Source organism: Episyrphus balteatus, chromosome 1 (genome assembly GCF_945859705.1).
Source record: "Episyrphus balteatus chromosome 1, idEpiBalt1.1, whole genome shotgun sequence".
NCBI lineage: Eukaryota > Metazoa > Arthropoda > Insecta > Diptera > Syrphidae > Episyrphus > Episyrphus balteatus.
Window position 1 is genome coordinate 57,854,885 of NC_079134.1, and position 121,896 is coordinate 57,976,780.

Here is a 121,896-nt window from a genome sequence, read left to right on the forward strand (position 1 = left end):
AAAACAGTAGTGCCAAGGTAGTTTAATTGTTGTGTTCATACAGAAATATCTGAAAATATTAACAAAAAAAAAAAAAGCGGAGAAAACGAGGAAAAAAACTCTCATAGAAAAAAATAATAAAAAATTTGTTTGACATGGTTGCATTGAAATGTTAATATCTCGAGATATACGCAATGCACTTTTCAGATAAAAGTCTTAAATGGATCCTGATAAGATTGTTGAACAGATATGTATATAAAATTACCAAAGTTTTTTCGAAAAATTAGAAATAAAAATAAAAAAGTTTTCATTTGATTTTTAAAAAATTGAAAAAAAATTCAATATGGCTACCTTCAAACGCTTATAACACAAGAACGACGCAACTAATGTTAATGGTCATGGTCTTAAAATGTAGCTAAGAATATACAGATAATTTTTGGTTTTTTGTGAAAAAAACAATTTTTTTGAATCCAACATGGATGCCATGGCCATATGAAAATTTTTGTTTGCATCCAACATGGATGTAATGGCCTTCCCACTTCGGAGTTAAAATAAAAAAAAAACAAAAGCAACATTTTTGACCGACAGCTGCCAAAGTATGTGTACAGTGGTGCCAAATGTTTGCATGGATTTCAAAAATCCCGATGTCGTTTTTTTGCACAAAATCTATATAGATATACAAAAAAACACACCTATTATTGATGCCGATTTCTGTCAAAAAAAATTGATAACCTTGATATTTTTTATAATTTTTTTTTGTAAGAAAACGATAAAAATGGATTATAAGCTGTTAAAATGGAAGAATTAATTGAATTTATAAAACAAAAGAAGATGTTTAAGTTTTTTTTATGAATTCAATTAGTTCTTCCATTTTAAGAAAATCAAAACGAACGTTATTTGAGTTTTTGAATGATAGATTGTGTCAACTGCCAATTATAGTAATGCCAAAAAGCAAGTATTTTGTATTTTTGTTGAAACTCGGCATGGAATTTAGAAATAGAGACATGATGCAGCTCTGCGCGGCATGCATATTTTTTTCCCATAAGAGCCCGTGTTATTTTATTTTGCTGCAGGGAAAAACTGCACGTCTGTTTTGACCATAAATCCGTGTAAAATTAAAAAAAACATTTCAGCTGTATGGATTATTATTTAAAATTTTGTCTGCCTTTTTTCTGCCATGATACTCCTTTTTAATAAAACAAAACAAAACCATCTGCAAACAAAATTTAATTCAAATTTAACCAGCTCCCAGAGCCTTATACATTTTTAACACCTGAACATTTGAATAAAAATTGTTCAGCTGTTAAAAATTTATTGGGCTCTGGGACCTGGTTAAATTTGAGTTAAATTTTTTTTGCAGATGGTTTTGTATTGTTTTTTTTTTTTTTATTAAAAAGGAGTATCATGGCAGACAAAATTTTAATATCCATATTTTAATAATCCATACAGCTGAAATTTTTTTATTCACCTCAAAAGTATCAAAATTTGTACACGGTGTTGACTATTTAACGCAATTCACACACGGCCTAAAAGCAGGAAATGGACTAAAGAAAAACTCTAAAAAAATACATATTGGTATAAATGAAATACATAGAGCTAATTATATTTATTTAACAGAACTAAATTGCTAATTGTTCAATTACATTTTTTATAAACATAGGTGTGAAAAGATATTTTTTAATTAATATAATCAATTGCAAATGAAAAATGTTGACTTACACTTACAAGAATTAGTTATTGATTTACCAAACAAATTGTTATACTTATTATTGTAGATATTCTACCCTAGCGAGGTATTCCTTCGGAGCGGAGATTTTCCGCAACGCATACTTCGTCGGAGGTTCAAATTGCATTCGAGGTTTCTTTCATCGGTAAAAATACTACACAAATGCGACGACGCACCGCATCGCAATAATTTGAAATGCGTCACATTCAAGCTTTTAATAGAGATGTACAAAATATACCGATATATCGATAAGTTGGTATATTTTCCGATATTTTTATATTAAAACACCTAAATACATTTAAATTGTCATATAACTATATAGAGAGTTTCATTTCATAGTTTCGCATGAGTAAGAATGTCAATGTACGGTAAAATACACCCTTGCGCTAATTTGAAAATTAATCGATATTGCGATATTTCTATTCAACATAATATCGATATTTTTTTTCAGAAGGCCATCTCTATAATTATCACAGATGACAGAAAAAAACAACAGATGAAAGAAAAAACAATTCAAAGAATAACAAACGAGTTGAAGTTATTTCATTTAAGGAAATTTAAAAATGTCCATGGCAAGGGTCGCGTTATTTTTGGAGGCCGAGTCCAAACAAATAAGGGCAAACAAAACTCAAGAATAAAAGAGGATTTTAAAAAGTGGAAAAAAATTTATTTGTGAAAGACTTTTGCCTGTAAGGCGCTCCGTCTGCCAGTGCCCGCGATTTCTTTTTTTGTTTATCAATAGTTTTATTTTATGTTGGACTTCAGTATAGTCATGAACATCCTTCTTTCCATTCACCAACATCCCTTTGTGGTGGTCCAATTCAATTTTAATGATTGGGCAGATCTTCCTAATACAGCCACAATTTTTGGTGATCTTTTTGTATACCTACTTATGTTTTTTTGGTTTTGCCTAAAAACAGTATTGCCACTTAAAAAAAAATGTGCGCAGAAGGTCCATAAAAAAAATGCAGTAGATTGAAAAAATTCGCAGTAGATTTTATTTAACAAGCCAAATACCCGTATGTTGAACAGTCAGAATACCTTTCTTATTACAACCAAACTCATGTACCTAAAGAATTTAAACTAAACATTTGTACTTCCTTTTAGATTTTTTTTCACAAATCCAGACTATCTGTTGGGCCAAAAGCACTTTAAACAGTGTTAATTTTGGTTTTTTCAGCTTTTTTTAAAACTGGTTTCGAGTTAAGAGCAGATTTTGTACATTTCAATACTATTTATTACAAAGGAATTGGTTTATTATTTCCTTAAAACGCTTGGAATTTGATTTGAAGAAGTGCAGTAGATTTGATTAAGTGGCAGTAGATTTATTTTTGGCAAGAAATGCAGTAGATCTACTGCAATTGCAGCAAAGTGGCAACGCTGCTAAAAACAAAAATCCACAATAATTAACAAAACTTTCCTAAAATATTTTTTTTCTTTATTACTTACATTTTAATTATTTAATCCGCAACAAAAACTTGTTGGAGGGCTTCGAAAAAAAAAATGATTTGTATCTGTCAAGAATACAACCATTAGGTTAGTCGCGCACATTCAACTTGATCAAAACCAAATAGTTTAATCACCAGTTGAACGAACAGCGCGCACATGATAAACTTCACAAGCAATCAACGAAATAAACCCATGTTACGGTAAAATTTACCGTTGCGGCTGCAAAATACTGGCTAAGTTGAGGGCAACCTTGGCCCCATCAGACATTTGTGTACCTAGCCAGTGTTTTGCAAAAGCGACAAAAACAGATGTCATTGAAAATCTTTTATATATATATGTAAGCATAATAGGTCATTAACGCGCTTAAACATTTAGTTTAATTCAATAAAAAGACTAATCCTTTTTTATCGAAAAGTTTGATTTTAGAGTTTTGTTCGCTCTTCGAATCACGCGAGACAACTTATCGGTTTAAAAATGAAAGACAGATTATTCAATTCTTCTTGGTTTTCCAAGAATAAACAAAAAAAGAATAACTTTATTTCTTGATAGTTACTTAAAGACTAAAAATAACACAACATTTAAACAACTTCGAATCAATGTATAAATATGCTGAATTGCCAAAGAGCAATTCAGGTTAAAAAGTATTTCTTATTCACAGTACACATAATAAGGTAATATATTCCGAACGTTGTCAAAATTTGTTTGTCAAAAATGGGCATCAATCTGTCAAGTCTGCCTTTAATTTTTATATTTCAATCGCAGTAAACAGGAAATTTGTTTTTGTTTTAATTTATAAAATGTCATTTAAAAATATTATAAATTGAAAAATAATAAATTTTCTTCGTGTTTCATCGCGGAAAATGGTAAATAATTGTTTAAAAATTAGTGGTGTGCGTGGTTTATCGGTTTTTTGTGCGTTTTTCGTCGGTATTTTAAACAATTAAGAATTCGGTAGCTGACATTGGTCGCCAAAGTGTCATGTTTTGACAATCTGGCGACCAATGTCAGTTCGGAATATATTACCTTTTTATGTGTACTGTGTTTCTTATTATTACTCAACAATGTAGGTTGAGTAATGTAAGTTACTATTTAATAAGCTAAGTTTTTGGAACACTGGATTGCATTTAATCAAACCAGGTCAATAAAGAATAAACAAAACAAAGTAAAAGGGAACGAGAACGTGAACTTCCCATGGAGGACGTTAGCGTTGCTGGGTATGTGACCCCCCCTGGCCCCTTCGTTAGGCTTGACGTTCTCCTGAACGTCACTAGATTTTTATTTGTACCTCTGACATTGATTCGATTTCGTCTACAAAATATTAAAGCTAAAATGTTTAATAGCAAGATAGTTGTAAAACTAAGTGATGAAAAATGACTATCTCTTGCTTTTTGCTGAAAAATTTAATTTCTTTGGTATCTTCTGTATTTTCTATTTGCCCGAGTAAAAATGGAATTCCGCTGCACCACCGCTGCACCACGTCCACAGCACATTTTGATCGCCACACCTACGCTGCAGCACGTCCGCACTATGATCAAAAAATTCTAAACCGCCGCACCACCGCTGCATCACGTCCGCACTACCTATGATCAAAAATTTCTAAACCGCTGCAGCAAGAATTAAATTCATTATCTAATATAATTTTATCAGGTTTACCTAATATTGCAAATCTTTGACGGAAAGCTGTTATAAAAGTCATATAATTTCTATCATTTATTTTAGTTGCCATCAAATGTTTGCTGAATTTATCTATTGTTGTGAGAAAGACTTCCTTTTGTGATATAAACAAATCTCCATGAATAGCCTCGTTTTGGTTCGGTGTTTCTGAGATTTGAAACGGTTTCAATGGATCCCTATCATACTTGGCCAAATTACATTTATCGCAATTATTTATGTATTTATGGATTATTTCTTTCAATTTGGGATAAAAATATTGAGATCGAGTACCTTGGTAATTTTCGAGAATCCTTCCATGATTGCCCTCAATATGCGTTTTATCAATAATTTCTAATGCATCATCTTCAGATTCTAATTCTATAACTCTTCTCTGAATCTGATAATTCTGAATAAATTGCTGTAACTCCTTTTTTTATTGATCTTCTAAAAATGTCATTTAAATAAGATTCATTCGAAATATCGTCTTTTGAGATGAATATTTGTTTAAAACGTTCGTTTCTTATTATAATTTCTTTAACTTAATTTTCTACTAAATGTATCTGTGATCGGTAAACATTTACTATTTTATCTGCAATTGGTATATAATCACCGACATTTTCTAATCCACTGTGTGTTGTTGCTAAATCTGTATCAGTTTCATTATTATGGACTTCCAATCTACTTAAAAAGTCAGCGACATTATTGTCTTTACCTTTAACATATTCGATGTCATATTCATATTCATTTGACCTTATACGCCAGCCCTGTAGTTTAGAATTTGGTTCCTTCAGGGCCAGTTGTACAAATATTTAATCCGTGGATCAGCAACTTTTATCTTCTGATATCGAAATCATAGCTGAGTTTTAGCACTGGTTCAAGGTCCATATATGTACAAATAGCCACATTCATGCTTGAAATCGGCGGGTTAAATTCCTCAACCAAGGTTGACCCGCGTTTGTACAACTGGCACTCAGAGAATCTAGCCATTTAAGTGGTCGGTGGTCAGTTTGAATTCGGAATTTAACTCCGTACAAGTATAGACGGAAATATTTACATGCCCATACGATAGCCAAGAGTTCTTTTTCTATAGTACTGTACTGGACTTCGTGCTCGTTTAGAATACGACTAGCGTAGCATACAACGGCGTATACAAGGGGGGGTTACGGGGTCATGACCCCCCCCCAAGAACTTAGAACTTAAAAAAGAGTTTGTTATGTGATACTGAAATCTCTTGAGTAAGATTATTTTCAAAATGTTGAAGTTTTAGAACATGAACGAAAATTAAAAGTAAAAAAAATTTTTGGTATTCAAACAAACTATTTTACCATATTATTTTGGGGATGTGGTCATATTTTTAGCGAACGCTATGCTGGATTAGGATTATTTTGATTCGTTCGATAATATTAGTTGAGCTGTGCTGTAGAGTTTTGTATGGAAACAAAATCCGGATAAGTATTATATTCAAAGCTTTTTAAAAGAAATTGAATCTGGTAGGTACACAAAAATAATATCTTAAGGGCAAGACACTGCTTACCAGCAAAAAAAAGAAGCAGCCATATCTTCTATTTTTTTATATGATGAAGTGAATAAAATATGTTTTAAATAGGGAAGCTTTCTGTGGCCTTGCTGTGTGGAGGTCAATTCTGTTGATAAAATTCGTCATCGGCAAAATGTTAAAGAAGGATGTCATTTCTCAAATCATTTTAGTTTTTTGCAATGTTCCAGTTCAATACATTCGTCTGATAAAATTTGGTTAATTTTGTTTGCTTACAGAATATAACAGTATTTTGTACATACTAAATTTGCTAGATCTGTTGCATTTTTTGAAACAACTATGGATTTGTTAATCATCAATGGCCAGCCAATTATAGAAGCAATGTAAGCAACCTTATCTAAGGCAATTTAAATATTATTATTAAGTATCACTTAGGGCTAATTTTTTGAATAGTTAGATAAACCTAAGTTAGAGCTTATTCCTAGGAATAAAAGTTTTTTTTTATAGTGACATTTATTCTTCTGATAGTCTATCTGACGATTGAAAAAGCAGGGCTTAATCTAATAAATACAACTGAATGTTTTTTATATTGTAAACCGCTGATTAATACCTGAAAACGGACGAATCCCAAAATATCGCCAAAATTATTCTTTTTGTCTTTACTATTTTAATAGAGGTATTTTAAATTCCCATACAATTTTAAAACAAAATTTAAAAAAAAAAATATATTTTCAAATGCAATTTTTTTTACAAAACTTTGCGATGCGTTTGCCTGAGGTTAGGAAGACTTTTATTTCAAAAGTTAAAAACTGTTATTAAGTAAAAACGATTTTTATTTTAACTTTCTGGGCTAGCGGAAAACAATGAACAGTTGTTTTAAGGCAAATTATTCAATCGAAGTACTCGTATAGTACATTTTATTTTTAGGAGAGGATAGCCTCAATTGGTCAAAATTAAAGCCTAGTACGCTGCTGATAAGAAACGAAAAATCCCATACAAAAATGAAACAACGAATTGGTAACCCGAAAATTTCGTTCAACTTTTCGTTCTGTAGTACGCTGTTCGGCACAACGAAATTGAAAGTCTAAACTTCTTTTTCGCACACAAACAATTGCCGGGGACATTCATTGTGTGTGGAAAAATGACATTTTGAGTTTTTTGTTTGTTTTTGTTGTTCATTTTGTCATTGCATGTCTTTCTGCGATGCGTGTTTGCTTTTTTTTCATTTATGTTTTGCAATTTTTGAGTATTTTTCGGTCCAGTTTTCGCAAGCATTTCGTTGTCCTCGTGGAGACCGACGAAAAATTTCGTTTCACATCAGAAGCGTTCTAGGCTTTAAGGCTTAACGCTAAACTTAAACGAATCTCATAACGTTTTTGTTTGATTACTTTTAGAACTACATTCGGAACTTTTCGATTCGAAATGCAAGACGCACAAATTTTAATGTTTAATAGTTCAAAAAGCCCATTTTCAGGTTTATGCCTACTATCAAAACTTTTGAAAAAAAAAAAAAATTGGCATGACCCCCCCCAAGAAGCAAACCTGTATACGCCCCTGGTAGCATAAGGGGTGTCCATCTTGTGAAAGAACAGCTCCTAATGCGAATTGGCTTGCATCGGTCGTAAGGGTGAATTTTTTGTTGAAATTTGGATATCTTAAAATTAGGTGTTCTGTTATCAAAGACTTAAGTTTGCAAAATGCTTCTTTATACATACTGTCATTTACACGAATTTTACCATCTTTCTTTAAACACTTTGTTAATATTTGCGCCACTTTAGCATAATCTCTTATAAACTTGCCGGTTAGACCTAAAAAGCTTTTGATTTCTTTCTTTGTTTTTGGAATATTTATGTTCTTTATAACATCAATTTTTTTGTCATTTGGCTTAATGCCTTCTGCAAGGTATTCGGTTTCTTTGGCAAAAAAACGACACTTATCCACTTGTATCTTTAAATTAGCGTGTCTTAATTTTTTTAGAATCTTATTTATTGATTCCACATGTTCCTGGAATGAGGTGCTTAAAAAAAGAATATCGTAGAGGTAAACAACACAGATTTTATTGATATACTCTCTTAAGACATGGTTCATCATTCGCTGGAACGTGGCGGGAGCATTTTTTAGACCGAATGGCATTCGAACATATTCATAATGGCCTTGTGGGGTAGAAAATGCTGTTTTCTCCCTGTCCTTTTCATCGACTAGAATTTGGTGGAATCCCTTTGCTAAGTCAAGAGTCGTGAAATATTGAGCCCTACCTAATTTGTCGAATAACGAATCGATATTTGGAATTGGAAATTTGTTGCCAACAGTGATTTCGTTTAATTTCCTATAATCGATAACAATTCGCCATTTATTTAAGGCAGAATTGTCGACTTTTTTTGGGACTACCCAAATAGGGGAATTGTATGCTGAACTTGATGGTTGAATAATACCTTGCTCGAGCATTACCTCTATTTGCTTTTCAACTTCTGGTTCGTGTACGTTTGGAAAACGGTAAATCTTCGAGTACACTGGCAGACTATTCTTTGTAATAATCTGATGTTTAACTTCTTTTACGGACGTTAGGCTTTGTCCTTCTTGAATGAAGAGATCTTTATTTCATTTTATAATTTTGTCTAAATGTTGCTTTTCTTCATTATTTAAATGTTTTGAATCCAGTTGTTCTAAAAGGGTAGCATGATTTACTTCCAACTTTTCAGGTTGAATACTATTTTCATAAGGGCAAGAAAAAATGAAAAAAGTGGTTTTATTATTAATTGTGATTGAATTATTTTCTAAATTAATTAAAGCCTTGAGGGTACCCAACAAATTCTTTCCTATAATTGCGTCAAAATTTCTATTTCTTAATGTATGAATTTTCCAACTCATTGTTGCTACTTCGTTGAACTCTTCTGGAAGCTCGGTAATAATTTCTTGTTTTATCAACTCATCTCCGGTTAGAGTCGACATTCGTATTGGGATTTCTAAGTTTTTACGTAGTCTATGATTTATATTGCTGAACCTGTATCGATTAAGCAATTTATTTTTTGTCCTTCTACTGTTAAGCTTACTATTGGTAATGTATTTCCCGAGGCGTTAAATGAAAATTTCCGTGTGTTTCTACATTTTGATTTGAGTTCACAGATTCTTGTCTATTTTGTTGGCTTTGAGAGCTGGAGGGTGAATTATCACGGAAAGGATTTGAATTCCTGTTTGAAAAATTTGAAGTCTGATATCTGCTTTTATTACTATAGTTAATTACTATAGTTACTGTTTTATTACTATAGTTACTGTTTTGAGATATCTCATCGCGACTTTGATTGAACCTATTTTGATTTCTATTTTGATTATTATTATATCTATTATTATTATCACTGTACCTATTATTGTTGTGGTAGGTACAAGTTTGATTATTTTGATGATCTCTATTTTTAAAATTAGACTGTCTACCTGGATTGTTGTCATTTTTAATATGGTCATTAATACCAGTTTCGACTAAGCTATAGTAAGCTTCTTCTGATGTTATAACGTCTTTTATCCGAAGATACATACTATCGGATCTGTTTATCTTATTTAAAAATTTTTCTAAAATACTTTTTTCATTATTTTGGGGCTTAAATTCCGTTGGTTTCTCTGAATCTAATTTATACTTAAGACTGGGTTCCCTTTTTCAGCAAAGTCAAATCTCATGTAAAAGTATTTGTGTGTATTAGTGAATGTGTTTCGCTCTCTCGCCATCGAATTCTCTGGTTTTTTACTCTCAGGATGTTGGTCAGAGATACCCAAAGGAGATGGGAAACTTTCGTACGTTTTACCCCCCAAAACCCATTTGTTTATTTCGTGTTGTTGTAATCTCTTTTGTATTCGTGAATAAATGTGAAAAACACACATAGTGTAGCCACGGTGTTTTTCCGCACACCTAAGCAAAAATGTCAATTTTTCACGCATACTTCGCCAAAAATGTATATTTTTTCACGCATACTTATCCAAAAATGTCTAAAGCAGCTTGTAGGCAAACCGCGTATGACGTCAGAAGTTTCTCATCTCTTTTGGGTATCTCTGATGTTGGTCATGGTTTTCATTCATTGTCTCTTTGTGAGATCGCCATCGCACTCACGCGTGCGGGGTGACATGCAAATGGATGTAGGTGTACTACATAGATCTTTATATGGATATGGTGTTTGTGTACGAAAACTGGTTTGAAATTCAATATTTTCATGAAAGAATTCTGGAGTGGATACCTATTTATTTTTGAAATGAAAAAGAAACTTGTTTACATGCTGTTGTGGATGGCATTTGAGTTTTTTGTGTATCAGAGAAAATTTTTGCATTATAATAATAATTATAATAATTATAGTTGTTCAGCGGAGAAGCAGGTAGAGGATGTGTTATATGAGTGCATTGATATAATATACTTGACAGTATCCTTTGTGGAGTGTGTATAATAATAGCCCGGGAGCCAGCGTCATTATTCAATGTTAATGATGATAACGCTTAAATTATTTTTTTATCTGTAGTTTAGGCAAATGTAATCAACAAAATCGATGCCTGCCACCTCAACAGTGGGGCAATAAGTGGCAAAAAATTTTCAAAGTTGTAAAAAAAACGAGGTCACATGTCTAACATGATAAGACTTGAAACCGGTCTAGAACGTTAGTTGGCACTGCCTTGAGAAAAAAAAAACCATGCCTGCCACCTGGACAGTGGGGCGAAGTTATCCTGCCGCTGACCTAAAGTTGTAAAAAAACCGTCAAATTGTTATATGTGATAAGGGCTGAAGTATGTTTAGATAGTTAGTTTGACATTTAAAATAGAGGAAAAACCATGCCTGCCGCTTGCGTCCCGGGGAGAAGTCGCCGGCAGATCGAAAATAGTCGCACTGTCGCATACTGTATACAATCTAAAAATATTTTGTTTTTGGGTAGAAATCTGGGAGAGAAACAATGTTTTGATTAATTTTGTAGACCGTTTAATAAAGAACACTGAAAAAATAATATCAGCTCTAAAAGTCTAATATCACTCCAAAAAAGGGGGCAAAGAGGGGAAAAACATCCTTTTTAATCTATTAATTATTTAATTTTATCTAAACAGCTATGAAACTAAATGTATACAAGAAATATGCATATTTTTTGCATAATTTTATATCTTATAACAATAATATAAGAAAAAGGGGCACAAAGAAGGGCAAATGGGATACAAACACATTTTTATATGGTTTCTTGATACCCATATATTCAAAACGAAATTCTTTTAGAATAATTAGTTTTATTTCTGGCACTAATATAAATCAAACCATAAAAATTTGAGAGTGGTGCGGTGGGGGTGGTTATGGGTCTAAAACACCCTTAATTTTTTTTTTGTTTCATAACGAAACGTAATGTGTATTTTTTTTGCAAAAGTCGTAACTGGCACAAATTGATAAGATTATTGCAATCTTAATTTCACATTTTTTATTTGTGAGATCCTTACCAGAATTGCCACTGGTAATATATTTATTTTTAAATGAAACATTTTTTGCAATCAAAAATGTAAATTTTTTCAATATAAATGTCTATTTTTTTTTTTTTTCAAAAACATTTTGTTTGTCAATGATGAAGTTGTTTTTATTTAATTCATGGATAAAAATGTTACTTTTTTTTTAATTATCAATTTATTTTCAAATGAATACTTTCCTTTTCCTATTTTTATACCTGAGTTCATACTTGTGCAAAAAAAATATAATTGAATAACCATTTTTTGGCTGATTTTCATAGTAAATTTTTTTATACCTGATTTCCTAATTGGTGCCAAGAAAAAGTAATGAAGAAAAATTATTTTGCATATTTTACCTAAAAAGGGTTAAATGCTCTTTTTTCAAGAAAAAGTAATTAGGAAAAATAATTTAATAAATCTACCCTATTGAACATTTTGGAAACAAAGGAAAACAAAGAACCACCATCGCATGTAGATGTCCAAATTTTCGATGGATTTTTCATTCTTCATCTGATGAGAGAGATCCCAGCTTCTTTTGGAAATATTTCAAAAAAGATACTGCAGATGTTTACGAGATGTACACTTGTACAGCCGGAACGGTGATAGTAACCTTTGACGAGTATTTCTCACCCTCAATCAAGGACAATGAACACACGTTGCGAGGTACAAACCGAAGTCAAATGTATATCAAATAAAGGGTCCCGATCAAGTCCGGCCTGCAGACTTTCTATCCGAGCTGAGAAATATTAATTTTAAGGAGAGCTTGGTGTCTTTTTTGATCGAAGACTAGAAAAATCAAGAGATGACATTCTTCAAAAATAAAACAGTTTATGTTAACTATAAAAATTGTTACAAATTTTTGGAAGTTAATGGAGCTGTTGTTAGAACAGAAGACGAAAATAAAGCATGTCCTGCACACGAAGAAGCCGACACTAAAGTCATTTTCCACGCCTGTCAAGTGGAGCCAGATTCGAATGTTCTTATTCGCTGTTCCGATACGGACATTCTCGTCATTGCACTTGGAAACATGCAGCACTTGAAAGAAAATGTAAGACTTTGGCTGAAAGTTGGCGTTGGTAATGCAGAAAAGTTCATCAACGTGTCGAAGCTCTACGAATCATTGGGACCAGATTTATGTCAAGCTCTTCCAGGATTCCATGCTTTCACAGGATGTGACTTCAACCCTGCATTTTTCAAAAAAGGCAAGAAGCGGCCACTTACAATTCTTCAAAACTCAACTGATTTCATCGAAGCCTTCTCAAAACTGAAAAACTATCCAGACATCGAAGCACAGATATTTGACATACTAGAAAGATTTATTTGCTACATATATCGACTTAAACAGTTTAATGACGTCAACGAAGCCCGGCTTTCAATTTTCGCCAAATCCTTTAAATGCAACGACATTGAAGAGACGTTCAAAATTAAAACAAAAAACTTTGATGGCTCAATTTTGCCACCCTGCAAGTCGGAGCTGCGCCAGCAAATTTTGAGATGTGCTTACATCTGAAGTATATGGAGTAATGCATACCGCCAAAATCCCACCGTCCTCTCTCCTTCTAACTGTGGATGGCAAGAAATAAGGGACAAACTGGAGTTTAGGTGGTTTGAAGGTGACCAATTACCAACTTCGGCCAGCGAAGTTTTGATTAAGGATCATTCAAACATTAATGATTCAGGTAAATACATCAACTTTCCATCTTCCTTTGACAATTCATACAGTTTTTAATCTATGTTCCTTTAAACAGACGCAAATATCCAAATTGACAACGAAGAAGATGATGAAGAACCTACCCACAACCAAGTCAGCACTAGCGAAGATTCTGATGAAGAAGATATTTCATGTTTAATGGAGTCATTCAGAAGTGGCGAAGATGTGCTGTCCAGCATTTTTGACTAAATTATAATCTTATAACGTTTTGAAAACAAATTAAAACCAAAACTAAAAGCACACACAAAAATGTTTTTTTTTAAACTTATTTGTTTTGTAAAGATCTTATGCCAGGTAACAGCAAAAGGTGATTCCCCCCCCCCTCCTTACCCTTTTTCTGGTATAATTGTTATGAGGTATATATTAATGCAAAGTATAGGTATATTTTAATATACTTTTACTTTTTTAGACGTTTTGATAAAATAGATTAAAATGGGTATTTTCCCCCCTTTTACCCCTTTGCTTTGGAATTATAAAAGACTTTTAGAGCTGATATTATTTTTTCGGTGTTCTTTATTAAACGGTCTACAATATTCATCAAAACATTGTTTCTCTCCCAGATTTCTACCCAAAAACAAAATATTTTTGGATTGTATACAGTATGCGACAGTGCGACTATTTTCGATCCTGCCGGCGACTTCTCCCCGGGACGCAAGCGGCAGGCATGGTTTTTCCTCTATTTTAAATGTCAAACTAACTATCTAAACATACTTCAGCCCTTATCACATATAACAATTTGACGGTTTTTTTTACAACTTTAGGTCAGCGGCAGGATAACTTCGCCCCACTGTCCAGGTGGCAGGCATGGTTTTTCTTTCTCAAGGCAGTGCCAACTAACGTTCTAGACCGGTTTCAAGTCTTATCATGTTAGACATGTGACCTCGGTTTTTTTACAACTTTGAAAATTAACTGTAAATTAATGCACCACGGGTGCGCCTGCAGGCATCGATTTTATGTTTTTCTAATGTAAAAACTGCCCGAAAAAAATAAATTCATCCATTATCAAATCTTTCAAAAATGAGTGACGCTGGCTCCCGGGCTATAATATGAGTAGATGCGCAGAAGGATTCAGGTTCTTGCTCACTTTCGAGTTGTTCTTCGTTGAGAAATTATTTGTCTCGCACTCGCGCGTGCCGGCTGACATGGAAATGTATTTACATACAATATATAGAATGTTTAGGTTCTTATGTGTATGTTCTTTGAGAATGGACTCGATATCAATCCAATTTACTTTCAACACCTTTTTAATAAAGATTTTATTAGAGTCACCAATGCAATGAACTCAGTTCGTAACTGAATCGATTTTGTTTTTTATTATTTTTAAAATTCTGTATAAAAAAGGATTAGTTGAAAATACTTGAAAATAAAAAATGCAACCACTTTGTTTGTATGAAGAAATCGTTATACTTTATTTAAGTCATAAGACCTATCGTATACATACTCGATTCGTACAATCGCTGCATCAATTTTATTATCTTTTTAATAATAGCTCAATTGTGGAATGTATTTTAATGGCATTGCCCAATGTATAATTTTAGTACTATTTTTAATACTTTTGTACTTTCGTACATTCTCCCGCCTCAAATTGATGCAAAAATATGATATCCAGTATTGGAGTGGATGAATAAAAACATCGCTCCGTGTGAACGCCATTCAAAATTGCTGTGTAAAACTCTTTATTTGGCATCACTTTTCACGCACTGTCTGTATTGCCGACCCATGTTGTTGACGGATAACAGCTGTTGAATTTATCCCATTCATTTGTGATTTGTCTCATTACATGTAAAGAGAGAGAGATTAAGGAAATATTTACAACATATAAAAACAACATCAACACGAGACAAAAAAATGTGTTTGTGTACTACGATATAGAAACAACATATACCGCTGCAATATTTGCAGTTATGTAGTTTACTCTCGTGTTTGATTTTTGCTTGGCTTGTGCATCAGTTTTGTTTTTTATTAATTTAGTTCGGTGCGATGACATATTCGGTTGTGCGGTTTTGTTCATTTAGTTAGTGTTTTGTTTTATCATTCGTGATGTGAAATTGGCTCGAAATTCTTGATTAAATTATGTGAATTTTGATTTCATCATTTTTTCTTACGTCAGAGACAAGAAGGAGTAAAAAGTACCGTTAACTTCTACTCACCCACTATTTCTTTTTGTTTTTCTATTAAGAACTAAATAACCATTCTAACGAATACAATTTTTTTGGTTATTCATTTACACACCTACAAAAAAAATGAAATTTAAGTAAAAGAAAATTGGTGCGTCTAACCATGTGAACCGCACTGTATTTCAATGTGCTTCTTCGCTTTTGTTATTTTTCCTTCATCTGCGTTTTCCAGCATGTGAATTGCTGCCTTATTGTCGATGAATAATTTTGTGGGTTCTTTAATAGTTATTCCGAGCTCTTGCATGATTCTTCGAATCCAACAAACTTCTTGTTTGCAACTAGCTGCTGAACGATATTCTGCTTCAGCTGATGAAATTGACACAACACTTTGCTTTTGGGCCATCCAGACTATAGGTCCACTGTAGTATACAAGAATTCCACTCGTTGAAATCATGTCTGGTTCGGTTCCACTATAATTTGAATCTGCATAGGCCCTTAATTTTGCTTCGTTACCAAAATGTATTCCAAAATTTGTTGTTCCTTTTAAGTATCTTAAGACACGTTCTATCATTTTCCAGTGAGAAATTTTTTGATTATTGACTTGTCTGCTCAGGTAATTTATGGTAAAGCTTATGTCAGGTCTTGATATAGTTGATAAGTATAATAAACTACCTATCACTTCACGATAGTGTTTGTTCTTCAAAGGTTCGTCATTTGTATGTTTTTCAGTTAACATTCCTGGTTCTATTGGGGTTTTAACAGGATATGCTTCATTAAATCCGTACCGATTTAAAACTTTATTCGTATGTTTTTGTTGCGTCACCATAATACCATTTTGCTTCAGATGAATTTCCATTCCTAGGTAGTACAATAGTCCTTCTTTTGGTTCAGTTTGTTTCATTTAGAAGTTATTTGCTATTTCTGACAGTACTTGCTGAATTTTTCTTTTATCGTTACTAATTATTATTCCATCGTCTACGAATATGCCAAGTATAACAGATTTGTCTTCGTTATAAAAGATGCAAGGATCATCATCTGTGTCTTTGAGTTGTAGTCGCTTCAGTTATTTAGTAAATGTTGCATTCCAGTCCTTTGGAGCTTGTTTCAGTCCATAGAGACTTCTTTTAAGACGATAGACTCGTCCAGAATTATCATCAAACCCTTCAGGCTGTAACATATAAATTTCTTCATTTAACTTACCATTAAGAAAAGCTGTGTTTATGTCGAATTTTTGAATTTCTAGCCCCTTACTAGCAGCATGACTTAAAAGTATACGAATACTTGCATATCTGGCTACTGGAGCAAATGTTTCGTTATAGTCTATTCCTTGAACTTGCTCGAAACCTCTTGCAACAACACGTGCCTTCAAAGATCCATCAGCCTTCTCTCGTAAAACCCATTTGCACGTTAATTGCTTTCGGTTTTCAGGAAGACTTACTAACTCCCATACTTCCATGTCATGCAATGCTTTAATTTAATTTTTCATCGCTTTTCTCCAACTAGGATCTTTTAGTGCACTTTTCACCGATCATTGCATAGTCATTATATTTCGGATGTGGCTTGATGTTTTGACGAAAATTCGAAAATTGTATGTTGAAGTAATTTGATTTCTAACTTGACTTGGCTCTGACTCTTGACATTCGAAATACTCCTCCTGAGCTGACTGTTGTTCTTCTTGATTGGATTCTTCATTTTGTTGCTGTTCATATGTTATGAAGTCTTCAATTGGCTCTTGACTTTGTTGTAATTGATCAATTGTATTTTCTACTTCTTGTTCAGGAAAAAATTCACTTAATACCACTTCTCCTCCTTGAATTTTTACGTTGTCTTGATTTTTGTCACTTGAATTATAACAAGGTTTCATATTATTTTCATCAAAGATCACGTTACATGACACTTCTACATGTCCTTCAAGTGGCAGATAGATTCTGTAACCGTGCTCTTCAATGTCATAACCAACAAAAATACCTTTCTTGCTTTTCTGGTCGAGTTTCTGACGATGATTATTTTGTGTTAGTATATAACATTGACATCCGAATGGTTTTAACGACTTGAGATTTACCTTACGACCATACCATAATTCTGCAGGTGTCTTACCAGATTCATTACTTTTACCTATTTGATTTATTGTAAAGACTGCATAGTTGATTGCTCTGCCCATAAAGATGTTTCAAGTTCTCTTGCATAAATTTCTGCTCTTGCTGCTTCAACCATGGTACGCATTTCTCTTTCTATTCTTCCATTTTGTTGTGGAGTATAAGTTACAGACCTTTCATGAAAAATGCCCAGCTCTTCAAATATTTTCTTACTTCTTATATTTTTGATTTCAGTTCCATTATCTGACATAACGACCTTAACTTTTCTTCCAAACTGATTTTCAACTAGATTCAAAAAATTGCTAAGCTTTTCTACTGCCTCTGACTTTTGTTTCAAAAAATAAACCGTTCGAAATCTAGTAGTCATCTTTGAATAGTAAGAAATACTTTGCATCTCCAAGAGATCGTACATTCATTTCACAAAGATCAACATGAATCTTGTCTAGTGGATTCTTTGCAATTAAGTCATTTTTGGGATGAGACACTTTGTGTTGCTTTCCAAAAATACAACCTTCGCATAGGTTACTATTCCAGTCATCAATAAATGGTATGTTGTTCTTCTTCAATATTTCTTTCACGTGACAAATATTCTGATGCGCTAATCTTTCATGCCATAGCTTAATGCTTACAGCCGATAGATTATATTCTTTTCTTCGTCTAAATACCATTTCGAAAAGACCACCATACCTTTTACCTACCATGACAACTTCATTATCTTCCATAATGAAAGATGTTTCAGCTGTTGCTTGTTGAGTGTATCCTTTGTCAAGGACGGTTGTCACAGAAAAAAGATTAAAATTTAAATTAGGAACAAATAAAACGTCTCGTAATATAACAGGGTTCCAATTTTTGTCATCATAAGCTTCTAAATAGACATCACCATAAGAAAAGCTTTCAAGTTTGGTTGAATCGCCAATTTCGACTTGAAGAGGACAATCTAAAGGTCTGACATTAGATAAAATATTCAGATTTCCCGTCAAATGATTTGTAGCACCACTGTCTTGGATCCATTGATTTTGTTTATTGCGAATATTGTCGAGAAGAGTTGATGATAAAGCAAGAGTAATAAAAGATCTTACCTTTTTCTCTTCACTGTTTGATTTCTTTCTACATTCACTTGCGAAATGACCTTTCTTATGACAGTAATTGCAATTGTAATTTCTTTTGCAATATTCCAAATATTCAAAACATGGTTTGTTTCTGCAGTCACGCTTCAAATGTCCAAACTTACCACATTTGAAACATTTCTTTTCAAATTCACCTGGGTCGGCATCTTGACTCTTGTTTTCTGGCTTCTTCACTGGGTAGTTGTTCTTTCTTGAATTTACATTCTTGAATCTGTCATGCTTTCCAATCAAAGCACTACTGGAAGCTTTAGATTCTCGACTGTTTTGTCTGACTTCTTCTTGTTGAAGGCGTTCACGTAACTTCTGCAGTGTCTTTTGTGCATCTGCAACCGATTCCCAAGCAGCATGGAAATAATCATACTTGGATGGCAGGGAGTTCAAAATTCTTGACATAATCCAAGTATCTTTCACTTCTTCTCCATTTGAACGAAGTTCTTGAGCAAGCACATCAATTTGTAGACCATTTTCTGCGATTGTCTTTGTCTCGTCAAACTTGTAGCTAAAGAACTGCTGTTGAAGCATTGCTGTCGATTTCTGACTGTAAAGCTGCTCTAGTCTTTCAATCATTTGTGATGCAGAATCACATGAAGAAATCTTGAGAGCAATCTTCTGATCAACGTTCAGACCAATTATGGTTTGGGCTTCGAGATCTATCTCTACCCAACAATTTTGAGCATCTCCTGCAGTTGTTGGCTTCGGAATTTCCCCAGTTACAATTTTCATAAAACCAGATTCTGTTAGCATTTCTAGATTGTGTTTTGCATCAATTTTCAGTCTTTTCTTATCTTGTCTTTTTTTTAAGTTTTTTTTTTTTTTTATATTCTTCTTTACCTTTCAAGATTTAATTAATTAACTTTATCTTGTCTATAACCTACTGGGCCAATAACCTATTGGAAGTCCAGCTGATTAATTAAATACAATTCGTTCTAAAACAATAAAAAAAAAATTAATAAAATTAAAATATCAATTTATAAAACAAAGCTTCTAAGCTTTCTCAAAAACAAGTAAAATATAGCTGGTTACAAATATATTCAACACAAACTGGGTCCTAGAAACTATTTTCGAGATGATTATAGTGTCGATCAAATAGCAATGATGGTAAGACTGCGTGGAGAAATTTTGCAACTCAACTTTGTTCCCCATAGAGATGACCTTCCGGTATTATGTAATTTGTGTAATCAGAGAGAACGAGAAGATGTGTTCCACACATCATGAAGGTGTTATAAATGTGTTATAAATTTTTTCCCAGACCTCCATATAACAAAATCTAACTTTCCCGTATACTAAAATGCGTGTCTGGCAAGGTGTTAGGCCCATCCGACGGGTCTGGCAGCTTACAAAAATTAATGTATTAGTTCCCTGAGTATCATATATAAAAATCAGCCTTGAGAAAATAAGAAAAGTAACTACGTATTTTTCGTACCTTTAGCACCTGTTAGTGGTAAAATGGCCGTCGGCACAAGAAAGCCAGTATCCATACACTAATAGTATGTCCTAGCACTACGTAATTCCATACATTTTTTTCTTGAGAAAATAAGTAATGTCTGGCGGCCCTGGGATCTTGGACTATTAGCAAACAATTATAAATTAAAAATTAAAATAAAAACAAGTTCGCTGCTCAGCTCTTTTAAATGAATTTCTTTGTTTTTAGGTTGCAATCATAGATATAAGTGCTAAAATACTATTTCAAGCATACGAGGGCGGTTTGAAAAGTTATCGGCCTAACATAGATGACGCCAAATCAAGTTAAAGAAGATTTCTATTAGACATTGGGGAAATCTGCACCTTCATATTCCACGGTTAAAAAGTTGGCATCATTATTTAAACATGGCAGACAGAGCGTCAAAGATGATCCCAGAAGCGGAAGCCAGCAACATCCACCTCTTCAGAAAACGTCGATAAAGTCCATAAAATGGTTTTAGACGACCGAAGGTTAAAATTGCGAAAAATAAGCAAGACCATGGGGATCTCTTCTGAGCGGGTTTACCACATTTTAGATGGCTGCCGCGTTTGCTTAAAAAAGAACAAATATTCAATCGAGTTGAAATCTCTAGATAGAATCTAAACTCCATGAACTTCGATTTGGAGTACTGAACCACCCCTTTATTCAGCGGATTTGGCACCATCAGACCATGACAACTTCATTATCTTCCATAATGAAAGATGTTTCAGCTGTTGCTTGTTGAGTGTATCCTTTGTCAAGGACGGTTGTCACAGAAAAAAGATTAAAATTTAAATTAGGAACAAATAAAACGTCTCGTAATATAACAGGGTTCCAATTTTTGTCATCATAAGCTTCTAAATGGACATCACCATAAGAAAAGCTTTCAAGTTTGGTTGAATCGCCAATTTCGACTTGAAGAGGACAATCTAAAGGTGCTAAAATACTATTTCAAGCATACGAGGGCGGTTTGAAAAGTTATCGGCCTAACATAGATGGCGTTGTTTAAACAAATTAATTTTAATTACCCAAATAGCCTAATATATATTATGATTGTATGTTAAGTTTCATTAAAATTTGTCACGAATTTTTATCAGTGCAATTTTTTGTTTGAACTTATCTTTTGCTTGTAACGAAAATTGAAAAAAAAAATAAATTAAAGTCGTTATTAAAAATTGGCCAAAAAGAATATGACGCCAAATCAAGTTAAAGAAGATTTCTATTAGACATTGGGGAAATCTGCACCTTCATATTCCACGGTTAAAAAGTTGGCATCATTATTTAAACATGGCAGACAGAGCGTCAAAGATGATCCCAGAAGCGGAAGCCAGCAACATCCACCTCTTCAGAAAACGTCGATAAAGTCCATAAAATGGTTTTAGACGACCGAAGGTTAAAATTGCGAAAAATAAGCAAGACCATGGGGATCTCTTCTGAGCGGGTTTACCACATTTTAGATGGCTGCCGCGTTTGCTTAAAAAAGAACAAATATTCAATCGAGTTGAAATCTCTAGATAGAATCTAAGCTCCATGAACTTCGATTTGGAGTACTGAACCACCCCTTTATTCAGCGGATTTGGCACCATCAGACAACTACCTCTTTCAAAACTAAAAAAAAAATTGGCTGGACGCTAATACTTCACCAACGAGGAGGTGATTGCTGAGTCGGAGGTGTTTTTTGAAGAGTTGGAGGAATCGGCCTATAAAAAGGGAATAGATACACCAGAAAACACATCAAATGAGTGTATTGGTATAAGAAGAGATTTTGTAAAAAGGTATTAAAAAAAAGTTTTAAAATTTATTGCATTTTATTGTTCAGGCCGAGAACTTTTCAAACCGCCCTCGTATTTGGCTGAATTTCTTATTTTATTCCCAAGATATTAATTTTTCCGTTTTTCCCATACACTCGTTTCACTGTGTGCTGGTGCCATTTTCGAAATTATGCCATTTTAGAAAAAAAAATCAACTTGTTCATTTTTTATTGGCAAATTGCCATTTTTTAAACGTCAAATTTAAACGAAACAACTGCAACACACTTGAGAATTGGACATTTGTTTAGCGTTTGTTGTTGTTTATTTCTGGCAGATTTTTTTTCTCATTTTGAAATTTTTGAACAATGGCGAAGCTGCATCCGGAATGTTTCGTAAAAACCTCAGTCGTAAGAGTGGTCGAACCCACGCTTCTAGTGAAGCAATTATTTTGATTTTTGGTTCTATTTGTTGGGCTGATATTATTTTGACGTGTTTTTTTTTTTTTAATTTTATATTTTTTTTTCTTCTCTCAGAGTCAAAAATCCCGTTAAAATGGTTCGTTAAGGGGGGAAATCCCTCTGGAAATTTTTATTTTTGCATTATATTTTTTGTTGCCTTAAAAATTCATTTATCAACCGAAGAAACTATTATCAGTGGTCTAAGCCTTAAATGAAGTCTCAAAAGCCCCTAGATAGCCCCATGCCTTCCGAACCTACCACAGTACGAAGACGAAAACTTTAAACGCTTTTTCCTCGGAACGCGTTTTTTTCCGCGCCGTTCAACGTAACTCAAAAACTAATGAAGCTATCGACTTGAAATGAATTGCAAATTACTCTTTAATTTATTGGTCATTGCATGAACCTAAAAGTTCAATAAAATTTTTAAAATAAATATTTTTTTTAACAACTTGTTTATAAAAAAACATTGTGTTTTTTCGTTTTTTTAGTGTCTTATTTTTATTTTACACTTTTTTTTACTAAATTTAGGTTCATGCAATGCGTTTAAATATGTTTTATTGTAAAAAAATTTCTTTTTTGATTATAAATAATTTTCTGGGTCTGGGCATTGCACGGCGCAAAGTCGAGGCGTCAACTTTAAAGAGCTGTAGAGCCGCCATTTTGTTTTTTTTTTTGTACTTCAGAAAAATTGTATCAATGCTTCATAATGTTAATAATAGGTGTGTTTTTTATTACCACCGGTCTTAAGTGGACAAAAAAAACGCCTCGGGGCTTAACCTGAAATCTTGGCAGCACTGTATATTGAATGTTCCGAAAACAGCAGACACAACAGAAATTTAGAGTTGTCATATTTTTCGCTTTCGTCATTTTCTTGTATTTTTCATGTATGTTTTACAAAGAGATACAAAAATGTATGCTAGCAAAACTATTTTAATACATTTTGTCCTTCCAAACGTGAGTTTTCACGTTTTTAAACAAATTCTAAACAATTTATGAAAAAATTAGTTTGGCAGCACAGATTTAAAACTGTTCAAAAAGTTAAGCCCAGAGAAATCTCCGGGCTAAACAACTAAGCCCAAGGGGCTAAGGTGTTGTTGTATTTAACATGTAAATTGCTTAGCCCAGACTGCGTTTTTTTTGTGCAGTTAAGACCGGTGGTAATAAAAAACACACCTAATATCATATACCTTTCCAAATTGCAATAAATGCTTTCGGTTTTCCAAACAAAATTATTGAAAAAGCTGTCGTCCAGAGGGATTTCCCCCCTTAATGGCAGTCATGTAAATACAAAATTTCTGTTCTTGCATTAAATGTTGCCATTATAATGCCAACATTAAAATCTGCCACAAATTGAACTCGTGTAAATTCATGAACATAAAAAATTTTAAATTCGATTATGTTGCCATTTTGTTTGCCAAAATATTGGCAACTTTGCCAGTCGTGTAAATCTGGCATAAGTTATTTTTTGTGAGAATAATAGGTCTATTGGTATGCCATTTTGTAGAAACCACTAATCAACATCTAATAAAAGAAATTAAAAAAAATTAAATGACCCGTTTTTGAAAATTTGATTTTTCAAACAAAATTTTCAAAAATTTGATTTTTCAAACAAAATTTTCAAAATTTTTTTAAAAATCCAAAAACTACTTTTTTTGAAATTTTGCTTTTGACTTATATTAAGATTATATAAATGCTTCTTCGTTACGTTGAAATCGAATAAGCATTTTCGGAGATAATCGGATTTGAAAAAAAGACGGTTCTATGGCAGGTACCGATAATAATGATTTTCAAAAAAAAAATTCATTAGAAGATAGACCTTGTCTTAAAACTTACATTTGAATTTTTTAAACAAAATCGTTGGAACCGTTTTTGAGCAATTTCAACTTTACTAAAATCGTTATGTGGCAAGTACCGTTATTTTTGCTCCAAAAAAAATTAATTCCAAAAATCCCTCTGGAGAGTCGCCAAATAACGCTACATACCAAGTTTTCTTCTTTGTACATGACAAGACTGTGTTTTTGACGTGAACACTTCCTCGGATTTTCTTGCTTCTGATTCGATCAAGCTTTCTTACACAATTAACGGCCCTGACTTTGTTCTATTCTGCCTGATTGTTTTGCCTCCGTGATAAATCATAAAATTAAACGAATCTATTTGTTGATTAATTCTAAAACCTAATTATTCACAAACTTTAACAATTTTGTTAATTATTTTCATTCCTCGCGAGTGGTTTTACTTTAAAAAACCCGAGTTTTATTGAAATTAAAAAAAAAAAATACATATATCTTATATATTAGATTTTATTTAATTTCTTGTTCTGTGCTTTGAAAACACTAACATTCATCGTACTCGCTCTCTCCTGGATTGTGAATATATTCCTATATATTTTGCCTTGTCTTCCCTGGTGAGTGCAATTTATCTTGTATATGTTCTGCCTCCATGAAGCAAAAACAACAATATTATACAATACAAAAAAAAAACGATCTACTTTCTTTTTGGCCTATAGTGCGCACTGCATTTACAGAGAACTATTGGATTTGTTTGGATAAATCACTCTATTAACCACCTGACGTTCAGCCTCCCATTACAATAGGCATGTATCAGAAATTTCCCGTCTGTTCTGGATACCATAAACTTTTTAAGTTTTGTCTCATCTTTTCCCGGTGAGAACACTTTTAGTAGATGTTCTGCGGTAGTTTTTTATTATTCTACATAAACAAATATATTTGCCTTTTTCTATTGGTATTATAAACAACAACAACAACTACACACCGAGTAACAAACATCGAACTGTCAAAAACTACATAATTTCCACAACCAACATCTAGCTAATACGCCAACCTTTCTCATCGCATGTTACGTTACGCTATTTAAATTACATAACGTAAATTTTATATTGCTCAAAAAAAATTAAAGGACAAAACTCAAATACAAAAAAAAATTAAAATGTCATCTTGTACTATATGCGAAAAAATTGCGGATTATTTGATTGATTCAATAATTTGTCATGGAAACTGTCGAAGATCATTTCATATAAAATATATATATTTCCATCATCATCATCTTTACTTAATATAAAACCTTCTTCATCTCATATTATTATTATTATGGCGTGGCAAAATAGCATCGTCACCTCCTCGCGGTGCCCGCTGGATATCCAACTAACGACGAGCGTTGGATCCATTCGATCCATGAGCTGAGTCACCTGAGTTATCTTTTCAGGAACTAGGAGCAAAAGAACAGAAATATCGCGCTGAATGCACCAAATCACAATTAAATCCAAGAGCATCTGACACATATTGTGCGGCACACTGGTCAGCGTCTGTACCCTGTGGGGCGGCTGAATATAAACTATGTAAAGAAGTAACTGACCTATTTATGGTACGAAGGTACAAGGTTAAAAAAATTATGGCAATGAACAAAACGACTAGATTAAATACCCCAGCTGGTAATCCAGTGAAACTGGTAAATCCACTCTCTTTAGAGGTCGGTCCTATGGATTCTGGGGAGGACTAATTATTGCTTATAAATATTGAGAGACGGAGTTCAAAGATGCAAGGAACTCCCCCAAACAAATTTACTTCAGGGGTTACGTCACCGACAACCCCAAACAATACTATTGATGTTAAACACATCAGCGAAAAAGGGACCAAGAAAAATGGAGACATCGACATTACAGATCAACAGAGTTCCATCGAAGACAAAGAGATAGACCAATCAAAATCAAAGAACTACTTTGAAGAATGGCAAATTGAAATAGCGGCAAGAAAACAACTTGAAGTTCTAGTTCAAAGTCTTCAGCTGCAAGTGAAAAACTCGAAGAGAAAGTTTCCTTACTTGACAAGAAAGATTCAGAATCCACGCTTCAGTTAAGTCCAAAATATATTGAGCGTAAATGATGAAGAAGAGCTCTTGTTTGAAACTGAGAAAAAGAAAAATAAAGAAACACAAAGAAACGTAAACGTAGTCCTGAGACTTGTTCAAGAAATGAGAAAAGCTCTAAAACGAAAATAATAAAGAATTGTTTACAGAAACTAAAGAAGCGAATAATGTGGTAGCTGTTGTTAAATCAAATTCTCACGCTAAAGGCAGCAAAAAAATTACACCACCACCAATTATGATCTCAGGATTTCCAATTTTTGGAGATCTTAAGAAAATAATAGAAAAATGTACTAAAAAATCTTGCAAATACACATCGTACAACAAAGACAACTGGAAAGTCACAGTCGAAGAAGCCGACGAGTATAGCTCTGTCACTGAAGAATTGAGCAAACACCAAATTCAATGGCACTCATATGAGAACAAAGCTACAAGACCAATAAAAGTAGTAGCCAGAGGTCTTCATTCCTCGTGCTCTCCCGAGGAAGTAGTGGAAGATCTTGTACAAAAGGCTCCCAAGCCCTTGATGCAGTCAATCTATTTAAGAATGAGACAATTAAAAACTCCTCTGGAGAATCGACGACAAGTAAGAGGTTACTACCTTTATTCATGCTAACTTTTGACACCAAACAAAGTGTTGAGGAGATTTATAAAGTAAGATTAATCTTGGGCATAGCTGTTAAAATTGAACCACTCCGAAAATCTAAAGTTGTTCCGCAGTGCAAATGTTGCCAAGCTTTTGGTCATACCCAAAAATACTGCAACCGCGAGTTTGCTTGTGTAAAGTGCGAAGGAAAACATGCAACTAAAAATTGTCAGATGAGCAAAGATCAGAAAGCAAAATGTGTGAACTGCCGAGGTAATCACCCGGCAAGCTATAGAGGCTGCCCAGTTGCCAAAAAATTCCAAGAGTTCAGAAGCAAAAATACATCTGCTAGAGACAAACCCAGAAACACAGTAAATACCGATTTAACTGAACTCTTGAAACAATACTAAAAATGAACCGCATAAAAAAGCTGTTCAAAGTAAAAGCGATAAAAATAAAGCCTATTCTCAGATTCTAAAAAATGTGCGGAAGAATGAAGAGACTTCCATAAAAGAAATGCTACAACTCATTCTTCAAAGAATTGATAAACAGGATTTGAATATCAAACAGTTAAGCGAAAAAGTCGCTCTTAAAAAACAATGATGGACAGAACACTTAAAATCGCTACATGGAATGCAAACGGTCTTTTACAACACTTATCCGAATCAAAAATCTTTTTAGATCTAGAACATATAAATATTTGCCTGGTGTCCGAAACTCATTTCTCCACTGGGCAAAGTCTAGATAATGTAATAGAAAACTATTCATGTTACCACGCTCCACATCCAGCTGACAAGGCAAGAGGTGGATCGGCGATTCTTATAAAAGAAAGCTTAAAACATTATGAATAAACCAAGCTTAATAATGAAAATATGCAAGTAACAACTATTAGTATTGGTATGAAAAAGAAAGAGTTTAAGATAGCATCTATATACTGCCCACCAAGGCGCTCCCCGACAGAAGATGACTATACAGATCTATTAAATCTTCTTGGGCATAACTTTATTGTGGAGACTTTAATGCGAAACACACCCATTGGGGTTCAAGACTTATATCAACAAAAGGCAAAAGACTTTTCCAAGCAGGCCGTAAATACAATCGCGAATTCTATTCTTTCACTAAGTGAATCGGAAGTAATAGAAAAAAGTAATCCAAAGCTTGTAAACAAGAAAACAAACTGGAGTGATTTTAGAGAAAGGCTTTTAAGTTTTATAAATTTAAGATCTCCCATGGATACAATCGAGCAAATTGACCATGAAGTGGAACAATTTATTGCTGATGTGCAACAGGCCGCTGAAGAAAGTACTCCAACATTTTTTAATAGAAGACAAAATGAAATAAAATATCCTTTAGAGATAAGAGAGTTGATAATAGAGAAAAGAAGAGCTAGAAGAAAATGGCAAAATACTAGATTTCCAGATGATAAAACAACGTTTAACCGTATAAGCAACAATCCTAAAAAACAAATATATAAATTCAAAAATGATTCACTCAGTACATTCCTAAAGAATTTAACGACTGATGCTTCAACCGATTTTTCGCTATGGAAAGCAGCCAAGCGCCTGAAAAGACCGCAGTTACAAAACTCGCCCTTGAAATCTCAAGATGGGAAATGGATCGGTAACCCAAAAGAAAAAGCTTACCTTTTCGCGGAGCATCTTGCGAATGTTTTTAATCCATACCCAACAAACACGGCTGAAAATAGCTTACAGTTTGTTGATAAGATAGATGAATATGAAATACCAATTGTAAGACTAAAAGAATTAAAAAGTATGTGTTTACATCACCTATTAAATAAAAAATCACCAGGTTACGATCTAATTACTGCTCAGGTTATGAAAGAAATGCCATTGAAAGCCTTCATAAAATTCCAATATATAGTAAATGCATGCCTTAAGCAACGGTATGTCCCACACCATTGGAAAATTGCTGAAGTTATTGTCATACGCAAGCAAGGTAATCCACCTACAGAAGTGACGTCTTACATACCAATATCGCCTATACCAATTATGGCAAAAGTTTTTGAAAAACTGCTTCTGAAGAGACTTAGCAAAGTTATAGAAGAAAGAAGGTTAATCCCAAATCATCAGTTTGGCTTTAGAAATAAACATTCCACGATAGACCAAGTTCATAGAATAACGGATGTAATAGAAAAAGCATTAGAAGAAAAACAAGTATGTTCAGCTATTTTCTTAGATGTTGCTCAAGCCTTTGACAAGGTTTGGCATGAGGGACTTGAGTAAAAACTGCAAAGGGATCTTCCCAGACAGTACTATGAAATATTAAAATCGTACAACTCAGACCGATTGTTTAGAGTAAGGTACGATCAAGAATGTTCGGAACTGACGAAAATAGAAGCCGGTGTACCACAAGGAAGTGTCCTAGGTCCTACCCTGTATTTACTATACACAAGGGATATCCCAGTTGGTAATCAAACCATAATGGCTACTTTTGCAGATGATACCGCAATATAAGTACCCGTCAAATGTGTCTCTAAGGCAGCAGTAAAACTAAAAAATGCCGTTGACACAGTCAGAGATTGGCGTATCAAACTCAATGAAACAAAATCTTTACATATAAACTTTACAAATAAAAAGATAAACAATATTCCAATATTCATTAATAACACAGCCACACAAAAAAATATAAAAGTTCTGGTCTGGGGTTGCGACCAGGTTTTTCATATAGTTTTGGGGTCGCTGAAACCGAATCCGAAGTCCGTTTTGCCCCATCACGTCAGGTTTTCGAGATAACCTCAAAAAATGTCACGAAAACAAAAATTTTTTTTCTCTGATTTCTGGATGTGCGAATATGTTATTCATATAGTTTTTTGATCGCTGAATCCAGATTCGAAGTCAATTTTGCCCTATCTCGCCAGGTTTCTGAGATATCCTCAAAAAAATGTCAAAACCAACAAAACAAAATTTCTTATCTGGAGTTGCGACTAGGTTTTTCATATAGTTTTTTGGTTGCTAAAACCGAATCCGAAGTCTATTTTGCCATATCACGTCAGGTTTTTGAGATATCCTCAAAAAATGTCAGATAAGAACTTTTTTTTTGAGTTTAGACATTTTTTGAGGATATTTCAAAAACCTGGCGTGATACGGCAAAATAGACTTCAGATTCGGTTTAAGCAACCCAAAAACTATATGAAAAATCTAGTCGCAACTCCAGATAAGAAATTTTGTTTTTTTGGTTTTGACATTTTTTTGAGGATATCTCAGAAACCTGACGTGATAGGGCAAAATTGACTTCGAATCTGGATTCAGCGATCCAAAAACTATATGAATAACATATTCGCACATCCAGAAATCAGAGAAAAAAAATTTTTGTTTTCGTGACATTTTTTGAGGTTGTCTCGAAAACCTGACGTGATGGGGCAAAACGGACTTCGGATTCGGTTTCAGCGACCCCAAAACTATATGAAAAACCTGGTCGCAACCCCAGACCAGAACTTTTATATTTTTTTGTGTGGCTGTGTAATCAAGCTGTACCTTACGCCAATACGGCCAAATACCTTGGAATGACTTTGGATGCAAAGCTAAAGTAGAAAGAGCACATCAAAAAGAAAAGAGAAGACCTTGAAATATAGAAAAATGTACTGGTTACTTGGTAACAACTCTGATTTATCAACCCAAAACAAAATAATGCTGTATAATCAAGTACTAAAGCCTGTTTGGACCTATGGTATCCAATTATGGGGCTGTACAAAGAAAACAAATACCGAAATCATCCAAAAATTCCAAAACAAAGTCCTTCGTGGAATAGTCAATGTACCTTGGTACATAAGAAATAGCGATCTACATCGTGACTTACAAATAGAAGTTGTTACCTGATACGCTGTATCGCATAATCAGAGACTGCAAAGTCATACCAATTCTGAAATGGTGTCAGTCTTGAATACAAGAAACCATGTTCGGAGATTAAGAAGAACCAAGCCTCATGAGCATATGGTCGAAAAAAACATGGGAAAGTATTAAAAGTTTAAACTTTCCCCAAAAACAAGAAGTTTAAACTTTTAATACTTTCCCATGTTTTTTTAGACCATAAGCTCATGAGGCTTGGTTCTTCTTAATCTCCGAATATGGTTTCTTGTATTCAAGACGGACACCATTTTAGAATTGGTATGACTTTGTAGTCTCTGATTATGCGATACATCGTATCAGGTAACAACTTCTATTTGTAAGTCACGATGTAGATCGCTATTTCTTATGTACCAAGGTACATTGACTATTCCACGAAGGACTTTGTTTTGGAATTTTCGGATGATTTCGGTATTTGTAAGTGATTTTACAAAGTTAAGAAAGAAAAATCTGATGTCGATCTCTCAAGATTGGTCCTGATAAAGAGGTGGTTTTAGTGGTTAAGAGTCCCACACTACTTGGTGTCGAATACTGCCAAGTGTCTTTTGAAGATTTGCTCCCGTCAAAAAAAAAAAAACTTAATACGAACAAAAAAACTATATCCATGACTAACTACTAAAACTGGATGAAATCAATGGTATCAAACTTTGCACTTTGATGCTTCACTTTTTCACCTGTTAAGCTTAATTGATGATATAAACCTTAGAAATAGATAGGGACGTATACTCATGAAATAAAACCAAAAAAAGCTTAAAAGTTATAATTTAAGAAATGGACTTTTGGGTATCCCTCTCATATAGTAGGCCGCAGTGTGCTTCGCTTAAATTTTTGTTTTTTTTTAATTTTTCTATGAGGTAAAAATAAAAACATTGTTATCTCCCTGTAAAAATATTAAAATTGTCTTTTCCGAACTCTCTGCGAATTATTTTTTGGCTAATGAAGTTTTTGGTGACAGAATGGCATTTTCAACTGCAGTCTTTTATGGGACAATCTGGGATTTACAGTGAATTTCTCAAATTGTGCCAGTTTTCTTTTAGTGCATTTTTTCTTTTATTTGCCCATTCTTAGCAAATTTTGGGTAGCATACGTTTTTTTTTTGGTGTTTTCTTATTTGGTAATCAATAATTTTGCACTATAAATTCAGTTTTCCTCAGATTTGCTTAAAAGACACACCGAAATTATATGTTGCAACTAAAATTGCATTAATTTCAGTATTTAGTTACGAATTTACGCACTTTTTACGATCGGAGCCTAAATAAGCTCAACATTTTGATACATGCTTGGAAAATATAAAATGCATTACCTTACCTTAAAAACATTGAAAAAGAACGATTGTCAAAATACTTTTTCCACTCAGAAATTCGCACTGCTAACACAAAAATGGCAACACCAAAGCATAATACCACCCATATAAATGACTGTTTACTTGGATCTTTGAAAATTAACCGTTATAGATTATTCTCATCAGATCGAGAAATGTTCATTTTGTCAAATTACTTATTCCGACTATTGTATATTTATTATCTTAATTTCCTCGTTATTTGCTCTGAGGCGGGACAACGTTCGCCGGGTCCGCTAGTTGCTTATAAAGTTTGATCTATTCTATATAGATTTTTCTGCGCGGGATATCTAGTGTTTTAAAGATTTGTCAAAAATTTTAAATGTCATAAAATAAAGTCATAAAATTTTAAATTTAAATTGAACATATTCAAAAATTATGCTGCGTGCCGTTTTGTACAATGCAAGTACAGAGATTCTCTGTAGAGACATTATTTTGTGATATTTGTGTGTATAGTTTTTGTAGTTACACTCAAATACCTGGCCTGACAGCATTAAGGTAATTTTTTTTCAACACCTTGAAAAAGATGACACAGAATATGTAAACAAAAATCCAATTGTAAAACAACCAATAAATATTTATATGGAAGAAACATTTAATTTGACAGAAATTGACTTAAAAATTGAAAATTATAATTTGACAAGAATTGAAAATATTAAAGAAATAGTAGAGAAAACCTCTGACCAATCATATATTCATTTTGGTATAAACGGTTTTGTAATTGTTATAATTTGGGTTATACTTATAATTTTATAAAAAAAATTGTTTCAAGAGAAACAAAAGTCAAAGGGGAGAGGAGTTATAGGATTACTAAAAGACATAAACACTGATAAAGACATACCAAGCATATCTACTTGAGTATAATTAAATTTACCAAAAATTTAGTTTCATCTGAATACTCACGATAGCCAACGATTTACCCCCACCAGTGGTAAGGAATCTGAGGCTTTAAGTATAAAAAATAAAACATTAAAAAATAAATATGAGTTTCATTTAGTATTTTTTTAAAAAGTGATCCCGGAGAATCAAATATAAAATTCGCGCATAGCCTTCTGTCACAATTTGCATTTTTGTTTTCCATAATTTTTGTAAAAAAAACACTGAATTACACAAAAATATTTTTAAAACTGTTTATATTACATCCACAATTCGTTTCATTCATTATATTCTAAGAAATTTACTCATGCCGGGCGGTTCAGATTTATATTAAAAAGCCATCATTTTTGTGTAATACCTGCTTTAATAATTATCTTAATAATATATTAACAACTTACTTCCTTGTAATCTTACAAAAGTATGCTGGTCCAAAATTTGCTGGTAAAAACGGCACAACCATTTGTCCATATTTTAAACCTTTTGGGTTTTCAAACTTAAATATATCGCTAAACAATTGAATTAAAAAACTTAAATCTTTAACTTTGACGGTTATTCCATGCTCATTGAATGCCTCATGCATTGCCATATGCACAACACCATCATTTTGAATTGGGCTTAGACTACACGTTGAATAGACGAGGCTGCCGCCTGGCTTTAAAAGTCGGATGCAATTCGTAAGTATATTAGCTTGAAGCTCTGGAATTCTTAAACGTTCTTTTAGTCGAGAAGATCTAAAAATATTATTGTCAATTTCGTTGAGCGAATGCCGATCTGTGGTACAGGGTACATCGACTAAAATTTTGTCGTACATTTCAAACTCGTCAATGCCACGTGCATCTCGTTGTGTTAACAAACAACGCTTGCCTTCCCATCGATCGCTAAAATCGATAAGATATTCCGTCATTGACTTTCGGATGCGGTTTACTCTGCTTTCTTGTACGTCATTACAAACCAGAATTTCGGGATGTAAAGTTTCCAGCATAAGGAGGGATTTCCCACCAGGTGCAGCACAAGCATCGAGAACTTTTTCTCCCGGTTGAACATCCAAAAAGAGAGGGGGTAAAATTGATGACCCATCCATTAGATAATGTGACAGCACACCAGTCAGACACTTAAACGGCGATTTGAATTTTGTACAATTTCCCATTTCATAAGTGTAAAGACAAAGATTATCGGGAAAGGCTAATTCCGTTTCAAGTTCAATCTGAAGAGGAAAGTCTGTTGTAGTTTGATAATATTTGTAATAATTGGATTCTGGAATCCAATCTTCCATGCCTTTGAGATTTGTTGCAGGGATGTAATCGTACAAGCCACTAGAGCCACTTTCAGTATCAATGATTCGACGGGTATCTAACTCAGTGGTTTTCTCGATGGCTCCTTCTAGTGATTTATTTGAAGTAGTTTCATTTTCGGTCTCTTCCTTATTTTCTGATTGAAATGGATTGTTATGGTTAACATTTTCTTCTTTTTCACTATTTTCAGGATAAATAGATTGTTTTTCGCGATCTTCTTGATTTTTAATAATGCCACCAAGACGATCATCTAATTTGTAAACTGTTTGATTTGGCATTGAACTACTATTTTCAATCACGCTCCGTTCCTTTGCCAAGGAAAACAAGGATCTTATATTAATGGCTCCTAAAAGTAAAAAGAGAATTAATTTTTGATTTTATACCATAAAGGCCAACTTTTCTAATTTTTAAATCGAAAATTGTCAAGTGTCACAGAAAAGAGTAATACATTGATGGGTTTGGCCCGATTTGTCGATTTTTAAAATGTTGAACTAGGTTGGGGTTAACTTAATTTGAAAAAAAATTCACGGTTGCACCTACAATAACGTGCTATAACGTGTAAAATCAGAAACAATGTCTTTTAGTTTTAAAATGAAACAGTTTTTGGAACATTAATTTTAGAACTAAAAATTTTGAAAAAAAAATAGCAAAACAAAATTAATACACTTATTTCGTCAAACAAAAACAAAAAACGGATGCAAAAAAGTTTTATCGTTTTCGAGAAAATAAAACAAAATATCAAAATTACTTTCTTCTAAGAAGCCCCTTTATTTTTTGTTATTACATGGCTGGACTTATTGGAAAGTTTATCTATGAAACATCAACGCTTCGTCTATTTAGTTTTAAACATTCAGAGTTGTATGAGGCTACAGAAGTGACACACATTTGGATTAACCCTGAATTAATCCTTATATTCTTTTATAAAGCCTGAAAACTGACCTGTGAATTCTACTTAATATGCCTGATGCGCACGCCTCCAGATTCTAGCTTCAGCCTTCAGGCAATAAAGTCTTAATTAAAATAATAAATAAAATTCAAAACAAAAAATTTTAAACCGCTAAGAGCTGACCATAATGCGTCGCTCAGCGACTAAAATGACAGCTGTTGAAAAATTCGCTTTCCCAAATCGCCAAAGAATAAGTGAACAAAAAACAGTCATCGAACTGATCTATTGTTGACAACCAATGTCAAAAGATACGACGGATGAAAAAGTAGAAAGTTGGGCTACTTCTTCCGTCGAATCCATCCGTCTCCGTCCGGTGATCGGTGGCTTATGGGTCGCTTCCCATAAGAACGTGTGTATTTTATTGAGCTGTCAGTTTAAAACTTCGACGGAACGGACGCAACGGATTCTATGGGCTGGGCCCTAAAAACATGAATAAAATATTTTTGACAGCTGCATTCCATTTTCTACGAGTAATCAGGTTAAGGCTGAGTGGACCACGTACAAATCGGGTTATCGTTTACAAATCGGTGCATAGCTTTCACATTTTTAAAGATAATTGAATGAAATAAATTTTATTATTTAGATAATGAACAAGGCTAAATATCTTTCCAAATTAATAATTAAGAGAGAGCAAAATCTGATATCGATTTGTTCTTAGTTAGACTAAAATTTTTATTTTTTTATTTCTATTTTGGATTGAGATTGAATCAAACTACGTAGTAAAGCTATTTTGAAAAACTAAAAATTTATATTTCATAGAAAAAAAATTAATCGAAACTGAAGCTATTTTTCCATATGTTACAATGTTTGAACTTCTGCAATTATTAATAAAATTCTTCGAAATAAAAAGAAATAAGCATGGTATAAAAAGACAAGGTATGATCATTAGAGCCGCCTTCTTACAAAATGGGGTAGTAAGGTTTTGACGTTTAATATTTGGCAAAGTCAAAGGCAACAACAATTTCCAAGACAAATTTGTTTACAACAACAATTTCAATGGGCAGCTGTCAAAACCTTAAGTAGCCATTTTTAAGTTTTGACAGTTCTCGATACAGAGTTTTTTTCTAATGATCATACCTTCTCTTTTTATACCATGAGAAATAAGTACCTCAACTCAAATACTAACACATTGATTAGTTTAAGAAATATATGTGTATTAAGTTTTAAGGTCTTTAACAACAATAAAATGTTAAAAGTAATTTTTTCTTAACTTTTTTTAAAAAAGTGGTTTAATTTCTTTGTTTTTCAAAGTATAATTTTGATTTTTATTTTATTTAAAAGCTTAGTTTATTGACTATGGAGTAAAGCTATATTTTGTTTGAAAATATTGTGTTGTAACCCTACAGTTGCTTTTTAATTAGTCCCAAAAACAATATGCTGTACTTAGAAATCAAAATTTTTAAATTTTTTTCTATATGTTTTTTATTTTTTTTTTTCATTATTTTTTCTATCAATATCAAATTAGAAAACAAGAATTGCTATAATAGTTTTCTTACAATTAATTTTTGAAAAATAGTCTACTTTCCATTTTTTCGTCAGAAATTCATGGAATGCGTAGGTATTGGAATTTGTAGTTCAAACAAATTCCGCTGGCGCTAGTTGTATCTCTCACATTATTATCTTCTATTTTGTTTCTACATGTATTTGGTGGTATATAGAATAAGATGGACATAGGTATCAACATACATTGTTATTGTTTGTACACAGGTTTTTTTCATAAAAAAGGATGGCGCTAGGCAAGCTAATCGCGCATGCAAAGTGTTGTTGTATTTTTTTTCGCGAAAATGAGAAAAGAGAATAATGGATATCTCGCACGGTCACATGTCTGGTATCTGGTCCCAGATTCTGGTGTTGCGTGGTCTATGGAATAGGAACACAACACAACATGTAAAGCTACAATTTTTATAATAACAAAGAAAAAATTATAAAAATTATAAAAATTGAGGTCACTTGAACTTTAAAATTGTAAAATTTTTATAGGTAAAACAATTTTATAAATAACTCATTCCTCTTAATGGCTGAAATAACTGCTCGCATCGACAGGTACCTACTTTGAAATTTGCAAACGATTTTATATGGCAGTTTTCAAGTGCACAAAAATACTTATAAATTCGGGCATTTCATCGCATTTGGAACTTACTTCGGAGTCACACTAGAAATCGTTTTCCTCCATTTTCACTTGATTAGGCATTAATTCTATGTTTATGAATCGAAGAAAATCAAGAGAACTTGTCTTTTAAGAAATATTCTGCACGCCTTTTTCGTATTCAATTTTAAAGTTTAGATTTTTTGAGCAGTATTTTTGATACGGCCGACTGATGATGCCAGTTTAACTAAGTTTGATATATTGCAAGTAGGAAAGTGAGTCAAATCCTGGTTTATCTTCTGATGTTACAAAAGAGCTAGGTTGCATTTGAATGTTGCATACGTTCACATATTCGTTATATTATGAATTTTCCTCACAGTTTTAAGTTTAACCTACATTTAGGTAGGTATCATGAATTATAAACTCTGCAACCATTTTAGATAGCACAACATGTTGGTTTAAAGAATTTTATTATTAAAAACCAAAACAAATTCCCAAGCCCCAAAATCGTTGGTAGGTTAACTCAGAATCACATAACTTACCCTGATTTAAACCATGAGATCTTATAATATTCGTTATTTTGTTTGGTTTTGTCCCATATTTATTTGTTGATTAGGAAAAAAATGATGCATGTGTGTCGAAAGCTGTTAACATAAAATCTAAATTATAATATAAAACTCAAAATTAATAAAAATGTGGACAGGGCCGCAAAGTTATTCGTTGTGGGCCGCATGCGGTCCGCGGGCTGCAAGTTTGACATGCCTGATGTGGATATTTATTTTTCTATGAACAAAAATTTGGAAAGACAGAGGCGGTTTGTAATGTAATTCGTATTATAATCCGATTATGGATGAAATTGTCTTTTTCTATTAAATCGCCCAACAACTGTTCCGCTTTTCAATTACTTCATTAGGAGTTTTTTTACTTTTTTAGTTGTATTTTTTTTTTGGTTTAGATAGGCATAAACGTTGTTCTAAAGAAAAAAAGAAGATTAAAGGACAATGGTACTTTTGGCCCTGAGACCAATAACGATGTGTCATATGTCATTGGAAAGGTATTTTTGCATAGATCAATTGCTTACATGGCGCCAAGACTCAATTCGCTGTGGGAAAAAGTTATAGCTATAAATTTAGAACAGGGTAAAAATAGTTTAAAAGACGTAAAGGCGACCGTCGAACGACTTAGCTTATACGGATAGAGGGTAAAACAGGTGTCAAATGGAAGATAAGTTGGTGGAAAAAATGAAAAAAATAGGGTTGAAACTTTTAAAATGGGAACTTCTATGTGGCAACCCTATTTTGAAAGAAAAAATGGTATTTTACATATTTTTGTAGTATGATCAAATAAGACAATTTTTGAAATGCCAAATAAAAGCTTAAATAAGGAAAAAATTAAAAAAAGGAAATAAGGAATGTTGGCCCACAAATATGGAAACCCTACTTAAATTAAAAAAAAAAAAAAACAAATAAAAGAATCTTTTTGGAACAACATAGTACAATTTTTATATGGACTAAAAAGCTGAACTCTACTCTCATCTTTTGCTGTCAAAAATACGGGCAAATACTCGGCAACCCTACGCAAATATTATTTTTACTGGCCAAAATGTGTAATATCATATGTTATGTTTTGACCTTTAACTCTATCAAATTCCATACATTTTTGTAAAAAAAAATAGTTTTTCTGTGTTACTTAGCATTCATGTAGGGTTGCCGAGTACTTGCTTATATTTTAGAGGTGGCACCCGACAGGTTTAAGATTTAAGAGAATATCCCAAAGGTTTGTACCTAATCTTTTAATCAAAAAAGCTCTTTTAATGTGTTTTTTTTTTCGCTAATTTTAATAGGGTTGCCATATTTGTAGATAGTACTTCAAAGTAATTGGTAAGTGATCCCAAATATTTGAATGCTCAAAATGCAATAAAATTTTTTGCATTTATTTATTGGTCCATAGACACGTGAATATAGCCTTTTTTCCGTTTTTTTTTTTTATAAAGGTTTTTAAGGTGTTTTTTGTTACAGCTAATTGTTGTGCAAATATATTTCTCCTATGAAAGTTAAATTAAAAATGGAGTATATTAATTGCCAAGCTATTTAAATTAAAATAGTTTTTTTCGTGTGTTTTTTTTTAATGGCGATTTTAAATGCGTTAGTGCGATATGAGAAAAAAAAATATTTTCAAATTTTAAGTGGACTTTTCTAAATATGGTTTAATTTTATAAGTCTGCTGACTAGTTATCCTCGGGTGTTCCGTTCCGGTTGTCCAATTCTGGTTCTGATTATAGTGGGTTGGGTGGTATGGCATTTAGCAGCGGTAGTAGGCCGACACGCAGTCGGTGTAAAAGTAAACTACTTCCTCGTTGTCGTTTGGGATTATGTGCTCAGAATATCCAAGGCACAAAGATATCTAGGTTCCGGATGTCGTTGTTGGGTTCTCATGTTTCTCATCAGCTGATTGGGGTGGCTGGCGATGCTTCCGACAAGTTTCTTTGCAGATTGCAGCAGTCATGATGTTTGCTTGCTCGTAGAGCCCCTCGTTGCTGTAGTATTTTTGTCGTTGTCGATCGAAGCAAAGTCCGGTACAGATCCTCAGGATTTTCCTCTCAAAAATTTGAAGTCCCTTCATGGCTGTCTTGGAGATGGTACACCATACCGGAAAGCTATAGGCGATGACAGCTTGTAGATCAGGAGTTTCGTTGGCTGACTTAATCCGTTTCTTCTCTTCATCAGGGGGTGGAGGCGATGGAAAGTGTGGTTGGCTTTATTCAATACAGACCTTGAGTGTAGGTTGAACCTCATAAGCTCGTTAAAGTTGATTCCTTAATACTTCGCGTTGCGTTTGGCTGCCAATTTAGTACCATCAGGTAGTGTTAGTGTGATGCTCCTACAGTTTGCAGACCAAATGCTTCGTCCTACTGTTCGTCTAAAGCACAGTAATTCCGATTTTGATGAGTTGATCCGGATACCCCATTTACTGTAGAACTCATGCACTTCATTGCTGATTTTCGATCCTCCACTTGTACGAAGAAGTTCCTAGAAGAAAGAAAAGAAAAAATGATTTTTATCCATACGCTGTCAAATGCTTTCTCGACATCCAGAAAGCATGCAATGATAACTTGATGGTTATTTAAAGCTGAGGTGATGTCTTGGTGGAACTTCATGAGCGGTTGCAGTGTGGAGTGCTTCTCCCGAAAGCCGAACTGCATGTATGCGATAATGTTAAAATCGCTGCAAAACTTCTTGAGCTTCCTCAGTGTCAGCTCTTCCAAGAGCTTACTTAGGTTGTTGAGAAGAGAAATTGGCCTGTAATTAGATATAATGTTCCTAGCACCCTTCTTAGGAATTGCCACGATTCTTGCAGTTTTCCATTTCTGCGGGAACTAGCTGTTGTTAATGCAGTTGTTGAGGATAATGGTAAAGAAGATTATTATTGTCTGCGGGAGTATTATTTCGGCAATCTCTTCTGGGGTACTCAGGTTTGGGCTGTCAACTGGATCACTTGCAGGATTGGTGTCGCTGAATGTTGTAGTAAGGTCCTTTGGATGAATGCTTCCATTTCCTGTAAGAAGACTGGGTCTGCGGAAGGGTTCGGTTTGAAGTTACCTTCGAAGTGGGTTGCAAATGCTGCTGCTTTTTTCTGAGATGTTGTTGCTTCTCCATTGTTGGTGTTAATGACTTCCGGGATTGGTGACTTCTGTCCAACAATTCGGTTGATATTCTTCAAGGCATCAGGTCCGGGCTTTATTGACTGCAGTCTCTTCTGGAACTGTGTGTTGTTGAAATGTTGAATGGAGTTACGGAGCATGATGTTAGTGCACTGCAGCTCACTCCACACTGTCCGGTAGCTGGCATTTGATGTATTCAAGTCCCGCTGGTGGATCCTTTGGAGGCGTTTCCTTAACCGCTGTCTGTGTGCGCATAAATTTTGCACGTGTTCTGGAAGATGCTGGTAGCGGTCATTTGATGTCTTCGGCTGTTTTTGATTGTCCAGTGCACTTTTGATTCCCGTTTCCAGGGAATCAATAGCAGCATCAATTTCAACATTCTAGAGATTTCTGTTCTGTGGTGGGAAAGTGACGGATTGTTCAACCTCTCTATGAATCCTGTCTATATCCAATCTCCTATAGTTGATGAAGTGTTCCGCTGGTTGTGTCATTAAGTTGATGAGCTGATGAAGCTTAATACTGAGTTGAACTGCTTCATGGTCCGAGTCGCTGGATACAGTTGAACAGATAAAGTTTTAGAAATCAGGATAAATATGGGCAAAATTTGATGTCGCTAAGAAGAAATCTAATCTCAAGGTGTTCTTGGGTAGGTTGGCTTCGGTTGAGAAATTACAACTAGCGAGTGTTGGGCACTGTTGAGATCCAACCAATTGGATATTGCCTTCCCTTCAGTGTTGATAGTTGTATCCTTCCAAAGGTGATGTCTAGGATTGAAATCACCGCCAATGAGTCCATAAGTGCTTCTGGACAGTATGCCGTTGAGGGTCTGTAAGTCGCTCTGGATGCTTCTGGTTGTGGAATTGCATTTGAAGTACACGCTGATTATGGTGAGTGTCTTCTAGGTTTAAGATTACCGTAGTAGCTTCACTGGTCAAGAGTCCTTTGATGATGGTTTCACTGGTGCTTATATTTCTCGTAACGAAAATTGTAGTCGGAAGGTGTTACATCCAACGATTTCAATGTTATTTTTCCGTGTCACGTTGGTCTCGCTGATGAGGGCGATGTCTGGGCTGTTGTTCTTCAAGAACAAGTTGAATGATGTCCTCTTCTCCAGGCTGTACAATGAATTGACATTGTACGTCAGTATGCGGAGCTTCTTTAATGACATAGTGTGAAAATGAAGGTGGCAAAGGCCGCGAACTTATCTTTATCACTCAGTAGCCCATAGTTAGATGGAACTGCACTCCGGGCTCACTGCATCACTGACAGGAGGTCACTTCCGAAGAGGCGCTCAATTTCGTTGTTAAGATTCATCGGTGTTAGTGCTGATGTAGATGCTGGTCTGGCCCTGCCTTAACTGGGATGGTCTTTGTTGGAGTCCTGTTGTTGTGTTTTGTTCTTCATTGATGCTATTGGCTTGGGTGTTGCTGCCTTTGGTGGTTTTGCTTTTAGGGCCATTGCTGCATAGCTCACTGCTGGCCGGGTAATGGTACATGCTGACTAAGCAGCAAACCCCTGGTGAGACTTTTTCTCCGCCAGCACCTTATTCCTTTCGGTAAGCTAACCTTTCAGTGTCGGACATCCTTTGAAGCTAGCTGGATGTCCTTCCTTCTAACAGTTAGCGCACCATACATCCGATCTGGTGTTTTCCTTCCTTGTACATTGTCCTGGTTTGCACTTAACGCAAACATATTGACGGCCGCAGTTAGTGGCAACGTGACCGAAACGTTGGGGTGAGTGGAAGTTAACGGTACTTTTTACTCCTTCTTGCCTCAGGAAAAAAGAAAATTTAGAAGAGAATCTTCGAATTCAGCCCTATCCAAGAGCAAAATTACAGAAAAAGCTGGGAAACAGAGTTTTTTAGTGGCTATTTTTAAGTTTTATTTTAATTGAGGATGTTCGGTACTCAAAATAATTTGCCGAAAAGTTGATGTTCTTTCCATTATCCCAGCTTTTTCTTTAATTTTGCTCGTGAATTCGAAGATTCTCTTCTAAATTTTCTTTTTTCCTGAGGTGTTAAGGCTTCTATTGTTCCTCCCTTGAAGTTTTTACCGTAGGAGGCACTGTCTAAAAAATAAATCCTGTCGAAATGGTCACTTCATCCTATTGTTTTGGCAACGGTGCCTATGGAAACACCTTTGGAGTCCAACGCGTCATTTTTCCCTTTTTCTTTTGCGCTCAGAACTTTTTTGTACAGATTTTGAATGAAACTCACTAAAAAAATACTCCTTGATGCTTAATCTTCCAAATTTAATCAAATCAGTGCAATAGATCTCGCCAAACTAACTAATTTAAGGTGTGCGTCTAATTATGTGAGCCAAAAAATGTGCCCTTTTTTCTTACATCAGAGACAAGAAGGAGTAAAAAGTACCGTTAACTTCTACTCACCCACTATTTCTTATTGTTTTTCTATTAAGAACTAAATAACCATTCTAACGAATACAATTTTTTTGGTTATTCATTTACACACCTACAAAAAAAATGAAATTTAAGTAAAAGAAAATTGGTGCGTCTAACCATGTGAACCGCACTGTATTTCAATGTGCTTCTTCCCTTTTGTTATTTTTCCTTCATCTGCGTTTTCCAGCATGTGAATTGCTGCCTTATTGTCGATGAATAATTTTGTGGGTTCTTTAATAGTTATTCCGAGCTCTTGCATGATTCTTCGAATCCAACAAACTTCTTGTATGCAACTAGCTGCTGAACGATATTCTGCTTCAGCTAATGAAATTGACACAACTTTTTGCTTTTGGGCCATCCAGACTATAGGTCCACTGTAGTATACAAGAATTCCACTCGTTGAAATCATGTCAGGTTCGGTTCCACTATAATTTGAATCTGCATAGGCTCTTAATTTTGCTTCGTTGGGTTAAGTAGGGTTAAGACCATGACCATTAACATTAGTTGCGCCGCGGCGCGGCGCGCCGTTCTTGTGTTATAAGCGTTTGAAGGTACCCATATTTAATTTTTTTTTCGATTTTTTAAAAATCGAACGCGGAATCTTTTTTATTTTTATTTCTAATTTTTCGAAACAAACTTTGGTAATTTTATGTATATATTTGTTCAAATATCTTATCAGAATCCATTTAAGACTTTTATATGAAAAGTGCATTGCGTATAACTCGAAATATTGCCATTTCAATGCAATCATGTCAAACAAAATTTCGCTTATTTTTTCGGTGAGAGCGTTTTTCAAACCCCATTTTCTGCGCTTTTTTTGTTGTTAATATTTTTATATATTTCTGTATAAAAAACCTATAACACTACAAATAAAGAACCTTGGCACGTCTGTTTTTATTGAGAGAAAGTAAAAACTGGATAATTATCTGGATTTTTCAAAAATCTATAAAGATAAAGTTTTTGCTGCTTTTAATATGTAAATTGTTTTGATTTCAAATATCTCGATGTCGTTTTTTTGTTCAAAATCTATATAGCTCAGGGAAATTAGCCAAAATATGGGCATGAAATCGCATTTTTCGCGGAACAAAATTTTTTTCATGGAATGTGTTCGGGTGGTTGTCCTTATCATAAAGGTAAATTTGTTGGGATAATTGGAGGTTGGGAACAGCCGCCATCTTGGAAAAGAGATTGGTATCGTTTTTATTGAATAGCTCCATTGTTATTCATTTTAACAAAAACTGACAAAGGTAAGACTTATTAACAATAAAATTATCTAAAAAATGATATACAAAACAATTCCGTGAGTTGATTAAATAAAATTTTATAGTTGCTCAAAGTGCGTGTTTGTATCGCAAGGTTGGGGCAAAATGACATTTGTTCATATATCTGACAAACTTTTGATTTGTTTGGATAATTCTTCAAAAATTAATTATAGTATTTATAATTATCTATAAAATGAGACCACAATCGTTATTGTAACCATCATATTGTAGAAGTAATCTAACTCCGAAACTCTCCATGTACTAGTCAAAAGTGAGAAAAAGTTAGTTTTTTGCTAGTAGGCCGAGCAAGTTTTGGGAGTAGAGGTACAACCAAAATAAAAGTACGCAGTTTTGCAGCCATACGCGTCTTAATATCGATTTCAAATGTCTGACAACTCTAATTTTGTGCTTTATACGGTTTTCGGGGGTTAAATAACTTAAGTTTTCCACTTAATGTGAATGGGCTAAATTTATACTTTTTGAAATTATAAATATACAAATTGGTGCTTTATTATTTTTCCTAAATCTAGACACCCCAATCTTGAGGATGTGACCAATAGAACTCAAGATATAAGCCGTTGATGCGATTATGTTTTAGAGGCTTTTTTGTTTAGATTTTGTTTGTTTATTTGAATTGAAAAGCGTGATATGGTTAGTTAAAAAAGCTTATATCGTGAGTTCTATTAACCCGATCGCAGAGATTGAGATGTCCAGATTTATGAAAAATGTAAGAGCATCAGCTTTTATATTTATAATTGGAAATAGTATAGCCCATTCACATTAAGTGGAAAACTTAAGTTATTTAACCCCCCGAAAACCGTATAAAGCACAAAATTAGAGTTGTCAGACATTTGAAATCGATATTAAGACGCGTATGGCTGCAAAACTGAGTACTTATAATTTGGTGGTACCTCTACTCCCAAAATTTGCTCGGCCTACTAGCAAAAAACTAACTTTTTCTCACTTTTGACTAGTACATGGAGAGTTTCGGAGTTAGATTACTTCTACAATATGATGGTTACAATAACGATTGTGGTCTCATTTTATAGATAATTATAAATACTATAATTAATTTTTGAAGAATTATCCAAACAAATCAAAAGTTTGTCAGATATATGAACAAATGTCATTTTGCCCCAACCTTGCGATACAAACACGCACTTTGACCAACTATAAAATTTTATTTAATCAACTCACGGAATTGTTTTGTATATCATTTTTTAGATAATTTTATTGTTAATAAGTCTTACCTTTGTCAGTTTTTGTTAAAATGAATAACAATGGAGCTATTCAATAAAAACGATACCAATCTCTTTTCCAAGATGGCGGCTGTTCCCAACCTCCAATTATCCCAACAAATTGACTTTTATGATAAGGACAACCACCCGAACACATTCCATGAAAAAAATTTTGTCCCGCGAAAAATGCGATTTAATTTACTAATTTCCCTGGGCTAATATAGATAAAGAAAAAAAACACGCCTAATATAAATTGTTAGTGAATAGTAGATAATCAAAAATGAAATTCACAGAAGAACGTGTTTCCGGAGTAAATTGTTAAGATTTATAAGTGTTTGTAACAGCATTAATTCTTTTGTTTTGGATTAAAAAAAAAAATTAGCCTCGTAAAATTAATCCCAATTCAGACATATGTATAAATTTCACCAAAGATAAATTTGTATTCACATCCATATAAATGTTAAAAATTTACCCGCGGCTAGATATTTAATCTGAAGTAGGTTTTCACTATTTTTCAAACAACTTAAGATTGATTTAAGCCTTGTACCCAGATCGAGCTAAATTTCAGCTCCCATACAAAACGTCTGTAAAAAATGTATGCTCTGCAAGAAATTTTTTTTTTTTTTTGAAAATTTTTTATCACTAACGGGTCCCTGTTCTTTAACTTTATCACTGGCGATAAATGTTTTTCAACATCTTTATCCAGTTACAGAACATGTGCACATGCCTGCTTAAAAGAAAACGATTAGGTAATAAAATCATCGATATTTTCTGGTTTGATAAAAAATATCGTTGATGCACTCTTGATATTACTCATCCTAGCAATAGCAAGTGAAACAGTAAAATAACGGAGAAATTTTCACCTCAGTCGAACACATACAAACACAGACATAATTGCAGAGTTTTGTTAAACAGATACAGAGTGGAGAGCAGCGTTGCAACTTTGCTGCTGATTCTTCAAATCAAATTCCAAGCGTTTTAAGGAAATAATAAACCAATTCCTTTGTAATAAGTTGTGTTGAAATGTACAAAATCTGCTCTTAACTCAGAACCAGCTCTAAAAAGCTGCAAAACACCAAGATTAACACTGTTTAAAGTATTTTTGGCCCAACAGATAGAGCCTATATTTGTGAAAAAAAATCTAAAAGGAAGTACAAATGCTTAATTTAAATTCTTTACATGAGTTTGGTTGTAATAAGAAAAGTATTCTGACTCAACATAGGGGTATTTTGATTGTTAAATGAAATCTACTGCGATATTTTTTAATCTACTGCATTTTTTTATGGATCTACTGCGCAAATTTTGTTTGGAAGTGGCAACACTGGTGGAGAGTGGTGAAATTACTTACATACTACATTCACGATTCACAACTTAGAAAAAATTGCTAGATTTTCATGCAGAATTAAAAATTCGAGTTGAATTCTGGAAGTGAAACAATATTATTTCAATAGAAATAGATTTTTTTTTCACACATTTTTTCTAGAGATGAGTTGGGGTCAAAAAAATCGCAAAAAGGGTCAAAATAGCCACTTTTTCAAAAGGTCGTCTCATGGTCGCATGGGGCAAAAAAAGGGGTCAAAATGCGACTAAAGTCGCATAACGGCAACACTGCTTAAAAGTATACGAATACTTGCATATCTGGCTACTGGAGCAAATGTTTCGTTATAGTCTATTCCTTGAACTTGCTCGAAACCTCTTGCAACAACACGTGCCTTCAAAGATCCATCAGCCTTCTCTCGTAAAACCCATTTGCACGTTAATGGCTTTCGGTTTTCAGGAAGACTTACTAACTCCCATACTTCCATGTCATGCAATGCTTTAATTTAATTTTTCATCGCTTTTCTCCAACTAGGATCTTTTAGTGCACTTTTCACCGAAATATCTTCAACTTCACCAATAATTGCATAGTCATTATATTTCGGATGTGGCTTGATGTTTTGACGAAAATTCGAAAATTGTATGTTGAAGTAATTTGATTTCTAACTTGACTTGGCTCTGACTCTTGACATTCGAAATACTCCTCCTGAGCTGACTGTTGTTCTTCTTGATTGGATTCTTCATTTTGTTGCTGTTCATATGTTATGAAGTCTTCAATTGGCTCTTGACTTTGTTGTAATTGATCAATTGTATTTTCTACTTCTTGTTCAGGAAAAAAATCACTTAATACCACTTCTCCTCCTTGAATTTTTACGTTGTCTTGATTTTTGTCACTTGAATTATAACAAGGTTTCATATTATTTTCATCAAAGATCACGTTACATGACACTTCTACATGTCCTTCAAGTGGCAGATAGATTCTGTAACCGTGCTCTTAAATGTCATAACCAACAAAAATACCTTTCTTGCTTTTCTGGTCGAGTTTCTGACGATGATTATTTTGTGTTAGTATATAACATTGACATCCGAATGGTTTTAACGACTTGAGATTTACCTTGCGACCATACCATAATTCTGCAGGTGTCTTACCAGATTCATTACTTTTACCTGTTTGATTTATTGTAAAGTATGCATAGTTGATTGCTTCTGCCCATAAAGATGTTTCAAGTTCTCTTGCATAAATTTCTGCTCTTGCTGCTTCAACCATGGTACGCATTTCTCTTTCTATTCTTCCATTTTGTTGTGGAGTATAAGTTACAGACCTTTCATGAAAAATGCCCAGCTCTTCAAATATTTTCTTACTTCTTATATTTTTGATTTCAGTTCCATTATCTGACATAACGACCTTAACTTTTCTTCCAAACTGATTTTCAACTAGATTCAAAAAATTGCTAAGCTTTTCTACTGCCTCTGACTTTTGTTTCAAAAAATAAACCGTTCGAAATCTAGTAGTCATCTTTGAATAGTAAGAAATACTTTGCATCTCCAAGAGATCGTACATTCATTTCACAAAGATCAACATGAATCTTGTCTAGTGGATTCTTTGCAATTAAGTCATTTTTGGGATGAGACACTTTGTGTTGCTTTCCAAAAATACAACCTTCGCATAGGTTACTATTCCAGTCATCAATAAATGGTATGTTGTTCTTCTTCAATATTTCTTTCACGTGACAAATATTCTGATGCGCTAATCTTTCATGCCATAGCTTAATGCTTACAGCCGATAGATTATATTCTTTTCTTCGTCTAAATACCATTTCGAAAAGACCACCATACCTTTTACCTACCATGACAACTTCATTATCTTCCATAATGAAAGATGTTTCAGCTGTTGCTTGTTGAGTGTATCCTTTGTCAAGGACGGTTGTCACAGAAAAAAGAATAAAATTTAAATTAGGAACAAATAAAACGTCTCGTAATATAACAGGGTTCCAATTTTTGTCATCATAAGCTTCTAAATGGACATCACCATAAGAAAAGCTTTCAAGTTTGGTTGAATCGCCAATTTCGACTTGAAGAGGACAATCTAAAGGTCTGACATTAGATAAAATATTCAGATTTCCCGTCAAATGATTTGTAGCACCACTGTCTTGGATCCATTGATTTTGTTTATTGCGAATATTGTCGAGAAGAGTTGATGATAAAGCAAGAGTAATAAAAGATCTTACCTTTTTCTCTTCACTGTTTGATTTCTTTCTACATTCACTTGCGAAATGACCTTTCTTATGACAGTAATTGCAATTGTAATTTCTTTTGCAATATTCCAAATATTCAAAACATGGTTTGTTTCTGCAGTCACGCTTCAAATGTCCAAACTTACCACATTTGAAACATTTCTTTTCAAATTCACCTGGGTCGGCATCTTGACTCTTGTTTTCTGGCTTCTTCACTGGGTAGTTGTTCTTTCTTGAATTTACATTCTTGAATCTGTCATGCTTTCCAATCAAAGCACTACTGGAAGCTTTAGATTCTCGACTGTTTTGTCTGACTTCTTCTTGTTGAAGGCGTTCACGTAACTTCTGCAGTGTCTTTTGTGCATCTGCAACCGATTCCCAAGCAGCATGGAAATAATCATACTTGGATGGCAGGGAGTTCAAAATTCTTGACATAATCCAAGTATCTTTCACTTCTTCTCCATTTGAACGAAGTTCTTGAGCAAGCACATCAATTTGTAGACCATTTTCTGCGATTGTCTTTGTCTCGTCAAACTTGTAGCTAAAGAACTGCTGTTGAAGCATTGCTGTCGATTTCTGACTGTAAAGCTGCTCTAGTCTTTCAATCATTTGTGATGCAGAATCACATGAAGAAATCTTGAGAGCAATCTTCTGATCAACGTTCAGACCAATTATGGTTTGGGCTTCGAGATCTTTCTCTACCCAACAATTTTGAGCATCTCCTGCAGTTGTTGGCTTCGGAATTTTGCCAGTTACAATTTTCATAAAACCAGATTCTGTTAGCATTTCTAGATTGTGTTTTGCATCAATTTTCAGTCTTTTCTTATCTTGTCTTTTTTTTAAGTTTTTTTTTTTTTTTTTATTCTTCTTTACCTTTCAAGATTTAATTAATTAACTTTATCTTGTCTATAACCTACTGGGCCAATAACCTATTGGAAGTCCAGCTGATTAATTAAATACAATTCGTTCTAAAACAATAAAAAAAAAATTAATAAAATTAAAATATCAATTTATAAAACAAAGCTTCTAAGCTTTCTCAAAAACAAGTAAAATATAGCTGGTTACAAATATATTCAACACAAACTGGGTCCTAGAAACTATTTTCGAGATGATTATAGTGTCGATCAAATAGCAATGATGGTAAGACTGCGTGGAGAAATTTTGCAACTCAACTTTGTTCCCCATAGAGATGACCTTCCGGTATTATGTAATTTGTGTAATCAGAGAGAACGAGAAGATGTGTTCCACACATCATGAAGGTGTTATAAATGTGTTATAAATTTTTTCCCAGACCTCCATATAACAAAATCTAACTTTCCCGTATACTAAAATGCGTGTCTGGCAAGGTGTTAGGCCCATCCGACGGGTCTGGCAGCTTACAAAAATTAATGTATTAGTTCCCTGAGTATCATATATAAAAATCAGCCTTGAGAAAATAAGAAAAGTAACTACGTATTTTTCGTACCTTTAGCACCTGTTAGTGGTAAAATGGCCGTCGGCACAAGAAAGCCAGTATCCATACACTAATAGTATGTCCTAGCACTACGTAATTCCATACATTTTTTTCTTGAGAAAATAAGTAATGTCTGGCGGCCCTGGGATCTTGGACAATTAGCAAACAATTATAAATTAAAAATTAAAATAAAAACAAGTTCGCTGCTCAGCTCTTTTAAATGAATTTCTTTGTTTTTAGGTTGCAATCATAGATATAAGTGCTAAAATACTATTTCAAGCATACGAGGGCGGTTTGAAAAGTTATCGGCCTAACATAGATGGCGTTGTTTAAACAAATTAATTTTAATTACCCAAATAGCCTAATATATACAGTGCCGCTCACTTGAATAGCACACCTTTTTTTTTTAGTTAAAGTGCATATAATTCCTGTCTCTTAATACCAAAATTATCAATATTTTACTTTTTGGTATGTCCCCTTATGCACTCTCTCTGTGAGCGAAATCATTCATTTTCATTGACCCGTTAGTTAAATTTTGCAATTTTTTGCGGAACAACTCTGAAAAAAGTGCTCCTATTCTGGCTCACTTGAATAGCACATCCGCTTTTTTTTTAGTTTTCGAGTGCAAATCAAAGAAGGTAGAAATGCAGAAATGTTCTCCGATGTCTTTTAGTAATTTAAAGCTGATTTCAGTTTAAGTGGGTCCCACGAAATAATTGTTAGAGGAAGAAAAAGCGAAAATCATGAGTGCCCCGTCTATTCGCCAAAATGGTAAAAAAATGCAACAAACCCGGAAATTTCTTTTCAATTTTTTTTACGCAATGAGTCCAATTGTGAATAAAATATGAAAGGGTGAACAGCAAGTGCTGTTACTGCAGCTAACAGAAGAGCGATTCTACGACTCGCGTCAAATTCACATGACTCTTCCGGCAAAATAAAGGAAAAAGTGGTGCAAAAGCAAGTGCTTCCATATTTAAACCACTGATTTCGACGGCTAACCAGTTGAAGCCATTAAAGCTTAGGACAAAACCATCGATAAACACCTCCCGTAAAGTGCAACTCCTAAGTTTCTGTCGATCTTATGACATGAAATAAAGCATGTTTTCTCCGATAAGAAAAAAATTAGTTTAGATGGCCCCGTTGGCTTAAACTGTTATTTTTATGATCCAATGCATGGCCCTTCTTTAGCATATCATGACAATAACAGTTTAAGCCAACGCACGGGGCCATCTAAACTAATTTTTTTCTTATCGGAGAAAACATGCTTTATTTCATGTCATAAGATCGACAGAAACTTAGGAGTTGCACTTTACGGGAGGTGTTTATCGATGGTTTTGTCCTAAGCTTTAATGGCTTCAACTGGTTAGCCGTCGAAATCAGTGGTTTAAATATGGAAGCACTTGCTTTTGCACCACTTTTTCCTTTATTTTGGCGGAAGAGTCATGTGAATTTGACGCGAGTCGTAGAATCGCTCTTCTGTTAGCTGCAGTAACAGCACTTGCTGTTCACCCTTTCATATTTTATTCACAATTGGACTCATTGCGTAAAAAAAAATTGAAAAGAAATTTCCGGGTTTGTTGCATTTTTTTACCATTTTGGCGAATAGACGGGGCACTCATGATTTTCGCTTTTTCTTCCTCTAACAATTATTTCGTGGGACCCACTTAAACTGAAATCAGCTTTAAATTACTAAAAGACATCGGAGAACATTTCTGCATTTCTACCTTCTTTGATTTGCACTCGAAAACTAAAAAAAAAGCGGATGTGCTATTCAAGTGAGCCAGAATAGGAGCACTTTTTTCAGAGTTGTTCCGCAAAAAATTGCAAAATTTAACTAACGGGTCAATGAAAATGAATGATATCGCTCACAGAGAGAGTGCATAAGGGGACATACCAAAAAGTAAAATATTGATAATTTTGGTATTAAGAGACAGGAATTATATGCACTTATAACTAAAAAAAAAAGGTGTGCTATTCAAGTGAGCGGCACTGTATTATGATTGTATGTTAAGTTTCATTAAAATTTGTCACGAATTTTTATCAGTGCAATTTTTTGTTTGAACTTATCTTTTGCTTGTAACGAAAATTGAAAAAAAAAATTAAATTAAAGTCGTTATTAAAAATTGGCCAAAAAGAATATGACGCCAAATCAAGTTAAAGAAGATTTCTATTAGACATTGGGGAAATCTGCACCTTCATATTCCACGGTTAAAAAGTTGGCATCATTATTTAAACATGGCAGACAGAGCGTCAAAGATGATCCCAGAAGCGGAAGCCAGCAACATCCACCTCTTCAGAAAACGTCGATAAAGTCCATAAAATGGTTTTAGACGACCGAAGGTTAAAATTGCGAAAAATAAGCAAGACCATGGGGATCTCTTCTGAGCGGGTTTACCACATTTTAGATGGCTGCCGCGTTTGCTTAAAAAAGAACAAATATTCAATCGAGTTGAAATCTCTAGATAGAATCTAAACTCCATGAACTTCGATTTGGAGTACTGAACCACCCCTTTATTCAGCGGATTTGGCACCATCAGACCATGACAACTTCATTATCTTCCATAACGAAAGATGTTTCAGCTGTTGCTTGTTGAGTGTATCCTTTGTCAAGGACGGTTGTCACAGAAAAAAGATTAAAATTTAAATTAGGAACAAATAAAACGTCTCGTAATATAACAGGGTTCCAATTTTTGTCATCATAAGCTTCTAAATGGACATCACCATAAGAAAAGCTTTCAAGTTTGGTTGAATCGCCAATTTCGACTTGAAGAGGACAATCTAAAGGTGCTAAAATACTATTTCAAGCATACGAGGGCGGTTTGAAAAGTTATCGGCCTAACATAGATGGCGTTGTTTAAACAAATTAATTTTAATTACCCAAATAGTCTAATATATATTATGATTGTATGTTAAGTTTCATTAAAATTTGTCACGAATTTTTATCAGTGCAATTTTTTGTTTGAACTTATCTTTTGCTTGTAACGAAAATTGAAAAAAAAAATTAAATTAAAGTCGTTATTAAAAATTGGCCAAAAAGAATATGACGCCAAATCAAGTTAAAGAAGATTTCTATTAGACATTGGGGAAATCTGCACCTTCATATTCCACGGTTAAAAAGTTGGCATCATTATTTAAACATGGCAGACAGAGCGTCAAAGATGATCCCAGAAGCGGAAGCCAGCAACATCCACCTCTTCAGAAAACGTCGATAAAGTCCATAAAATGGTTTTAGACGACCGAAGGTTAAAATTGCGAAAAATAAGCAAGACCATGGGGATCTCTTCTGAGCGGGTTTACCACATTTTAGATGGCTGCCGCGTTTGCTTATAAAAGAACAAATATTCAATCGAGTTGAAATCTCTAGATAGAATCTAAACTCCATGAACTTCGATTTGGAGTACTGAACCACCCCTTTATTCAGCGGATTTGGCACCATCAGACAACTACCTCTTTCCAAACTAAAAAAAAAAATTGGCTGGACGCTAATACTTCACCAACGAGGAGGTGATTGCTGAGTCGGAGGTGTTTTTTGAAGAGTTGGAGGAATCGGCCTATAAAAAGGGAATAGAAACACCAGAAAACACATCAAATGAGTGTATTGCTATGAGAAGAGATTTTGTAAAAAGGTATTTAAAAAAAGTTTTAAAATTTATTGCATTTTATTGTTCAGGCCGAGAACTTTTCAAACCGCCCTCGTATTTGGCTGAATTTCTTATTTTATTCCCAAGATATTAATTTTTCCGTTTTTCCCATACACTCGTTTCACTGTGTGCTGGTGCCATTTTCGAAATTATGCCATTTTAGAAAAAAAATCAACTTGTTCATTTTTTATTGGCAAATTGCCATTTTTTAAACGTCAAATTTAAACGAAACAACTGCAACACACTTGAGAATTGGACATTTGTTTAGCGTTTGTTTTTGTTTATTTCTGGCATATATTTATATTTTTTTTTCTTCTCTCAGAGTCAAAAATCCCGTTAAAATGGTTCGTTAAGGGGGGAAATCCCTCTGGAAATTTTTATTTTTGCATTATATTTTTTGTTGCCTTAAAAATTCATTTATCAACCGAAGAAACTATTATCAGTGGTCTAAGCCTTAAATGAAGTCTCAAAAGCCCCTAGATAGCCCCATGCCTTCTGAACCTACCACAGTACGAAGACGAAAACTTTAAACGCTTTTTCCTTGGAACGCGTTTTTTTCCGCGCCGTTCAACGTAACTCAAAAACTAATGAAGCTATCGACTTGAAATGAATTGCAAATTACTCTTTAATTTATTGGTCATTGCATGAACCTAAAAGTTCAATAAAATTTTTAAAATAAATATTTTTTTTAACAACTTGTTTATAAAAAAACATTGTGTTTTTTCGTTTTTTTAGTGTCTTATTTTTATTTTACACTTTTTTTTACTAAATTTAGGTTCATGCAATGCGTTTAAATATGTTTTATTGTAAAAAAATTTCTTTTTTGATTATAAATAATTTTCTGGGTCTGGGCATTGCACGGCGCAAAGTCGAGGCGTCAACTTTAAAGAGCTGTAGAGCCGCCATTTTGTTTTTTTTTTGTACTTCAGAAAAATTGTATCAATGCTTCATAATGTTAATAATATCATATACCTTTCCAAATTGCAATAAATGCTTTCGGTTTTCCAAACAAAATTATTGAAAAAGCTGTCGTCCAGAGGGATTTCCCCCCTTAATGGCAGTCATGTAAATACAAAATTTCTGTTCTTGCCATTAAATGTTGCCATTATAATGCCAACATTAAAATCTGCCACAAATTGAACTCGTGTAAATTCATGAACATAAAAAATTTTATATTCGATTATGTTGCCATTTTGTTTGCCAAAATATTGGCAACTTTGCCAGTCGTGTAAATCTGGCATAAGTTATTTTTTGTGAGAATAATAGGTCTGTTTGGGTTCTTTTTGGACAAAAATATGAAACCTGTCAAATTTAAAGGAGTGGGATGAAATCCTCTCAGAGAAAGAAAAAATTGTGTAAAAGTACCCAAACGTTTTTAGCTACTTTTTTCAACAACATACAAAATGTAAACAACAACACCAATTAAAAATAAAATGCACGACTGGGTGGCACGAACTTGATCTTAGAGTTCAAGTTGCTCAAATGTTTAAGACTTTTTATATAGAAATTTGGGAAATGTACTATGTAAGTCCAAAAAAATAAAATTAAAAAAAAAAAACATAAAATTCGTTTTAAAAAAAATAAAACAAAATCTGAAATCAAATTGCCCTCAAAAACAAGTATGCAGTTTTGATTGATATATTAAGATGCATTTTTAGAAAAAAATTTTCAAAATCGTTAGAGCCGTTTTTTAAACAAATTTTTTGGAAAAAAAGTTTTAAAATAAAATTGGTATGCCATTTTGTAGAAACCACTAATCAACATCTAATAAAAGAAATTAAAAAAAATTCAATGACCCGTTTTCGAAAATTTGATTTTTCAAACAAAATTTTCAAAATTTTTTTAAAAATCCAAAAACTACTTTTTTTGAAATTTTGCTTTTGACTTATATTAAGATTATATAAATGCTTCTTCGTTACGTTGAAATCGAATAAGCATTTTCGGAGATAATCGGATTTGAAAAAAAGACGGTTCTATGGCAGGTACCGATAATAATGATATTCAAAAAAAAAAAATTCATTAGAAGATAGACCTTGTCTTAAAACTTACATTTGAATTTTTTAAACAAAATCGTTGGAGCCGTTTTTGAGCAATTTCAACTTTACTAAAATCGTTATATGGCAAGTACCGTTATTTTTGCTCCAAAAAAATTAATTCCAAAAAAATTAATTCCAAAAATCCCTTTGGAGAGTCGCCAAATAACGCTACATACCAAGTTTTCTTCTTTGTACATGACAAGACTGTGTTTTTGACGTGAACACTTCCTCGGATTTTCTTGCTTCTGATTCGATCAAGCTTTCTTACACAATTAACGGCCCTGACTTTGTTCTATTTTGTTTTGCCTGATTGTTATGCCTGATTGTTTTGCCTCCGTGATAAATCATAAAATTAAACGAATCTATTTGTTGATTAATTCTAAAACCTAATTATTCACAAACTTTAACAATTTTGTTAATTATTTTCATTCCTCGCGAGTGGTTTTACTTTAAATTTAAAAAAAAATACATATATCTAATATATTAGATTTTATTTAATTTCTTGTTCTGTGCTTTGAAAACACTAACATTCAGGGGGGGTTTCCATAGCATTTTAATGGAAGATGGTTGACTAATTGTTGTATTACTTTTGCAGTTTATAAGATAATCTTATGAAACTTACTTTTTTGAAAAGGTAATAAACGTACGAATATTTTTGCATCATTTAAATTTTAGAAACATTTCTTGTGCGATTTTTATAAGGGTCGAAAATGATTTTTTTCCTGCAAATTTAGATTGAATCAGAATTTTGGTTGGGGCACCGTTGTTTATAAACTTTTTATTTATTTTTTTTTGTTTTATAATGATCAAATGTGTTTTCATGCAGTACGCGAAACAGATTTTTTTTTTTTTTTTTTTTATTAGGAAAAAAGCTTCGTTAATTTGTTGTAATTTCATGTTTTTTTACTCACACTTCTTAGAATAACTTTACCGTTTATTAGTGTTTTTAGATGAAACAAAAATAAAACAATAAAGGGAAATTAGGAAAATCCAATAAAATTTCTAAAATTTAATTTGAAGTTAGTTTGAACGGTTAATTTGAAGGAAAGGTGTCAAAATGCACTTTTTTAGCATTTTAGTCGTGGGGCAAAGCGTGATTATTTTTTAAAATGTTTTTGTATTTTTTTATGAGAAGTTAATAAAGTTGTTCATGCAACCCGTTTGCCAAAAAAAAATATTTTTTTTATTTACACACTAAAAATTTGATTTAAATAAACCAATATTTGCATTCTGTTTTTGAGGAAGGGGCAGTCAAAGCATCCTCATCTTCAGGGCTAAAAAATATTTATTTAATAAGCGTTTTTAATATATAATTATAAACATATACAATAAAAAATAATTTACCTATTATAAAACTATTTTAGTTATAATATTAAAATTATTTCTTCTGCTACAACATTTATGTTTTATGATTATGATTGTGATTGATTTTATTTTATTTTTAATTTTTTATTTCTGATTTTTAAATTTAAGAATCAAATCTAGCAAAAATTACTGAGTAAAAATAAAGTGATTATTTAACAAATTAATATTAATCTAAATTTAAGAGCTAACTATTAAATTATGATAAGTATTGCTGTAGTCTTTTTTGTCTGTTTTAAAATTACAAACAATTTCTTTATGTTTAATAATTTGATTGACTTCATGTACTTGTAGTTTAAATTTTTGTTTTTCAGATTTTAAAATTTTAGTTTCATCAAATTTAAATGAATGGCCATTTTGTTAGATTAAAAGAAATAAAAAGTATGTGTTTACATCAACTATCAAATAAAAAATCACCAGGTTACGATCTTATTACTGCTCAGGTTATGAAAGAAATGCCTTCATAAAACTCCAATATATAATAAATGCATGCCTTAAGCAACGGTATGTCCCACACCATTGGAAAATTGCTGAAGTTATTGTCATACGCAAGCAAGGTAATCCACCTACAGAAGTGACGTCTAACAGACCAATATCGCCTATACCAATTATGGCAAAAGTTTTTGAAAAACTGCTTCTGAAGAGACTTAGCAAAATTATAGAAGAAAGAGGAAAGAAATCATCAGTTTGGCTTTAGAAATAAACATTCCACGATAGACCAAGTTCATAGAATAACGGATGTAATAGAAAAAGCATTAGAAGAAAAACAAGTATGTTCAGCTATTTTCTTAGATGTTGCTCAAGCCTTTGACAAGGTTTGGCATGAGGGACTTGAGTAAAAACTGCAAAGGGATCTTCCCAGACAGTACTATGAAATATTAAAATCGTACAACTCAGACCGATTGTTTAGAGTAAGGTACGATCAAGAATGTTCGGAACTGACGAAAATAGAAGCCGGTGTACCACAAGGAAGTGTCCTAGGTCCTACCCTGTATTTACTATACACAAGGGATATCCCAGTTGGTAATCAAACCATAATGGCTACTTTTGCAGATGATACCGCAATATTGGTACCCGACAAATGTGTCTCTAAGGCAGCAGTAAAACTACAAAATGCCGTCGACACAATCAGAGATTGGACCGAAAAATGGCGTATCAAACTCAATGAAACAAAATCTTTACATATAAACTTTACAAATAAAAAGATAAACAATATTCCAATATTCATTAATAATCAAGCTGTACCTTACGCCAATACGGCCAAATACCTTGGAATGACTTTGGATGCAAAGCTAAAGTAGAAAGAGCACATCAAAAAGAAAAGAGAAGACCTTGAAATATAGAAAAATGTACTGGTTACTTGGTAACAACTCTGATTTATCAACCCAAAACAAAATAATGCTGTATAATCAAGTACTAAAGCCTGTTTGGACCTATGGTATCCAATTATGGGGCTGTACAAAGAAAACAAATACCGAAATCATCCAAAAATTCCAAAACAAAGTCCTTCGTGGAATAGTCAATGTACCTTGGTACATAAGAAATAGCGATCTACATCGTGACTTACAAATAGAAATTGTTACCTGATACGCTGTATCCCATAATCAGAGACTGCAAAGTCATACCAATTCTGAAATGGTGTCCGTCTTGAATACAATAAACCATGTTCGGAGATTAAGAAGAACCAAGCCTCATGAGCTTATGGTCTAAAAAAACATGGGAAAGTATTAAAAGTTTAAACTTCCCCCAAAGTGATTTTACAAAGTTAAGAAAGAAAAATCTGATGTCGATCTCTCAAGATTGGTCCTGATAAAGAGGTGGTTTTAGTGGTTAAGAGTCCCACGCTACTTGGTGCCGAATACTGCCAAGTGTCTTTTGAAGATTTCCTCCCGTAAAAAAAAAAAAAATCTCATATTACGCGAAAACCAAGTCTTGTCAATCATTCAATTTCACCCATTACTAGTGGATTGAAAGTAGTAGAAGGCCATCGCACATCATTTATATCTAAACTTGACCCAACTACAAATGCCCTCGATATAAAAAATTTTATTTCAAACAAGACAGGTACATCTTCGCTATTCAAAGTTGAGAAGATGATTCATCGAAATAACTCGAAATAGGCATCCCTTAAGATAAGAGTCCCAGATTCAATTTTCCATCTTCTCAATTCAACATCGCTTTGGCCAACAGGGATAATAATACATGAATTTGAAAACAAACAACATAATACGAAAATCTCATCCCATAACCCTTTTCCAATGAACCGGACAATGCAATATCATCGAAAAGGCAGCTCCAACAAGTTCTGATTTACTATCAAAACGTCAATGGGCTAAGGACAAAGATCTACACGGTATACAAAAATATAAACAATCTCCAAAATGACATAATTATATTAACAGAAACTTGGCTTAATAACTCTTACTTGGATACTGAACTCTTGGACTCATCCTACCATGTTTTTATGAGAGAGAGACACCACTTGAATGACTCACTGGTGGAATTCTACTTGCAGTCAAAAACTGTCTAATATGTACTTTAGTTGATGCTTTTGATCTCTCTGACGTCGAAATACTTTGTATTAAAATCAAAATGGAAATTGGTTACCTTTATATTATCTCTGTATACATACCTCCACGATCTACAAGCTGTATCTACGAGAACTGCGTAAATTTAATTGAAAACATTCATGACCAAATGGAACCAAATGACGAGCTCCTAATCGTAGGCGATTTCAATCTTCCGAACCTGAACTGGACAAGATCAACAGATTTCAATAGTTTTTGGCCTATTAACCCAACTTGTACTAACGAGTTCTTAATCATTGATATTCAATTTAATGGGGTTGCTAACCGCTTAACAAATAGACTTAATATTTTTCTCGGACACAACAATGCTGACGTAGCTGTAACTCCAGCCGATGTTATACTATTAGAAGAAGACTGTCACCACCCAGCCTTAAATATATTACTGAATATAAACATATGCAATATTCCCATCAGTTTAAATAAAAAACTTGAGTTCAATTTTAAAAAATGTAATTTTAACGAACTTATTAATTTGCTGTGTAATGTTGACTGGAATCAAATGCTCTCAAATCGAAATTTTGATCATGTGTTTTGAATTTTATAGTTTTTTATTTACTTGTTTTTACGAAACTACACCATTACGAAAGTCTTGCTATAATTCTAAAATTCCATGGTTTGACACTAATTTGAAAAACTTGAAAAATAAAAGAAATAAGGCTTGGCTAAAGTTTAGTAAAACCAGAGCGGATGTTGATTTCAGAATTTACTCCGAACTTAAATGTATGTTTGCTGACTACTTCAACACCCTTTATTCAGACTATATTTGTAAAATTGAAGAAGAGTTAAAACAGAGCCCAAAAAACTTTTGGAACTTCGTGAAAAGCAAAAGAAATGCTGACGACTATCCTAACTCTATGTCATATAACAACACATCAAGTCATGACTCAAAATTGATTTCGAACATGTTTGCTAGTTTCTTCAAAGATGCTTCACAAAAAAGGGTCAAAGAACGAAATCACGAATTACAGACCCATTGCCAAACTTTCTGTTATTCCTAAACTATTTGAATCCATTATCTGTAGCACGTTATCCTTTACCTGCAAGTCAATTACTTGCGACAATCAACATGGCTTCGTCCAAAATAAGTCAACTATTACTAATCTGCTCTATAACTATGTGTTTTACACGCAAAAAAACAATTATAACTTATAATTGTATTTTAGATTCTTCTTCTCTCTGTAAGCTTTCCGAGTTCTCTGATTTAGGAGTTATTCTTGACACTAAGTGTACGTTTACTGACCATTATAACTTTATAGTTAAAAAAGCTAATAAGATTCTTGGTTTTATCAAACGATTTTCTCGTGATTTCTGTGATCCTTATGTCCTCAAGCTTTATATTTCTTTTGTTAGACCTGTACTTGAATACGGCTGCGTAATATGGGCTCCTTACTATTCTGTTCATATAAATAGACTCGAAGGTACACAGAGGAGGTTTTTGCGTTTTTGCCTTCGTTTTCTTCCATGGTCCCAAAGATCCATATACCCACCCTATTCTCACAGACTCTTACTTATAAATCTCCCTACACTTTTACAACATAGAAAATATATTCAGCTTTGTTTTTTTTTTGTCAAATTAATCAATGGTTCAATAATATCGTCATCAACTCTGTGTCGTCTAAATGTCAGCTATAGTCAAACTAGCATAAGAAGACAATTGCCTTTATGTCCGCAGAACAAACTATGGTGTGAATAGCCCATTAAATCAACTGATTTCAGTCTTCAATAAATATTACTTTTTGATCTCATCTGTAAACGACAATGTCAAAAGCAAAACATTTAAAGAAAACTTTTTTAACATATCATAGTTATTATTTATTTTTTAGGTAAAATTGTCCTACATTGTGAACCGTATGTAAGTGCTGGGCGAACAACTGCAGTATAGAGCTTTCCTTTCAGTTTAGGGGCATTTTTCGGTCACAGATGGATGCGGTTCGAAGTTCGATGGATGCGAGTAACTTAACCGATATATCGAATCATTGGGAAACATGAAAACTCTGTGCATGATGCCTTTAAAATTAACGCCCGTATTTCTTTAAGTAGAATTCTGTACTCGCAACTCAATGTGAATAAACATATGTTTAAAAGAATCAAATTATTTCCAAGACTCCTTAAGTTACAAGGAAATTTCAATAATATTTAAGGTAAGATGCGAAATCTCAGGACTTAACGGAACATCTTGGAATGGAAGTTTTAACCAATTCTGCACCCTATGTAACCTTAGATCCAAAGAAGACTGTTTTCACTTCATGAGAATATCGTCGGCCTCATAAGGAAACCTCGTAACTCTAAAAATCAAAATTTTACAGGAGAGACAAAAGAGTAGAGAAACAACAGAAGTTGGGGAGTTAAGTGCTATACAAATTTTGAATTTGAGTCTATTTAGAGTTTTCGGAATGACTTCAAATTTTCTGGGTAGCTTCGCTGAAATATTTTCTAAAAAATGGCATTCAAAAGTCATTTTCCAAAAAAAAGGTGGAGTTACGAGGTTTCTTTATGAGACCGACGATATGTACCATCACAGCGATGTTCATATTTTGGAAAAAGAACCCCATCAATGGAGGAAACAATAAAGCTGTTGAACGGAACTAACCGAAAATCTCTTGCCTTATTCTTGAAAGATATTTACAAGTACGGAATGTTAATTGTCGCAGAATTTGAATAGTTACATTTATATATAAATTTGCTTTTAATTCTTTAAATTGTTTACATGTATCAAAGGACCAAATCAATTAAATGAATTCATTCATTACTTACTTACTTGTATGAAACTACTTTTTTATCATGCTCCTCTAACCATTTGAAACGAAACATATATATTTATTTTATGATGATATGATGATCAATAAGATGGATGCAAGTAATTAATTCATATTTTAAATATGAATACATTTTGCAACTCCATTAATTGCATCCACCTTAATAAAAGCCCAAACATCAATAAAATAACGTATAAAATATGATCAAAAATATTTAAGTTCAACATAAACTTTTTCGTCTTTGTTAACTGGTTCATTAGGCCAGTCATTATATACATTTGGAAATGCAAAATGACCGAGAAAGCTAAATTTTGGATATGTTGTAGAGGATGCTTAAAAAAGCTTAACTTGAAGTTTTCGACCAAGATTTCCTATGAGCTTTTTCCGCCATTTTGAAAAAAGGATAAAATTGGTTTTTTGACAATAACTCGGCTATCTGACGAGATGCGAAAATTTTACAAGAAACTTTTTTGTAGCTATTAACGAGTTCTACAATTCATGCATACACATTTTTTATGTATCACGAACCGTTTTCGAGATATCGATTAAAAATGTTTTCTAACATGTTTGCTAGTTTCTTCAAAGATGCTTCACAAAAAAGGGTCAAAGAACGAAATCACGAATTACAGACCCATTGCCAAACTTTCTGTTATTCCTAAACTATTTGAATCCATTATCTGTAGCACGTTATCCTTTACCTGCAAGTCAATTACTTGCGACAATCAACATGGCTTCGTCCAAAATAAGTCAACTATTACTAATCTGCTCTATAACTATGTGTTTTACACGCAAAAAAACAATTATAACTTATAATTGTATTTTAGATTCTTCTTCTCTCTGTAAGCTTTCCGAGTTCTCTGATTTAGGAGTTATTCTTGACACTAAGTGTACGTTTACTGACCATTATAACTTTATAGTTAAAAAAGCTAATAAGATTCTTGGTTTTATCAAACGATTTTCTCGTGATTTCTGTGATCCTTATGTCCTCAAGCTTTATATTTCTTTTGTTAGACCTGTACTTGAATACGGCTGCGTAATATGGGCTCCTTACTATTCTGTTCATATAAATAGACTCGAAGGTACACAGAGGAGGTTTTTGCGTTTTTGCCTTCGTTTTCTTCCATGGTCCCAAAGATCCATATACCCACCCTATTCTCACAGACTCTTACTTATAAATCTCCCTACACTTTTACAACATAGAAAATATATTCAGCTTTGTTTTTTTTTTTGTCAAATTAATCAATGGTTCAATAATATCGTCATCAACTCTGTGTCGTCTAAATGTCAGCTATAGTCAAACTAGCATAAGAAGACAATTGCCTTTATGTCCGCAGAACAAACTATGGTGTGAATAGCCCATTAAATCAACTGATTTCAGTCTTCAATAAATATTACTTTTTGATCTCATCTGTAAACGACAATGTCAAAAGCAAAACATTTAAAGAAAACTTTTTTAACATATCATAGTTATTATTTATTTTTTAGGTAAAATTGTCCTACATTGTGAACCGTATGTAAGTGCTGGGCGAACAACTGCAGTATAGAGCTTTCCTTTCAGTTTAGGGGCATTTTTCGGTCACAGATGGATGCGGTTCGAAGTTCGATGGATGCGAGTAACTTAACCGATATATCGAATCATTGGGAAACATGAAAACTCTGTGCATGATGCCTTTAAAATTAACGCCCGTATTTCTTTAAGTAGAATTCTGTACTCGCAACTCAATGTGAATAAACATATGTTTAAAAGAATCAAATTATTTCCAAGACTCCTTAAGTTACAAGGAAATTTCAATAATATTTAAGGTAAGATGCGAAATCTCAGGACTTAACGGAACATCTTGGAATGGAAGTTTTAACCAATTCTGCACCCTATGTAACCTTAGATCCAAAGAAGACTGTTTTCACTTCATGAGAATATCGTCGGCCTCATAAGGAAACCTCGTAACTCTAAAAATCAAAATTTTACAGGAGAGACAAAAGAGTAGAGAAACAACAGAAGTTGGGGAGTTAAGTGCTATACAAATTTTGAATTTGAGTCTATTTAGAGTTTTCGGAATGACTTCAAATTTTCTGGGTAGCTTCGCTGAAATATTTTCTAAAAAATGGCATTCAAAAGTCATTTTCCAAAAAAAAGGTGGAGTTACGAGGTTTCTTTATGAGACCGACGATATGTACCATCACAGCGATGTTCATATTTTGGAAAAAGAACCCCATCAATGGAGGAAACAATAAAGCTGTTGAACGGAACTAACCGAAAATCTCTTGCCTTATTCTTGAAAGATATTTACAAGTACGGAATGTTAATTGTCGCAGAATTTGAATAGTTACATTTATATATAAATTTGCTTTTAATTCTTTAAATTGTTTACATGTATCAAAGGACCAAATCAATTAAATGAATTCATTCATTACTTACTTACTTGTATGAAACTACTTTTTTTATCATGCTCCTCTAACCATTTGAAACGAAACATATATATTTATTTTATGATGATATGATGATCAATAAGATGGATGCAAGTAATTAATTCATATTTTAAATATGAATACATTTTGCAACTCCATTAATTGCATCCACCTTAATAAAAGCCCAAACATCAGTAAAATAACGTATAAAATATGATCAAAAATATTTAAGTTCAACATAAACTTTTTCGTCTTTGTTAACTGGTTCATTAGGCCAGTCATTATATACATTTGGAAATGCAAAATGACCGAGAAAGCTAAATTTTGGATATGTTGTAGAGGATGCTTAAAAAAGCTTAACTTGAAGTTTTCGACCAAGATTTCCTATGAGCTTTTTCCGCCATTTTGAAAAAAGGATAAAATTGGTTTTTTGACAATAACTCGGCTATCTGACGAGATGCGAAAATTTTACAAGAAACTTTTTTGTAGCTATTAACGAGTTCTACAATTCATGCATACACATTTTTTATGTATCACGAACCGTTTTCGAGATATCGATTAAAAAAGTCAAAAATTTAGGACATGCCATTTGTTTTTTGACATAATCTATTTTTGGGTGATGAATATCGAAAAAATTATTAACATAAAATTTGTAGACCGCATTCAGACCTACAATGTCGTATTTTATATTTTTTTTTTTGGACACAAATTACGACTTCCAGCCGGCCGCAAAGTCGTTTAGTCCGCTCCCACCGCCAAGCAAGCCGCCCGTTCGGTTGTAAAAAAAAAACAATCATTCATGTTTTTTTTAATGTTTATATCATTATATCAGTAACACATACATACAAATGTATGTATTTATTTAATAAATAATGAGAAGAAGATGGTAATGGTTTTTTTGTTACCCCAATTTTATTAACCCAAATTTTGTAAATACAGTATACCGGCTTTTTGTGTTGATTGTGCATTTTGTAATTTGCTTCAATCTCTATATTATTTAGTTCATCAAAATTGCAATTAGATCAGTGCCAATAATTTTTTTAAATAAAAAAATTAGGATAAATGGTATATGAAAGCGAAAAAATAAATTGCCCACAAACTAATTGGTGAAAAGGGGGCGGGTGAATGCCTTGTTCGATTTCACTAGTCAAAAAGTTTTTTTTTTTTATAGAAATCAAAGTATATTTTTTTAATGATTTTTTGTATGCTGAGCTCGAATCTTTAGTCACAAAAACTTTGCACGTTAGAGCTATTCTAATGCTAGATTGAATTTAAGAAGGTCAAAGGCCATTAGAAAAGTATAATTTGGTTTCTATGGAAAATTATTTCTCGCCAATATTATGTCATTTACGGAAAAATCGATCTTAAAAATCGTTTTTTTTTTCAATTTTTCTCAATATTTTTTAAATCAAAAGTATAGTTTTTCCATACAATCTTAAATAAAAGGTTTTAATCTAAGTAACTACATTCCAAGCTTTTTAAAAATCAAAAACTTTTTGGATTGACAAATAGGCTATTTTATCAAATTAAATTCGTCAAAAATCCAAAAATTAACTTTTTGCTCAAAAAACATTTAAAATGCATAGAAAACATAACAAAGTAATTTTTAACCAAGATTTGTTAAAATCAAACCATTTTGGTAAAAGATAAAAATAAAAAATAAAAAAATCGTATTTTTTGCATTTTTTCAATATTTTTGAGATTATATAAATAAAATGGTTTTAGTAAAAGCTGTGACACTTTTATTACCCACAACTTTTGCATTTAACTTTTTTTGATAGGAGGTCTACTTTTGACAGAAATCGTAAAAAACCAAGATTTTCGACACCAACACTTTTTCGCCCTCCCACCCTTTTCCACCAATTAGTTTGTGGGCAATTTATTTTTCCGCTTTCATATACCATTTATCCTAATTTTTTTATTTTAAAAAATTATTGGCACTGATCTAATTGCAATTTTGATGAACTAAATAATATAGAGATTGAAGCAAATTACAAAACGCACAATCAACACAAAAAGCCGGTATACTGTATTTACAAAATTTGGGTTAATAAAATTGGGGTAACAAAAAACCATTACCATCTTCTTCTCATTATTTATTAAATAAATACATACATTTGTATGTATGTGTTACTGATATAATGATATAAACATTAAAAAAAACATGAATGATTGTTTTTTTTTTACAACCGAACGGGCGGCTTGCTTGGCGGTGGGAGCGGACTAAACGATTTTGCGGCCGGCTGGAAGTCGTAATTTTTGTCCAAAAAAAAATATAAAAATACGACATTGTAGGTCTGAATGTGGTCTACAAATTTTGTGTTAATAATTTTTTCGATATTCATCACCCAAAAATAGATTATGTCAAAAAACAAATGGCATGTCCTAAATTTTTTACTTTTTTAATCTATATCTCGAAAACGGTTCATGATACACAAAAAATGTGTATGCATGAATTGTAGAACTCGTTAAAAGCTACAAAAAAGCTTCTTGTAAAATTTTCGCATCTCGTCAGATAGCCGAGTTATTGTCAAAAAACCAATTTTATCCTTTTTTCAAAATGGCGGAAAAAGCTCATAGGAAATCTTGGTCGAAAACTTCAAGTTAAGCTTTTTTAAGCATCCTCTACAACATATCCAAAATTTAGCTTTCTCGGTCATTTTGCATTTCTAAGCCGTTTTTTCCGACATAATGACTGGCCTACATATGCAAAATGAATAAGCTTAAGCTCTATCTCACTTTCCAATACATTTTCTAGATATCTATCTCAAGAAAAAGAGACAAATCTCAAGAAAATGTACTGCAAAGTGACATAAGAGCTTAAGGGCAGGTCTACCCAAGCCGCCAACTTAAATCTCATGTAAATGAATTTGAATGTATTAGTGCACTTCTCTTTGCCATGATTTCACAGCTTTGAATAACATTTTTGCTCTTCGACTCTTTTTTCCCTCAAAGTGAAGCAAAAAAAAAAAAAACAAAAACAAAATGGAAAGCCACACAAGAAGATAAAGAAAAGAAATACCTCTATGCACAAGAATACGACGCAAAAAACCAGACGGCAAAGGAGATACATTTTTGTTGTTTCATTCATGGGATGTGTGAAAAAAAAATGCTAGGCAGGCAGACGCAGAACAGTGATTTTTTTTTATAATATGTATTAGGTACGCATGAATAACAAGTTCTTTTTTTTTTTGCTGGATCTAATTATGTCATGTGTTTTATTATCTTTTGTTTTCTAATGATATTTGTATAGGTTCTTAGAAAAATATATGTATAAAAAAAAACGGCAGGCGAAATCAGACATTTCAAAAATATTATAGTACCCATGTAGGTACATAATTATGTAGGTATATCTAGCTATGCAGGATTCGCAACCCTTTCACTTTTTCAATTTAGGTAATTCTTTTTTTCGCAGTAGTGTTACAAAGTAATATGTAGGCTGATAGGTAGGTACCTACCTACCTACATATTGAAAAATATTTGTTGGTGCATTCTATCAGTGCGCTGCGTCATGCGGTGGCAAAGTACCTAATAATGTTTTTTGATCATTTAGGTGATGATGAACAATGGAAAAATAGATTTATCATCTCAGTCATTTCGCGGAACATGGCGCCTGGGCACCCACATAACTACAACAGCTACCTACTAAAAGTAATAATTTTTTTGAAAGGGTTGTAAGAGCGCTACATAAATATATGGTAGGTATATATTTAGGTAGGTATCTATTAGTTGTTGTTATGAATTACTGTGGGTATGAGGACAAAGCGAGGAAAAACGTCGCACCGACTAGGTACTGGTCATTTATGGCTTTCTTTTTTATTGTTTTCAATTTAAAAATCTGTGTCCGATATTTTTGTGGCACTTCTTTTTACAAGACTGCCAGTTGTGTTAGACCAGTGCCAATAGTTTTTGAAAATAAAAAAATTATAAGCAGCATATGGGTGGTGAGAAAATTTATTTTTTTATTATTCTAATTGTCCTTGAAAATACCTACTCTTCAACCCAACCAATGTTCAAGATAGGTACCTAGACCAACTAGTAATTAATATACTATACAGATTTTATTTACAAGTATCTTGACTCTGAAAGAAATAAAAGTAGATAGATTGTATCCTACCCAAAAGTGTTTACAAATTTTTAACAACAATATCTACGTAGGTATGCTAATGGCCGGCGCACGCCGACGCGCCGCCGCGCCGCCGACCGACGCACAGTGTGCAATTTTCGCAATCTAGCTGTACTTTAATGAAAAATATATGTCTCCCATATCCAACAAAATTGGTATCATATGAAAGGTAAAACCTCAGGCAATAGAATGGCAAAAAAACAACAAGAAAATAATCAAATTTACCGTTCCACAGAATCACAAACATTAGCTTGGTTCAAGAGAAAAAAAATTTAAAGCTCATTGCTTTTCTTGTGTCACTTTGATAACAGCGTGGTTAAGTAAAATAATAGTTGTTTAAATTAAATTTATTTTTTTTATTATAAGTAACATTTAAGAAATATTTAAGGTAAGTAAATTTTTTGTGCACTAAAAAATAAAAAACATAAAAATCTTTTGTGTGAAGACCTAAAGAGTGTCTTTTTTTTTGTGTTGTTTAACTTTGTAAAGCGTTTTAAAAATGTATCCTCGTGTATCCGTCCTGTTTTTGGGCTTAAAATCTCCGTTGATGTATTCTGTATTAGAATTCGTTTACTTTTCTTGCGTCTGGTGTGCGAAACCATTAATTTTTTTTTTTTTTGTTCAGGTACATAGGCCAAAAACCAATTTTTTGATCTTTTGAAAAATCGTAAATCACATTTTTACAAATTGAAAATGACTTTTTTAGATTCTTGTTAGCAAAATAAGACAAAAAGATTAAATAAAATTTTTCGATATTTTGCTTCGTTTTCGAAACAGAGACAGTTTAAGAACCAACTGCCAAAATCGTTTGCTCGATGTCGGCTCTTCCCCACCCTTTGTGGTACATTTTGTATTCGTATACCACATATTGGATATATAGTTAAATATATAATTTTGAAAATCAATAAAACCCTTGTAGAAATACAATACTTAACAAAATTAAGCTGGTTTGCATCAAAAAAATTAAGTTTACTTGGAATTAGAATTAAGTACCGCTAGATTGGCAAAATTGCACACTGTGCGACGACACCATGTCTGTCGGTTACGAGGACAAGGACGCTGGTAGTGGTACACGACCAGGATGATGTCTCGAAAATGTATTTTATTTGTGTTTTATGACCTTTCATTATAAAAAAGACCAATAAAGAAAAAAAAAATTATGTCGAAACTAATTCTACCTACTTTACTATAGGCGTGTTTTTTCTATTACTCAGTAGCTACTAATTTTTGAATTTATTCGCAAAACAATAATAAAAATTACACAAGTAAGTATTTGTTTTTATTGTTTTTCGAATAAAATGAAAAAATGAGTAGCTACTGAGTTGTAGAAAAAACACGCCTTATGTATGCAAGCCATAAACAAAAAATACCAAGACTGGAAACTCGGCGGTCAACTGACGTTTGCCTACAAGCTGCGAGGTGTGGTGAAAGTCGTGAACCTATCGTTGTGTTCGTGTCCGATGTGTGGTGAATGTCGTGAATCTATAAATGTGTGCGTGTTAACGTCATTTACCAACGTGGTGGCTTTCACATATATTCACAGACAGCACTGAACACAAAAGGGTTTCGGGGGGAAAGACGTACGAAATTTTCCAGTCTTGGTATTTTTTGTTTATGATGCAAGCTATGTTCCTATACACTATATGTACCGAAAAGTAATATTCGTTCATCAACTATAAAAAAAAATATTGCAATCATGACCATGCACAAAAAAAAAACATTACATACCTAACTTACTTCTCTGAAAACAAAAACGAAAAATATACAATTACTGTCACCCACACCCATAAACAAAAATCAAGCAAATATCTTGCAACAAAAAAAATCTGACCTTCTACAAAGTCTAGGATTGAAAAAAAATGAGACAAATAAAAAATAAGACAAAAAAAAACAGACGCGACGAGAGTCAAACAAAAAAGTGATAAAAAATGAGAGCGGATTTATTAAAAAAAAAGAGAATGCAGCGCTGATTTAGCAGTGGAGTTTTGTTGAACTAAAGTTATTTGTGTGCGTGAGCAAAGAATTTTTTTTAGGTGAAAAACGCAAAATAGACACAATTTTAAAAATTAAAATTAAATATACCATGCATGAAAAAATATTTTTTTTTATTGGAACTTATTGACAAAATAACAAAAAAAAATAAAAAAAATAAATTGATATTGTCAAGGTTTCCCTTCTTTCACAACGACATTATACATATTGACATAATCAACTGCGTTTATAAGTATGTTAGGGCCAAAAAATTAAAAAAAAACAATCAACAGATCCCAGCTCTGAAATATATTTTATCATATTAAAATAATAAAAAAAATTAAAAAAAATTATTTATGGATTACCCGCCGGCAAAACAAAAAAAAAGACACCAAGCCTATAATTTTTTCAGATGTTTTGTTATACAAAAAAAAAAAATACAGTAATGTTAATGATTTTTCAGGCTTTAAAAAACAGTTTATTTTGTTTCTATAACTTTTGAACTTTAAAAGTTATGCGAAATCTAGCATTGATGTTTTTTGGAAATTTGCCCTTTTTTTCGGGGTTTGGCAATATTTTTTTTCAGACAAATTATACCAAATTTCAAAAAAACAATTCAGTGGAGACTTGAAGGTATTTGTTGTTATGTAAAAAAAAAATATTCACAAATAAAAAAATAACATTTGATGAATTTCCCAGCGGTTCTTAACAACACACATCTAAATTTGACGATTTTTCATTTTTTTTTACTGATTTTGACAACTACAAAATTTTTATTTTTTTTTTAAGCCACCAATATATGTCACCAAATATATTCTTAATCCAAAATCGTTTATTTCAATAAAATCTTCTCAAAAATGTGGATTCTACAGAGCTTCGCGCAAAGTCTTAATCATTTTTTGGCCCTGAAAAATACCCTTAAGTTCATTTTTATTGCATACGACCCATAAGGTTTTATGTTGAAGTTTCTTATGGACAAATGGCAGTATTTTACGGATAATTTTATGAGAAATTTTGAAAGCTATTGCAAACATCAACGCATACAGTGAATCAATAATATACAAACTTATTCTCAGACACACAAGAACAATAAAAAAATCAACATTATCAACTTTATTCACACAAAACAAAAAACTAAACAATAACAACAAGTTAGACCGAGCAAGTATGACATTCTTCCCATCAATAACCTAAACTAAAATCAAAATTTAAAAAGAAAAAACATCGAATGTGTTTTCTCCAATAACGGAAAAATTAAGAACATTCTTGGCACAACGAAAGACAAAACTCAACCTAACAACAAATCGGGAATCTACGAAGTGCAATGCAGAAATTGTGAAGCCAAGTACATGGGCCAAACAAAACGAAGCATCGAAGTACGATTTAAAGAACACACCAACAACATCAAATTCAATCGCCCCGAAAAATCCTCCGTTGCCTCCCATGTTCTCACCCACAACCATCTCGATGTTACAGCTGACGACGCACAGTGGTAAAAATGATCCATCTAGGTGGACATTTGGTTGAAATTTGAATGCAATTAAGAGACAAACTGGACTTTTCACAGTTATAAGGAATGATTGACAACTATGAAACCACCCAATTTATTTCATTTGAGAAAATTTCTCCAGCTTAACAGAGCAGTCTTTTCAAAGCAAAAGATGATTCCAGGACTTTGCACATAATGCAATTTTTTTTAAGATTACGTGTTTTAGCTCTGTTTGTTTTCAACCGAGTTTATTTTTTTTTGAGAATTGTCAACAGTTGTCAGCACTATATGTGTATATGCAACACTTAAAGAATTTTTTGTTAACAATACCCAATAAACACTGGAGAACCATTTGATAGAATTAAGAGTCTATACAATTTTTGAAGTTCTGTAACTTTTTTTGCCCACCTTTGCCCACCTTCCGGTTTTCGTTGTCCGGACGAGTAAATCATATAGATTACACAACGGTGATATTTGAAGTCATACACAACCATAAGCGTGCTATATTGGAAATTTTCTTTGAAAATTTAATTTTTACGGAATGATTTAATTAAAATATGGAGAGAACAAACCGCTCAAGAAAAGGATTTTGATGTTCGCAACTATGTGAATGAACAGATTATTTTTAAAAGTTTTGATAATGAGAACTTTTCAGTTTTTTGAGAAATGGGTTATATGACTTTTAAGCCCAAAGAAGAAAAAAAAAATCAGACCAGTTTTATGCTGTGGTTCCCCATGAGTGTGATTTAAATTTTAGTGCCACAAGTAACGGCGCATGAGCTCAAATGGATTTAGGTTATTCAAAAATATGTAGTTTTGATCATAATTATTAAGACGAATTAGAAATACATAACTTTTGGTATATAACCTAATTTTTCTCAAATCAATATTGCTTTCAAGCATTCAAAATGATTTCAAAAAGCACGATTTTGACTTTACTTCGACATTGAAAATAAAACTACAGATTCGTCAATTTTTAACCAATTTAATATTTTTTTTATCTATTAAGAAATATAGGTACCTTTATATATTTTATGGTTAATGATAAAAATCGAAAGCCAGTTGAAGTTGGATTGTGTGCACAAAAGGTGTCAGAAATCAATTAAAATTAAATGAAAAAAGAAAATCCGATTAAAATAGATTTTTCGAACAATTTTGTTAATTTTTTATCGAAAACTATTCGAAACTATTTCAGCTGATATCGAAGCAGAAGTAAAGTAAAGAGTTTACTGGCAGCAATAGTTTTTTTTTATTAGTTATAACTTCGAAAATAAATAAAATCAATAAGATAATTTTCAAACACATGTTTCAATTCTATTTCGAGTAAATGTGAAATGTAGAAACTAGCTAATAATTATTAAAATCTGCAGAAAATAATCCTCTACAGTTATTAAACATATACTCAGTATTTGTAGTAGATAATTTACAATTTTAATGCAGTTTATGAGTAATGTCCACCTAAAAAGTCCCTTTTTACCAGTGCGCGACGGCACATTGCTGTAATAAATTATAGACGACTTGATGCGTATGAAAGCCTATACATACACATCAACAACAATCTGATGAACTCAGATGACGGGAATATCATCTCACCGCTCTTCAATCTTATATGATTGTTTCTTTCTTGCACTTGTTCAAACTATAATTGTTGTCTTTTACTTAATATAATTATATTGTTTTTTCTTTTCTTTTTATTTTTCTATTGTAATGTCACCAATGTTTACTTTTAGTATAACCAATTGTTTTTGTTGTAATTTTATGCCATTGCTGAAGATGAGCCAAATTAGGCTCGAAATGCATTCAATTTAAATATTAAAAGTTTAAAATTTTGTTTAAAAAGAAAATTGTTTGTTTTTTATTGAATTTTTTAAACTTTTTTGATTAGTTGTGGTCAATAAGGTGCCTAATTTTAATTTTAAATTTCGTTTTTGACGTGATAACGTCTTAAAAATTGATGAACTATGGCAGCATCCACGAAAAAGTGACGCCATTTTCTGCCATTCCACCTGAAATTTTTAGCAGTGCGGCATAAATTTCAATTCAAAATTAAAAATAAACTCGAGTTGAATACTAATGAAGGCTTTTGAAAAATTCGATCATTAAATAGGGTAAATAGGGGTAAAACATAATTGCAACAAAGTGGCTATTTTCTAAACGCAGCGTTGTAGAAAGTTGAATTTTTTGTAGATAAATTTATTGTAAGGCTAACAAAGGTATTGACAAAATTCTAGAAATTTTTAAAACCAAGTTGTAAATGGTTTTTTTATTGAAAAATTTCTAGAAATTTTTAAAACCAAATTGTAAATGGTTTTTTAAATCTTAAACATGTGGTAGACCTTTGAAAAAGTAGTGATTGTAGGTAGGGCAAATTTTTTTTTTGACAATTTGAAAAATGCCATTCAAAATATAATGAAAAAAAAATAGGGGTCTGATCAGGGCTGTTTTCACCTTTGGAGTTTGCAGTACTTTAGCATTCAAAAAAGTAGTACGATAAACAAAAATTTTAATATATTTTTGGTACAGTACTGTTTACATTGGAGTTTAAAAAACAACTCATTTGAATTTATACGTATAATCATTGAATTGGGACCACACTGCAGGCACCACCTTTCCAACACTTAAAGAATTATCAAAATTGGTTCACTCAGTCCAAAGTTATGAGGTAACAAACACATACAAAAAAAAAAACACAAACTAATTGAATACCTCCTCCTTTTTGGAAGTCGGTAAAAAGGTCACAATATCTAATAACACTGGTCAACAATGTTTTTGTTACAGAAATTAACTTATACTTTTTAAAGGTTTTTCATGTGCTGAGCTCGAATCCGAAGTCAAAAAAGTTCAATCACATCACGTTTTCAAGATATTCTCGTTAGAAAATCGAAAATGCCACTTTTAACAGTTTGAAATCCGTTTAAATCCCTTCAATATCTCTTTTTTTTTCTTTTATTAAGAGGGGGTTTCCATAGCATTTTAATGGAAGATGGTTGACTAATTGTTGTATAACTTTTGCAGTTTATAAGATAATCTTATGAAACGTACTTTTTTGAAAAGGCAATAAACGTATGCACATTTTTGCATCATTTTGGCGTGGCAAAATCGCATCGTCACCTCCTCGCGGTGCCCGCTGGATATCCAACTAACGACGAGCGTTGGATCCATTGGATCCATGAGCTGAGTCACCTGAGTTATCTTTTCAGGAACTAGGAGCAAAAGAACAGAAATATCGCTCTGAATGCACCAGCTCACGATTAAATCCAAGAGCGTCTGACACATATTGTGCGGCACACTGGTCAGCGTCTGTACCCTGTGGGTCGGCTGAATATAAACTATGGATAGAAGTAACTGACCTATTTATGGTACGAAAACTAAGTTAGAAAATTTATGGCAATGAACAAAACGAATAGATTAAATACCCCAGGTGGCACTCCAGTTAAGCTGGTAAATCCACTCTCTATAGAGGTCGGTCCTATGGATTCTGGGGAGGACCAATTATTGCTTGAAAATATTGAGAGGCGGAGTACAAAGATGCAAAGAACTCCCTCAAACAAATTTACTTCAGGGGTTACATCATCGATAACCTCAAACAATACTAAAGATGTTAAACACATCAGCGAAAAAGGAACCAAGACCAATGAAAAGATCGACATCACAGATCAACAGAGTTCCATCGAAGACAAAGAGATAGACCAATCAAGATCAAAAAACTACTTTGATGAATGGCAAATTGAAATAGCGGCAAGAAAACAACTTGAAGTTCTAGTTCAAAGTCTCAGCTGTAAGTGAAAAAACTCGAAGAGAAAGTTTCCTTGCTTGACAAGAAAAATTCAGAGCCCACGCTTCAGTTAAGTCCAAAATATATTGAACCTGAATATCAAACTGATGAAGAAGAACTCTTGTTTGAAACTGAGAAAAAGCAAAATAAGCGTATCACAAAGAAACGTAAACCAAACGGGAGTCCTGAGATTTGTACAAGAAATCAGAAAAGCTCTAAAGTCGGAAATGATAAAAAGTTGATTACAGAAACTAAAGAAGCGAACAATATGGTAGCTGATACAAAATCAAAATCTCACGCTAAAGGCAGCAAAAAAATTACACCACCACCAATTATGATCTCAGGATTTTCAATTTTTGGAGATCTTAAGAAAATAATAGAAAAATGTACTAAAAAAGCTTGCAAATACACATCGTATAACAAAGACAACTGGAAAGTCACAGTTGAAGAAGCCGACGAGTATAGATCTGTCACCGAAGAACTGAGCAAACACCAAATACAATGGCACTCATATGAGAACAAAGCTACAAGGCCAATAAAAGTAGTAGCCAGAGGTCTTCATTTCTCGTGCTCTCCCGAGGAAGTAGTGGAAGATCTAGTACAAAAAGGCTTCCAAGCTCTTGATGCAGTCAATCTATTTAAGAATGAGACAATTAAAAACTCCTCTGGAGAATCGACAACAAGTAAGAAGTTACTACCTTTATTCATGCTAACTTTTGACAGTAAACAAAGTGTCGAGGAGATTTATAAAGTAAGATCTATCTTGGGCATAGCTGTTAAAATTGAACCACTCCGAAAATCTAAAGTTGTTCCACAGTGCAAACGTTGCCAAGCTTTTGGTCATACCCAAAAATATTGCAACCGCGAGTTTGCTTGTGTAAAGTGCGAAGGAAAACATGCAACTAAAAATTGTCCGATGAGCAAAGATCAGAAAGCAAAATGTGTGAACTGCCAGGGTAATCACCCGGCAAGCTATAGAGGCTGCCCAGTTGCCAAAAAATTCCAAGAGTTCAAAAGCAAAAATACATCTGCTAGAGACAAACCCAGAAACACAGTAAATACCGATTTAACTGCTGAAAACAATACTAAGAATGAACCGCCTAAAAAAGCTGTTCAAAGTAAAAGCGATGAAAATAAAGCCTATTCTCAGATTCTAAAAAATGTGCGGAAGAATGAAGAGACTTCCATAAAAGAAATGCTACACCTCATTCTTCAAAGAATTGATAAACAGGATTTGAATATCAAACAGTTAAGCGAAAAAGTCGCTCTTAAAAAACAATGATGGACAGAACACTTAAAATCGCTACATGGAATGCAAACGGTCTTTTACAACACTTATCCGAATTAAAAATCTTTTTAGATCTAGAACATATAGATATTTGCCTGGTGTCCGAAACTCACTTCTCTAATGGGCAAAGTCTAGATAATGTAATAGAACACTATTCATGTTACCACGCTCCACATCCAGCTGACAAGGCAAGAGGTGGATCGGCGATTCTTATAAAAGAAAGCTTAAAACATTATGAAGAAACCAAGCTTACTAATGAAAATATGCAAGTAACAACTATTAGTATTGGTATGAAAAAAAAAAGAGTTTAAGATAGCAGCTATATACTGCCCACCAAGGCGCTCCCCGACAGAAGATGACTATACAGATCTATTAAATCTTCTTGGGCATAACTTTCTTGTTGGTGGAGACTTCAATGCGAAACACACCCATTGGGGTTCAAGACTTATATCAACTAAAGGCAAAAGACTTTTCCAAGCAGGCCGTAAATACAATTGCGAATTCTATTCCTCCAGGTCGCCTACTTACTTGCCTTCCGATACTAATAAAATACCAGACCTTATTGACTTTTTCGTAGCTAAAGGAATCAAACGAAATCACATTAGTGTCGAAGGTAATTATGACTTGTCATCAGATCATACTCCAGTGAATCTATCACTAAGTGAATCGGAAGTAATAGAAAAAAGTAATCCAAAGCTTGTAAATAAGAAAACAAACTGGAGTGATTTTAGAGAAAGGCTTTTAAGTTTTATAAATTTAAGATCTCCCATGGATACAATCGAGCAAATTAACCATGAAGTGGAACAATTTATTGCTGATGTGCAACAGGCCGCTGAAGAAAGTACTCCAACGTTTTCTAATAGAAGACAAAATGAAATAAAATATCCTTTAGAGATAAGAGAGTTGATAATAGAGAAAAGAAGAGCTCGGAGAAAATGGCAAAATACTAGATTTCCAGATGATAAAACAACGTTTAACCGTATAAGCAACAATCTTAAAAAACAAATTTATAAATTCAAAAATGATTTACTCAGTACATTCCGAAAGAATTTAACGACTGATGCTTCAACCGAAAGACCGCAGTTACTAAACTCTCCCTTGAAATCTCAAGATGGGAAATGGATCGGTAACCCAAAAGAAAAAGCTAACCTTTTCGCGGAGCATCTTGCGAAGGTTTTTAAGCCATACCCAACAAACGCGGCTGAAAATAGCTTACAGCTTGTTGATAAGATAGATGAAAGTGAAATACCAATTGTTAGATTAAAAGAAATAAAAAGTATGTGTTTACATCAACTATCAAATAAAAAATCACCAGGTTACGATCTTATTACTGCTCAGGTTATGAAAGAAATGCCTTCATAAAACTCCAATATATAATAAATGCATGCCTTAAGCAACGGTATGTCCCACACCATTGGAAAATTGCTGAAGTTATTGTCATACCCAAGCAAGGTAAGCCACCTACAGAAGTGACGTCTTACAGACCAATATCGCTTATACCAATTATGGCAAAAGTTTTTGAAAAACTGCTTCTGAAGAGACTTAGCAAAATTATAGAAGAAAGAAGGTTAATCCCAAATCATCAGTTTGGCTTTAGAAATAAACATTCCACGATAGACCAAGTTCATAGAATAACGGATGTAATAGAAAAAGCATTAGAAGAAAAACAAGTATGTTCAGCTATTTTCTTAGATGTTGCTCAAGCCTTTGACAAGGTTTGGCATGAGGGACTTGAGTACAAACTGCAAAGGGATCTTCCCAGACAGTACCTACTATGAAATATTAAAATCGTACATCTCAGACCGATTGTTTAGAGTAAGGTACGATCAAGAATATTCGGATTTGAAGAAAATAGAAGCCGGTGTACCACAAGGAAGTGTCCTAGGTCCTACCCTGTATTTACTATACACAAGGGATATCCCAGTTGGTAATCAAACCATAATGGCTACTTTTGCAGATGCAATTTTGGTACCCGACAAATGTGTCTCTAGGGGAGCAGTAAAGCTGCAATATGCCGTCGACACAGTCAGAGATTGGACCGAAAAATGGCGTATCAAACTCAATGAAACAAAATCTTCACATATAAACTTTACAAATAAAAAGATAAACAATATTCCAATATTCATTAATAATCAAGCTGTACCTTACGCCAATACGGCCAAATACCTTGAAATGACTTTGGATGCAAAGCTAAAGTGGAAAGAGCACATCAAAAAGAAAAGAGAAGAACTAAACTTGAAATATAGAAAAATGTACTGGTTATTTGGTAACAACTCTGATTTATCAACCCAAAACAAAATAATGCTGTATAATCAAGTACTAAAGCCTGTTTGGACCTATGGTATCCAATTATGGGGCTGTACAAAGAAAACAAATACCGAAATCATCCAAAAATTCCAAAACAAAGTCCTTCGTGGAATAGTTAATGCACCTTGGTACATAAGAAATAGCGATCTACATCGTGACTTACAAATAGAAACGGTTACAGAAGTTGTTAAAAAATACGCTGTATCCCATAATCAGAGACTGCAAAGTCATACCAATTCTGAAATGGTGCCCGTCTTGAATACCTGAAACCATGTTCGGAGATTAAAAAGAACCAAGCCTGATGAGCTTATGGTCTAAAAAAACATGGGAAAGTATTAAAAGTTTAAACTTCCCCCAAAGTGATTATACAAAGTTAAGAAAGAAAAATCTGATGTCGATCTCTCAAGATTGGTCCTGATAAAGAGGTGGTTTCAGTGGTTAAGAGTCCCACACTACTTGGTGTCGAATACTGCCAAGTGTCTTTTGAAGATTTCCTCCCGTCAAAAAAAAAAAAAATTTAAATTTTAGAAACATTTCTTTGGCGATTTTTATAAGAGTCGAAATTGATTTTTTTTCCTGCAAATTTATATTGAATCAGAATTTTGGTTGGGGCACCGTTGTTTATAAACTTTTTATATTTTTTGTTTTTGTTTTATAATGATCAAATGTGTTTTCATGCAGTAGGCGCAACAGATTTTTTTTTTTTATTAGAAAAAAAGCTTTGTCAATATGTTGTAATTTCATGTTTTTTACTCACTCTTCTTAGAATAACTTTACCGTTTATTAGTGTTTTTAGATGAAACAAAAAGAAAATTGTAAAGTGGAAAAGGAGAAAAAGGCTCGTGTATGAACTTAACGCCCGCCGAAATTGAATTTTATAAAAACTCGAAAGATAATTCTTTTCGTTGTGATAAATGTAAAGCTCTTCGTCGTAAATCTATGCACCTTCACGATTTGCCTTTGATCCCAGCAACAACTACTGCAACAACAGCAACGCATAATACCCTTCTTCTTCGCTCATCTCCTAATGCGTCATCTATAAGCGAAATTTCTTCTGATGCTGGCACTCATTTGACTCCAAAAACATCAAGCAAAGCCGAAGTTAACGATACAGCAGAACTTTACGTTATGCAGTCAAATGGGTCAATAACCCTTCAAATGCTTTATGAAGAAATCATAAGCTTGAAACAAATGCATCAAGACTTTGTTCGTACTGTTGATCTAATGAAAGACGAGAACAAATGTTTGAAAGAGAGGATCTCTTCTCTTGAGGAAAAATTGAATTGGAGAGAACAAAAGCAATTGGTGAGCAGCATTGAAATCCAAGGTGTACCGAATGTCAATAAGGAGAACGTGTCGGAGTACATACAGACGATTTTCAATGATGTTCTAAACTTCAGCATATCATCTAACGAAATTGAGAGTTTTTATGTAAGACAAACTAGAGCAAAAAAATATGATTCTACTTCTACCTCTTTTACCAACAACAACAACAACGGCGACAAAAACAACAATATAATTCGCATCAAATTTTCATCTGTAGATGCAAAGAGGAAAGTCATGTTCAACAAGAGGTCTGCCAAGAAAAAACTGGTTTCATCTGTGTTTTGCAACAAAGATAGTAGTAGTGGTAATAATAATAATATATATATTAATGATTGTTTAACAAGCTACAATAGAGCTCTATTTCTTGAAGCAAAAAAAGTAAAATTAGAAAAGAAATTTAAATATCTTTGGTTCCAAAATTCAAAAATTTTACTACGTAAAATAGATAAAGGAAAGATCATTGCTATAAGATCTCGGGATGATTTGAAGGCGCTGATGCTTGAAAATTAATTTTTAATTTTTCTTACATTAATAGTTCTAAATAATAATCTTTGATGTTTGCCTTAAGCAACATTCAAGATCCATATAGCAATGATCCTTCTAATTATATTATAAAAAATGTTAACGATTTTAATTTGAACTCTAGAAATAAAAATTCATTTACAGTTTTTCATCAAAAAATTAGAAGTATGCGTAAGAATTTCGATGTATTGTTAAGCCACTTAGAAGCCTTTGCTTACTTGCCAGATATTATATTTTTATCAGAAATTTGGATATATAATTGTGAAAAAGACGATTTTTCTATTACTGGTTACAATTTTTATACTAAAACAAATGATAATTACTCTGCTGGCGGTGTAGGAGTTTTTGTGCGTGACGTTGTCGAACATGAGGTTACATATCTTTGTCTTAGTAGTGCTGATGTTTTAAAATTATCATGTAGAGTCAAGAATGAAATCTTTCACTTTCTATGCTTTTATAGGCTTCACTCAGTTGAACCAGGTGTTTTTTTGGAAGAATTTTCAAGTTTGTTACAGACTGAGAAAGGATCTAACATAGTTCTTGTCGGTGACTTTAATATCGATTTATTGGTATCTAGTTTAGTATCTAATTCCTTTTTAAATCTGACGGCTGAAAATGGCTTTCTAAGTTTCATAAACGAACCAACTAGGCCGGAGTCTGGTTCTTGTTTGGACCATGTCTTTGGAAGATTTACGAAACTATCAGATGAATGGTGTGTTGGTGCTATCTTTGATTTAGGAATTTCTGATCGCTGCATGACCGGAATAGTATTAGTTGATTTAAAAGATTTTTTACTTGAAAGAGCGGAAAATGTGCAATTTAAGAAAATTAACTTTGTAGACCTTAATAACAAACTGTTATTGGAAGATTGGTCTGATGTGTACACTCAAGTAAACGTAAATGATGCATATAATTGTTTTCTGAATATTTTACAGAATTACCTACAAGTTTGTTCAAAATCGTTTGTTAAAAATAAGTCTGATAGAAAATTAAAACCTTGGAGTTCGTCGTATGTTCTCAAACTAATCAAACTAAAAAATAAATTGTGTAAAAAGTGTCCTAAGAACCCTTCAAATCAAAGCCTAAAACTTCGATTTAAGAATTTAAACAAAAAACTTAGATTTGAGATAAAAAGAAGCCGTGAGTTCTACTTTCATAACAAATTTCGAAGCGCCCAAGGAAATTCTAGAAAGCAGTGGGAAGTCATTAATTCAATAAAAAGTTCTTTCATATTGTTCGATGATGATGGACATGAAATTGATGAACCTTCTCTAGTAACCAATATTTTCAATAAGTTTTTCTCTTCTGTTGGTGAAAACTCGTTGGCACTGGATAATAATCATTTATGCATGCGCTGTCCACGCACTGAATTAGTTGAAACTTCAAACAGCTCTAGAAGCTTTCTATTTGAACCTATTACAGGGTCAGAAATCTTAAAGTTAATATATTGTTTAGATAATTCTAACTCAAGTGGATGTGATAGCGTTTCGAACATTGCCTTAAAAAAAATTGCGTTAAACCTTGTTGATGTTTGGACACATATTTTCAATTTGAGCGTCTTTGAAGGAACTTTTCCAGACAAATTAAAATGTGCGTACGTCTTACCTCTTTTCAAAAAAGGAAACAAGAAAGATAAAAACAACTACCGGCCAATTTCATTGCTTTCATCAATTTCTAAATTTTTTGAAAGAGCCATAAAAGTTAGAATGTTGAGCTATCTTTAAAAGATGCAATTTTTCAACGATGCTCAGTTTGGTTTTAGGGAGGGTATCTCTACTGAAGATGCTCTTTTAGCATTCACTTCCAGTATATACAAGGGGCTAGATGACAAGAAATTCTGTGCAGGACTCTTCGTCGATATTACAAAGGCTTTTGACATGGTGGACCATGACATTCTTATTGATAAATTATACCTTGCTGGTTTTCGTGGATTTATTTTAAGCTGGTTTTCTTCTTATCTCACTAATAGATCTCAAAAAGTAAAGATAAATGAAATTATTAGCGATTCTTTGTTTATTAATAAAGGAGTTCCCCAAGGATCTGTCCTTGGACCCATTTTTTTCCTTATTTTTGTTAATTCACTGTTCTCCCAACGGTTTAGAGGTAAACCTACAGCTTTTGCAGATGACCTTGGGATTGCGTACGGTTCTTATAGCGCCTTGAATTTGGTTGCCGATATTAATCATGACGTTCGATTATTGAGTGTTTGGTTGATAACTCATAGGTTAGTTATCAGCAACAAAACGAAATTATTGTTTTTTAATCTGCGTCAGGTGGAATCCCCTGACACTGATTTATGTTTCCACTCTTGGAGTTGTAACAAATTCATGTTTGATTATAACTGTAATTGTGGTAGACACAACAATAATTATAGCTTCAATGAAAATTTAAGTTGTGGTTCGGATTGTTTTACAATTGAAGTAGTTGATAAGTTCAAATACTTAGGAGTATGGATTGATGGAAATTTGAATTGGTTAGATCACATATATTATTTAAAACAAAATTTTCGTGTTTCTCTTCGCCACCTCTTTCTTTTAAAAAGATATTTGAGTGATAATGCTTTAAGGTCGGTATATCATGCAACTTTTCATTCTAGGCTACAATATGGGGTTTCTTGTTGGGGCGGCACATATACCTCTTTATCTACAAAATTTACTTTTAATACAGAAAAAAGCTATTCGTTTACTAACTGGTGCAAGTCGCTTAAGTCCATCTATGTCGCTCTTTAAGAACTTGAGAATTCTTCCAGTAAAACATCTTTACTACTATAAAGTTTTAAAAATATTTTTTATTCAGAGTGGTTATTTTCGGAGTCCTATAACTGACACTCGTAGTTTACGAAGCAATTCAGCTTTTTTGGTTAATATACCTTCTTTTCGAACAACCCATTTTCGAAACTTTTACACTGTTGTCGCATGCAAATTATATAATTCTCTGCCATTAAATCTGAGGCTCTTAAGAAATCAATGTTCTTTCTTAAAGCATGTAAAGCTTTGGCTTCTAAATTTCAGGCATGATGAAATTATTAATGCTCTGACATTTATCGTCGCCCTAGAATTGGAGTGCCGTATACGCCAAATTGCATTTTTTGAACTAGGTATGCAGTCGTATGTTTTCGAAGTTGCTCTTTTCAAATCTGCTATCCGTTTTTTTCTATCTTTTTTCGTTGCCGAGATATTCACTATTGTTTTGACAAAAACAAGAAATTTTGGCATTTACGTCAAATTTTGCATGCAATGCAAGAAAATTTTGAGAATTGTTTTGACGTACGTTATGTTTTTTTTTTGACGTACGTGTATATGAATAAAAGTAACTTCTGATTTTCATGGCGTATACGGCAAACTCATTTTGGACAAAAATGTATGTATTTTGAAAACTAAACGAAGTGCAGATGTCCAATAACATGCATATAAAAGACACATTTAAATTATATATCATACTAAAATATCAAAAAACACCAGCGGTTAGTTCTTTCGCAATTATCTTCCGAACATTTAAATGCGATTTCCCAAAAATGTAAAAATGGCGTATACGGCACTTAAATACTAGGGCGACGATATGTCATAAATTTTGTTAAAGATCTAGTATCTCAAAAATGTTGTATAATTTTAATAAAAATGATGTCTTATTGTGAAATTCATTAAGAATTTATCAATTACAATTTTTTTTTTTTTAATAAATAATTGTTCACCCCACAACAATAATACAAAAAAAAAAAAAAAAAAAAAAAATACATATGTATTACAGCTAATTTTGAACTTGAACTTAGTTATAATTATATTTTGATGTGATATTCACACTAATTTATATTGAATTAATTATTTGAATGAATTATAATTTGAGCGTCTTTGAAGGAACTTTTCCAGACAAATTAAAATGTGCGTACGTCTTACCTCTTTTCAAAAAAGGAAACAAGAAAGATAAAAACAACTACCGGCCAATTTCATTGCTTTCATCAATTTCTAAATTTTTTGAAAGAGCCATAAAAGTTAGAATGTTGAGCTATCTTTAAAAGATGCAATTTTTCAACGATGCTCAGTTTGGTTTTAGGGAGGGTATCTCTACTGAAGATGCTCTTTTAGCATTCACTTCCAGTATATACAAGGGGCTAGATGACAAGAAATTCTGTGCAGGACTCTTCGTCGATATTACAAAGGCTTTTGACATGGTGGACCATGACATTCTTATTGATAAATTATACCTTGCTGGTTTTCGTGGATTTATTTTAAGCTGGTTTTCTTCTTATCTCACTAATAGATCTCAAAAAGTAAAGATAAATGAAATTATTAGCGATTCTTTGTTTATTAATAAAGGAGTTCCCCAAGGATCTGTCCTTGGACCCATTTTTTTCCTTATTTTTGTTAATTCACTGTTCTCCCAACGGTTTAGAGGTAAACCTACAGCTTTTGCAGATGACCTTGGGATTGCGTACGGTTCTTATAGCGCCTTGAATTTGGTTGCCGATATTAATCATGACGTTCGATTATTGAGTGTTTGGTTGATAACTCATAGGTTAGTTATCAGCAACAAAACGAAATTATTGTTTTTTAATCTGCGTCAGGTGGAATCCCCTGACACTGATTTATGTTTCCACTCTTGGAGTTGTAACAAATTCATGTTTGATTATAACTGTAATTGTGGTAGACACAACAATAATTATAGCTTCAATGAAAATTTAAGTTGTGGTTCGGATTGTTTTACAATTGAAGTAGTTGATAAGTTCAAATACTTAGGAGTATGGATTGATGGAAATTTGAATTGGTTAGATCACATATATTATTTAAAACAAAATTTTCGTGTTTCTCTTCGCCACCTCTTTCTTTTAAAAAGATATTTGAGTGATAATGCTTTAAGGTCGGTATATCATGCAACTTTTCATTCTAGGCTACAATATGGGGTTTCTTGTTGGGGCGGCACATATACCTCTTTATCTACAAAATTTACTTTTAATACAGAAAAAAGCTATTCGTTTACTAACTGGTGCAAGTCGCTTAAGTCCATCTATGTCGCTCTTTAAGAACTTGAGAATTCTTCCAGTAAAACATCTTTACTACTATAAAGTTTTAAAAATATTTTTTATTCAGAGTGGTTATTTTCGGAGTCCTATAACTGACACTCGTAGTTTACGAAGCAATTCAGCTTTTTTGGTTAATATACCTTCTTTTCGAACAACCCATTTTCGAAACTTTTACACTGTTGTCGCATGCAAATTATATAATTCTCTGCCATTAAATCTGAGGCTCTTAAGAAATCAATGTTCTTTCTTAAAGCATGTAAAGCTTTGGCTTCTAAATTTCAGGCATGATGAAATTATTAATGCTCTGACATTTATCGTCGCCCTAGAATTGGAGTGCCGTATACGCCAAATTGCATTTTTTGAACTAGGTATGCAGTCGTATGTTTTCGAAGTTGCTCTTTTCAAATCTGCTATCCGTTTTTTTCTATCTTTTTTCGTTGCCGAGATATTCACTATTGTTTTGACAAAAACAAGAAATTTTGGCATTTACGTCAAATTTTGCATGCAATGCAAGAAAATTTTGAGAATTGTTTTGACGTACGTTATGTTTTTTTTTTGACGTACGTGTATATGAATAAAAGTAACTTCTGATTTTCATGGCGTATACGGCAAACTCATTTTGGACAAAAATGTATGTATTTTGAAAACTAAACGAAGTGCAGATGTCCAATAACATGCATATAAAAGACACATTTAAATTATATATCATACTAAAATATCAAAAAACACCAGCGGTTAGTTCTTTCGCAATTATCTTCCGAACATTTAAATGCGATTTCCCAAAAATGTAAAAATGGCGTATACGGCACTTAAATACTAGGGCGACGATATGTCATAAATTTTGTTAAAGATCTAGTATCTCAAAAATGTTGTATAATTTTAATAAAAATGATGTCTTATTGTGAAATTCATTAAGAATTTATCAATTACAATTTTTTTTTTTTTAATAAATAATTGTTCACCCCACAACAATAATACAAAAAAAAAAAAAAAAACAAAAATACATATGTATTACAGCTAATTTTGAACTTGAACTTAGTTATAATTATATTTTGATGTGATATTCACACTAATTTATATTGAATTAATTATATCACTACTTATTCTAAATACCTACATATTGTTATATTAGTCTTATTCTATAATTTTACTTTATAATTTTGTATAGATGTATTTTTGAATAATGAAATAAATAAATAAATATAAATATGTCCTTTTGTTTTTCATTGTCTTTGTTTATATGTTGCGGATTCGGTTTTTTTTTTTTTTTTTTTTGTAGGTTACAACAGAGAATTTTTGCCATTTTAGATATAATAGTTATATTTTCGCGGGAGAATGGGTAAAGGGTTATATGAAAGTTATTTTTGAAAACTTCCCTAAACTTTGATTACATACCTAATTCAAAAATTAATTTCAAGGTTTAAAAAAAAAGTAACATAAGTTATAAATGCTGCCTTATTTTTGTTTCCTAATAATGTAGGTATAGGTAAATAAAAAACAAAATCGATTCAATTACGAACTGAGTTCATTGCATTGGTTACTCTAAAAAAAATCTTTATTAAAAAGGTGTTGAAAGTAAATTGGATTGATATACCTACACATTTGCATAAAAATAATTTGGTAATAATCTTGGTTTGTTTGGTCTATCCAAATTCACACAGCTTTATTTATTCAAGGCTAAATTTTATACACAGTCATAATCATAACTATCAATTTACTCTCGGCTAAATATTTAGTGCAATCAGCATGAGGCCTTACTTTCAAAAAATCAGTTCAGGAGACACTTTTTGCGGCATTCTCCATGATCATAATGTCATACAAGATTTATCTCGAGTCCATCCTCAAACAATATACATAAACATATATATTGTATATACATACATTTTCATGTCAGCGCGAGTGCTAGACAAAAATTTTCTCAACGAAGAACAACTCAAAAGTAAGCAAGAACCTGAAAATCAATCCTTCTGCGCATCTACCTACTCATATTTTTATACACACTACACAAAGGATACTGTCAAGTATATTATATCAATGCACCCACATAACACATCCTCTACCTGCTTCTCCGCTGAACAACTATAATTATTATTATAATGCAAAAAATTTCTTTGATACACAAAAAACTCAAATGCCATCCACAACATCAACATGGAAACAAGTTTCTTTTTCATTTCAAAAATAAATATGTAGCTATACACTCCAGAAATCTTTCATGAAAATATTGAATTTCAAACCAGTTTTCGTCCACAAACACCATATCTATATAAAGATCTATGTATACCTACATCCATTTGCATGCCACCCCGAACGCGTGAGTGCGATGGCGATCTCACAAAGAGACAATGAATGAAAACCATAACCAACATCCTGAGAGGAAAAAACCAGAGAATTCGATGGCGAGAGAGCGAAACACATTCACTAATACACACAAATGCTTTTACATGAGATCTGACTTCGCTGAAAAAGGGAACCCAGTCTTAATCTAAAGTTTAAGTTAAGACTGGGTTCCCTTTTTCAGCGAAGTCAGATCTCATGTAAAAGCATTTGTGTGTATTAGTGAATGTGTTTCGCTCTCTCGCCATCGAATTCTCTGGTTTTTTACTCTCAGGATGTTGGTCATGCATGGTTTTCATTCATTGTCTCTTTGTGAGATCGCCATCGCACTCACGCGTTCGGGGTGGCATGCAAATGGATGTAGGTATACATAGATCTTTATATGGATATGGTGTTTGTGGACGAAAACTGGTTTGAAATTCAATATTTTCATGAAAGATTTCTGGAGTGTATAGCTACATATTTATTTTTGAAATGAAAAAGAAACTTGTTTCCATGTTGATGTTGTGGATGGCATTTGAGTTTTTTGTGTATCAAAGAAATTTTTTGCATTATAATAATAATTATAGTTGTTCAGCGGAGAAGCAGGTAGAGGATGTGTTATGTGGGTGCATTGATATAATATACTTGACAGTATCCTTTGTGTAGTGTGTATAAAAATATGAGTAGGTAGATGCACAGAAGGATTGATTTTCAGGTTCTTGCTTACTTTTGAGTTGTTCTTCGTTGAGAAAATTTTTGTCTAGCACTCGCGCTGACATGAAAATGTATGTACATACAATATATATGTTTATGTATATTGTTTGAGGATGGACTCGAGATAAATCTTGTATGACATTATGATCATGGAGAATTCCGCAAAAAGTGTCTCCTGAACTGATTTTTTGAAACTTAGGCCTCATGCTGATTGCACTAAATATTTAGCCGAGAATAAATTGATAGTTATGATTATGACTGTGTATAAAAATTAGCCTTGAATAAATATAGCTGTGTGAATTTGGATAGACCAAACAAACCAAGATTATTACCAAATTATTTTTATACAAATATGTAGGTATATCAATCCAATTTACTTTCAACACCTTTTTAATAAAGATTTTTTTTAGAGAAACCAATGCAATGAACTCAGTTCGTAATTGAATCGATTTTGCTTTTTATTTACCTATACCTACATTATTAGGAAACAAAAATAAGGCAGCGTTTATAACTTATGTTACTTTTTTTTAAACCTTGAAATTAATTTTTCAATTAGGTATGTAATCAAAGTTTAGGGAAGTTTTCAAAAATAACTTTCATAATATAACCCTTTACCCATTCCCCCGCGAAAATATAACTATTAAACCTAAAATGGCAAAAATTCTCTGTGGTAACCTACAAAAAAAAAAAAAGTACGCAACATATAAACAAAGACAATGAAAAACAAAAGGACATATTTATATTATATAACCCCGCACGCGCGAGTGTAGTACCTATAATAAACAATACAACCCAGAAATCAACCTAAATATGCAAATCATTGTGCACAAGCACATGTCAAATGTCAATACACATTTTTACACACAAACAAGTGAATACTTACCAATGTACCCACATATCTAATCCTTTACCTATATCCCCGCACGAGCGATGTGAATATTACACAATGCAAAGAATTTCGCTGACACTTGAAAAAAAAACCAAAAGTGTCAACTCGCACGCGCGAGTGCGATATTATAAACACGAAATGAATTGTTAGGAAAACCCCAAGAGTCAACAAGAACAAAACAACCCTTTTTGAAAACCAAAGATAATGATCTTGCAAAAAATATCTACTATCTACCTACTCTCTGCAGCATCTTCATAATTTCATGAATGATTTCTGCCTGCCTGAGTGAGGAAATAGGAAACAAAAAAAAAAGTATTATGTAAACACAAAAAAAAATAAAACAAAATATAACGAGAAAATGAGAGCGCAAGAGCAAGTTTTTTTTTCAATAAATAGAAAAGAACAGAAAGAAAGAGTTCATCACCGCCAGCTTATGCGTGGCATTCTTTTGAACTAAATTTGTATGTGTGCGTGATTAATGGAATTTTCAAAGTAAAAAAAGCTAAAATAGACACTTTTTCAACAATTTATATTAAAAATACTGTGAGCAAAAACATATATTTTTTTTTTTGAAACTGATTTGAAATATAATGAAAAAAAATAATAAAAATAAATTGTGGATGCTTTGACTGCCCCTTTCTCAAAAACAGAATGCAAATATTGGTTTATTAAAATCAGATTTTTAGTGGGTAAATAAAAAAAAATATTTTTTTTGGCAAACTGGCTGCATGAAAAACTTTATTTACTTCTTATTAAAAAAAAACAAAAATATTTTAAAAAATAATCACGCTTTGCCCCACGAATAAAATGCTAAAAAAGTGCATTTTGACACTTTTCCTTCAAATTAACCGTTCAAACTAACTTCAAATTAAATGTAATTATTTTGGATTCTCCTTATTCCACTTTACAATTTTCTTTTTGTTTCATCTAAAAACACCAATAAATGGTAAAGTTATTCTAAGAAGAGTGAGTAAAAAAACATGAAATTACAACATATTGGCGAAGCTTTTTTTCTAATAAAAAAAAAATCTGTTGCGCCTACTGCATGAAAACACATTTGATCATTATAAAACAAAAACAAAAAAAATAAAAAGTTTATAAACAACGGTGCCCCAACCAAAATTCTGATTCAATATAGATTTGCAGGAAAAAAAAAATCAATTTCGACTCTTATAAAAATCGCCAAAGAAATGTTTCATCAACCATCTTCCATTAAAATGTTATGGAAACCCCCCCTTAAGTGAACGTGTTAGGTATATATCCATGTTCATTTGCATTTAATAACAAATCTCCAAAAGTTCCTACACGATCGCTTTCAAGTTTTGACACAAAGTTCCATTTACATGTCCATACGTTTTTGTATTGTATTTACAATCAGGATCCATCATAGTTAGTGCTATCAGAAATATTGATGATCAAAGATAAAACCATCTGTCTGATTTATCAGCGAGAAGTTGTCAAAGCAAGGTTTAACAAATTCAACAAAAAATAAGAAATTGAAACTAAATGAACAAGTTATCGGAAAAGTTAACTCGGGAAAATGTTTTCCAAGTCAAGAGAAAGCCAAAAAAGAGAATGAACAATTTTTATTTGTCATTAAATCTTAAAACTATTTAAAACCAAAGTCCCTTAGTGATAGACCCGAATTAAGCGAAACCTCGTTTTAATAAAAAATAAAAAAATAACTTTTACTTCCAAATTAAAAACTGCTATGATTTAAAAATCGACTTATAGTAGTCATAGGTGAACTGCTTCTATGCCAATTCTTAGTTTAGAAGTAAAGAATTATTACCATTTATTTATTTTTTTTTGTTAATACCGAGTTTTGTTAAGTTGGGTCTATTACTAAGGGCCAGAGAGTTTAAGATAAAATTTGTATTTTCACATCTCCAATATGACAATTTTAATAAGGATACGACAATTTGAGAAATCGCTAATAACACTGGTCAACAAAATTAAACTTTTTTTTGTTACAGAAACCAAGGTATACTTCTATAGGTTTTTGGTGTGCTGAGCTCGAATCCGAAGTTAGAAAAATTCTATCACATCACGTTTTTGAGATAATCAGGTTAGAAAATCGAAAATGTCGCTTTTCCCAGTTTTCGAGCTTATTTCTTAGCGTTTTGTTATTTGTTTTAAATAAATTTGTAACGGTTTCTAAAAGAACTAAATTTTGTCTTTCTAAATCCGTTTAAATCTCTTAAATATCGCTTTTCTTCTTCGAGAAATCTTAAGTTGAAATCAACGTATTTGGTATACCTCTTGTTTATTTGCTTTTAATAGCAAATCTCGAAAAGTTCTTTGCCAATTGCTTTCAAATTTTGACACAACGTTCCATTTAGAATCTCTATTGGCGAAGGTGGTAAATCGCGGTGAGATACATCAAAGCGTGACCGTGTCAGATAGTTATACTAAATAATTACTAGTAAGAAAATATAACTTTTTTCTTGTTAAAAACAATTCATTTACAGCAATGTAAATGAAACGTTGTGTCAAAATTTGAAAGCGATTGGCAAAGAACTTTCCGAGATTTCCTATTAAAAGCAAATAAACATGAGGTGTTGATTTCAACTTAAGATTTCTCGAAGAAGAAAAGAGATATTTAAGAGATTTAAACGGATTTAGAAAGATAAAAATTTAGTTCTATTAGAACCTGTTTCAAATTTATCTAAAACAAATAACCAAACGCTAAGAAATAATCTCGAAAACTGGTAAAAAGCGGCATTTTCGATTTTCTAACGGGATTATCTCAAAAACGTGATGTGATAGAGTTGTTCTGACTTCGGATTCGAGCTCAGCACCCAAAAAACCTTTAGAAAAGTATATCTTGGTGTCTGTAACAAAAACCTTGTTGACCAGTGTAATAGGTGCTTTTTATTACCACCGGGCTAAAGTGGTAAAAAAAACGCCTCGGGACTTAACCGAAAAACTTGGCAGCACTGCATGTTAAATGTTCCGAAATCAGCTGACAAGAAAAAATATACAGTTGTAAACAAATTTTCAAACGTCAAACACAAAAATTTACAGCTCAAAGAAAACAAAAAAAAGAACAACTTCCGAAAATTCAACAAATTATACCTTTCATACTTCGCCTGTTGTTTAACCATAACATAGCTAAGTTCACGAAAGAGATTAACCCAACAAATTACAAGCACATATTTTATTTCCACTAGAAAAAAAATTATGTTAGAATGGCCATGAGCCTCTTGGTAAAGCCATTCATGGAAAAAGCTTAAAATAATATATTTTAATCAAATAAGATTCATGGCCGCTGAAAACACGATACAAAAAAGGTCTACAGCATAAACAAAAAATACCAAGACTGGAAAATTTCGTACGTCTTTCCCCCCAAAACCCTTTTGTGGACAGTGCTGTCTGTGAATATATGTGAAAGCCACCACGTTGATAAATGACGTTAACACGCACACATTTATAGATTCACGACATTCACCACACATCGGACACGAACACAACGATAGGTTCACGACATTCACCACACCGCGCAGCTTGTAGGCAAACGTCAGTTGACCGCCGAGTTTCCAGTCTTGGTATTTTTTGTTTATGGTCTACAGTAGGTGGCCACATGATGAAAATTTTCAATGGTCACTAATTCTTCAACAAGAACGCAAAAAACTAATTTTATTTTGTTTCTTCTGTATAGTACAGTATTACGGTTGTATAAAACATTATGCCACTACGAATTTTTTTTTAAAGATGCAAAGTCAAAAAAATTGATGACGATTTTTTTCAATATTTCGTGCGTTTTCGTTTTGTTGCAAAATGTCTATATTCTTTCGGGAACTATGTTTTTACCTGAATGAGCTGTTGTCCCGTGCTTGTAATGATTCAGCCACTCACCACTAAGTTTTTCCACCAGTTGGTATGAGGTTTTCTGCAGCATTTCGCTAAGAATCCCCAAAGACCGTTATTTGTGTAATTCATCCCCGGAAAATTACCAAAGCTGTTTATTCTTTAACTTTTCTTTTTTAGAAAGGACGTGGCACTCATAGCGTTGTAGTAGAAAGCCGTAATAATAATAACTGTACAGAAAAAATAAAATACAACTAGTTTTGAGCGTCAAAAATTTGTGAAAATTTTCATCGGTCACATACTTATGTATCAAATGTTATTCATGTGACGTAAGAACAGTGTCTTTTCTACTAATTTATAATTGAATCATTTATTTTCAAAACATGATAAGTCCATGATTTTAAATTTTTCAGGAGAAGAAAAAAACGTTCTATTTTTTTTTTATGTGTGTAGTAAAATTTATAAAAAAACTAGCTCACCCGGCGGACTTCGTTCCGCCTTTCTTAGCATTTATTTTCAAATTTTAGCCCTGAGATTTTTCCAAAACAAAAAAAAGATTCACTCGGTTCGGTTGATATGTGGAGCACAAACTACTAAAGTTCGATACATTTTGGCTATTTAGGAAATTCAATAAGCAGTAATTTTTTTTTGTTAATTTATTTGTGTCCTAGTGACAGATCAAACAAAATATTTTTTACTGTTTTGAAATGATTTCATGTTTTAAATTTCTATATTTTTATCCAATAAAGGAGAATGAACAATTTTTATTTGTCATTAAATCTTAAAACTATTTAAAACCAAAGTCCCTTAGTGATAGACCCGAATTAAGCGAAACCTCGTTTTAATAAAAAATAAAAAAATAACTTTTACTTCCAAATTAAAAACTGCTATGATTTAAAAATCGACTTATAGTAGTTATAGGTGAACTGCTTCTATGCCAATTCTTAGTTTAGAAGTAAAGAATTATTACCATTTATTTATTTTTTTTTGTTAATACCGAGTTTTGTTAAGTTGGGTCTATTACTAAGGGCCAGAGAGTTTAAGATAAAATTTGTATTTTCACATCTCCAATATGACAATTTTAATAAGGATACGACAATTTGAGAAATCGCTAATAACACTGGTCAACAAAATTAAACTTTTTTTTGTTACAGAAACCAAGGTATACTTCTATAGGTTTTTGGTGTGCTGAGCTCGAATCCGAAGTTAGAAAAATTCTATCACATCACGTTTTTGAGATAATCAGGTTAGAAAATCGAAAATGTCGCTTTTCCCAGTTTTCGAGCTTATTTCTTCGCGTTTTGTTATTTGTTTTAAATAAATTTGTAACGGTTTCTAAAAGAACTAAATTTTGTCTTTCTAAATCCGTTTAAATCTCTTAAATATCGCTTGGCAGCACTGCATGTTAAATGTTCCGAAATCAGCTGACAAGAAAAAATATACAGTTGTAAACAAATTTTCAAACGTCAAACACAAAAATTTACAGCTCAAAGAAAACAAAAAAAAGAACAACTTCCGAAAATTCAACAAATTATACCTTTCATACTTCGCCTGGTGTTTAACCATAAAATCAAGGGGCACGGTAGTGCCCAGCCAAGTTCTCTAGCAACTTTGGCACTACACCCTTATTTACAGGAAACAACTCAGGCCATTTTCGACCCCCCTCTAACTTCCACACCAAAGATGCTAGAAATTTCAAACTCACTACATTTGTTGAGCTCGTAAAAACCAAACTCCTCACAAAATTTCAGCAACCGATGAGTAGTTTCTGAGATATAGGGCTTCAAAAATCGCAAAAACCGTAACTGACTCACTGACTCACTGACAGATCATCAAAATTATGGAGAACTTCCCGATATCGTAGAAACTTGAAATTTTACACGGTGATAGGACTTGTGGTGTATACAAAGGAAAAAATCGAAAATTTGAGATTTTCAATTCAGGGGGCGTGGCATCCGCCCATTTCCGCTGAATTTTCATCATATATTATAGAGCACTTCTGATTATCGTAGAATCTTGAAATTTGGTAGAATAGTAGAGCTGGTAGTTAATACAAAGGAAAAAATTTAAAACTTGAGAATTTCAGCCAGGGGGCGTGGCAACCGCCCATTTCCGCTGAATTTTCATAAATTATTATAGAGCACTTCTGATTGTCGTAGAATCTTGAAATTTGGTAGAATGGTAGAGCTGGTAGTTTATACAAAGGAAAAAATTTTAAATTTGAGAATTTCAGCCAGGGGGCGTGGCAACCGGCATTCCCGCTGAATTTTCATAAATTATTATAGAGCACTTCTGATTGTCGTAGAATCTTGAAATTTGGTAGAATGGTAGAGCTGGTAGTTTATACAAAGGAAAAAATTTAAAATTTGAGAATTTCAGCCAGGGGGCGTGGCAACCGCCCATTTCCGCTGAATTTTCATAAATTATTATAGAGCACTTCTGATTGTCGTAGAATCTTGAAATTTGGTAGAATAGTAGAGCTAATAGTTTATACAAAGGAATAAATTTAAAATTTGAGAATTTCAGCCAGGGGGCGTGGCAACCGCCCATTTCCGCTGAATTTTCATAAATTATTATAGAGCACTTCTGATTGTCGTAGAATCTTGAAATTTGGTAGAATGGTGGAGCTGGTAGTTTACACAAAGGAAAAAATTTAAAGTTTGAGAATTTCAGGCAGGGGGCGCACAGTGTGGGATTTCAAATTCGTATCAATAAAATTTTGATTGTTTACTTGGCAATTTTTGAAATAACTTTAAAAATCGATAATTAAGAAAAATTGTCAAGAGAACAATCAAAATTTTATTGATACGAATTTGAACCCAAACTTTAGAACTTGGTACACTTTTACATCTCAGTACTTTTTGTGCCAGCATAATTTCAACATAGGAGAACCTGGCTCTTTTTTTAACAGTAATGTTTTTGTTGTGATAGCTAAGTTCACGAAAGAGATTAACCCAACAAATTACAAGCACATATTTTATTTCCACTAGAAAAAAAATTATGTTAGAATGGCTATGAGCCTCTTGGTAAAGCCATTCATGGAAAAAGCTTAAAATAATATATTTTAATCAAATAAGATTCATGGCCGCTGAAAACACGATACAAAAAAAGCTCTACAGTAGGTGGCCACATGATGAAAATTTTCAATGGTCACTAATTCTTCAACAAGAACGCAAAAAACTAATTTTATTTTGTTTCTTCTATATAGTACAGTATTAAGGTTGTATAAAACATTATGCCACTACGAATTTTTTTTTAAAGAGGCAAAGTCAAAAAAATTGATGACGATTTTTTTCAATATTTCATGCGTTTTCGTTTTGTTGCAAAATGTCTATATTCTTTCGGGAACTATGTTTTTACCTGAATGAGTTGTTGTCCCGTGCTTGTAATGATTCAGCCACTCACCACTAAGCTTTTCCACCAGTTGGTATGAGGTTTTCTGCAGCATTTCGCTAAGAATCCCCAAAGACCGTTATTTGTGTAATTCATCCCCGGAAAATTACCAAAGCTGTTTATTCTTTAACTTTTCTTTTTTAGAAAGGACGTGGAACTCATAGCGTTGTAGTAGAAAGCCGTAATAAAAATAACTGTACAGAAAAAATAAAATACAACTAGTTTTGAGCGTCAAAAATTTGTGAAAATTTTCATCGGTCACATACTGTATGTATCAAATGTTATTCATGTGACGTAAGAACAGTGTCTTTTCTTCTAATTTATAATTGAATCATTTATTTTCAAAACATGATAAGTTAATGATTTTAAATTTTTCAGGAGAAGAAAAAAACGTTCTATTTTCTTTTGATGTGTGTAGTAAAATTTATAAAAAAAACTAGCTCACCCGGCGGACTTCGTTCCGCCTTTCTTAGCATTTATTTTCAAATTTTAGCCCTGAGATTTTTCCAATACAAAAAAAAGATTCACTCGGTTCGGTTGATATGTGGAGCACAAACTACTAAAGTTCGATACATTTTGGCTATTTAGGAAATTCAATAAGCAGTAATTTTTTTTTGTTAATTTATTTGTGTCCTAGTGACAGATCAAACAAAATATTTTTTACTGTTTTGAAATGATTTCATGTTTTAAATTTCTATATTTTTATCCAATAAAGGCTCTGGTTTGACGTTTTGCAATTGTATATTGTAGTGTGTGTGAAAATGTATGTGAATACGTCTCAAAAAGACATTTGACAAGATCGAATCTTCCGGAAAAGTAGCAAATTTTTTTCAATGCAGATTGATTCGACTGCAGATTGAATTTTAGGTTGTTTGGAATTCGAAATAAGGTTCTTAACACATTTTTAAAAGTTTTCAGTAGTATTTTAGTTAGTAAACTCAGTTTACTTTTAAACTTTCACTTTAGAACTTATCTAAGTATGATTGTATAATGCTCACTTCTGTAGTGCACAACAAAAAGTAGCACAATTAGTTTTCAACTCCTTCAAACTTTTTTCCATAAATATTTCAAAATGGCCTTTTAAAAATTTCGGCACTTCAAAAATTCGGCTTTTAAGGAATACGGCAATTTGCCAATACACTTGTGGCGACATCTCAAATTTCATCGCTGAATTTTCAATTTATTTGACATTACTTTAAGTCACACATTCTTTTAAATTTCATTCATTTCTTTTAATTTCTTTTATTTCCTTTTTCTATCAAAATGTAAAATGTATAAATAGAAGGCTTAACCCAAAATCTTTCTTCTTGATAATCATCAACGCCTCGTGGCTACAATCGAAATTTGTATACTTAGTTAGTACCTAAGTTTAAATTTTATTAAATTGGATTATTTTGAAATGAAAGTTCGAATATTTTTATTTAATTAAACGACTCCATACACTTAAAACATACGACTCTTTACAAATTTTAATTACTTGTACCTATGTTAAATTTTAAATAAAGCTGATGAATTGGGCAGTCAAAATTGAATTTGGTGTTTTTTTTTTTTTGTTTGACATAATAACGTCTAATAAATAGATGAAACCCGGCTGCATACACGAAAAATATGACACATTCTCCCGTTTCATTACCCGTTAGCAGTGTGCTTTAGATTATAATTTCATCTTAAAAGCCAAGTAACATGAAGTCAAGTCTAACTTTAGGCAGTTGAATGATTTTAAACCCCAAATATTGAATTTGTTTATATCTTGACATCACCGTCACCTTCCGGGTCCAATTATAAAAAAAAATTGTCTCTAATGAACCTTATCACACACACAAAAATGTACAAAAATCTATACAGTCTTTCGGACTTCAAATATGGAATTTCACTATGACTTGACAACAGCGACACCTATCGGGTCCAATAATAAAACAAAACCTGTCTCGAATGAACCTTCTCACACACAAAATTTCACAAAAATATGTACAGTCATTCGACCCCAAATATGGAATTTGCATATAACTTGACAACAGCGCCGCCTACCGGGTCCAATTATGAAACAAAACATGTTTCGAATGAACCTTATCACACATACAAAATTTCACAGAAATCTGTCCAGTCATTCGACCCCAAATATGGAATTTGCCTATAACTTGACAACAGCGCCACCTACCGGGTCCAATTATAACACAAAACCTGTCTCGAATGAACCTTATCGCCCACCCGAAATTGCACAATAATCTGTTCAGTCATTTGACCCAAAATACGGAATTTGCATATAACTTGACAACAGCGCCACCTACCGGGTCCAATTTTAACACAAAACCAATCTCGGATGGACCTTATCGCACACACAAAATTTCACAAAAATCTGTTCAGTCATTCGACCCCAAATACGGAATTTGCATATAACTTGACGATAGCGCAACCTATCGGGTCCAATTATTATAAAACAAAACCTGTCTCGGATGGACCTTATAACACCCACCAAATTTCAAAAAATCTATCAAGTCGTTTAGGGAGTAGGGTGTAGGGTCACAAACAAACGCATAGGAGAATTATATACATATAATAGATAAATTTTGCAGAACTTTTGCCTAACTACAGAATACCGTTTCGTTTTTAATTTTTGGAGCGATAGTTCAAAATAGGGATGGGAAAAACCGGCCGGTTTAAACCGGTTTCGGTTTTTTTGATTCGGTCAACCGGTTTTTTTTTGGTTTTTTTTGTTCTCCCGGTTTAAACCGGTTTTTGCAAAAAAAAAACTAACAACCGAAAAAAACGTCCAACAAAAAAAAGATCCGACGAGACAAAAAACTGAAAACCCTCAAAACTTTCATTTCCTCTCTCAACTAACGACATATGTAATTATAAATTTCCATCATATTTAGCTTAAAAAATTCCTCAAAACTCCTACTAGGAGTGAGTTAAGAACTCTTATAACAATAGCAAACTAAAAAAAGCTTTGCTTAGGGATTTTCCTCCAAAAGTTTTTTTTTTTTGGTTGAAAAATTAAGTTAATTTTTTTTGCTGTCAAATCAAACAAAAAAACGAAAACCAAAAACCGGTTTTTTGGCCCGGTTTAAAACCGGCCGGTTTAATCGAAAGAAAAAAAAAACGGAAAAACCGAAAACCGGTTTTTGTACCAACAACCGCCATCCCTAGTTCAAAAGATAAAAAACGCTTTTGGACCTATCATACTTTGAAAATAAATGGATGTGAAAATAGTTTTAAATGGATATACGATTTTGCATTTAGCTCCAGTCTATCAAACAATTGTATTTGAGATTAAAATACTTTGCCAGAGTGCTTATTTACCTTTAAAGATGCTTTTTAAACTTAAGATTTTCAGCCAGTAGTCTAAGATTTACACATAAAGAAGTTGTTGTTTATTTTCAAAAGATGATAAGTCCGGGACTCATCCTGTTTTTGATACAAAAAAATATTTCGCGTAACTGTAAAATCGGATATAGAAGGATTAGATACCTCATATTTTGAAGACAGACGTGGTTATCCCTGGGGGCTCAAGCCCCCCAAGCCTTCAAGATCATGTTACTATTTAGCTGATTTCATCATAATGTACATGATTAACTGAAACTTGCTCGTAAATCATGCAGATTAAGAGACAGCTCAGATGGTCGAGCCCCCTCCAAATTCTGAAACGGCTGTTTGTGTTTGTTTGAGTAAGAGCTGTAGCTGACGTTTAGGGTTGGGGTAATTATTTTTTTCGGATTTTAGTCCAATTCAGAATTCTTCAGATCATTTTTTTTTAGTTTTTTGACGTCGAATTCCAACACCGTTTAATTTTGCAAAAACTTCTTATGCAATCTCAGAATGTCGTATTTTATAGTCTTATGCATATTTACTTTTTTCTGAAATAGTATTCTTCTCAAAGATATTGGAAATAAAAATTTTTGATAATTAAAATCTTAGTGGTCAACAAAATTATTGGCTTCTTTAAGCACATCCCAGTTTGCGCTCCTGATTTGGATTAAAAAAGCAACATTTTACGAAAAAATATATACATATTTCGGATTAAACATCACGTTCTGCATTACACTTTTTGCCCACTCACTTGCCTAAAGTGAAATTAGGTGTTCTGTCTGCATTTTTTCCCTCATTTAGATTTTCTGATAGAATTCAATTCACTTTGTTTCTGTTCGTGAATTTGGTGCCTTTTTCATTGATTCTGAACTTTTTGGACAAATTATTTTCAAAACTTATATTTTTACTATTTTGCCATGTTTATTTTTTATTAAGAGTAAAATTTTCTCAAGTGGGCCACCTAAAACCGACTTCTCGAATTTGATTTGAAGATTAATATGTCAAAAATAATATTTCCAAGTATTTTTGAAAAATTTCAATTTTGTTAAAAGTTATAAACAAATGAAATTTTGTGCGTCTTTTTGTTAAAATAACTGTATCTCAGTAATGAAAACATAGAAATTAATGAAATTTGGTACACATATTACCAATTGTATACACAACAATTAACTAAAAAAAGTTTTCAAAAAAACAACAAATTATTAATAAATAATTGATTTTGTTATAAACAATTGCATTTTTTGCAAACTTCTGGAGTATGTATAAAAACCGTTTTTCTTATATTCGATTTGAAATTTTATAAGCTTTCATTATCTGAAAGAAAATTTTAGTGCAAAACATAAGAAAAAAAGTTATGGACTTTAAAACGTTGCAAAAAATCATTTTTTTTGCAATTGTACAATAGACTGGGCCAAAAAATAAAATATTTTTTTTTTGAAAGTTACTTCGAAAATCTTGTTCAGGATGATGAAGATGAAGGTTTAAGAGGTCTATCATCGACACATTCTTATAGGAAATTTAATTCTCTACAAAAAAGGTCTTCTAGTAATTTTCCCTAAATTGAGTTCTGAAGAAGTTATTCACGATTTAAATCGAGAAAAAAATTAAAAAATCAATTTTTAAATCGTGAATAACTTCTTCAGAATTTCAATTTTGTTAAAAGTTATAAACAAATGAAATTTTGTGCGTCTTTTTGTTAAAATGACTGTATCTCAGTAATGAAAACATAGAAATTAATGAAATTTGGTACACATATTACCAATTGTATACACAACAATTAACTAAAAAAAATTAAAAAAAAACAACAAATTATTAATAAATAATTGATTTTGTTATAAACAATTGCATTTTTTGTAAACTTCTGGAGTATGTAGAAAAACCGTTTTTCTTATATTCGATTTGAAATTTTATAAGCTTTCATTATCTGCAAGAAAATTTTAGTGCAAACCATAAGAAAAAAAGTTATGGACTTTTAAACGTTGCAAAAAATAATTTTTTTTGCAATTAAACAATTACACGGTGTTACAAAAATGAGGTTTTAAAATATACGCGGGCGGAGACCTATCAGGTTTTGTAGAGCTAGTCGCACTGAATACGAAACGGTATTTGAAAATCCCCTAACACCCCCAAAATCTGGAGTTACGGGCAAAAATGTTGTTTCGGCACGTAGTAAGATAAGTTGGGCGCCAGGATTTGATTAAAGGTTTTTGTAGAGGAGCTCAATACAAACATTTTTTTTCTTTGGGAGGGGGGTCTATCTCCCCCCGTTTAGGTGGGAGGGGCATTTTTCTAAAAAAAAATTATCAAAATAAAAAAAAATTATTAAAAAACAACGGCAACACTTACAGTAATAAATGATACCATTTCCAAAAGGCAAAATTGTGCATTTGGTTCTAATTTCTAAATCAATATAATATTACCAATAGTTTTTGAAATAATCGATTTCAAAGTTAAAAATAGGCGAAAAAAAATTTGTAAAAACTCATTTTATACTATTTTTGTCCAGACTGTGAATTTTAGTAAATAAATTACTTAGACAGAAAACTGCCTCAATTAATTCCTTATCGAACAGTGAAAACTATATGTTTCTATGTCTTCTAGTTTTTGAGAAAATTGAAAAATTATTTTATCAGATTTTTCTTTTTTCAAAATATTTTTTGTTTTTATTTGTTTTTATTTTTCAATTTTCTCAAAAACTAGAAGACATAGAAACATATAGTTTTCACTGTTCGATAAGGAATTAATTGAGGCAGTTTTCTGTCTAAGTAATTTATTTACTAAAATTCACAGTCTGGACAAAAATAGTATAAAATGAGTTTTTACAAATTTTTTTTCGCCTATTTTTAACTTTGAAATCGATTATTTCAAAAACTATTGGTAATATTATATTGATTTAGAAATTAGAACCAAATGCACAATTTTGCCTTTTGGAAATGGTATCATTTATTACTGTAAGTGTTGCCGTTGTTTTTTAATAATTTTTTTTTATTTTGATAATTTTTTTTTAGAAAAATGCCCCTCCCACCTAAACGGGGGGAGATAGACCCCCCTCCCAAAGAAAAAAAATGTTTGTATTGAGCTCCTCTACAAAAACCTTTAATCAAATCCTGGCGCCCAACTTATCTTACTACGTGCCGAAACAACATTTTTGTTCTATACCTAAAAGTTCGAATTTCTGTATCTGGGTTGAAATCGAAAAATTTTTTTTTCTAAGCCAATTTTGAAGTGATTTTCATAAAAAATACCTCGATCGATTGGGAAATAGATATAGTTTTAGAATATATTTTTTAAATAGCATGTTGTTTTGAAAACATATACTTTAAATTGATGCCGAAGTTGGGCAAATGACAAAAAAAATTGAATTTTTGAACTTTGACATCTTATAAATTCTAAGTGGTTTAACCGAGTTACATGTTTTATACATTGTTAAAAAGGTATATTTATCTTCTATCAGAAACTGTAAAAAAATCGAAAATGGGTAACAAATTGTCGAAGCTAGAATTTTTTCAATGGGTGAAGGTCCAAAAAACCGTTTTTTGCCCGTAACTCCAGATTTTGGGGGTGTTAGGGGATTTTCAAATAGCGTTTCGTATTCAGTGCGACTAGCTCTACAAAACCTGATAGGTCTCCGCCCGCGTATTTTTTGAGTGTTACACCGTGTTAAATTTTGTGGAATTAAAAATATACGCGGACGAAAACCTATTACGTTTTGTAGAGATTGTTACACCGATTACAAAACGGTATTTAAAAATTCCGTAGCACCTTAAAAATTAGAACCTAGGGCCAAAAAACTGATTTTTTAGACTTTTATCCTTCCAAAAAATCTAGCTTCGTCAAATTTTCACCAATTTAAGATTTCTTGACTGTTTTAGAAAGAAAACATTTAGACCTTTTCAATAATGTATAAAATATTTGGTTTGGTTGCACCAAAAAAAAAAAATTCTTAAATAATATTATTATAATATTAGTTTTTATTTTTGTTTGGTTAAACCAAACCAAATATTTTATACATTATTGAAAAGTTCTAAATGTTTTCTTTCTAAAACAGTCAAGAAATCTTAAATTGGTGAAAATTTGACGTTTTTTGGCCCTAAGTTCTAATTTTTTAGGTGTTACGGAATTTTTAAATACCGTTTTGTAATTGGTGTTACAATCTCTACAGAACGTAATAGGTTTTCGTCCGCGTATATTTTTAATTCCACAAAATTTAATTGTTTAATTGCAAAAAAAATTATTTTTTGCAACGTTTAAAAGTCCATAACTTTTTTTCTTATGGTTTGCACTAAAATTTTCTTGCAGATAATGAAAGCTTATAAAATTTCAAATCGAATATAAGAAAAACGGTTTTTCTACATACTCCAGAAGTTTACAAAAAATGCAATTGTTTATAACAAAATCAATTATTTATTAATAATTTGTTGTTTTTTTTTAATTTTTTTTAGTTAATTGTTGTGTATACAATTGGTAATATGTGTACCAAATTTCATTAATTTCTATGTTTTCATTACTGAGATACAGTCATTTTAACAAAAAGACGCACAAAATTTCATTTGTTTATAACTTTTAACAAAATTGAAATTTTTCAAAAATACTTTGGAATATTATTTTTAATATATAAATCTTCCAATATATGCAATAAAAAGTATCAAATTCGAGAAGTCGTTTTTAGGTGGCCCACTTGAGAAAGTTTGACTCTAATTTAATACAAAATACACAAAAGACATGAGTCATGAAATATTAATTCTCCATGGGAGAATTGCACCCTGTGTTTGCAACCTCATTCGCTTTACACTAATTCATTTTTCTTTTAAAATTTGCATTAATATCGCCCATGTTCTGCATTTCACTCACATATTTGTTATTTGATTTGTTTCGCAAAATGTGTCTTCTTATTTTTTCTTTCAAACTCCGCTTTTTTTCATTAAAATTGCCAATGAAATTGCATCCATGTTCAGGGCAGCAATAATTTCACTTAAGAAACAAAATTAAAATGGATGATCCTCCAGTTCGGAGCAATTTCGAAGTTTTCGAAATCGATCGAAATGAAGAATATGATATTTCATTTCACTTGAAATTGGAAAGCGATTTCAATTCACTTTCGGTCGAATCGCGGAACATGGGCGTTTATATCGAAAATAGTGATGGCTCAAAAACTAGATTTGATAGGAATACATCTGTTAACTGTTTTGAATTTAGCACGAAATGAAGTGTTTTTTTAAGAAGTATGACTCAACCCCTTGCTGTTTGTGTAAAATGTTTGGGATACAAGAACTTTGATGAAACACGACTTTGAATGTGATATGTGACAGGAGGAGAGAGTAGTAGTAGTAGTAAAATTCTACTATACCACTTTCAGTACCGCAGCCCTTCACTCTCGAACAAAGATGAATAAAAAAGAGAGACAAATTTTTCATACATTTACCTTCCAGTCCCCTCCAAATTTTTTTTGGATACGCCATTGCTGTGGAGATCTGTTGTCCATGACCAGCGACAAGTGTGGGAAGCACCGTAATCTCAGTTTTAAATTTCGACATGGTTGGCTTTAAAAAATTCTAACTTTTTTTTGTAGGCATCGTAGAAATATGATTGAAGCGTTATATAAAAGGTGAAATAATAAGCTTTTAGATGATATAAAATTTATTACAGAATTTCATATAAAAAAAATGGATTTAATGGTGTTAGAAGAAAGAAAGTTTGATTTTTCACTTTTTTAATTAAAATGATTGTTTTCAATACATTATATTATACCTTTTACGCATTTTAAAAATTTAAATATGACTTTATTCCTTAGAAAAAATGTGTATTAAACTTTTTAAAGGTGTATTTCTTTTTGTAAGCTTTTTCATATAAAAAAAAAAAATGAGAAAAGAAAAAAAAATATTTGTTTTAGCTTTTTCTTGTAAATGATGATTGGATTCAAAAAGTTATTCCGGTTTTCTACAAAACATACAGATAATATGTAAGGTCTTAATCTTTAGCTTAAGTACTTTACTATGAGAATTATCGAATCGCAAGTTTTAAGAACGGGATTTTAGATTAATAAATTGCCAAAAACGTTTAGGGTTTGAAATTATATCAAATTGCATTTGATTGATATAGTCACCGTAAAAAAGTTTGGAAAGGCTCGAAAATTCATTTTAAATAAGATCAAAATTTATGTTACTTAGAAGCTCATTCAGTTTGCTAAAGTTAGCCTTCCGGAAATTGAAACAATATGTTATGTTTTTCAGACTCTACTTCTGAGTTACAATGTTCATAGGCGTAGGCGTTGCTTAAGCATAGTGGTGGATGATAGAGGTCAATAGTTGAATAAGGCTACTTTCCTTTACGATACAGTTATGAGCATCATCGAGTTGTCTATTCAATTTATTTTTTATACCGCTGCAAGGCGGTGTCCTTTCACCCCTCTTATGGAACTTGGTAGCTGTTGAGCTGTTGAGAAACTTAGAGGCGGAGAGTTACAGAGTGATTGCATATGCGGATGATATTGCTATTGCCGTATCAGGAAGGCACCCCAGTACGCACATAGGAGTATTCTGGTCGAAAAGCTGGACAAAAGTCGATTTTCTAAAAATCAAAATTTTGAATTAAAGTTTTTACAAAGCGGATGCTTAATATACATGGGATCATACAATGCACTTCTTTTTTTTGTGGTAAAGTGTTTGGTGTGTCAAAACAAGTTCAAAGTCAGCTGTTTATTTTCTGGAATTTTTTTTGTAATTTTTGCTGATTTGGTGAGTATATTTAGAGATTGATTGTGAGCAAGTGTTCTTTTAAACATTAAATTTTCATAGGAAAAACACAATTGCAGGTATTGAATAATAATTAAAGAGTAGTTATGGAAATATTAATTTTTTTTTGTTTGAGTAAATGACAGTGGGAAAAGAGTCTGCCACATATAGATATTTTTATTACATTTTTTTAAAGTCTAAGTGTTTTGTTATAGTATTCCCTCCTATTCTACTTCGATACATAGATTTATGATAACTTTGACTATTCTTTAAATTTAATATCAAAAAATTATGTGCGATTTTTTGCGATTAACAAAATAATTTGCGAGTGAAATTTTCACTTTTAGAAAAATCACTCATACGCCCTACGTTTAATTTTAACTGGTTGTTAACATTTTCCAGAAATTTTTTTATTGATATTAATGCATTTGGATTCACTAAGCCTAAAAATCACAATGGTTCCATTCTAGAAGGTCTAATATTTTAGATATTTAATTTTTTTACATTTTGGGTGTATTAAATTTCATACTATTTTTTTAGTTTTTCTTCTCACAAGCGTTTTTAAAATTTTGCTGGAAAAAAATTAATTCCTTGCATAAATAATAATTTTTAGCAAAAATAATTACTTTTACTTCAAAAAATAATTTTGTCCAGGTTTTTGATCGAAATTCTCCTATGTGGTACGCTTAAAGATCTCTTACAACATGCCTTAAACAAGCTAACAAGATGGACCGATCGATGTGGACTAGATGTAAATCCCCACAAAACAGATCTTATCCTCTTCTCCAGGAAATACAAAATTCCTCATATAGAACCCCCTTCCATTAACGGTATACCACTTAAATTCGCTGACGAGGCAAAATATCTAGGTCTTATCTTAGATAAAAAGTTAAGCTGGAAACCTAACATTCAAGAAAGAGTTAAAAAGGCCACAGTGGCACTCTTCTCATGCAAAAAAGCCATGGGAAATAAATGGGGGATTCAACCTCGAATTACTCATTGGCTCTACACAACAGTAATCAGACCGATTCTAACTTACGGTGTGTCAGTATGGTGGACTGCTCTAGATATTAATGCTAATTGTGTTAAACTAATGGCGTTTTTAATTGGCAATCCGGAATTGTTCTTCGATTCAGAATCCCAATTGAACAGTTTTTTTTTTATTCCGAAGAATCTGAAGTTTGGTGTGAATGTATTGGTTGAGTTTAACATGTTTCACATATATGTGTATTCGCGCCAAATTTCATTTGTATTTGTGCTGCAAACATTTTGTACTGCTGACATTTAAATCTATGAATGTGTGAGTGATTCTGCTTCTGATTCTGTTTTTAAAACCAGAAGAGAAATTCTCTTTTTTTCAGAATCAGAACTGTCAGTTTTGCCCAATTGAACGCATTCAGATTGCTTTTTTTTACTTCCAGATTGCCAATTAAAAACGCCATAAGCAAAGTCCAACGTTCAGCCTGTCTGTGCATAGGAAGTGCACTTCGCACAACCCCTTCCGCAGCACTGGACACGCTGTTCTATCTAACACCCCTCGACATATATGGCAAACAAATGGCTGCAAGTACAGCTATTCGTCTCAAAGCCTCTTCACAATGGATCAATAATAACATTGGTCACTCCAATATTCTGAACTCTTTCGGATCAACTGTATCCAAATTTATGTAAAATTGACGCATTCTTCATAATAAAGCAAATACAACCTAAAAATAACAGATATGTACATATTTTATTTTCTATAAAAATTCTTAATTTCGTTCATATACTTGTCGAGCTTTCTGGTTCCTGACGAAAGTCTAGAAGAAGTACGTTCTGCTTTCATTAAATCGAAACCATAGTAATGCAAGGACCAAGATGCTACTTGTTTTTTTGTTCTTGCTCAGAAATAAGAGTAAGTGGTGCAATGCTTGAAGAAGAAACGCTGATACTGGCACAAGCGACCTTTTGTTTTACATCTAAATCTTGAGGTAGAACAGAAGAACTGATTTCGCTCAACAAAGAATTGGATGCAATTCATATGCACTTTGGTTTCTGCACTCCTTCTGACAGACGTTTAAGTATGTCGGGTTAAAAGGGCGCTGTCGTCGTATAAGACAAGGAGACAAAGGACCAAATTTGAAAATTCCTTATACAGATTTGACTTCCTTTCCCCCAAAAAATATATAAAAAATGATAATGTAAGGTGACCATAAGCTGTTTTGTAATGTCATAATACGACTGCTCTAGGTTGCTGTTTAGTTTTTTGAAACAAATCTTTTTCGCTATTCGCGAACTAAATTGAACTAAGTAAGTGAACTAAGTTCACTAGTTCACCAAGATGAACTAGTTCATTGAACTAGTTCGTTCGCGAACTACACAAGCCTACACGCAACACGCCTCGGAATATATTCCAATGATTTCTGCAGAAGCTGCATGGATGAGGAGGAGGTGGAATCGATTCCACACCTTCTCTGTGAATGTCCTGCGTTATCTCAAAGACGTAGACTCCATTTGGGAGAGTTCTACTTTAACAATCCTAGTGAGCTGGCAAATATAGACATAGGTAGTCTCGCTCGCTTTATTAGAAGCTCTAAATGGTTCAACGAATAGGAAGAATTAACATTAAAGATTCATTGTGGTATCACAACGGACCAATCATGGTCTAAGTGTATCAGCTCTCCAGCTGATAGCCACGTTAACCTAACCTAACCTAACCTAACCGCTAATCTGAATTAAACCGTAATCAGACATATTTATCAGTAAATAAGTTTCTTTTTCGGTTGTTGCGTTATTTGCAGCAAAATGTGAGTAATCATCGGATTTTGGCCAAGACAGATTAGGAAGATTAAAATCACCTAGAACCAATAAGCCATCATGAACTTCAATAGTGTCATTCAAGAAGTCAACTGCATTAATGAGGTTTTCATAAGTTTTGATGGGGCTGCAAGGCCGCAAATAACAGCACATTATACATGTTTTTGTGCTTAACTGGCTGAACAGAATGGAAATTCGCTTGTGGCAAAGAAAAACGCCGTGGTACAAGATGTCAAATAAAATCGCTCAAAACGTAGAAAAGATGAACAGAATTATGTGGCGCACTAAAATGTCAATTGCCTTGAAAAAAAATAATTTTAACTGAGCAACCCATTAGAAACGTCAAAAGTCATTGCGCTTGTAGCTTGAAGTAAAAGTCGACTCGACTTGTACCACACCGAATTTCCTTGCCACAGCCACAGCTACGTATTCTGGCACCAATATACTAATTTCATATTTTTTAACTTTGACAGCGACACAAGACACAAGCCACAGCTACATCATTCTGGTTTACCAGTAAGCTTAATTTTTGCACAAATCACTTCAATGTTTTTGGTATTAGGAATTTCAATCAAAGAACTGTCGAAACTAGAGTTTACAGCAATAAGAACCCCTCTTCTAGACCTATTCCCAAATTCTAACAGACCATCCTTACGGTAAACATTATAGTCTAATGAAAAAAATTAATTACTATTAAAATCATTATTATAGAGTTTTTTTAAACATGTAGTCCACAATGCGTTTCGCCCAGATACAACAGTTGGGCTCATCAGTTAGATGCTGTTTTACCCTTTCTAAGACGCAAAATTTTGGTCGATGATTATCGACACTTATTAAAGTCCACAAAACATAAACAAAAATTATGAAATTATTTTCATTATTTTGATAGTAAAGGGACAAGCACATTAGTTTTTTAAAGCTACATTTAAATGGATTTCTGACCCTTGTGTGTTTTTGTTCAAGAATTTGTCTTGAATGAAAGCACATTAGTTTTTTGAAGCTACATTTAAATGGATTTCTGACCCTTGTGTGTTTTCGTTCAAGAATTTGTCTTGAATGAAAGTATTATCACACCATGATGTAGGGTGCATCAACAAATTAAACATAGGTTCGGGAACTGAGACTTTAAATTATGCCACTCTTCCAATAGACCTAGTAATGTTTTTGCAGTTCACTAAGTTAAGATCATTAGAAACGTTACTTTTAATAAGGACAGACTTAATGTGGTCTAAAATGTCTGTATGAGATGTTGAAGTATCAAATTTAGAGATAAATATATTTGTTGGACAAGGCACAACTCTAGGTTGAAATGTGTTAACTGGAGAATTAGTATTAGCAATAGGAAGGGTGATGTCAGTTGCGTTTTGAGTTTGAATTGAGTTTTCATTGATATTATTATATAAACTTTCAGTGTTAATTGTACGATTATTGCTGTAAACATGAATCTGCATTTCTTCTTGAATAGACATTGAAACCGGGTTTTCAAGAACATTAACGGAAGTTTGGTTGGTACTGGTAATCGTGGAATTAAACATTTCAATATTAATCAATTTATTTAAACTATCTTTTGTACTTTTTAACTCTTTCTCCAAACTTGCAAAATGATTGTTGTATTCATCAAAATTTTTAGTACTTATTGTTAACAAACTCTTTACTTCATTTAAAAGTTTTAAAACTGATTCTGAAATTTTGTTACTAGTTGAGTTACTAAATGTTTTGTGTTTATTTATATTTATATTAATCAAAGTCAAATTTTCATCGATTTTTGTCAAAAGCCGCGAATTTTTTACATTTTCCGAATTAATTTTATTTATTTTACTTTCCAATACCTCATTAAGGGTATTGTCTAAATTATTAAATGATTTTACAACTTTGGTGGTTTTTTTTTTTATTTGTAAGAGTGTTCAGTGATACAGCTCTAGTGTTGGAATCTATAACTTTTTCGATTTTATCAACACTACCGGCCAGATCATAAACACGATTAAAAAGCAATCCAACTTTATTTTTACTAAAGAATCTTTCGGAGTTATTATCCACTACAAAATTTACTTTTTCTACATTATTTGTGACACTAGGATTAGAATTTAAATTTTGTAGTTGCAAAGAAATGTTTGAATTTTTGCAGTGGTTACACAAGAGTGAAAACTTTTGCAGAGCGATCGTTTGCATTCTAGTGAGTCTTTCTGAAGCCTCAGTTATTATTGAATTAAAAAAAAAAAAAAAACACTTTATTAGATCCATATTGTACGTAAAAAATGAGCGGTACCAAAAGAAAAAAAATTAGCTTGAAAAATAAAAAAAAAATCAAGAACAAAAGTGGCAGGTGGTAACCCTAGATTTTGCTATGCCACAGCCACAACACATTCAACTGTGGAGTTGTGCTCAAAACAATTAAAAACAATTTAAGTGCTCAGTAGAGGAATTAATTCATAAAAAAATAATATAATAAATTCAAAACACGAACCTTTTTTTTTATTTCTGTACATATTTATTGAAAGGTGGGTGTCTGGAGTGAGCTATTTGAGCTATTCAAGTTCATGTACAAACCAAAATCATGTTTAAATTCAAAGCATTGTATATATATTTCTATAGTACTATCAATCCATGAAAATACTTTAGCGACATCTTTTGGTAGATCTGCACTTCAATTTTCTGCATAAGGTTCAAACATAAAATAAACTAGCGAGCCCAGCGATGGCGACGCAAAATAGAAAATTCTACTTCATGAGAGTACTATAAGAATATATATACAATGTTCAAAGTTTGTGAGTACATCTACTGGTGAAAGGAAGGTATTTAACGCATTATACCTTTCACGTATTCACAGATAGGAAAACAAGAGAAAAATAAGAGAGATGTGTACCAATTATCTGAAATTAAATTTGCGGGTGTTTTAGGCAAGGGGGGTAAGAGTCGGCTCTCTAGGTATTCCTTCCTCTATGCCTCTATGTATGAATACAAGAGCACCAACAAGATCATACATGTATGTGATGCAAAACATAAATGCTTTTTAATTATGTAATTTTTATACTTAAGCTCAAATTTTTTCACTTTAATTAAAATTGTGGACACTGCGTTTTTTCGCACTATAGTTTTATGGTCAGAAAAAAATGATAACTGAAAAAATAAACTTCTGAGACATAAATTAAATCTGTGGCTAACTTATAAGCCCGTTGAACAACAATTCAAGCTTTTGGTTTGAAATCAAGTTGTAAATGTTATGGTGCGCAACCTCTTGTTCAGCCTGAAATTAACTCTGCCAAGAACTTTAATCATTTTCTATCTGGTTTCAAGTTTTTTTTAAGAAGCGTATAAGGATAATAATAGACTTTTTTGTTTATGCTTGAGAATAGTTAACAGTAAATGATGATTTGGGGACCAAGAATAGCATTAATGGTCAAATAGAACGAGTTCCACAGTCTTTTTGTAAGTTTTTCGATAATGCCGTGCATTTACTTATGGTACTTGAACATTTATGATCTTATAGTTCAAGCATGCTATTTTTTGTTTATGTGTTTTTTTTCAAATTTGGAAAATATGCATAAGATGCATAATTTCAAAATACATCTATACATGCACATTGTGCTTATTTGCTTTTTTTCGAAAATTAATAAAGACATCCACTCAATCGTCTCCAAATAAATAAAAAAAAATCTTTAATTTTAACAGATTTTTATCTGTAGGATGCCCCAAAAGTCAACGTCGAAACGAAAACGGTAGATAGGGTAGGTGGTGACTGTTATCAGAAGAATAATAAAAGAAATCGCAGCCAAATATTTTGGGAGTTTTTTTTAAGAAGCGTATAATTGGTCATCTGTGACGGTTTTTCTTGTGCCGTGACTACAAATCTTAAGTTTTCTCAATTTTTTCTTTTGCTACGGAACTTTGAATAATCCTGCTTACAAATGCATTCAAAAATTTTAACTCAGCTACATTAGTTTTAATGCAAATAATATCCCTTTTTTGTAGTACTATAATTCGGCAAGTTACCGTTAAAGTGGGTGTGTTCAATTCTCTTTTCAAAATGGTATAAAATTGTTGAGAATATTCCATTAAAAACGGAGATAAAAATGTTTTTCTTAAGAAATCCGACTCTTTTTGTTAGGTAATTTTCCCATATTATTTAATTTTTGTACCCTTTCAGAACTGAATTTGTATTTTTAAAAGTGGTAAAGTGCTGATTTTTTAAAAGATAAATAAATCTTAAATAAAACTCTAAAGGTAATAGTTGGTAGACTATGTTTTAGTATAGGTTTATGAATGAAAACAGAAGAAAAACCTATCCTTTCGGTTTTTTGACCAGAAATGGCGACTGTATAACACTGCGTACCTAAAGCAGTTTCGGAATAAACTTTTTTTTAATGTTGAATTTAATGATTGCATGAATTTCTGACTTATCGGGATAGAATAAAAGAGAAAGCGTTCTTCTCCATAGTCTCCATTACAATTAGAAAATCACGCAAAATATTGACTAAGCACCATACAATTTGGAAAGGAAGAAAAAGAAATTAATAAAGTACTCACCGGTCTTACACCTTTCACGAGAAGTCAGAAATTCATACAATCATTAAATTCAACACCAAATACATAAAAGCATTGTATAGCATAATAAACCTTTAAAAAAGTTTATTTTTGAGCCTGCTTTGGGTACGCAGTGTTTTACGGTCGCCATTTCCAAAGGATAGGTTTTTCTATTATTTTCATTCATAAACCTAGGCTAAAACATAGTCTACAAACTATTACACTGGTCTACAAAATTTAATTTTTGTTTTGGTGCCGAGACTATGATACACTTTTCTATAAGTTTTTGATGTGCTGAACTCGAATCTGAAGTCAGAAATATCCTATCAGCTCCCGTTTTTGAAATATTACCTTTAGAAAGTTCGAAAAAATCGTTTTTTGACTTATTTTGAAGTTAACAAGATCTTCCCCACATGAACCAAAATATACTTTTCTGAAGGTTTTGGGTGTGTTGAACTCGAATCTGAAGTCAAAAATATCCTATCAGCTCCCGTTTTGGAAATATTACCTTTAGAAAATGTAAAAAAAACGTTTTTTTTACCACTTTTGATGTTATGCCTTAATTTGAAGAATTTTTTAAAAATATAAATCATAACGGTTTCTATAAGAATCAAAATTGTCATTTGTTCGAAAAAAATATTCACCATAAGGGCAATTCCACGGTAACTCACGTTACATTCACAAAAATTTCCAACACATAAATCAATTTTTTTTTTTTTCAATTTTAATGTAAATTGATACGAAATTACTATCCATGAATGGATAATTAACTAAAAAAAATTGTCTTTATTTTTAACATTAGCTTGGGAAAAATAAAAGTTTGATGGTAACTCACGTTACAAAAATCGGACACGAATTTTAAGAGTCCGACAGTATGAAGTTTTTATGTGAAATTAAGAATCTTAATTTGTTTTCAATGAAGATTCCATACATACAAAATTACAACCTTTTAATATGAGTGACAAAACCAAACATTTTTTCAATATTTCGAGGAAAAATTTTAAAATATTTAGGTAACTCACGCTACATTATTTTGGTAACTCATGTTACCTGCGATTTGTGGTTCCAAAAGTAAAGAAAAGATGCATTTTCACTCAAGTTTTTTTTTTTTATCGAATAGTTTGTAACGAAGCTTGCTTAAATGTTAACTTATTTTAGCACTCACGAGGGGATATTGTCATCGTCACTATTAGACTCATCATATTTTCAGTTTGCTTGTTTTTCCGTCATTTTCATGTGAAATTCTTCTGTTGTTGGCAAGCTTATGTTATAAAAATGCTTTAAGATTATTAAACTCCCTGAGTTTTATGTCTATCCATAAGGGAATACAACAAAGAATCTTTTCTTGCAACTTGCATAAAGAGTTGCCGTTTGTAAATAGTAATTTGCTAATAAAAAAAGTAAAAAAGACTGCATAATTTGTTCAAAATTCGTGTCCACTTTTTCATGGAATTACCCATAAGCTTTAATGGAAACCTTAACTCATTATAACTCTAAATTCACTTTTTGTAACTTGGTTCACTTCAGCTCTTAGCGATCCATATCTAAAAAGAATTTTCGGAAAGAAAGGTCAAGCACTTAGTTCCGAATTCTAAAAGCTAAAATTTAAGAAATGATGTTGTTCTCTTCATGTAGCGTTTTGGGGGAATTGGTCAAACGCAAGAGCAAATGTTTACTTAATAAAAGTCCTGACTTGAGTAACGACTAAGAATTTCACTTAGTTTCACTTATTTGTTGCTTTCTGTCCTAAAAAAGAAATTGAAAAGTGAAAAAAGTCAGAAGAATTTGAATGCACATTGTGGACCGATGGATTTGTTTAAAGATCTATTGTAGAGCCAGCAATATTTTTGGTATCATAATCATTTAAAAAAAACTGCAGGGTAATTCCATGAAAAAGTGGACACGAATTTTAAACAAATTATATAGTTTTTTTTTAGTTTTTGTAATAGCAAATTACTATTTACAAACGGTAACACTTTATGCAAGTTGCAAGAAAAGATTCTTTGTTGTATTCCCTTATGTATACAAATTAAATTCAAGGAGAATAAATAATCTTAAAGCATTTTTAAAGCATAAGCTGCCAACTACAGAAGAATTTCACAAGAAAATGACGGAAAAACAAGCCCACAGAAAACTGGATGAATCTAATAGTGACGATGACAATATCCCCTCGTGATTGCTAAAATAAATTAATGTCGTTTTCTTTCACTCCAATGAGAGTACCCTTTTAGTACTTATTTTTGCACTTTTGAAGGTTTTGTGTTCTTTGACGCCACAAAAGTGTAAAAAAAAAATTACTCCGGAGTAATTTTAGTACTACGGAGTACCCCGGATTTACTCCACATTTTTAGTCAGATTTACACCGATTTGCACACACACTTATGAATTTGAAGTTTGACATTTTAAAAATTTGTTTGAAAAGAGAAAAATGCGAAAAGTTTTTCTTTAAAATTCTTTTGTTATTAACAAGAACAACCATTATGAATATATTTCCTATTATATTATATTCCGCCATATATATTTCTTCCATCATTTCGTTAATTCTTCACTTTTCTCAAATGAAATTGAAAACCGAATAAAACAGCCAGTGTTCTTTATCAATAAAAAAAAAATCCTGTGCCAGATAAAAAAAAATCCCATTTTTTTTCTGCGATGATGGGATATTTTTATTTTACAATGATCAAACTATGGGTGTATATCAATTAAGCTGAAAAAAACCGATCAGAAATATAATGAAAAATATACTAAAAGTAAAACTAAATCCGCTTCTACACGAAGACGCAAAGTGTGAGACGCACATAAGAGCAAGGGAGAAATAAAAAATAAAGCAAGGGATAAATAAAAAAAAAGGGAAGGAAGATTTTCTACCGTGAGTCTCCGGTAAAAAATTTTGTGACTCTTTTTGACGTTTCTCTTTGCTCTTGTTCTTTTTTTTGCTGTTCTGCTTTATTTTATTTCGTCGGTCGTGGAGTCTGCTTCGTCGGTTGTGTATTATTTGCGTGTATAGTAACGTTTTTAATTTATTCAAAAGTTTTTAGACCCTACTGGAGTTGTTTTTTTTTTTTTTTAATTAAAATACATAGTCTGCTTCCACACGAAAACGTAGACGCACAAGATACACAGAATACGACGTGAAGAAGCGCGCGACGCACCGAATCGAAAATCAAAAGGAAATTTGAAGATAATTTCTGCGCCTTGAGTCTTCGTGTAGAAGCAGACAACGAACGCTTTTTATGCTTCTATGTTATTAATATTAATTTTTTTTTTCAATTCATAAAATTCTTCCCTAGGGCTATTATCACTATTTTTTTCAAGGAAATTATCAATTTTTGCCTTGTCACACACACAATTACAAAAAATTAAATTACTCTAATTATGTTCTTTCACTCCAGAAAAGGAGTAAAACTTTAGAGCACTCCTTAATAGAGTGAAAGAAAACGACATAACATTTAAGCAAGCTTCGTTACACAATATTTGATTTAAAAGAAACTTGAGTGAAAATGCATCTTTTCTTTACTTTTGGAACCACAAATCGCAGGTAACATGAGTTACCAAAATAATGTAGCGTGAGTTACCTAAATATTTTAAAATTTTTCCTCGAAATATTGAATAAATGTTTGGTTTTGTCACTAATATTAAAAGTTTGTAATTTTTTATGTATGGAATCTTCGTTTAAAACAAATTAAGATTCTTAATTTCGCAGAAAAACTTCATACTGTCGGACTCTTAAATCTCGTGTCCGATTTTTGTAACGTGAGTTACCATCATACTTTTATTTGTCCCAAGCAAATACTAAAATTAAAGAAATTTTTTTTTGTTAATTATGAAAGTAATAGTTATGCTCTATTCATGGATAGTAATTTCGTCTCAATGTATGTATATATTAAAATTAACAAAAAAAAAAATTATTTATGTATAGGAAATTTTTGTGTATGTAACGTGAGTTACCATGGAATTGCCCTGCACTGTAATTGCAGTTCTTCGCAAACTTGGCGCCGATTCAAACGTCCAGACTTACATGTTTGGTAACGCTATAAATGGTCAATATAAATCGATTACCTCTCGCGTAATGACCAAGTGATAACTTGAAAATTGAAAAAATTATGTAATAGATTTTAAAATAGTTTTTGTTAGATTGTTTTGTTTTAACCATACAAAGTAATCATTTATATATTACCTGTATTCCTTTGAGCTCAGTAAAGTACTTTGTAGTACTTCTGAATCCATTCAAAGACATTTTTTCTATAGAAGAAATGGAGTTGAATACAACCAGAAGTACTTAGCAGTAAATACTTAAGGCCAAAGGAACACAGCTATTCAGCCCTATTCTGCTATTCGATTCACGTGAATCGAAGGATTCTTTTTCTTAATCATGTCAAATTGGTTTTGAAAAACTTCTTACTTTCAATAGCAAAGCGTTGTTCCCGTCTCTTTTAGAAATTCTAAAGAAAAAAAAATTGTCTAGATTTAATTTTAAGCACCTTTTAAACACTTCTTATTTTAGACTTTCACGTGAATCGAATAGCAGAATAGGGCTGATTACTTATAAGTTTTTGGCCGTTTTTCAAAAAAAATTAACTGTCGTTTATTCCCGTCCTGTTTCTTCTTGATATAAAAAAAAAACAAGGTTAAGTATTGTAAGAAAATTATCTTACCCATTCCTTCGAAAAGATTGCATGTTTTTTCAATATCACCGAAATTATTGACCATAGCGACATATTTTTGTTCTGAGAGAAGTGCAGCCCTCATATTATTCCATCGTACGCCGAAAACTGTTCCGTAGAAATCATCGAAATTTTCTAACACCCGGTCTGTGACAGCTTTTTTTTTTTGCACCACGGACTATCATTGAAGTAATATATTTACATAAATTATTTGGTGTATATAATGGGTTTTATATAATAAATTACCCAACGTTGTTTGCCCCCTTTCCATCGTCGTTGAATAAATACAATATTCCTAGTTCGTAACATTTTTCGTTTTCCTTGCTGTTTGAGTTTGTAAGAAAACTGTCAGACTTTTTTATTCAAACATAAAGAATAGGTGCGTCCCACAAAGAAAAAATCTCTGGGCTCAATGTCATTTTAAAAGAGAGCAAAATAATTTTGTGGGACAAGTTTCTCACATGAATCCAATTTTTTTTCATATCCAACACTTCAACTGCAACTTCACACAATTGCAACTTCTCTTCAAATATTAAATTGTGATACAAAATTATTTCAAAATAAGTTATTTCGTAAAGCAAGCTCAAAATAATAAAATTTTCTTCAAATTTTCATTAAATTTTTCATGTTTTTAGCACTTTTATAACTGCACACCACGAAAAAACAAACGTCAAAACAATAACAAAAAAAAAATTAAAGAAAAAAGAAAACTGATGTCGTTTTTTATTATAATAGGAGGGTTCACATTTACCAACTTGCCGGACAGACCAGCCGCCATTTGATCTGGGCCCTATTTCATAGATGATACATCACATACATTACATACATCATACATTAAAATTTTGTTCATACATTACATACAATTTTTTGTTTCATAAGGGGGGTTCACATTGACCAACTTACCGGACAGACCGGTTGTCATTTGGCCTGATGGCCGAATTATATTTTTCGTTCACACTCTTCAGACAATTTTCGTCAAAACCCATTTTTCAGCTTATTTTTAATATATCTTTACCCTATTCTGCTCTCAAAAGGGGGGTTCACATTGACCAACTTACCGGACAGACCGGTTGTCATTTGGCCTGATGGCCGAATTATATTTTTCGTTCACACTCATCAGACAATTTTCATCAAAACCCATTTTTCAGCTTATTTTTAATGTATCTTTACCCTATTCTGCTCTCAAATAAGAGAGAATGGATTATCACTGTCTGCGGACAGACATGTCGTTTAATTGACTAACATGTCCGTCCG

At 32.5% G+C, this 121,896-nt stretch overlaps 2 protein-coding genes across 2 annotated transcripts; both read right to left on the bottom strand.

The window, feature by feature from the left end:
- Positions 1–15,738: 15,738 nt before the first annotated feature.
- On the bottom strand, positions 15,739–16,482 carry LOC129921301 (uncharacterized). Its single transcript, XM_056003070.1, has one exon. The coding sequence runs from the start codon at positions 16,480–16,482 to the stop codon at positions 15,739–15,741; it is 744 nt and encodes a 247-aa protein (XP_055859045.1).
- Positions 16,483–29,788: 13,306 nt separating this feature from the next.
- On the bottom strand, positions 29,789–121,400 carry LOC129917524 (5-methylcytosine rRNA methyltransferase NSUN4). The gene is made up of 3 exons (XM_055997699.1): positions 120,889–121,400; positions 120,634–120,820; positions 29,789–34,635 (listed from the first exon to the last, which is right to left on the bottom strand). The coding sequence occupies exons 1-3, from the start codon at positions 120,949–120,951 to the stop codon at positions 33,392–33,394; spliced, it is 1,494 nt and encodes a 497-aa protein (XP_055853674.1). The 5' UTR covers positions 120,952–121,400; the 3' UTR covers positions 29,789–33,391.
- Between the last annotated feature and the right edge of the window lie 496 nt (positions 121,401–121,896).

Bases quoted from the DNA above. Each gene is read 5' to 3' on its own strand.
- LOC129921301 (XM_056003070.1), bottom strand. From the start codon at position 16,482: ATGAAACAAACTGAACCAAAAGAAGGACTATTGTACTACCTAGGAATG.
- LOC129917524 (XM_055997699.1), bottom strand. From the start codon at position 120,951: ATGTTACGAACTAGGAATATTGTATTTATTCAACGACGATGGAAAGGG. The intron at 120,821-120,888 runs GTAATTTATTAT...CTTCAATGATAG, and splicing joins AAGGGGGCAAACAACGTTGG to TCCGTGGTGCAAAAAAAAAA. The intron at 34,636-120,633 runs GTAAGATAATTT...TTTTACTTTTAG, and splicing joins CAATCTTTTCGAAGGAATGG to GAGCCATTAATATAAGATCC.